Source organism: Bufo gargarizans, chromosome 4 (genome assembly GCF_014858855.1).
Source record: "Bufo gargarizans isolate SCDJY-AF-19 chromosome 4, ASM1485885v1, whole genome shotgun sequence".
NCBI classification, from domain to species: Eukaryota; Metazoa; Chordata; class Amphibia; order Anura; family Bufonidae; genus Bufo; species Bufo gargarizans.
In genome coordinates, this window is record NC_058083.1 from 322,287,387 (window position 1) to 322,431,565 (window position 144,179).

General features: G+C 43.2%; 1 protein-coding gene across 1 annotated transcript in view; it reads right to left on the reverse strand.

Annotated features, from left to right (window-relative positions):
• Positions 1 to 504, reverse strand: part of LOC122936171 — a 4,734-nt gene extending 4,230 nt beyond the window's left edge. Inside the window, exon 1 of the transcript XR_006388892.1 lies at positions 341 to 504. The gene's annotated coding sequence lies outside the window, so the exon portion shown is untranslated. The remainder of the gene's footprint in view (positions 1 to 340) is intronic.
• Between the last annotated feature and the right edge of the window lie 143,675 nt (positions 505 to 144,179).

The following is a 144,179-nucleotide window of genomic DNA, read 5'->3' on the forward strand; positions in this document are numbered from 1 at the left end:
GGACCCTCAAAGCAGACATACACCTCCCCTTTTGCGGCGTCATCTAATCTGGGCCTATCCTCCTCACCTCCCGCCTGCGTCTGCACTGACACTGATTCGGCTACACCTGTGCTATTGGCCACTGCTACATTACTATTGTTAGGGGTCGCCGGTACATTGCTATTTTCTGCCCCCAACCCCCACGCTGCTAAGGGGGTAGCCCCCATTGCCCCCCTATCCTGACTAACTCCAGCTAAACCACACAGCAAGCGCCCCAAACCACCGATAATAGCACTATTGCTCCCACCCGCCCCAGGCGCCACATTAAATAGAGATAACAGTGTTCCCAGTGATGTCTCACCTAGCTGCCCGGGTGCTGTGAACCCGGCAGCCGCAGGTCCTGATTCCTGACGTACGACTCCTGGATCCGCGACGTTCCTCTGGTGGGTACTTGCGCTGTTCGCCGGCAGCACCCCAGCCGGATCACTGCTGGGTGCGTTAGGAATGGCTCTGGGACGCCCTCTGTCTTCAATGGTGTCAGGACCAGTAGCAAACTGTCCGCCCTCAGGAAATGGCCTGCGCAACTCCCTGTCCTCCATATAAGCATCTGCGCGCCTGTCTTCATGCCCAAGAGGCCTGCTCTGGGGCGGGGAGCCGTCCAGAACAGCCTCGTCCTCCTCCTCTGAAAGAAGCGCATCATGGCGAGGCCTGCGCCCGTCCCTGGCACCTACAGGCGCAGCCTCGTGTGCCACTGAAAGGGGCTCATCCTGTAAGAGCCTGCGCCGGGCCGCCCTGGCCGACCGCGCAGCCCCGCTGCTGCCTCTGCTGCCACTACCTCTCCCACGCTGAGCAGGCCTCCCACTCCTGGGGACAGGAGGGGATCCTGCAGAACCAGGTCCTGACTCCCTTGTAGCTGACGTGGTGGGCTGAGGGGGAGGCCCCACAGCCTCTGGAGGGTCCCGCCGGACATATGGATTCCTCCCACGCCGGGAGGCCGCAGTAGCCTTAGAATGCTCCCGGCGTGGAGGGTCCCTTGTGGGGCTCCTGACATGGCGCCGGACCCGGGGGGGTAAATCAGGGCTCAGGCGCGCCGGCGGCCGTGCCCGCCGCGACCGTGTAGCTGCTGGAGTAGGGCCAGACGTACCCACCTCCGCCCCCCTTAGCAATGCAGTCTCCTGCTCCTCCAGCCAGTCGCTGCCCCTGGTGTCCGCTGCTTCCCTCAAGCGCCGCAGCATCACCTCCACAGCTTCTGCCATTGCTGTCTCTGATGCTGCCGTTCAGAAGATGCTGCCTCTCTGCTCCTAAAATGGCGGGCGCTGACCTGCCTCACCACTACTACAGCCTGCCGCTTCCCGCCCCTTCCTAGCTCCTCCCCCCTTTCCCTGCACTCATCCACTTAACCCTTACCTTCCCTGACCCTTGCTCACAAAACCCCTCATGCCGGCCTCCCCTGAAGCGTGCCGCTTCGTCCGGCCTCACTTTTCCAACACAGAATAATCATCATAGTCCTTACCCTCCTTGCCACTTTTATTGGACTTTGATTTATTAACGTGGGCTCTTTGGTCCCCCTCTTGATTCTCTCCTCTATATTTGGCCCTAACACAGCTATGCCTCATGTTCCCCACCTCTGCCTGAACTTCATCCTCATGGCAATCCAAAGGCAGACACTGCTGACTCTTATCACACAAGTTATCAGCAGAAGGACTACCTGGTATATCTTCCATAGCACATGGAGTTTTGTTGCCTCTTCCTAGGAAAAAGAAAAAAGGTGCCTCACTATGAGGGGGAAGTGAAAACAGAGTTGATACAACTGAAAGTCTTTTCTGGGGCCACAAGACGGAGTAGTGGGAGGATTGCTGTCCCCCCTGGCTCCAAAGCTGGGTGTCAGACTAGAGGTGACCTCAACATCATCCTGCTGTAAATGAAAGGAGGAGTGAGCCATAGAGTCCACAATCTCATCTTCTTAGTCCTCAATAATAATCTGGCACCAGAAGCAAGAGAGAACTATGGTCTGGTATTGATACTACTACTACTTACCATTTGGCTGGCTGGTGATGCCACTGCTGTTTGCACTGCTACTGCCACCCACATTATGACTCTCGGATGACAAGGTGTGGGTCTTTCGTATCTTCCATTTACCAGATATTTTATTATGAGGCCTACAAATGAAAAGTCACAGGTTGGGCACACAGATTATTAAATGGTACTAGCAAAAACACACAGCACACTAGAAGTGACAATTTGCCATGGTAATACCTGTACAATGCATTAACTGAACTGGTATACAAATGCTGCATAAGAGCTTCAGTAATAATGCACGGTATTTTAACGCCATTTGCATTAACCAAAACAGTTATATAAAGGCTATTATTGCAGCATAACACATTTGCTAATAATGCATGGTAGCTTGACACAATTTGCGATAACTGAAACTGGTATATACAGTAAATGCTATTATTGCAGCACAACACATAACTAATAATGCACGGTATCTTGTAGCAATCTGTGTTAACTGAAAAGGGTATATGAATGCTGTTATTGCAGCACAACACATTCACTAATACTGCACGGAATCTTGAGGCAGTATAATCCGTTAACTGACATAAGTATAAAAATGCTGTTATTACAGCACAATACATTCATTAACACTGCACACTATCTTGAAGCAATACAATGTGTTATTTGAAACAGGTCTATAAATGCTGTCATTGCAGCGCAGCAAATTCACTAATACTGCATGGTATCTTGATGCAATGCGATAACTGAAACAGGTATATAAGTGCTGTTATTGAAGCACAACACATTCACTAAAACTGCTCAGTATCTTGATGCAATTAAGGCTCCATTCACACGTCCGTGGTGTGTTGCGGACCTGCAAATTGGGGATCCGCAACACACCCGGCCGGCACCCCCTATAGAAATGCCTATTCTTGTCCACAGCTGCGGACAAGAATAGGACATGTTTTATCTTTTGCTGAGCTGCAGACCAGAAGATCGGGGCTGCACACGGCAAATGCAGATGCGGACAGCACACTGTGTGCTGTCAGTATTCATTCCGTCCCCATAGAGAATGTATAGGTCCGCACCCGTTCCGCAAAATTGCGGCTCGGATGAGGACCTATTTGCGGACGTGCGAATGGAGCCTTAATGAGTTTGCAGCAGAATGTATGCTATTGATGCTGGTGCTGGAGGTGCTGACAATAAGCCTATAAATTAATCCCCTTAAGGACCGGGCTCATTTTCACCTTCAGGACCAGGCCATTTTTTGCAAATCTGACCAGTGTCACTTTATGTGGTGATAACTTTAAAATGCTTTGACTTATCCAGGCCATTCTGAGTTTTTTCGTCAGTACTTCATGACACTTGTAAAATGGATCAATAAGAGGAACCGGCACTCCTTGCGATGCAATCGTGGTATTTTATTCGCCACTCATAAATGAAAGTGACGCACGTTTTCGGCACATGCAAGTGCCTTTGTCAAACTCAAACAAACAGCAAGTGGCATTGAAATGAACATAAGCATATGTTTAAATAGCCCGCCCTTAATCACGTGATCGAAGCCTTCAAGTCATGTGATTATGACGTCACGTTGGCAGGGTAACAGAAATTGTTTACTAACATCTAGTCTCGAAAAAAGCCATCAATAAATGCGATCCATCTATTTCATCGAAGATCGCAGTGAGTCAATTACACTGTGGAGACACATAACAGAATGAAAGTTACATAATTCAATCACGGACGATAACTGTATCTAATGGTCATCTCCTATAGAATTTATAAGAAACTATTCACCGCGTACTCTCAATTTAACCCTTTGGGTGTCATTGTTTGTAGGCGGTGAATCCAATAGGCTTCACGTTTAAGTAGCAGCTCCACTCTATTGCCTCCCCTCCGAGGTTGCAGTACCTCTTCGATAATTGAAAATCGAAGTTGTGACACATTGTGTCTCTGTTGATGAAAATGCAAAGGGATGGCAATAGTACATTTTCATTGCGAATTGTCGACTTATGTTTCGTAAAGCGATCTTTCATTCGCATCGTAGTCTCGCCTACATAACAAAGTCCGCATGGACATTTCAGCAGGTATATAATGAAAGTACTATTGCAGGTGAAATGGCCCTTTATTGGAATTTGTTCCCCAGCGTGTGGGTGTGAAATGTAAGGGCCTTTTATTATACTAGAACAGTGGATGCAGCTTAGACAGGAAAAGGTGCCCTTCCTGACGTTAGATGATACCATTTGTCTGGGGCCCTTTTTGTTAGTGCCTATATCCGCTCTGATAATTTTATCTTTTAAATTGCCCACCCTTTTGTAACATAACATAGGGGGGCTTTGAAATTCTGCCATCTGGGAATAAGACCTAGTCACTACATTCCAATGTTTATTAATAACTGCCCTTACGCGATTAATCCAGGGGTGGTACTGTATGATTAGGGGGAGTCTTTTCTGTTGTGGATTTACTTTGCCTATTGGTAATGTTTCACATTTATTTCGCTGTTGTGCAAGTAACCATTCCGGGTACTCTCTCTTATTACTTATTAATCATCTCATCGAGACGAATTCTGCGGGTGGAAGGATTACTAACAATTCTATTCACTCTCTGGAACTGTGAGTAAGGTATAGACCTTTTAGTAGCTGGTGCGTGATTACTCTCATAGCTGAGCAGACTATTACGGTCTGTGTTTTTAGTATACAGGTCTGTTGTACATGTACTATCTTGACCCTTTATGACCCAAGTGTCCAAAAAAGGTATTTTAAAGGAATCAGTGTGTACTATGAATTTTAATTCGGGCCATATGTTGTTAATGTAAAGAAAAAATTCCTGGATGGTCTCAACGTCGCACCGCCATATGCAAAACACATTGTCGATAAAACGCTTCCAAAAAATGCAATACTGCTGAAATAATGAATGAGGCTATATAAAATCCTGTTTGAACTGAGCCATATAGCAATTTTTATACGGCGGTGCGACGTTGGACCCCATCGCAGTCCCGCAGCACTGTTGGTAGTAAGTGTCTTGAAAAATAAAATAATTTCGTGTAAGGACTATGGTCAAAAGGGCAAGAAAAAAATCTTTATGATGTGATGTATAATGACTTGTGTCCAACAAGTTCCGCACAGCGGTTAGACCTTTGGGGTGTGTTATGGAGGTGTATAAACTACACACATCGAAGGTCACCAGAGTACATTCTGCATCAATTTGTTTTTTTTTAAGCTCCTCTAGAAAGTGTTGAGTATCCCTCAAATAAGAGGGGGCGTTTTGTGTTAAGGGTGTAAGGATTTTTTCGAGAAAAATAGCAGGGGGGGTCAGTACTGAATCTGATGCTGCGATTATGGGCCGTCACGGGAGGCGTTCCATACACTTATGTACCTTGGGAAGGGAATAAAATACAAGGGTGAGAGGATGTTGTTTAATCAAGAATTATGCTCATTTCCGATTTAATAGTGGCTTTATCCTCATATTCCCTAACAAGGGATTCAAGCTCATGTTTAATGTCAAAGACAGGGTCTCTCGACAAAGTTGCATATGTATCTTTGTCGTACAGTTGGCCCAAGATTTATTGCACATAATAATCCTTATCGAGTATCACCAGGGCTCCCCCTTTATCTGCGGGTTTAAATATGAGTGTTTCATCGTCTAGCAAATGGCGAATAGTTTGTCTCTCTATAGTCGAGAGATTGTGATGTAAGTGACAGTGTCCCCCTTGCTTCAACTGAGTTAACAGTGTATCTACACTCACCTAAAGAATTATTAGGAACACCTGTTCTATTTCTCATTAATGCTATTATCTAGTCAACCAATCACATGGCAGTTGCTTCAATGCATTTAGGGTTGTGGTCCTGGTCAAGACAATCTCCTGAACTCCAAACTCCAAACTGAATGTCAGAATGGGAAAGAAAGGTGATTTAAGCAATTTTGAGCGTGGCATGGTTGTTGGTGCCAGATGGGCCAGTCTGAGTATTTCACAATCTGCTCAGTTACTGGGATTTTCACGCACAACCATTTCTAGGGTTTACAAAGAATGGTGTGAAAAGGGAAAAACATCCAGTATGCGGCAGTCCTGTGGGCGAAAATGCCTTGTTGATGCTAGAGGTCAGAGGAGAATGGGCCGACTGATTCAAGCTGAGCAACGTTGACTGAAATAACCACTCGTTACAACCAAGGTATGCAGAAAAGCATTTGTGAAGCTACAACAACCACAACCTTGAGGCGGATGGGCTACAACAGCAGAAGACCCCACCAGGTACCACTCATCTCCACTACAAATAGGAAAAAGAGGCTAAAATTTGCACAAGCTCACCAAAATTGGACTGTTGAAGACTGGAAAAATGTTGCCTGGTCTGATGAGTCTCGATTTCTGTTGAGACATTCAAATGGTAGAGTCCGAATTTGGCGTAAACAGAATGAGAACATGTATCCATCATGCCTTGTTACCACTGTGCAGGCTGGTGGTGGTGTAATAGTGTGGGGGATGTTTTCTGGGCACACTTTAGGCCCCTTAGTGCCAATTGGCCATCTTTTAAATGCCACGGGCTACCTGAGCATTGTTTCTGACCATGTCCATCCCTTCATGACCATCATGACCCATCCTCTGATGGCTACTTCCAGCAGGATAATGCACCATGTCACAAAGCTCGAATCATTTCAAATTGGTTTCTTGAACATGACAATGAGTTCACTGTACTATAATGGCCCCCACAGTCACCAGATCTCAACCTAATAGAGCATCTTTGGGATGTGATGAAATGGGAGCTTCGTGCCCTGGCTGTGCATCCCTCAAATCTCCATCAACTGCAAGATGCTATCCTATCAATATGGGCCAACATTTCTAAAGAATGCTATCAGCACCTTGTTGAATCAATGTCACGTATAATTAAGGCAGTTCTGAAGGCATAAGGGGGTCCAACACCGTATTAGTATGGTGTTCCTAATATTTCTTTAGGTGAGTGTATATCCCTCTTAACTAACCCTATGTTTCTGCCGGGTGTTCACTTTTGGGAGGCATATAATGGCTTTTCAGCCGTAAACCAAATTGTTTCAAAGTTAATATACCAGTAATTTCGTCAGAATGTCCAATGTCCTCTGATGCAGATTCTCCCTCCTTGGAGCTTTTAACCACATAGATCGGAAAAAAATGTTGGAGATCCATGTCCAAATTAAAGGTGTCAAGGGTTGCAGTAGGGCTAAATGATAAACCCCTCTGTAATAGCTGTACTTGAGCTAAATTCAAAGTCTTAGAGGACAAATTTAAGACTAAAGAATCGGGTGTACCTGGGAACGAGTCACTCGTGGAGCATCTACGTCTCTGATGATGGCGGCCTGCTCTCCTTGTGTTGGCTTTCTTGGGCAACGTCGTCTCCTTAAAAAAACAAATTGTTGGCCAGTTGTAGATTCGCTCCCAGATCCTGAGGATGTGTTGCCTGCCCTGCGGCCTGTGCTTCTGATGTTTTGAATAGCAGTACCGGACTTGTCTTGCCATCAATATATGCGATTGGTTGAATAATCCTTGGAGTCCCGAATGTATTTGGTTCTTTTGCATTCTCAAATCTGTGCATTGCTTATCGATTTTTAATTTCAATGCTTGTAGGTCCTCCGCCTTTAGACAATCCCTTAATTGGGTTTCAATGGAGTTGATGGTCAGCTTACTGTCAAAGATAGCTTGAGTAAGATGTTCGATGGTTAGAGTGATCAGATTCAAAGAGCACTTGTTTAAGATATTGGAAAATCGAGTGCAATAATCGGGATTGTCACCAAATAGTGTAGGTCTAAGGTTCACTCGTAGACCCCGTGGGAATACGTTGTGTACAGAAATACTCTGCAAGCGTGGCCGTGTGTAATTCGAGAGAGATTAGATGTTTAGATTCTCTTTCCAAATCGTGGCTTCTGAACTCGCTGGAAGGAACTTTAAAAAATTTGAAAGACGAATCGACTTGCGCTACTATCCGGCGTGCTTGGTCGTCATCATAACTGAAAGTGTTCATCTGTGATGCTGTAGCTGCTTGCATGATATGAAAGACTCAGAACTTGGTGTAGATATCAGGCGGCACTGCGTAGGTTGTGGGTGCACGGTCCACGGGCGTCGCCCCAAATGCTTCAATAAGAGGAACCGGCACTTCTTGCAATGCAATCGTGGTATTTTATTTGCCACTTATAAATGAAAGTGACGCGCGTTTCGGCACATGCAAGTGCCTTTGTCAAACTCAAACAAACTGGCATTGAAATGAACATAAGCATATGTTTAAATACCCGCCCTTAATCACGTGATAGAAGCCTTCAAGTCATGTGATTATGACGTCACATTGGCAGGGTAACAGAAATTGTTTACTAACATCTAGTCTCGAAAAAAGCCATCAATGAATGCGATCCATCTATTTAATCGAAGATCGCAGTGAGTCAATTACACTGTGGAGACACATAACAGAATGAAAGTTACATAATTCAATCACGGACGATAACTGTATCTAATGGTCATCTCCTATAGAATTTATAAGAAACTATTCACCGCGTACTCTCGATTTAACCCTTTGGGTGTCATCGTTTGTAGGCGGTGAATCCAATAGGCTTCACGTTTAAGTAGCAGCTCCACTCTATTGTCTCCCCTTCCGAGGTTGCAGTACCTCTTCGATAATTTGAAATCAAAAACTTTTTAAGGACCAGTTCAGGTCTGAAGTCACTTTGTGAAGCTTACATGATAGAAACCACCCAAAAAAGACCCCATTCTAGAAACTACACCCTCAAGGTATTCAAAACTGATTTTACAAATGTTTTTAACCCTTTAGGTGTTCCACAAGAATTAATGGAAAATAGAGATACAATTTCTAAATTTCACTTTTTTGGCAGATTTTCCATGTTTCCATTTTTTTTTCCAGTTACAAAACAAGGTTTAACAGCCAAACAAGACTCATTATTTATGGCCCTGATTCTGTAGTTTACAGAAACACCCCATATGTGGTTTTTCGACACCATGTCCCATTTGAAGTCCCCCTGATGCACCCCTAGAGTAGAAACTTCATAAAAGTGACCACATCTAAGAAACTACACCCCTCAAGGTATTCAAAACTGATATTACAAACGTCGTTAACCCTTTAGGTGTTCCACAAGAGTTATTGGCAAATAGAGATTAAATTTCAGAATTTTAATTTTTGGGCAAATTGTCCACTTTTATATTTTTTTTCCAGGAACAAAGCAAGGGTTAACAGCCAAATAAAACTCAATATTTATGGCCCTGATTCTGTAGTTTGCAGAAACACCCCATATGTGGTTGTAAACTGCTGTACGGGCACACGGCAGGGCGCAGAAGGAAAGGAATGCCATACGTTTTTTGGAAGGCAGATTTTGCTAGACTGATTTGTCCCATTTGAAGCCCCACTGATGCACCCCTAGAGTAGAAACTCCAAAAAAGTTACCCCATTTTAGAAACTACGGGATAGGGCGGAAGTTTTGTTGGTACTAGTTCAGGGTACAAATGATTTTTGGTTGCTCTATATTACACTTTTTGTGAGGCAAGGTAACAAGAAATTGCTTTTTTGGCACCATTTTTTTTTGTTATTTACAACATTTATCTGACAGGTTAGATCATGTGGTAATTTTGTATAGCAGGTTGTCACAGACGCAGCCATTCCTAATATGTATACAATTTTTTTATTTATGTAATTTTTACACAATGATTTCATTTTTTAAACAAAAAAAAATCATGTTTTAGTGTCTCTATAGTCTGAGAGCTATATTTTTTTCAGTTTTTGGGGCGATTATCTTAGGTAGGGTCTCATTTTTTGGGTGATCAGATGACGGTTTGATTAGCACTATTTTGGGGTGCATATGACTTTTTGATCGCTTGCTATTACACTTTTTGTGATGTAAGGTGACAAAAAATGGTTTATTTAGCACAGTTTTTTTTTATTTTATTTTTTACGGTGTTCATCTGAGGGGTTTGTTAATGTGATATTTTTATAGAGCCAGTTGATACGGACATCAATTTGTTAGGCAAAACTCAAACACTACAAAAAGAAGGACAGGAAAAGAGAACGACTAAGTTATTATCTTTTTTTTTTCAATCCACTCTAGGCTTTTGCTTAAAAAAAGGTGTAAAGAAACCTGAACGTGGAAATCTAGCCTTAAGGACTACAGTGTATAGATGAAAGTCAGCTGTTATTTTCTGACAGCTCTGATGAGAGGCAAAAGACAGGTGGTATACGGTAGAAGAGCTGGAATTATAGGATGTAGAGCACTGCTTACTATCAGGAAATGTGTTATAACTGGGATTTAATATAATTTAGCTTTTTTCTTAGAATATGAATAATGGTTGCTAGTATTTCACATAATACTACATGAGTAACAGTTTTACTATTCATGCCCCAGGGTTTTTTTCTCAACAGATGTTCTTCCGAGGTGGAATCTGTTATAAAACTTTATTTTTGGCCATTACGTTTTCTGAGTAAAGTAGATGCTGTTAAGTATTCTTAAAGTCACTTTCCATCTTTTTCTTTTAATACAATACAGTTCAAATTTATTGTGAACTTCATATGCTATAACTGTAATTATAACTTGTTATAAATTATACTTTTCAGAAACTTGTATATTAGTTTTAAGGATACAATGATGCAACCACACTTCTGTTTTGTTGAGAAAGTAGGTAGATTAGTTTAAAGGCATTATAATCCTGGGTGACAACTACTATAGGAGATGGTGGCAATCAACAGATAGCGAGGGACGAATCAGATATAACTTCCTTGATATTCTGCCATAACACTGATTCGTTTTCTCCTTTATGAGATGGCCTATGTCAGTGAAATGTGTCGGGGTATGAGCTACTTCCAGTCAGAATATTCCATTAGGAAGGGACAGGTTCCTAAGGCATCTAAGGTTGCTTTTTTCTGGGTGGTCTCCTTGGTACATAACATTGTGAGGTGTTAGACTGATATAATCTTAAAATATAGGGACAGAGTAACAAGGATACTACTGCACTACTATTACTTGAGATACCAGAACCTAAAAGGAGATAAGATTTCATGAAATGGGAGCTGTGACAAAGTTCTGTTGTTGGTCCATTGGTCAAGTCCTACATTTCATTAATTTTTTATTATATAAAGTTTATTAAAAGCTAGTATTCATTTCTCACCCTTTTATTCTGTATAATAAATTTGAGGATACACCAACTAGGCATTCAGTCCAGAGTGAACAACCGAGAAGTGGCAAAATTCCTGTATCTAGGGAATTGGGAGCATGGCCAAGGAGCCCACAATGACATATTACAGTCTGATAAAAGTAGTGGGGAGGGTGACGACTTCCCTGAAAATAATTATGTGTTGGACAGAACCTGGGAGCCCGATCAGGTTGCTGAGGAGGATGTGACATTAGAGGGTGGTGGCCATGGCAGCAGCAATAAAGAGCATAGGCAACGTAAAGCCAGAGCAGCCAGTAAAAACTGCCATGGCCAGATTTGTGTCCTTGTTATCATCTTCAGTTACTATCAGACAGACTACTCCGCCTTCTACTCCAGTTCATCAATAACAGAAAGTGTGGCCAGGAACAACTGTACATGCCCAGCAATCTACTGCAAGCTTAACTCCAGCTGGCAAAGTTGCTGGTTGTACAGTTGCTGCCATACCACTTTGCAGATTCTGCTGCCTTTAGGAAACTGATGGCATGCACTCAGTCTTGATGGAATATACCTAGTCTGCATAAAAAAAAAAAACATCCCTGCTGTGTACTCGCACATAAAGGAGAAAGTGAGCCCTTCCTTGCACTTCGTTGCAAATGTCACTGTTCAGCGAGGTTCATGCCACAGTGGACAACTGGCGCAGCTTTTTCAAGGCCAATTTTTTTGCACTACAGCGGTGAGGCAGCACCACAGCAACAAGGCCAGGTCCTATTGACACCTCCATGTTTGTGTTGGTCTGGTTCCTACACCAGGTGCAGATCTGCCTCCTCCATATCCTCCTGCATGGGCATTCTCCTGTCCACAACAGAAGCAGGGTAGAACTTCACTCCCACTCATCTTCCCCCACTTCGATCGATGGGTAAAGTGCATTAACTAACACATTTTCCACTGGCTGGCTGCCCAGGAACTCCAAATAGGCAAGGTGGTCTGTGACAATGGCTTCCCTAGTGATAACTTTAATTGGTGCAACTCTTTTTGAAAAAGTACAGTGGCTTTCTGGCCATGTTCAAGAGACAGTCCTTGCATTTCAGCCATTCATATGTGATGAGGAACTCCCACCTGGACTTGCAACAACAGAACAGTCTGCCATTGCAACACTTGATCCACGATGTTCCAACTCCCTGGAATTCCACATTGCATATTTTAGAGCCATTGTACAAGCCTGTCGCATACTCAAGCCCTTCGAAGTGGCCTCCTGATTTCTAGTGACAACTGTAGAATGAACAATGTCATCTTCATGATATATATTTTAGAGCAGATGTTCACGCTAATACAGTAAGGGGCGGTGGAAGAACACCTTATGCATCTTGCTGGCCACCCTATGTGTGTATAAATGCATAATGTTAACACATCATTTTTGGATGCTTGTGCAGAACAAGCCACTGTTTGTTATTACATTAATGTGTGTGTATATAAACAAGCAGTAATCTGCCTTGTTAAGACATACTTTTTCTTAGTCCCAATAGGCCACTGTGCTTTCCCTATAACACCGTGTGTGTTTAACCACCTCAGCCCCCCTAGCTGAAACACCCTTAATGACCAGGCCACTTTTTACACTTCTGCACTACACTACTTTCACCGTTTATTGCTCGGTCATGCAACTTACCACCCAAATGAATTTTACCTCCTTTTCTTCTCACTAATAGAGCTTTCATTTGGTGGTATTTCATTGCTGCTGACATTTTAACTTTTTTTGTTATTAATCGAAATTTAACGATTTTTTTGCAAAAAATAAAAGACATCCATATATACATTTTTCGCTAAATGTATTGTTCTACATGTCTTTGATTAAAAAAAATGTTTGAGTAAAAAAAAAAAATGGTTTGGGTAAAAGTTATAGCGTTTACAAACTATGGTACAAAAATTTGAATTTCCACTTTTTGAAGCAGCTCTGACTTACTGAGCACCTGTCATGTTTTCTGAGGTTCTACAATGCCCAGACAGTAGAAAAACCCCACAAATGACCCCATTTTGGAAAGTAGACATCCTAAGGTATTCGCTGATGGGCATAGTGAGTTCATAGAACTTTTTATTTTTTGTCACAAGTTAGCGGAAAATTATGATTTTTTTTTTCTTACAAACTCTCATATTCCACTAACTTGTGACAAAAAATAAAAACTTCCATGAACTCACTATGCCGATCATGAAATACCTTGGGGTGTCTTCTTTCCAAAATGGGGTCACTTGTGGGGTAGTTATACTGCCCTGGCATTTTAGGGGCCCAAATGCGTGCAAAGTAGTTTGAAATCAAAATCTGTAAAAAAAAGTTGGGGAATGTGTTTTGGGGTGTATTTTTACATATACCCATGCTGGGTGAGAGAAATATCTTGGTCAAATGCCAACTTTGTATAAAAAAAATTGTAAAAGTTGTCTTTTGCCAAGATATTTATCTCACCCAGCATAGGTATATGTAAAATGACACCCCAAAACACATTCCCCAACTTCTCTTGAGTACGGCGATACCACATGTGTGACACTTTTTTGCAGCCTAGGTGGGCAAAGGGGCCCACATTCCAAAGAGCACCTTTCTGATTTCACAGGCCATTTTTTACAGAGTTTGATTTCAAACTACTTCTCACGCATCTGGGCCCCTAAAATGCCAGGGCAATATAACTACCCCACAAGTGACCTCATTTTGGAAAGAAGACACCCCAAGGTATTTCGTGATGGGCATAGTGAGTTCATGGAAGATTTTAATTTTTGTCACAAGTTAGTGGAATATGAGAGTTTGTAAGAAAAAAAAATCTAACTGTGTTATTATTATTTTTGCCCCCCCGTCTCCCCACCCCCCAGATCTTTAATACAATGAGAGCAATACCAAATAATATCAGAGTGACACTGACATATAGCTGTTAACAAACAGCGTTTTAACAAACTCGCATGTATCATGCTTTTTCATATTATAAACCTAAAAATTGTCCCTAAATGGAGGCAGATGGTGTTTTCCCCCCGAATAGCAAATATTCTAGGTTCTAGGAGTTCTCTTGGAGATCTGTCACGGGGAATCGGCACGCACTCGCCCTTCGCAGCTCCGCTGGTATTCCGCGCTCATAGTGGAGCGAGGATGCGGGCGGCGTCCTCGCCTCCAGGGGACGGGGAGGATCCGGCCGCACATGCCTCCTCTGCGTGCCCAGCATCCTCCATTCCCTAGACAACAAGCAGCAGGAGAGCTGAGCGCCGATAATAATGATCGGCTCTCGGCTATGTTAAACTGTGTTATGCGTGTCACGTGACGCTGGCCACGTCATGTGACTCACCAGTCTGGGCTATTTAAACAGGCAGCCTGCTGGCCACAGGTTGCCTGTGATTGGTCTTTCTACCTTCACCAGTGTTCCTATTGTTACCTTGCTATTGTGTTTGGACCTTGGCTTTGTTTCTGACCTCGACCTTGTTAGCTCCTGTTACCTCCTGACGCGTGGCTTCTGACTTCGGTTTGTGTTGACCTTGCTATTGTGTTTTCCCTTGTGTACCTGTGTGACCTCCTGGCTTTGACTTTTGCTTCCCTGTCTGTTACGTGTTACTCTAGCTCTCTTTAGGCCCTTGCACGAATCTAATCTAGGGACCGCCACCAAGTTGTACGCCATCAGTTAGGACTGGCCATACAAGTAGGTAGGGACAGAAGTGCGGGTGGAGATCAGGGCTGCACTCTTCCCACCCCTACGTGACAGAATCACAGGCCTTACCTAATACCATGGACCCTATGTGAGTCCTTATGGATCAGGTACATAGTCTCGCTCAAATGGTGCAGGATTTGGAAGACAGGCTACACCAGCAAGAATTGCATCAAACCCCACCTGTAGCGGCCTCTTCCGCTCAAAATCTTGAACTGAATGTAAAACTGCCAAACCATTTTTCAGGGGATAAGAAGAATTTCCTGAGATTTAAAGAAAGCTGCAAGCTTTATTTTCGTTTACATCCACATTCTTTAGGCAACAAAGGGTAGGCATTGTTATCTCTTTGTTGCAGGGAGACCCGCAAGAATGGGCTTACTCTCTCCCCACGGATTCCCCTTGTCTAGCTAATGTTGAATCTTTCTTTCTTTGTATGATGAACCTGATAAGTCGACCGTAGCTGAGAGTTAATTAAGGTCTCTTAGTCAGGGGTGTAAAATTACCTTTGTAGACTTAAATTGTTTTTTTATGTGAATTTATGTATTTGGTACAGAAAATAATAAAGGATTTAAAAAAAAAAAAAAAAAAAGGTCTCTTAGTCAGGGAGGACAGACCCATGGAGGAATATTGCACCAAATTCCGGAAATGGTGCGCTTCCTCTGGTTGTAATGATCCAGCGCTTAGATGTCAGTTTCGGTTGGGGCTCTCATAAGAAGACAAAGAGAAAAACTGACGTCTCCACTGCTGGTGTTTGCATCAGATCCCTCATCCTCAAGAGTCCAATTGGAGAATCCGCCAGAAGAGCCCATGCAGCTCGGAATGACCAGGAGGGATCTCAGACATTAAAAGGATTTCTGCTTCTACTGCAGAGAATCTGATTAGGGATGAGCGAACTCGAACTGTATAGTTCGGGTTCGTACCGAATTTTGGGGTGTCCGTGACACGGACCCGAACCCGGACATTTTCGTAAAAGTCCGGGTTCGGGTTCGGTGTTCGTCGCTTTCTTCGCGCTTTTGTGACGCTTTCTTGGCGCTTTTTGAAAGGCTGCAAAGCAGCCAATCAACAAGCGTCATACTACTTGCCCCAAGAGGCCATCACAGCCATGCCTACTATTGGCATGGCTGTGATTGGCCAGAGCACCATGTGACCCAGCCTCTATTTAAGCTGGAGTCACATAGCGCCGCCCGTCACTCTGCTCTGATTAGCGTAGGGAGAGGTTGCGGCTGCGACAGTAGGGCGAGATTAGGCAGATTAACTCCTCCAAAGGACTTGATTAACTGATCGATCTGCAGCTGTGGATCATTGAGCTGCTGATCCTCAATTGCTCACTGTTTTTAGGCTGCACAGACCGTTTGTCAGTCTCATTTTTCTGGGGTGATCGGCGGCCATTTTGTGTCTTGTGGTGCGCCAGCACAAGCTGCGACCAAGTGCATTTAACCCTCAATGGTGTGGTTGTTTTTTGGCTAAAGCCTACATCAGGGTGAAGCTGTGACACCAAGTGCATTTAACCAGCAATAGTCTGTTCATTTTTTGGCCATATACAAAATCAGGGGCAAGCTGCGCCTGTCACCAAGTGCATTTAACCCTCAATGGTGTGGTTGTTTTTTGGCTAAAGCCTACATCAGGGTGAAGCTGTCACACCAAGTGCATTTAACCAGCAATAGTCTGTTCATTTTTTGGCCATATACAAAATCAGGGGCAAGCTGCGCCTGTCACCAAGTGCATTTAACCCTCAATGGTGTGGTTGTTTTTTGGCTAAAGCCTACATCAGGGTGAAGCTGTCACACCAAGTGCATTTAACCAGCAATAGTCTGTTCATTTTTTGGCCATATACAAAATCAGGGGCAAGCTGCGCCTGTCACCAAGTGCATTTAACCCTCAATGGTGTGGTTGTTTTTTGGCTAAAGCCTACATCAGGGTGAAGCTGTCACACCAAGTGCATTTAACCAGCAATAGTCTGTTCATTTTTTGGCCATATCCCAGTCTAATTCTGTCACTAAATCCATACCGGTCACCCAGCGCCTAAATACTAGGCCTCAAATTTATATCCAGCTAAATCTGTCCCTAGTGCTGTAGCTGGGCGAGTTATTTAGTGTCCGTTCAAGCACATTTCTTGTTCTGGGTTGAAATACAATTCCCAATTTAGCAATTTCATAATTTAGTGGTTCCTGCTATATCAGAGCTCTTTGAAATCTATCCCAAAAAGGGTATATAATATTGAAGGTGCACATAGGGTCATTCAGAGTAACTTCACACACACCCGCTACTGTGTATTTCCAAGTCTAATTCTGTCACTAAATCCATACCGGTGACCCAGCGCCTAAATACTAGGCCTCAAATTTAATTCCCTCTAAATCTCTCGTTACCCACCGCTGTACTGTTGTTGCTGGGCAAGATATTTAGTGTCCGTCAAAGCACATTTTTTGTTCTGGGTTGAAGTACAATTCCCAATTTAGCAATTTCATAATTTAGTGGTTTCTGCTATATCAGAGCTATTTGAAATCTATCCCAAAAAGGGTATATAATATTGAAGGTGCACATAGGGTCATTCAGAATAACTTCACACACACCCGCTACTGTGTATTTCCAAGTCTAATTCTGTCACTAAACCCATACCTGTCACCCAGCGCCTAAATACTAGGCCTCAAATTTAAATCCCTCTAAATCTCTCGTTACCGTTGTCCTGTTGTAGCTGGGAAAGTTATTTAGTGCCCGTCAAAGCACATTTTTTGTTCTGGGTTGAAGTACAATTCCCAATTTAGCAATTTCATAATTTAGTGGTTCCTGCTATATCAGAGCTATTTGAAATCTATCCCAAAAAGGGTATATAATATTGAAGGTGCACATAGGGTCATTCAGAATAACTTCACACACACCCGCTACTGTGTATTTCCAAGTCTAATTCTGTCACTAAATCCATACCGGTGACCCAGCGCCTAAATACTAGGCCTCAAATTTAATTCCCTCTAAATCTCTCGTTACCCACCGCTGTACTGTTGTTGCTGGGCAAGATATTTAGTGTCCGTCAAAGCACATTTTTTGTTCTGGGTTGAAGTACAATTCCCAATTTAGCAATTTCATAATTTAGTGGTTTCTGCTATATCAGAGCTATTGGAAATCTATCCCTAAAAGGGTATATAATATTGAAGGTGCACATAGGGTCATTCAGAATAACTTCACACACACCCGCTACTGTGTATTTCCAAGTCTAATTCTGTCACTAAACCCATACCTGTCACCCAGCGCCTAAATACTAGGCCTCAAATTTAAATCCCTCTAAATCTCTCGTTACCGTTGTCCTGTTGTAGCTGGGCAAGATATTTAGTGTCCGTCAAAGCACATTTTTTGTTCTGGGTTGAAGTACAATTCCCAATTTAGCAATTTCATAATTTAGTGGTTCCTGCTATATCAGAGCTATTTGAAATCTATCCATAAAAGGGTATATAATATTGAAGGTGCACATAGGGTCATTCAGAATAACTTCACACACACCCGCTACTGTGTATTTCCAAGTCTAATTCTGTCACTAAATCCATACCGGTGACCCAGCGCCTAAATACTAGGCCTCAAATTTAATTCCCTCTAAATCTCTCGTTACCCACCGCTGTACTGTTGTTGCTGGGCAAGATATTTAGTGTCCGTCAAAGCACATTTTTTGTTCTGGGTTGAAGTACAATTCCCAATTTAGCAATTTCATAATTTAGTGGTTTCTGCTATATCAGAGCTATTTGAAATCTATCCCTAAAAGGGTATATAATATTGAAGGTGCACATAGGGTCATTCAGAATAACTTCACACACACCGCTACTGTGTATTTCCAAGTCTAATTCTGTCACTAAACCCATACCTGTCACCCAGCGCCTAAATACTAGGCCTCAAATTTATATCCAGCTAAATCTCGTTACCCTAGTGCTGTTAGCTGGGCGAGATATTTAGTGTCCGTCAAGCACATTTCTTGTTCTGGGTTGAAGTACAATTCCCAATTTAGCAATTTCATAATTTAGTGGTTCCTGCTATATCAGAGCTATTTGAAATCTATCCCTAAAAGGGTATATAATATTGAAGGTGCACATAGGGTCATTCAGAGTAACTTCACACACACCCGCTACTGTGTATTTCCAAGTCTAATTCTGTCACTAAATCCATACCGGTGACCCAGCGCCTAAATACTAGGCCTCAAATTTAATTCCCTCTAAATCTCTCGTTACCCACCGCTGTACTGTTGTTGCTGGGCAAGATATTTAGTGTCCGTCAAAGCACATTTTTTGTTCTGGGTTGAAGTACAATTCCCAATTTAGCAATTTCATAATTTAGTGGTTTCTGCTATATCAGAGCTATTTGAAATCTATCCCTAAAAGGGTATATAATATTGAAGGTGCACATAGGGTCATTCAGAATAACTTCACACACACCGCTTACTGTGCATTTCCAAGTCTAATTCTGTCACTAAATCCATACCGGTGACCCAGCGCCTAAATACTAGGCCTCAAATTTAAATCCCTCTAAATCTCTCGTTACCCCGCTGTACTGTTGTTGCTGGGCAAGATATTTAGTGTCCGTCAAAGCACATTTTTTGTTCTGGGTTGAAGTACAATTCCCAATTTAGCAATTTCATAATTTAGTGGTTTCTGCTATATCAGAGCTATTTGAAATCTATCCCTAAAAGGGTATATAATATTGAAGGTGCACATAGGGTCATTCAGAATAACTTCACACACACCGCTTACTGTGTATTTCCAAGTCTAATTCTGTCACTAAATCCATACCGGTGACCCAGCGCCTAAATACTAGGCCTCAAATTTAATTCCCTCTAAATCTCTCGTTACCCACCGCTGTACTGTTGTTGCTGGGCAAGATATTTAGTGTCCGTCAAAGCACATTTTTTGTTCTGGGTTGAAGTACAATTCCCAATTTAGCAATTTCATAATTTAGTGGTTTCTGCTATATCAGAGCTATTTGAAATCTATCCCTAAAAGGGTATATAATATTGAAGGTGCACATAGGGTCATTCAGAATAACTTCACACACACCCGCTACTGTGTATTTCCAAGTCTAATTCTGTCACTAAACCCATACCTGTCACCCAGCGCCTAAATACTAGGCCTCAAATTTAAATCCCTCTAAATCTCTCGTTACCGTTGTCCTGTTGTAGCTGGGAAAGTTATTTAGTGCCCGTCAAAGCACATTTTTTGTTCTGGGTTGAAGTACAATTCCCAATTTAGCAATTTCATAATTTAGTGGTTCCTGCTATATCAGAGCTATTTGAAATCTATCCCAAAAAGGGTATATAATATTGAAGGTGCACATTGGGTCATTCAGAATAACTTCACACACACGCTTCTGTGCATTTCCAAGTCTAATTCTGTCACTAAATCCATACCGGTGACCCAGCGCCTAAATACTAGGCCTCAAATTTAATTCCCTCTAAATCTCTCGTTACCCACCGCTGTACTGTTGTTGCTGGGCAAGATATTTAGTGTCCGTCAAAGCACATTTTTTGTTCTGGGTTGAAGTACAATTCCCAATTTAGCAATTTCATAATTTAGTGGTTTCTGCTATATCAGAGCTATTTGAAATCTATCCCTAAAAGGGTATATAATATTGAAGGTGCACATAGGGTCATTCAGAATAACTTCACACACACCCGCTACTGTGTATTTCCAAGTCTAATTCTGTCACTAAATCCATACCGGTGACCCAGCGCCTAAATACTAGGCCTCAAATTTAATTCCCTCTAAATCTCTCGTTACCCACCGTTGTACTGTTGTTGCTGGGCAAGATATTTAGTGTCCGTCAAAGCACATTTTTTGTTCTGGGTTGAAGTACAATTCCCAATTTAGCAATTTCATAATTTAGTGGTTTCTGCTATATCAGAGCTATTTGAAATCTATCCCTAAAAGGGTATATAATATTCAAGGTGCACATTGGGTCATTCAGAATAACTTCACACACACGCTTCTGTGCATTTCCAAGTCTAATTCTGTCACTAAATCCATACCGGTCACCCAGCGCCTAAATACTAGGCCTCAAATTTATATCCCGCTGAATTTGAATACAATACATTGGGCCAAATAATATATTTGTTGTTGTGGTGAACCATAACAATGAGAAAAACATCTAGTAAGGGACGCGGACGTGGACATGGTCGTGGTGGTGTTAGTGGACCCTCTGGTGCTGGGAGAGGACGTGGCCGTTCTGCCACATCCACACGTCCTAGTGTACCAACTACCTCAGGTCCCAGTAGCCGCCAGAATTTACAGCGATATATGGTGGGGCCCAATGCCGTTCTAAGGATGGTAAGGCCTGAGCAGGTACAGGCATTAGTCAATTGGGTGGCCGACAGTGGATCCAGCACGTTCACATTATCTCCCACCCAGTCTTCTGCAGAAAGCGCACAGATGGCGCCTGAAAACCAACCCCATCAGTCTGTCACATCACCCCCATGCATACCAGGGAAACTGTCTCAGCCTCAAGTTATGCAGCAGTCTCTTATGCTGTTTGAAGACTCCGCTGGCAGGGTTTCCCAAGGGCATCCACCTAGCCCTTCCCCAGCGGTGAAAGACATAGAATGCACTGACGCACAACCACTTATGTTTCCTGATGATGAGGACATGGGAATACCACCTCAGCATGTCTCTGATGATGACGAAACACAGGTGCCAACTGCTGCGTCTTTCTGCAGTGTGCAGACTGAACAGGAGGTCAGGGATCAAGACTGGGTGGAAGACGATGCAGGGGACGATGAGGTCCTAGACCCCACATGGAATGAAGGTCGTGCCACTGACTTTCACAGTTCGGAGGAAGAGGCAGTGGTGAGACCGAGCCAACAGCGTAGCAAAAGAGGGAGCAGTGGGCAAAAGCAGAACACCCGCCGCCAAGAGACTCCGCCTGCTACTGACCGCCGCCATCTGGGACCGAGCACCCCAAAGGCAGCTTCAAGGAGTTCCCTGGCATGGCACTTCTTCAAACAATGTGCTGACGACAAGACCCGAGTGGTTTGCACGCTGTGCCATCAGAGCCTGAAGCGAGGCATTAACGTTCTGAACCTGAGCACAACCTGCATGACCAGGCACCTGCATGCAAAGCATGAACTGCAGTGGAGTAAACACCTTAAAACCAAGGAAGTCACTCAGGCTCCCCCTGCTACCTCTTCTGCTGCTGCCGCCTCGGCCTATTCTGCTGCTGCCGCCTCGGCCTCTTCCTCCGCCTCTGGAGGAACGTTGGCACCTGCCGCCCAGCAAACAGGGGATGTACCACCAACACCACCACCACCACCTCCGTCACCAAGCGTCTCAACCATGTCACACGCCAGCGTTCAGCTCTCCATCTCACAAACATTTGATAGAAAGCGTAAATTCCCACCTAGCCACCCTCGATCCCTGGCCCTGAATGCCAGCATTTCTAAACTACTGGCCTATGAAATGCTGTCATTTAGGCTGGTGGACACAGACAGCTTCAAACAGCTCATGTCGCTTGCTGTCCCACAGTATGTTGTTCCCAGCCGGCACTACTTCTCCAAGAGAGCCGTGCCTTCCCTGCACAACCAAGTATCCGATAAAATCAAGTGTGCACTGCGCAACGCCATCTGTAGCAAGGTCCACCTAACCACAGATACGTGGACCAGTAAGCACGGCCAGGGACGCTATATCTCCCTAACTGCACACTGGGTAAATGTAGTGGCAGCTGGGCCCCAGGCGGAGAGCTGTTTGGCGCACGTCCTTCCGCCGCCAAGGATCGCAGGGCAACATTCTTTGCCTCCTGTTGCCACCTCCTCCTTCTCGGCTTCCTCCTCCTCTTCTTCCACCTGCTCATCCAGTCAGCCACACACCTTCACCACCAACTTCAGCACAGCCCGGGGTAAACGTCAGCAGGCCATTCTGAAACTCATATGTTTGGGGGACAGGCCCCACACCGCACAGGAGTTGTGGCGGGGTATAGAACAACAGACCGACGAGTGGTTGCTGCCGGTGAGCCTCAAGCCCGGCCTGGTGGTGTGTGATAATGGGCGAAATCTCGTTGCAGCTCTGGGACTAGCCAATTTGACGCACATCCCTTGCTTGGCGCATGTGCTGAATTTGGTGGTGCAGAAGTTCATTCACAACTACCCCGACATGTCAGAGCTGCTGCATAAAGTGCGGGCCGTCTGTTCGCGCTTCCGGCGTTCACATCCTGCTGCTGCTCGCCTGTCTGCGCTACAGCGTAACTTCGGCCTTCCCGCTCACCGCCTCATATGCGACGTGCCCACCAGGTGGAACTCCACCTTGCACATGCTGGACAGACTGTGCGAGCAGCAGCAGGCCATAGTGGAGTTTCAGCTGCAGCACGCACGGGTCAGTCGCACTACAGAACAGCACCACTTCACCACCAATGACTGGGCCTCCATGCGAGACCTGTGTGCCCTGTTGCGCTGTTTCGAGTACTCCACCAACATGGCCAGTGGCGATGACACCGTTATCAGCGTTACAATACCACTTCTATGTCTCCTTGAGAAAACACTTAGGGCGATGATGGAACAGGAGGTGGCCCAGGAGGAGGAGGAGGAGGATGAGGAAGAGGGGTCATTTTTAGCACTTTCAGGCCAGTCTCTTCGAAGTGACTCAGAGGGAGGTTTTTTGCAACAGCAGAGGCCAGGTACAAATGTGGCCAGCCAGGGCCCACTACTGGAGGACGAGGAGGACGAGGATGAGGAGGAGGTGGAGGAGGATGAGGATGAAGCATGGTCACAGCGGGGTGGCACCCAACGCAGCTCGGGTCCATCACTGGTGCGTGGCTGGGGGGAAAGGCAGGACGATGACGATACGCCTCCCACAGAGGACAGCTTGTCCTTACCCCTGGGCAGCCTGGCACACATGAGCGACTACATGCTGCAGTGCCTGCGCAACGACAGCAGAGTTGCCCACATTTTAACCTGTGCGGACTACTGGGTTGCCACCCTGCTGGATCCACGCTACAAAGACAATGTGCCCACCTTACTTCCTGCACTGGAGCGTGATAGGAAGATGCGCGAGTACAAGCGCACGTTGGTAGACGCGCTACTGAGAGCATTCCCAAATGTCACAGGGGAACAAGTGGAAGCCCAAGGCCAAGGCAGAGGAGGAGCAAGAGGTCGCCAAGGCAGCTGTGTCACGGCCAGCTCCTCTGAGGGCAGGGTTAGCATGGCAGAGATGTGGAAAACTTTTGTCAACACGCCACAGCTAACTGCACCACCACCTGATACGCAACGTGTTAGCAGGAGGCAACATTTCACTAACATGGTGGAACAGTACGTGTGCACACCCCTCCACGTACTGACTGATGGTTCGGCCCCATTCAACTTCTGGGTCTCTAAATTGTCCACGTGGCCAGAGCTAGCCTTTTATGCCTTGGAGGTGCTGGCCTGCCCGGCAGCCAGCGTTTTGTCTGAACGTGTATTCAGCACGGCAGGGGGCGTCATTACAGACAAACGCAGCCGCCTGTCTACAGCCAATGTGGACAAGCTGACGTTCATAAAAATGAACCAGGCATGGATCCCACAGGACCTGTCCGTCCCTTGTCCAGATTAGACATTAACTACCTCCCCATAACCATATATTATTGGACTCCAGGGCACTTCCTCATTCAATCCTATTTTTATTTTCATTTTACCATTATATTGCGATGCTACCCAAAGTTGAATGAACCTCTCCTCTGCCTGTGTGCTAGGCCTAAATATATGCCAATGGACTGTTGCAGTGGTGGCTGACATGAAGCCTGATTCTCTGCTATGACATGCAGACTAATTCTCTGCTGACATGAAGCCAGATTGTCTGTTACGGGACCTCTCTCCTCTGCCTGGGTGCTGGGCCTAAATTTATGACAATGGACTGTTGCAGTGGTGGCTGACGTGAAGCCTGATTCTCTGCTATGACATGCAGACTGATTCTCTGCTGTCATGAAGCCAGATTGTCTGTTACGGGACCTTTCTCCTCTACCTGGGTTCTGGGCCTAAATTTATGAAAATTGACTCTTACAGTGGTGGGTGACGTGAAGCCTGATTCTCTGCTATGATATGAAGACTGATTCTCTGCTGACATGAAGCCAGATTGTCTGTTACGGGACCTTTCTCCTCTGCCTGGGTTCTGGGCCTAAATTTATGAAAATTGACTCTTACAGTGGTGGGTGACGTGAAGCCTGATTCTCTGCTATGATATGAAGACTGATTCTCTGCTGACATGAAGCCAGATTGTCTGTTACGGGACCTTTCTCCTCTGCCTGGGTTCTGGGCCTAAATTTATGAAAATTGACTCTTACAGTGGTGGGTGACGTGAAGCCTGATTCTCTGCTATGATATGAAGACTGATTCTCTGCTGACATGAAGCCAGATTGTCTGTTACGGGACCTTTCTCCTCTGCCTGGGTTCTGGGCCTAAATTTATGAAAATTGACTCTTACAGTGGTGGGTGACGTGAAGCCTGATTCTCTGCTATGATATGAAGACTGATTCTCTGCTGACATGAAGCCAGATTGTCTGTTACGGGACCTTTCTCCTCTGCCTGGGTTCTGGGCCTAAATTTATGAAAATTGACTCTTACAGTGGTGGGTGACGTGAAGCCTGATTCTCTGCTATGATATGAAGACTGATTCTCTGCTGACATGAAGCCAGATTGTCTGTTACGGGACCTTTCTCCTCTGCCTGGGTTCTGGGCCTAAATTTATGAAAATTGACTCTTACAGTGGTGGGTGACGTGAAGCCTGATTCTCTGCTATGATATGAAGACTGATTCTCTGCTGACATGAAGCCAGATTGTCTGTTACGGGACCTCTCTCCTCTGCCTGGGTGCTGGGCCTAAATATATGCCAATGGACTGTTGCAGTGGTGGCTGACGTGAAGCCTCATTCTCTGCTATGACATGCAGACTAATTCTCTGCTGACATGAAGACAGATTCTCTGTTACGGGACCTCTCTCCTCTGCCTGGGTGCCGGGGCCTAAATATCTGAGAATGGACTGTTCCAGTGGTGGCTGACGTGAAGCCTCATTCTCTGCTATGACATGCAGACTAATTCTCTGCTGACATGAAGACAGATTCTCTGTTACGGGACCTCCCTCCTCTGCCTGGGTGCTGGGCCTAAATATATGCCAATGGACTGTTGCAGTGGTGGCTGACGTGAAGCCTCATTCTCTGCTATGACATGCAGACTAATTCTCTGCTGACATGAAGACAGATTCTCTGTTACGGGACCTCCCTCCTCTGCCTGGGTGCTGGGCCTAAATATATGCCAATGGACTGTTGCAGTGGTGGCTGACGTGAAGCCTCATTCTCTGCTATGACATGCAGACTGATTCTCTGCTGACATGAAGCCAGATTCTCTGTTACGGGACCTCTCTCCTCTGCCTGTGTGTGTGCTGGGCCTAAATATATGCCAATGGACTGTTGCAGTGGTGGCTGACGTGAAGCCTCATTCTCTGCTATGACATGCAGACTGATTCTCTGCTGACATGAAGCCAGATTCTCTGTTACGGGACCTCTCTCCTCTGCCTGTGTGTGTGCTGGGCCTAAATATATGCCAATGGACTGTTGCAGTGGTGGCTGACGTGAAGCCTCATTCTCTGCTATGACATGCAGACTAATTCTCTGCTGACATGAAGACAGATTCTCTGTTACGGGACCTCCCTCCTCTGCCTGGGTGCTGGGCCTAAATATATGCCAATGGACTGTTGCAGTGGTGGCTGACGTGAAGCCTCATTCTCTGCTATGACATGCAGACTAATTCTCTGCTGACATGAAGACAGATTCTCTGTTACGGGACCTCTCTCCTCTGCCTGGGTGCCGGGGCCTAAATATCTGAGAATGGACTGTTCCAGTGGTGGGTGACGGGAAGCCAGATTCTCTGCTATGGAACCTCTCTCCAATTGATTTTGGTTAATTTTTATTTATTTAATTTTTATTTTAATTCATTTCCCTATCCACATTTGTTTGCAGGGGATTTACCTACATGTTGCTGCCTTTTGCAGCCCTCTAGCTCTTTCCTGGGCTGTTTTACAGCCTTTTTAGTGCCGAAAAGTTCGGGTCCCCATTGACTTCAATGGGGTTCGGGTTCGGGACGAAGTTCGGATCGGGTTCGGATCCCGAACCCGAACATTTCCGGGATGTTCGGCCGAACTTCTCGAACCCGAACATCCAGGTGTTCGCTCAACTCTAAATCTGATCACTGGGTACAGCAATGTCCTAAAAGAAAGTGTTGTTGGCGGTGGTTGTTTCTTTTGGCTCCAGTAAGGGCTCTGGGAGGGCATTTGTTGATTCTGGGTCTGCTGCTAATTTTAATGACCATAACTTTGCTCTTTCCCTTGGTGTGCCCATGTTATCCCTTGCTAACCCTATTCATATAATTGCTATTGATTCCACGCTGTTGGTGGGCAGGACAGTAGAATATTTTACTCCGGAAGTAACCTTGACTGTGGGGGGTTTGTCATATAGAGTGTACATCTTTTTTTATTCTAAATTCACCTGTGGAGGTAGTTCTGGGTATACCTTGGCTCCAGGTTCATAATCCAGTCATCAACTGGTCCACGGGTGAATTAGACAAATGGGGGGTGAAATGTGATTCATGTTGTCTACTTGTTATTCAGGCTGGAGTCTCTGCTGAGTCAAACTTTCTTCCCACATACATTAGTGACTTTACTGATGTTTTTTCTATGTCCGAGGCTGATTTCCTTCCCCCTCATAGACCTTATGACTGTGCCATAGACCTTGTTCTGGGATCTAAGTACCCTAGGGGTCGTATATATAATTTGTCAGGTCCGTAACGGAAGTCTATGAGGGACTACTTGAAGGGGAGTCTACAAAAAGGACATATTAGACACTCAGTGTCTCCTATGGGGGCGGGGTATTTCTTTGTTGCTAAGAAGGACGGTGGATTGAGACCGTATATTGATTATAGAGAGTTAAATAAGATTACTCTTAAGAATCAGTACCCGTTGCCGTTGATTCCAGACCTGTTTAATCAAATTCTTGGAGCTCACTGGTTCACTAAACTTGATCTCAGGGGGGCCTATAATCTTATCCGAATTAAGGAGGGGGATGAGTGGAAGACGGCCTTTAATATTATGAATATTTAGTGATGCCGTTTGGGTTAAGTAATGCTCCGGCGGTTTTCCAAAATTTTGTCAATTACATCTTTATACCATTGTAATTGTTTAGATGCCATCCTGATTTATTCACTAGACAAGTACTGGAGGTTCTTCAGGAGAACCGACTGTGAAGGGTGAGAAATGTATTTTTGTACAGGAAACTTCATTTTTAGGATATATTCTCACACCCCAATCCTTCAAGAAGGATCCAGGGAAGGTGCAGGCCATTTTGGAGTGGGTGAGACCTTCCACTCTTAAAGTGTTACAACGCTTCTTGGGTTTCGCTAATTATTAATCGAAAATGTATTAAGAACTTTTCTATTATCTCCAAGCCTCTCTCAAATCTAACTAAGAAGGGAGCTGATCTAGTGAATTGGTTACCAGAGGCCATAAAGGCTTTTGAAACACTCAAGAGGTGTTTCGTTAACGCCTTAGTATTAGTTCAACCTGACTAAGAGCGGCCTTTTGTGGTGGAGGTTGATGCTTCCGAGGATGGAGTTGGGGCAGTACTCTCCTAGGGGTCATCAACTCTCACTAACCTGAGACCTTGTGCTTTCTTTTCTCGTAAATTCTCTTCTACCGAGAGAAATTATCACACTGGTAATTGAGTTACTTGCTATTAAATGGGCTTTTGAGGAATGGCGCCTTTTTCTGGAGGGGCTAAACATCAGGTTACAGTAATTATGGATCATAAGAATTTAATATTTTTGGAATCTGCTAATCTTTTGAATCCCAGACAGGCTAGGTGGGCATTGTTCTTTAAACGTTTTAATTTTTGTATTACTTTCAGGCCAGGAAGTAAAAATATTAAAGCAGACGCCTTATCCCGCAGTTTTTGTGCTTTTCAATCTCCCGATACTCCACCAGAACCAATATTACAGGCAGATGTCATTGTGGCTTTCATCTCCTCCGATCTGACGACCGAAATAATTGCGGGGCAACACTTGGCTCCTGTACAATCTCTTACTGATAAATTATTTGTCCCGGGTCATTTACGTCTCCAACTGTTGGGTGAGTGCCATAATTCCGTGTTTAGTGGACATCTGGGTATTAATGCCACCAAGGAACTCGTCTCCAGGTTTTATTGGTGCCTACTTTGTCTAGAGATGTCCACTCATATGTGTTTTCATGTGAGGTTTGTGCCAGGTCCAAGACTCCTAGGTCTCGTCCGGTGGGGGAGTTACGACCACTGCCCATTCCTAGTAGACCTTGATCTCATATCTCCATGGACTTTATCACTGACTTGCCAGTGTCTGAGGGTAAGTCGGTGATATGGATAGTTGTGGACAGATTTAGCAAAATGGTGCACTTCATCCCTCTGTCAAAACTGCCTAATGCCAAGACTTTAGCTTCTCTGTTTGTTGATCATGTTATTCGGTTACATGGAATTCCAGAGAATGTGGTTTCGGATAGAGGTGTTCAATTTGTTTATATGTTTTGCAGGGCCTTTTGTCACAAATGTAACATCTCTTTGTCTTTTTCTTCTGCCTTTCATCCAGAAACCAACGGTCAAACTGAACGTTTGAACCAGTCTCTGGAGCAGTATTTGAGGTGTTATGTCTCGACAACCAACAGCTGTGGGTGAAGTATCTGCCCCTGGCTGAATTCACCATTAACAACCAGGTGAACTCAACTATTGGTATGTCGGGTTTCCGTCCGCGTTTTAGTTCGTTTTTGCCATCTTCCAGAAGCTGATCTGGTAGCTAAAGAACTGTGCACAGTTTGGGCCCAGGTTCAGTCGAACCTGAAAAAAGCCCAAGAGGTTCATAAAACCAATGCAGATAAAGATAAAAAGCACTCTCGAGGAGTAGACTTTGGGTTAGGTGATAAAGTATGGTTATCCACCAAGAATTTGTCCTTGAAGATACCTTCCAATAAGTTTGCACCAGGGTTTATTGGGCCTTATGAGATTGTTGACATTATTAATCCTGTGTCTTTTTAGTTACGTTTGTCTGACTTTTCGTATTCACAATGTTTTTCACAAGTCTTTACTCAAGTATGTGTCCCCTGTATCCCCTACACAGGAATCTCTGCCCCCAGTGGAGTTTGCCAGTCAACCTGAATTTGAGATCTCTAAGATTATTGATGTGAGAAGGGTCCGTAATTCTTTTCAGTATTTGGTCCATTGGAGAGGTTTTGGTCCTAAGGAGAGGTCTTGGGTACCGGCTAAGAATATGCATGCTGAGATTTTGGTGAGATAATTCCATCTGGCTCACCCGGAGAAACCACTCCAGAGATCATGGGTCTGGTGGCCCCTTGTGGAAAAGGGGGTACTGTCACAGGGAGCCGGCGATGCACACTCCCTTTGCAGCACCGCCGGCATTCCGCACGCATAGCGGAGCAAGTACGTGGGTGGCGTCCGTGTCTCCATGGGGACAAGGAGTGGGGAGGATCCGGCCGCGCATGCCTTCTCTGCATGGCCGGCGTCCTCCGTCCCCTAGACAACAAGCAGCAGTAGAGCTGAGCGCCGATAATGATGTTCGGCGCTCTGCTATGTTGGGCTGTGTTATGCGTCTCACGTGACGCTGGCCACGTCATGTGACTCACCAGTCTGGGCTATTTAAACAGGCAGTGAGCTGGCGACAGGTTGCCTGTGATTAGTCTTTTTATCTTCACCAGCGTTCCAATTGTTATTGTTGTTATTGTTATTGCTATTGTGTTTGGACCTCGGCTTTGTTTCTGACCTCGACCTTGTTATCACCTTGGAATTGACGTAACCTCGCGGCTTCTGACTTTGGTTTGTGTTGACCTTGCTATTGTGTTTCCACTTGTTTACCTGCGTGACCTCCTGGCTTTGACCTTTGCTTCCCTGACTCTGTTACATGTTACTCTAGCTCTCTTTAGGCCCCTGCACGTATCTAAGCTAGGGACTGCCGCCAAGTTGTACGCCGTCAGTTATGACGGGCTGTGCAAGTGGGTAGGGACAGAGGTGCGGGTGGAGATCAGGGCTGCACTCTTCCCACCCCTACGTGACAAGATCTCAGAGTATCATATACCAACTTTCAGGCCAATTGAAGTATATTTCATTTGTACAGGATCGATTCGGACACAAATCATGTTTTTTTTATAAGTTGACAAAGTTCACTCATCTCTACCACAGTTAAATAAGCATTTCAAGCACATAATTTGTCAATCATGCCTGGGGTTAAAGATAAATTGTAAGACACAGATAATCTACTTAGATGACCTTAAACACATCAAAATGTGACAGATTAGGAGGGGGAGAAAGAGCATTATTCGTTTAAAGAAAGGCTTCATCACTGAAAATGCAATTTGATAGCGCTACAAAGATCACTTATAATATCAAATATACAGTAGTGTGCTATATGTATAATAGTGGTCGCCTCCTAATGTAACATGTGAAACATACATTTTACCACCTGGTATGCTCTGTCGGGTTTGCATAATTTTGCCCTGGAATGTTGTGGTTGGTCTATTATGCAAAATGTGTAGAGCCTTTTCTGAAAGAAACCTGAAAGCCCAAAAACTGTTGTTTTGTTAGAATCATGTCCGATATTTCAGACATTTAGCAAAATGTATCTGGTTTGATGGGGTGCACAAATACATACCAATTACTTGGCCCTATTGCATTCAAACCCATGTACCTACAAAGACAACAATGCCAAGTACCAAACCAACATCCTTACTATTTAGCTAGATCAATTCATACCTGCTATGCATTCTTTTAAGTAAGGCTTTTTGCACTTTGGCTACCGGTATTTGGTGAAGAAAAGAAAGAATCCAGGTGATTTCAGTAAGGAATCCATAGAGTTCATATGGGGGCAGACAGAAATCAAAAGAGAAAACTGGTAAATGTCTAATAATATAGGACACAAATGTAGTATGTACCTATCTACAGATTTATTAGATCATTTCCGATAAATTGCAATAGTCTGAGATTGTCTCTAAGTACACCGTTTTGCTGAACCCTCCTCTTTTATCAGGTTTTGTTTAATTTATGTTAGGTTATTACCTTATGTATCAAGCTTACAAAAAAAATACACATTTGTTTCAATGGTTAGAGAGAAATAAGTCACCGTTGAAAACTTTTGGTAGCAGTTTACCTCCCAAAGAAACAAAGGGTTGGGCATGTTGAAATCCAGGAAAACATCCTCCAACATCTGTTCTCTGCTTTAGGTGGACAGTCAGCAGGTGTCCATACATGTGATCTTTAGCTGATTACGTCCACATTAATGGGTTCTGCCAACTTTTCTCTTATGTCTGTAGGCAGCTTTAGTAATAGCAAGTAACTATCCTGTTGAATTCATAAAGACTTCTGCTCTGTGGTCCTGGGTTAAAATCTGACAAACAACAACATCTGCATGGAGTGTGTATGTTTGCATGGGTTCCCTCCTACACACATACAACATATGCAGTGACCCTGTGGTTCACTGCTAAAGTTGCCAACGTGTTTTGTGAGACAAGGGTTACTATATGCCCAATATGCACTTTCACTGGTAAAAGTGATTAATGTGACTATGTTATGCACTTGTATTCCAAAGGGATGTATATGAGGAGGGGATAGTTAACTGGCAGCCACTAGAGACAGTTGCAGGTTGGTGGGCTGGTCTCACCCTCCTGGTTAGAGAGTTGCTGGCAAGAAGGCCAAGAGACAAAATGTGTGTAGTGGTTTTCTGTTTGTGTAAGCCAGAAAAGGTGTAGCTGATGCAGAAAAAAAGAGAATCCTTATCCAGGGAAACAAAATTCCTGTGAGTGAAATGCTGCCAGAAAAGTAACAGTACTAAGTACCAACCTCTGACGAAGAGAAGAACAGACCTCTAAAGAAGGTTTAGGACCATTAAAAGGGACAGTGCGTGGACAAGAAAGTCACGCATTTACACCTATAAACTTCACAGAATGTGGTTACAGTTATCATGCTTCCAGCGCCCACCACAATACTGAGACGCACTGGCCATCCATTGAAGGACAGTTGGACATTGCAGAAAAGTAAGAAATTGCACTCCTTTGGTTAATTGTAAAGATTTTATTTATTTATTTATTGTTTTATGCATTTTATATAGCGCTACTATGTTCCGCAGCGCTTTACAGACATTATCATCCAACTGTCCCCAATGGGGCTCACAATCTAAGATCCCTATCAGTATGTCTTTGGAGTTGCATTGTATAGCTAAAAGAGAGACTTAGAGGGGACTGTTACCATTTCCACCCCCTATACACAACCTCTAGGAAAAACCTACCTTGTGATATATCTGAGAACTGTGTCTATTGCCTGCATTTGCACTGTGCCACCCATCATCCACTCAGTAAAAGAGATACTATATTTTGCTTTAACCCAAGCAAGCCTGATCAATTGTCTACATATCCAACCCCAGTTCACCTGGTCTCCAGCCTTGCACCCCACTCTACATCTAACACCAAGGACACCCCAGCCACCACCAGAGAGGAGCACTCAAATCCAGGGTCTGGCCTGAGGAGAAGAAGGGTTTCAACCCTACACCAGCTTGGGGGAGCGCTGAAGCAGGGTTAGCCACCATGAGAACTACAACCACTCTCATTGCCGGTAGTGGCGTCGCTAGAGGGGGGCGAGGGGGGGCAATTGCCCCCCCTATGTTGTTCCTTGCCCCCCCGGGTGCCCCCCCGCTGATTCCCCTGAGTGAATACTAATGAGCGCTTCCATTATGGAAGCGCTCATTAGTACCGAAGAACCAGGAAGTGGTGAACGCTCTGTACTCACCACTTCCTGGTCCTCGGCTGTCGGCTGTGCAGGGCTGCGCACAGCGTGAGGTCGCTCTGTGACCTCACGCTGTGCGCGCCAGTTTAGAGCACAGTCGACTGAGGAGGGAGAAAATGGCAGGCGGCGTCCGTCCAGGAGCAGGAGAGGTAAGTGTTTTTTTATTTTATTTTATAAAAAATGTGGCTGCTGGGGGCTAATAGGAGGCATATGGGGCTAATAGGAGGCATATGGGGGCATTTAGACGCATATGGGGCTAATTGGAGGCATATTTGGGGGCTAATTGGAAGCATATTTGGGGGCTAATTGGAGGCATATGGGGGCATTTGGAGGCATATTTGGGGGCTAATAGGAGGCATATTTGGGGGCTAATAGGAGGCATATTTGGGGGCTAAAAGGAGGCATATGGGGCTAATAGGAGGCATATGGGGGCTAATAGGAGGCATATGGGGGCTAATTGGAGGCATATGGGGTCTATGGGGCTAATTGGAGGCATATGGGGGCTAATTGGAGGCATATAGGGGCTAATTGGAGGCATATAGGGGCTAATTGGGGGCTAATAGGAGGCATATGGGGGCTAATTGGTGGCTAATTGGAGGCATATGGGGGCTAATTGGAGGCATATGGGGTCTATGGGGCTAATTGGAGGCATATGGGGGTTAATTGGAGGCATATGGGGGCTAATTGGAGGCATATGGGGGCTAATTGGAGGCATATAGGGGCTAATTGGAGGCATATAGGGGCTAATTGGGGGCTAATAGGAGGCATATGGGGGCTAATTGGGGGCTAATTGGAGGCATATGGGGGCTAATTGGAGCCATATGGGGGCTAATTGGAGGCATATGGGGTCTATGGGGCTAATTGGAGGCATATGGGGTTAATTGGAGGCATATGGGGGCTAATTGGGGGCTAATAGGAGGCATATGGGGGCTAATAGGAGGCATATGGGGGCTAATAGGAGGCATATGGGGGCTAATTGAAGGCATATGGGGGCTAATAAGAGGCATAATGGGGGCTAATTAGAGGCATAATGTGGGCTAATGAGGCATAATGTGGGCTAATGAGGCATAATGGGGCTAATATGAAGAATAATGGGGGCTAATGAGGCATAAGGGCTGATATGGGGGCTAATGAGAGGCATAATGAGGGCTAATGAGAGGCATAATGTGTCATCCACAGATGCCCCCATAACAGTGTGTCTTCCACAGATCCACCATAACAGTGCGCCTGTGCACTGACGAGAGACAGAAAGAAGGGGAAAGAATCCGCGGAAGCAAGCAGAGGACGGCACAGCAGACGACTGAATAGCTTCTTTTGTAAGTAAATTGTTTTATTATAAATGTATCCCTGCATACCGCAACTCTCTAGTATTTTGTAATCTTATTTCTATATACTTATTTTGTTTTTGCCCCCCCATTTTTGACTGTGGTATCTTTGTGCCCCCCCTATATATTGTTCCTAGAGTCGCCACTGATTGCCGGGGTCACCACTCATACCTTCCCCACCTTCTCATGCCACTCCCTGTAAGTTTGCGCTCTGCACATGCTAATAGATTAATTTGGAATTTAGATTGTACCGATGAAAATACTGACAATTAATAAAGGGCGCTTTAAATGAGTAAAGATAATGTTTTAAAAGAAGAATGAGATTATTGTTAATCTCTGATTTACATACACAGGCAAATTATCCATTTGCTTGCTAGTAATGAGAAAAATGTACAACAACCTGGATACTTTGTATTTGTAAAGAAATCATTGTCATTATACGACTTCCGGCATTCTTGCTCCAACAATTTCATATGTGAACGCAATATGTGAAGAGCATAAACTAAGAATAGTGGCAGTGGCAACCATTAGCCTCTACTGCTGATAATGTTGCTTGGTGCATGTCACTTGGCAGCTTAAATGATTCCACACCGATATAGAAAATGCACACACATAAGAATAATAAACAATGGTACTTTGTTCTAGCTCACAAACAGGTTAAAAAAGATTTACCAGAATGATGCTTTATTTGTCCTTTTATTTCATAGTAACAATAGAATACTGTGTGAATTGTATATACCTGTGACCACAGGGTTTATCTTTACGGGGGAACACTCTCACCGCAGCTCCTTGTGACTCATTATTAGTCTTTTATGATTCTCGACTGTTTTGGAGATTTGTTTTTATCAGTCGCTTGACATTTCCCTACAACGAAGATAATAACGAGCATTATGTTCAGAAATGAAAGCAAACGGTGGATGTAAAATATATTGAAGTTTATATTTCTATATTTTGAACCCAAATGACTTTCCTTTATAATAAAAACTAGAAGACTTCCTGTTGCTAGCCACAACCCAGTCTAGCACTTTATCGAAACTGTGCTCAGATTCAATGTGACAGCTTACAGCTAGGTCCTGTGATATAGAATCAAGTGTGCAACTGTAATCAACACAATGAAAATAGATCATACTGCCTGCTTACCTGTTCAAAGAGTTAACGGTACATTGTCATTTTTTATAGAGTTCATAATTAGGTGGCCAGTGAAAATGAAGGAAATTAAAAGGGGTTCTCTGGGCCTTTAATATTGATGACCTCAGGATAGGTCATCAAGATCAGATTGAGTCCGACATGCGGCACCCCATCAATCAGCTGTATGAAAGGAAGGAGTGCGCACATGCCGTCTGCCCTCTCTCTTCCTTCTTGCCACAGACATAGCAGCAGCATTCAGAAAGAGACAAGGGAGATGGTATGCGGGCATCTTCTCTTCATACAGCTGATCGCTCGGGGGTGCTGGGTGTCAGACCCCTATGCTGAGGATAGGTCATCAATACTGTTGAGCGAATCAAAGTCGAATTTCCTCGTGTTTCGTGGTAGCAAATTTATTCTCCCTGAATAAAAAAATCATACTTTATACTTCATGCTCCCCGTCATTGTACACCTCAGATGCTGCGTTTATAGCTGATCGCGGCATCTGACAGTAATAACACAGTGTAAAAAATAAGTAGATGAAATCATACTTACCTCATCCATTTGATCACGACGAGCCAGCCGCCACCATCTTGAATGAAGATCTCGCATGGAATCCCGTGCGTGGTGACGTATGACGCCGTTCCCTGTCATTGCACCCACTACTTACAAACAAATGTGCTTCATGGTGAAGTAATTTATTCGGAGAAGCAGCTGAATCGAATTTTCTAATACTTCGCTCACCACTAGTTATCAATATTAAAAACCCCGAGAACCCCTTTAATATAAAATATGCTATGTTTATTGGTGCAGAAAAATGTCATAGCCAATATTGTATTAGTCGGTTGTAGGAAAAAATTTAAGAGCTCTTTCAGCTCACTGCTGGATAAAAGAATGTCTTATAAACACCAACATTAGCACTTGCCTCATATTGTATTCTGTTGTGAGGGGCTGTCACACAAATGATTGCACTTATCACTAAAATTTCACACTAAATATTGCCAGGGGTGACACATCTGAAGGGAGGATTCACATTGTCATTGGCTTTGGATGTAAAGTGTATATACACAGCATTTTAGTTTTTGGCATTTATGTTGTGTTTTTGGGATAAGTAGTGTTTTTCTTCATAATACAGAGTATTTTTAGTCTAGTATTCTTCCACATGCTTCTTTATAGCACTTCAAAAACAGAAGAAAACTGTACAAAATGTTACAAAAATGCCATTGAATATATGATGCTTTGCAAAGCATTTTAAAACACAAAAAAAAAAGTTTGAAGGAGCCCTAAAAAGGGTGCTATTATAATTTACATACCATGTAAAGGATATTTAGTTATACATTTATACGCTCTTCAACAGTCAGATCAAAACAAGAAGAGGAGGATTCTGAGATTGTTTTCTCATGACACAATGTACTTTATGTTGAATGTAAATTTGAGTTGAGTATGTTTTAGCTTTACTTATAAAGTAATTTCTCTGCTTTTAAGATGGATAGTGATACCTCATAAAGTAGTTATTAATTAACATTCACCAATCACCAGGTGTCTACTTTATGTTGGCATCATTTTGTGGATGTAATTTTATTTTTTTAGGAGGTTAGAAGGCTTAGAATTTTAGAAGCAAATTTCCAAAATCCAATTTTTGGGGGATCCAATTGAGTTTTGAAATCACTTTGTGGAACTTACATAGTAGAAACCACCCATAAATGACTTTATTTTAGAAACTACACCCCTCAAGTTATTCAAAAATGATTTTACAAATGTTGTTAACCCTTTACATTCACGTTTAAATGAAAATGGAAGCAGAATTTCAAAATTTCCCTTTTTTTTTGCAGATTAAGGGTTAACAACCAAACAAACCTCAATATGTATTACCCTGTTTCTAAAGTATACAGAAACACCCCATACAGGGGCGTAACTACCATAGCTGCAGACCATGCGAATGCCTTGGGGACCAGGGCAAGAGGGGGCACAGTCTTAGTTGGGATTATCTCCTCTACTGGAGGTGAAAACTTGGTGAGGACTCTACCCTCTAAAGGAACAACTTTTAGCAAATGAAGCAGTGGAAAAATGGCCCAAGGGTCACTGAAAAGGGTTTAGGCAGAAACATTTCTGTCCTGTGTGGGGGGCCTGGTTTGATACTTGCTATGGAGCCCTTACTTCTCTATGTACACCATATGTGGTCGTAAACTTCTGTATGGGATCACTGCAAGCCGCAGAAGGAAAGTAGGTAGTTATGTTGGAGTAATATCTTTGGTGGTGGAGTCTTACAGAGGCTCACGGACCTTAACAGAGGTCATGTAACTTCACAGTAGGTCTTTCAATTGCACTTGCATACATCTATGCATTGAGACCGGCACAGATGTATGCAAATATAACAGTGCAGGTAGGGCTTCAAAGTTTGCAGGCGGTTTGGGAAACCATGGACCCCTGGAAGCCTCAAGCCCTTGGTGACTGCCCAAAGCGACCATATTATAATCTCCCATCAAATAAATATACTAATAATATTTAGTATTAGTGTTATAGTGTTGTTACTGTTTGTAATGACCCTGCAGCCAGCTTCTCACTGCTACTTCTTATCCAAATACTGGAATACCATTTTAATCTAGTACTCTGGCTTTTAGTCATCTATAGTACTGCTATAAACCTTTTACATAACTAAATCCAATATTTCAGATTTTGAATCTTGTTGATTAATTTGATAGTTTTATATTTATCAGTATAGTTTGTTCTTTTCTGAGCACATATGAATGTTTAAAAATGTGAAGTCTCTAGCACAAGAGCTAAGCAATCACAGCATTCTTCGCAATGAATATTAACTCTTCTTTTGCACAGTCCTCGCCTTGTAACTTGCAATTTAAATAGATATGTGTGACTGAATATACTATTGGCTACAGACATGAAAATATAGCTGGTTGGAGCTCTGAAAATCTCATGTCTTTGGTGACCATATAATGTTCTATAACAGAGATCAGCAACCTTCGTCACTCCAGCTGCTGTGAAACTACAACTCCAAGCATGCAAACATGCTCAGTTGTTCTTCTAACTCCCACAGATGTGAAGTTGTAGTTTCTGAACAGCTCCAGAGGTTGCTGATCTCTGGTCTATAATGTCTGACCTCTGTCCAGGGGAGGATTGGCCATAGAACTTACAGGGAAATTTCTGCTGTGGCGGTATTCTGTGCTGCACTATGGTATTACAGGCCCCACCTACTTCTGTTGTCCCTGCCTACTTGTTTTGGCCCGTCTTCTGTAAATTTGGACCCGCCTACAACATGGGCCACTTTTCGTTTTTTTCATGGCCACTTTAAGTTCCCAATATGTCCCTGCCTCTGGCAGCTAGATTCCCATTCTCACCTCAGAAACATGGTGTTTTGATGGAATTTGGGACAGATAGTTAAAAACAACACTATTGTTTCTCTAACAGATACTTTATGTTTTTGACAAGCACATATGGTACTTGCAACATGTGATATCTGGTATCAGTATCAAAATATTTATGTGTACATCATGGATGCATTATACATTCCAGGGCCTTCACCTTAATTTACATTGCATATTTTAACCACCTCCCGTCTTCCCATAGACTAAAAACGTCCGGGAGGTGGTTCTATATTTCTGAATGGACGTTCCTGAACATCCATTCAGAAACTGCAGCTGCACGCTAATCCTGCAGCTGCTGATCGGGTTGCCCGCTCTCAGTGACAGCAGGGCAACCTTTAGAGAAGGCAGGGACAGTGCCCAGGTGTCCATGCCTTTTAGATCGCTGAGCGCTGTGTATACAGAGCTTCCTGTTCCGGCCCGGCGGTCATATGATCGCCAGGACTGGAGAGTGCAGGAGCTGTCAGGTCTTTCAGAAACCTCGATCAGCCCTGCTCTGAGGCTGTACAGCGCTGTATTGCGCTGTACAGGCTCTCTAGGGGGTGCATTTCTCCTGTAACTGGGGCTACTATGTCAGCCCCAGTTACAGGAGAAATCAATAGTACAAAAAAAAGTGAAGTTAATGTCTTGTATGACCTTATGGGGGAAGAAAAGTGTAAAATAAAAAAATAAAGTGTTAAAAAAATAAAATAAAATAAAAACGTTTCACATGTAAAAAAAAAAATCCCCATGTAAGGAATAAAAAAAAATAGAAAAAAGAAAATAAAATAGACATATTTGGTATTGCCGCGTCCGTGATGGTCGGCTCTATAAATACATCACATGATTGACCCAGTCCGATAAACAACATAAAAAAAAGTTGTCTAAAAAGCCACAAATGTCCCTCAAAATGATACCAATAAAACAGTTGCCTCATCCCGCAAAAAATGAGCCCCTACCTAAGAAAATCTCTCAAAAAATAAAAAAACTATAGCTCTCAGAACATGGAGACACTAAAACATAATTTTTTTGTTTTAAAAATGCTATTATTGTGTTAAAGTGAAATAAATTTAAAAAAGTATACATATTAGGTATTTCCGCGTCCATAACAACCAGCTCTATAAAAATATCACATGACCTAACCTCTCGGGTGAACACCGTAAAAAAAAATGTTAAAAAAAGCCATTTTTGTCACCTTACATAAAAAAAAATGCAACATCAAGTGATCAAAAAGGCGTATGTCCCACAAAATGGTACCATCGTGTGAATGTACTTCACTATTGGTGGCACCTTGATTTCTCATAAGGTTACCTGAAGGAGAGGTGTACTTAAGTGAGCTGATCGCTTACCCATATTCAAGAAATTCCTGTGAGATCTGGAAAAGAGGATTTTTCAGCTCCGTCCGGGTGCAGCGCGGTCCTTTTAAAGAAAATATGACACATAACCACATTTCCCCCTGCAATATCTCTGTGTACACAGCAATATTTCTCCCAGTTGAATCGAAGGGGTGATCAACTTACTAGTGGGGAAGCTACAATATTAAAAGGAGCTGACCTAAGGATTTACTCGTTTAACTAGACATTTTAATGAACCCCCAGAAACCCACAAGTACTTTTTGTTCAAATATCTATTAATAATCTTTAAAAAATATTATTTCTTAATCAATTCTGTGAGAGAAACTATGAATATGGGGGAAAATCTGTACCTGCATGTGTTTTAATGAAGAATGTCCCAATATCTGAATATAATTTTTTTCTATGGCCACGTTTATATCTTGTAAAAAAGTTTGTACATCCAGTATCTGTCCAGTGGTATTGAGTGATTTCTGCTATTAGTTTAGTGTATGGTAAAAATTTTTTTTAATGTTTAGGAACTTTCAGCTCTTCTGACACCTCTGTGTTAGTAAAAACGTAGATTCCTCATACAACAATTCTGTGTTGTGCCGTTCCTGTTATTATTCCTGTATATAGGAATATACAAACTTTTACCATTTTACTTGTCAATATGGAGTGTCCCTATACACTGACATTCTCCAGACAGTCCTTCAGTACATTTCAGGGAGGAAATTCCAATTTTATATTTTATTTACTAAACCAGGCACTTGAGAAATAGCTATCTTAATAACACCCAATATTTTGTCATTGTGTACCTTAAATAACCTCTCTTGTCGAATAGTATGTCATTTCCATTTTTTATGATATGTGACACATATCAGGATAGTTTTCTTTCTTGACAAGCTTGCACACATCCACCGTTCACACAATATGAACTGCAGCCAAACAAAGACCGAAAACAAGTTTGGCATTGTGTGCCAGACACAAACCACAACCAGTCCTCATTTCCAAGAAGCTACGAAGTCTGTGGAATAACAAAGATTTTCATTTATTATTATTTTTATCATACCAAAATGTACCGTAACCAAAAATTCTTCAGTGGATGACACTGTTATAGGGAGGGGGATCAGTGGATGACACTGTTATAAGGAGGGGGATCTGTGGATGACACTGCTATGGGGGATCTATGGACGACACTATATAGCATCTTATGCTATAAGTGTCATCCACAGATCCCCCTCCCTAAAACAGTGTCATCCACTGATCCCCCTCCCCATAACAGTGTCATCCACAGATCCCCCTCCCTATAACAGTGTCATCCACTGATCCCCCTCCCCATAACAGTGTCATCCACTGATCCCCCTGCGCCACATAGTGGGAGGAGCAGGCGCGTGACGTCAATGAGTGAGTGCCGCCCACACTGCCTGTTACCGGAGCTGAGAGTAAGGTAGTAAAGAAAAGAGCGCTGATTTAAAGTTAAAGTTACAAATTACAGTTTATAAATGTATACTCCTGTGAGCAGCGGGCCCTGTATATTCTAACCCCCAGGCAAGAGGAACGCCTGGGGGTTAGAATATACCATCGGATCTGAGTTTTCACGATCTCACTGAGATCATAGTGTTAGAAAGTCGTCTTATACGCCGGAAAATGGGGTAGGTCTGTTAATCCCTTAACGCAAAATGGTGTAAATTTATGGCATTTTTGCTACTGGATGAGCTCGCTCCATACACAGCTCCGATCTCAGTCATTTAACCCATTAGATACCACAGTCAATAGTGACCATGGCATCTGAGCTGTTAGACAAAGTGCATAATCATGGGGTTCCAATCCACTGCTATGACAGCCTGGGGGCCTTATGTGACATGATTTGACAGGCAGCCAGTAAAAATCCCATAGACTTCAAGGGGCCAAAAAATTAAGGTATACATTTTTTTAAAAAATATAAAAAATTCTAATGACCTTTCCTAATTTTACATATCAAATATCAATCAAAATACCCATAATTGCTATTGCTGTGTTCAAAAATTGTCTACAACTATTCAAATAAAAATATATTTTTCCTGTGTGGTAAATGCCAAAATGGGGAAAAAAAAAAAAATGCACGATTTGGTCACCTTGTTCAGGTGGAAAAAAAAAAGATTGTACCCCAAAAAGGTACCAGTAAAAACCACACAAAAAACAAGCCCTCATACAGCTCTGCAGAGGGAAATATATACAAAAATGATATGCATCAGAATATGGTGATGCAAAGGAAAGTTAAATTTTTTTAAAAAGTTTATTTTTTAACAGTAGTAAAATATAATAAAACTGCAAAACTTTTCTATCTCTGTAATCGTAATGAGCAGCAGAAGAAAAGGCTGTCGTGTAATTTTTTAGCACATAATTTTAAGTACTATAGATACCCTGAAGTTTGGCTTCCTATTTTGTCAGTAAAATGGTAAAAAATTAAGTATATTACAAAAATAAATATAGGGCTTTTAATTAAGTTGTTCAAAGGTTAGATATACTTTGAGTGTAAAATAATTTAAATTCTAGCAGCTGCAATCAATGACTATGCAGTAACCTGTGCACCTCTGTCAGGTTCTTGTAGACCTGTTGTAGCATGTAATGGGAAATCCGGTTTGTGTTAGAAGAACAAGTAAAAGCAAAGGTGGAGTTTCCCTTCTAACATGTTCATGATCTGTCTATACTTTAATGTAAATAATTTGTGCATAACCACTAATTTTAAATTGTAATTTCTGATATGCTCTCTTTTATTACAGATAATTAGACTAATGGTTAAATGTGTAGGCTAAGTAACAGAAAAAGTGAAATTCTTACTGGTAAAATATGTATTTAAATATTTACTCCAGTTTTTTAGCATTATTATTCATGATGCCCAAGCATCACCATTTACTGAAATAAATATGTTTGAAAAAGTGGGTGGTACTTCAGCATCTTGCAGAGTCATGCCATGGCGTTTGCTGCTTATTAGAAAATTATTGTGGAACCACACACCATATATATGTTTTGGGTGCTTCATCAGAAGGTGTCTCCAATCCACATCAAATAAACAGGAAAACCGCTGCACTCCATCATTGATGCAAGAAATCACAAAAATTGTAAATTGTGCTCAGCAACATGCTTGAGCCAATAAGTACATAACAGGTAAGTATTGCTTGGGTGTATCGGGAGAGGCATTACCAGTAGAAAGAGGGAGGTGCTCATGCCGCTCTACAGAGCACTAGTGAGACCTCATTTGGAGTATTGTGCTCAGTACTGGAGACCATATCTCCAGAAGGATATTGATACTTTGGAGAGAGTTCAGAGAAGAGCTACTAAACTGGTACATGGATTGCAGGATAAAACTTACCAGGAAAGATTAAAGGACCTTAACATGTATAGCTTGGAAGAAAGATGAGACAGAGGGGATATGATAGAAACTTTTAAATACATAAAGGGAATCAACAAGGTAAAAGAGGAGAGAATATTTCAAAGAAGAAAAAGAGGGGCAAAGGTTTAAAAGTAATATAAGGAAGTATTACTTTACTGAGAGAGTAGTGGATGCATGGAATAGCCTTCCTGCAGAAGTGGTAGCTGCAAATACAGTGGAGGAGTTTAGGCATGCATGGGATAGGCATAAGGCCATCCTTCATATAAGACAGGGCCAGGGGCTATCCATAGTATTCAGTATATTGGGCAGACTAGATGGGCCAAATGGTTCTTATCTGCCGACACATTATATGTTTCTATGTTTCCTGAAGCCTATGAGGCAGTAGAACAGCGCAGGAGGTCACTATGACATTGCAGCAACTTCCTGCACCAGTTCTTAGGCAGCGCGATAATGTGGTCACGAATGCCTGCATAATCACCCCGCCTGAGACCAGGCGCAGGAGGCCACAGTGAAAATGACTGTGGCCGGCACTGCAGATGGCGGTGGGGAACAGGAGTCACTGGGTTTCACTGTGATTGCTGTGGTTTTGTGATGTGGTTATTGGCCATGCAGTTTATACAAGCAAAATACATTTCTGTTGCATGTTTAATCTGTGAAGCCATGATTAATGTAAAAAATGAAAATCAGACGTCATATAGTACACGACAATCTCTTTTTAAGAAAGCTAGAACCAGCCCTGTACCTCACATGGATCCAGAGATATCCCCACTCACTGCACCAATGGCTCTGCTAGACTATCTTCAGTGTGTGGGTGCTCAGGGGGCATGTCCTTTCTGCTGCAGCTCTCTCTTTGTAACTGTCACAGCTTCTAACAGAACATATGGCTGGTGGCAGTTAAAGATTTAAACTGAGCACGTTCGACCAACTCATTACGTTTTTAATTACATGCAATTACAAAAGTATTCAGACCCAGGGGCTGGTTTGAAAAATGTAGACCCAACCTATTTAAGATTCATTCACTGATGTGAGTGTGCCTGCAAGAAAAAGACAGGACATCATCTGTGCATAGTCCATTTAAAAATGTGTCCATGTTCACAGGCTGGAGCACAAACTAGTTGAACATCACTTATTTGAACGAGCCTTAACTCTTGCTTGGTGTATGGCCACCTTTAGGCTTCTTGCACACGACCGTATGCCGTCCCAAATATACGGTCCGTGAGCGGGCCATATGTCCCGGAGCGGCATTGATCGTGCGCAGGGGAGCACACAGGGCCGGCGCTTCCATAGAGGCAAGGGGGGCAATTGCCCCCGGGCCCCCTGAGTCCTTAGGGACCCCCCGCGTCGGCCCGCAACTAACTTTAGGCAGGGCCGGCGCTTCCATAGAGGCAAGGGGGGCTCTCTCCCTCCCCCTGTGCTGCTGCTGCCGCCGCCTCCGCCGATAAGAAGAGGGATGGGAGGAGGAGGGGAGGGGCTGTGGCCACTGCGCCACCAATGATGAAAACTGACCTGTAATACAAATACAGGAGGCGGGTGCCGGAATCAAATAGCCGGCACCCGACCTCTATGACAGGGAGCGGCACCTGAGGGGTTAACTGCCGCTGATCACAGCCCCCTATCATAGAGGTCGGGTGCCGGCTATTTCATTCCGGCACCCGCCTCCTGTATTTGTATTAACATTGAGTGCGCCCCCCCCCCCCAGTATAATAAACATTGAGTGCACCCCCCCAGTATAATAAACATTGAGTGCACCCCCCCTCCCAGTATAATAAACATTGAGTGCACCCCCCCCCCCCCCAGTATAATAAACATTGGTGGAGCAGTGGGAAGTGCCAATGAGGGTTAAAAAAATAAAAATAAAAAATTAACTCACCTCCTCCAATTGATCGCGCAGCTGCCGGTCTCCTGTTCTTTCTTCAGGACCTGTGGTGACGTCACTGAGCTAATCACATGGTCCATTACCATGGTGATGGATCACATGATGTACCATGTGATAACCACAGTGATGTCACCACAGGTCCTTTGACAGGTCCTAAAGAAAGAACAGAGAACAGGAGACCGGCATCTACGCGATCAATTGGAGGAGGTGAGTTAATTTTTTATTTTTTTTTTTAACCCTCATTGGCACTGCCCACTGCACCACCAATGTTTATTATACTGGGGGGGGGTGCACTCAATGTTTGATATACTGGGGGGGGGCGCTCTCAATGTTTGATATACTGGGGGGGCGCTCTCAATGTTTGATATACTGGGGGGGGGCGCTCTCAATGTTTATTATACTGGGGGGGCGCTCTCAATGTTTATTATACTGGGGGGGCGCTCTCAATGTTTATTATACTGGGGGGGCGCTCTCAATGTTTATTATACTGGGGGGGTGCACTCGATGTTTGATATACTGGGGGGGGCGATCTCAATGTTTGATATACTGGGGGGCCGCTCTCAATGTTTATTATACTGGGGGGCGCTCTCAATGTTTATTATACTGGGGGGGCGCTCTCAATGTTTATTATACTGGGGGGGGCGCTCTCAATGTTTATTATACTGGGGGGCGCTCTCAATGTTTATTATACGGGGGCGCATTCAATGTTTATTATACTGGGGGGCGCACTCAATGTTTATTATACTGGGGGGCGCTCTCAATGTTTATTATACTGGGGGGCGCTCTCAATGTTTATTATACGGGGGGGCGCATTCAATGTTTATTATACAGGGGGGCGCACTCAATGTTTATTATACAGGGGGGCGCACTCAATGTTTGATATACTGGGGGGGCGCTCTCAATGTTTATTATACTAGGGGGCGCTCTCAATGTTTATTATACTGGGGGGCGCTCTCAATGTTTATTATACTGGGGGGGGGCGCTCTCAATGTTTATTATACTGGGGGGGCGCACTCAATGTTTATTATACTGGGGGGCGCACTCAATGTTTATTATACTGGGGGGGCGCTCTCAATGTTTGATATACTGGGGGGGGCTCTCAATGTTTATTATACTGGGGGGGCGCTCAATGTTTATTATACTGGGGGGGGCGCTCAATGTTTATTATACTGGGGGGGGCGCTCAATGTTTATTATACTGGGGGGGCGCACTCAATGTTTATTATACTGGGGGGGCGCACTCAATGTTTATTATACTGGGGGGGCGCACTCAATGTTTATTATACTGGGGGGCGCACTCAATGTTTGATATACTGGGGGGGCTCTCTCAATGTTTATTATACTGGGGGGCGCTCTCAATGTTTATTATAGTGAGGTGTATATAATGTTTATTATATTGACCTTCTGCTAAGCATTCTGTATTAAAGAATGCTATTATTTTCCCTTATAACCATGTTATAAGGGAAAATAACACAGTGAATAGACTTTCATCTTAGCAACCAAGCGCGAAAATCGCACCGCATCTGCACTTGCTTGTGGTTACAATGCGATTTTCACGCAGCCCCATTAACTTCTATGGGGCCTGCGTTGCATGAAAACGCACAACATAGAGCATGTTGCGATTTTCACGCAACGCACAAGTGATGCGTGAAAATCACCGCTCATCTGCACAGCCCCATAGAAGTGAATGGGTCCGGATTCAGTGCGGGTGCAATGCGTTCACCTCACGCATTGCACCCGCGCAGAAATCTCACCCATGTGAAAGCGGCCTAAGGGTGAATAGGACAAGGGTTCCAGCCCCTAAGGGGGCTAATAGTAAGTAAAAATAAAACACAAACACTAAGGCTACTTTCACACTTGCGGCAGTGTGATCCGGCAAGCAGTTCCGTCGTTGTAACTGCCCGCTGGAGCCACCGATCTGGATGTGACTGAAAGCATTTATGAGATGCATCCGTAGATGCGGATCCATCTCACAAATCCATTGCCAGAATGAATCCATCTCTCCGCTTGTCATGCGGACAGACGGATCCGTCTTGTATCGTTTTACACATTTTTACCGGCATGCGCAGACCGGAAGGACGGATCCTGCATTCCGGTATTTTGAATGCCGGATCTGGCACTAATACGTTCCTATGGGGAAAAATGCCGGATCCGTCCTTCAGGTAAGTCTTCAGTTTTTTTTCGCCGGAGATAAAACTGTAGCATGCTGCGGTTTTATCTTTTGCCTGATCAGTCAAAATGACTGAACTGATGCATCCTGAATGCATGGGGATATGACGGATCAGTTCTTTTCCGGTATAGAGCCCCTGTGACGGAACTCTATGCCGAAAAAGAAAAACGCTAGTGTGAAAGTACTAGTAATATTTAAATATTACGTTTAAATCCCCCCTTTCCCAATTTTACATATAAAAATATATACAATAAATAAACATATTACATAGCGCTGCGTCCGAAAAGTCCAAACTATTAAATTATTAAAAAATATATCCTATGCGGTGAGCATTCGCCATTTTTTAGTCACCTTGTCACCCCAAAAAATAGAATAGGACTGTTCAATTATGGGCCGAACGTTTCATAAAATGCGAAATGCACGTGGCTTTTTTGCGTGGTATTGAGTATCGCAATACTTTTTTATGGTGACGAAAGCGAATCAAAATTTTGGTATTGAAACAACCCTACGCCGATCTGATCGGCGTAGCGTTGTCACAATACCAAAATTTTCATTCGGTTTCGATTTGGCGACTAAAAATTTTATTTGGCTCCTAAATATACAGTATACCTCTACACTGTGCCACACAATGTACAGTATACCTCTACACTGTGCCCCAAAATATACAGTTTCTTCTGTAAAAGTAATCAAGTGTCATGGGGGGGGCCCCTTATTGTTTTTCGCCCCAGGGCCCCATTTCACCTAGAATCGGCCCTGGGAGCACACAGCATCATAGATTACAATGATGTTGTGGACTTTGGGCTGCCCGCGGGGCTATTGTCCCACACTCATATTATCTTATGAGTGTGGGACAGTAGCCCCGCAGGCGGCCCGAAATGCACAGCATCATTGTAATCTATGATGCTGTGTGATCCCGTGCGCACAATCAATGCCGCTCTGGGACATATGGCCTGCTCACGTACCGTTTATCTCGGAGGGTATACGGTCGTGTGCAAGAGGCCTTACTCTGTGGCTGCAGTTTTTTTGTTTTTTTTGTTATACAGATGGGCTTTACTACTACTTTCATGTCAGTGGGGATTATGGTGTGCTGTGTGACAGGCAGAGAAATCCTCTCTGCTAATTGGAATATCCATATGGGTCATATACTGGCTTCACCTGTCCCTTCATTGGAATGCTCTTATATATAGTGAGCTATGCAGCAATATTCATAAGAATACACTTCTAAGCCTATTGTAGGTAGTAGAACTACATCATTGATGTTAGGGGTGGTTACCTGGCTCTGGAGAATAAAGGAAAATCGCCAAGCGTGAGCAGCAGATGTGACCGAAGAGTGTTTAGCCGTTACGAGTGGCAACAGCATGTTCTGATTGACAGCAGGGGGAAAACAATACCTCGAACTAGCAAATTGTGAAAATGAACATTTCTGACTACTCTTTTCTTTTAATCTTATGTGTGTACTGGAAGAATGTACCTACTTCTAACAAACTCTTCAGCTGAGGTTATTGCAATAGATTGTTCACTACAAACCATTATCTTTATTTGTGATTTTGTTTATGGGAAATAAATTACATTGTAGTTCCTCCAATAATAGTAACAGATTCCATGGAGTCCAGAAGCAACACCATCATAATTATTTTTTAATAAATGGGGTCTACCAAGTGTAATAACTTCTTTAATTAAATAGGTTTTCTGGGATTTTGATAATAATGATCTATTCTCAGGATAGGTCATCAGTATCTGATTGTGGGAGTCCAACAAAGATGAGCTCCTGTGAACGTCACGGCCTTCTCAGTGCTTACCAAGCACAGCAGTATTTATTGTATAGCAGCTGTGCTTGGTAATGCAGCTCGGCCTCTTTCACTTCAGTGGTGCGATACCAAACACAGCCGCTATACAATGTACGACACTGTGCTTGGTAAGTGCCGGTGCCTTCTCAAACAGCTGATTGGCTGGGGTTCCAGGTGTCCGACCTCCACTGACCAGATACTGATGACCTATCCTGAGGACAAGTCATCAGTATCAAAATCCCAGAAAACCTCTTTAAGAATATATTTAAAAGACACTACAAAATTAGATATTTCACTATTTGTAACCTTAATTATTTTCCAAAAATATGTACTATTGTGCACAGGATACATACTAGTCAAATGTAGAAATATACATTCTTTTCATGGGAAAAGTGTTTGGCATGGGTTAAATGACTAGAAAGACAAAGCAGTGAGATAAGATTTGTCCTCTCCACCTGGGTTTCTTGTCCATCACCACAGTATTTTCCAGTTCCCTGATGACAATCTCCTTTCCTTGGGTTCACTCTATCATAGCCAGATACTGTGTGTTATCTAGGGCCTGTGCATGACAAGATAACTGCCCAAGTGTACTTCCTGATGGTTCTGATAGTTCATTGCTACACATAATCTTTATAACACCATGTTAGGACACACTATAGCTCTAGAAATGCAATAATAAAAATAAGATTATTTGACATGCATGCAATATAATAGTATACTAATCAAATGCATTTCAATACTATGACAAATCTTTGAAAATCATGTGCAAACTGGAGCTGGCAAAACATATTTCAAGTGGCTTCTTTAACATCTTAATGACACAGTATTTTTTATATTTTTATTTTTATTTTAACAGCTATAACAGTGAATGGTTAAGCGAGAATGTTTCTGTGTATTGAGATAGGAATTTGGGCTGTATTACACCGACATATTATCTGTCCAATCAGGCCAATAGTTGGTGTGTATAACAAAAGATCTGTGTGTAATAGGCCATCTGACCAACGATTGGTCAGAAAATCTGTCAGATAATCTGTTGGTGTAAAACAGCCCTTAGAGACCAGCAGGGACCCAATAAGCTTACTGCAGATTGTTTTTTATTGGTTTTAAATATAAATAGTGTACAATGATCACCATAGCGTTCACTAATGGGCATAGCCTTGTAGAATTTGCTATTTTAAATTATACCGGTGTCTTTGCAGGGAATTGAGGCACCCCATGACAAAAACATACCTTCAACAGCTGTGAAGATATAGATTATGTCACAGGCAGTGGGTGTAGAACCACTGCATCAACCAACTGGGTTGATTAAGGACTACTCCTAGGGGTGTTATCCTGGTGGTTCCCTGGTTTTCACTCTTTAACCCTATACAGGGATCTGGACTTTGAAGCAGAAGAGCCACTAGGCCTCTATTTCTTAGAATAGTCTCTGTGTGGTTGGCTGCTGACCTAAGAGGTGTCAAAAACACTGGTGCGAAGCACCGAGGGATCAGGCAATACTTGTAGTCAGGAAACACACAGAGGTCAGGACAGGCAGAGTATGTGCAAATCCATGAAATAGTCTGAGGACAGGCAGCAAAGGGTCAATATAGTAAACATGCCATGGTCAGGTCAGGCAGTGGATGGACAGAATCTGTAAATGGGCCGAGGTTGGTACATGGGCAGACAAACAGAACAACACACCTTACAGGGAACTAGCAAGATAAACAACCGAAAGCTCAGGCTTTCCCGAGCCATAGGCTAGGGAAGATTTAGGGTATGCATGCACCAGCGCTTTAAGAGCTGGGAAGCACACACACCATATGGGCATGCCGCTAGCACCTGACTGAGTAGAAGAGAAATTATTTGATCCAGCTCTCGGTAGATAGAGGAGGGAGAGCGGGTCTTGGCTGCCAGATCAATGACAGCAGCAGCAGAGTGAGAGACATGGCACCTGCACCCACTCAGGAGAGCCGATATAACAGATTATTACTGTATTTTTTGCCCCATAAGATGCACTTTTTCCCCCCATAGTGGCGGGAAAATGTCACTGCGTCTTATGGGGCGAATACTAATGAGCGCTTCCATTATGGAAATGTTCATTAGTACCGGAGGACCGGGAAGCGGTGAATGCAGTGCAGTGCTCCCCAGGCTCTGTACTCGCCGCTTCCTGGTCCTCTGCCGTTGGCTGTGCTGTGGCTGTACATAGCGTGAGGGCGCTCTGTGACCTCATGCTGTGCGTGTCGGTTCATAGCACAGCTGACAGCAGGAAGAAGAGCGCTGGAGGTGAGGAGCGGTGGTGTCCGAAGCAGGAAAGGTAAGTGGATTTTATTTGCTCTGAGGTTGGGGGCTGATATATGGCATGGGGGCTGGTCTGAGGCTGGGACCTGATATATGGCATTGGGGCTGATCTGAGGCTGGGAGCTGATATATGGCATGGGCGGCTGATCTGAGGTATGGGGGGCTGGTCTGAGGCATGAGGGTCTGATATGAGGCATGGGGGGCTAATCTGATGTCTGAATGGGGGGTCTTATTAACATTGGGGGTCTGATTGGGGGTCTGATTTGGGCTGGTCTGATCTGAGGTCTAATGAAAAATATTTTTTCTTATTGTCCTTCTCTAAAACCTAGGTACGTCTTATAGTCAAAAAAAATACGGTATATAAAATAAGAAATTATCTCTAAATTTCCGAATTGACTCTGGGATCCATGGTTGGACACTCACATTAACCTAGGGCTGTGTTCACACATTCAGTGTTTGGTAAGTGATTTCCACCGGTGAGTGAGCCAAAACCAGGAGTGGAGGCTACACAGAGAAGGAGATGGAGAAGGTGTAATGGAAGTATTTGCACTTGTTCTATGTTTTTTATCCTGGTTTTGACAATTACTGATGGAAATCACTGACCAAACACTGACTTTGTGAAAGCAGCCTAAGTTCCTTTTGTTAATATTGGCAGCTGGAATAGAATATGTAAATTGTAATTTAAAAATAACATGGTTGGTTAAAGTGCTTGTCTCATTATGACAATCCCTTTCTGTATGTTGTGGGAAGTATATATACCCACATTATGTGAATTTTATTATGGCTTGAGAAAGGCTTATGTGAAGCTGAAGCGTTGCCTGTCTGCTGTGTTGGTGGAAAATAAATCTTGCACAAAGGAAGATGCTGGTCACGTTTCATCTTTTATTTTTATGTTTGGTGACTCCCCTCTAAACCTGCAAGAAATTCTATCCTGGAAGCGCTTCCAAACAATCGATCACATCCGAATTTTCTGGATCGTAAAAAGATCGCGAAAAGTCCGAAAGTTTGAAAAATAAAGATCGGTAAAGACACGTGAGACGCCAGATAAGTGACGTCATACCCACGTGGATCGCAAAAGACCGGGAAACAGCCATCTCAGAGCGCAGTCAAGACGCTCCACCAGCCGAGACACCGACATTTTACAGAGAAGGTAACCAGTCAGGATACAGCCCTCCTCTGTGTGGGACGCCACACCAGGTGCAGTATCCGACTGATATATTACCAATATTTTTATATCTTTTATCCTGTTGTCACTATACATTTTTTCTTACTGTGACCAACACTAATGTCCAGCTAATAAGCCCCAAACAGGGCAACATCGTACCTCTCCTCTACAATATATCTATATACCGTATTTTTCGCCATATAAGATGCACTTTTTTCCCCTCAAAAGTGGGGGGGAAATAGCAGTGCGTCTTATACGGCGAATGCTGCTGATTTTGCTGAGTTTTCAATGATACACCCGCCGCGATGCCGCGCGGCGGGTGTATCAGCTGTGAGGGAGGAGGGGCTGGGGGCCGGCATCTGCTTTTATAATGACAGCGGGGCCCGTGCAGTGACTGTATTCTACTACACGGGCCCCGCTCACTGTATAATCGTATCTCTAATAGTTAATTGTAATTGTATGTAATCGCATAAGGAGCGCTGTGTATTACCGGTACTTACAACTACAAGTGCTCACCGCTCAGTAGGTAGCAGAGAGGAGGGAGGAGGCAGGCCGGGAGGACGGGCGCTGGCAGTGTGAGTCATACGTCACGCGCCTGCGCCGCCCACTTTATGAATGAAGCAGACTCACGCTGCCAGCGCCTGTCCTCCCGGCCTGCCTCCTCCCTCCTCTCTGCTACCTACCAAGCGGCGAGCGCTTGTAGTTGTAAATACCGGTAATACACAGCGCTCCTTATGCGATTACATACAATTACAATTAACTATTAGAGATACGATTATACAGTGAGCGGGGCCCGTGTAGTAGAATACAGTCACTGCACGGGCCCCGCTGTCATTATAAAAGCAGATGCCGGCCCCCAGCGTGTATTGAGGGTCATTCACTACAGGGACACTTATGGAGGGGATCTGTGGATGACACATAGCATAAGATGCTATATATGTGTCATCCACAGATCCCCCCCATAACTGTCATACACAGATCCTCATAACAGTGCCATCCAGAGACCCCAATAAGAGCCACCCACAGATCCCCCATAAGTGTCACCCACAGATCCCCCATAAGTGTCACCCACAGATCCCCCATAAGTGTCACCCACAGATCCCCCATAAGTGTCACCCACAGATCCCCCATAACAGTGCGTCACCCAGAGATCCCCCATAAGTGTCACCCACAGATCCCCCATAACAGTGCGTCACCCACAGATCCCCCATAACAGTGCGCCATCCACAGATCCCCCATAACAGTGCCATCCACAGACCACAATTAGTTCAAAACCCACCAAAAGCACACCTTTTGGTTTAAAATATTTTTTTTTCTTATTTTCCTCCTCAAAAACCTAGGTGCGTCTTATGGGCCGGTGCGTCTTATAGGGCGAAAAATACGGTACTTCCATATATTTGAGACTCTAAATATATATATATATCTTCTATTTTTATAAACTATACATAAATGGACACAATGAATTACTGAACTATTGAACTTACTAAAGGTGGAAACCATTATTGAACAACCACCAGAGTTCTTTACTCCTGCATCTACCTCTGCACATTTTTTTTCTTTTTTTTTCATTGTGCATCCGCACCACCGCGAATTACAATTTTCATTTTTTTATATATCTTTTATATTTTTATCCCTCATTTTTAGATTGTATCCTCAAAAATAAATACGCATTTTTATTACCCTACCCGTGTATATTGCTCCTTCAGTATCACTGCTAGATGTAGAGTGCCGGTTTTTACTTATCCTTCTATTTTTATGTTTACCATTTACAGCGGGAAGGAGTCTCACCGCTGGTTACCGTGACGCTTCCAAAGATTTGGGACATTGGTGCTGTCCTTGAAATATATTGTTTTGATTTTGGACTTGGAGGACGTGCACATAGGGAACCCTGGAATGGAGGAGAAAAGATGAATCAGCAGATTAAAAGATATAGAATGGAGACAGAAAAGGTGAAGAGAGATAAATAGCATTGTGACTTGGAGGACTACAAGACCGGTAAGGTCTATAATTGGCAGAGATCACAGGGTAGTGGTCCCCAGATTAGACAAAGAGGAAGGAGATTTGGACTCCACAGATGAGTCGACGAGGTCTGATTTTTTTTTTAGTAGGTCGGGAATTGGCCCAAAGAAGAGGAAACATCGGCGCTCCCAGAAGAAGGAGGAAATATTTCCCAAAACATCAGTTAGAGAGGAGACGTCCGACAACCAGAAAGAATTGAATTTGGTGGTGAATATATCTTCAATTGAGTTAACAGAAATGGAGATCCACGTGTTAAATAAGGGACTTTCATTTTGCCCTGTAGAAAAAATTGATTGGTTTCAATTAGATGTTGATTTACAGTGTTTTTTCAGAAATCTGAGATTACGTGCTTTTTTCTCTGACAAACCTAATGATACTGTTGGTACTCCTCATAGGCGTGCGCACGGGGTGTGCCGGGTGTGCCTGGGCACACTCTAATGGGTTCGTCACCTCCATGCGCACTGCCCCCCAGCCTATTTCCCTGTCTGTTTTGCTGGCTGCCGCCGCCCGCCGCGCTGTCAATTCATTTACAATATCTGGCTGTGGGCTGCCGGCGGGCGGTGGCTAGTATTCAAATAGGGGGTGGAGTCCCGGACCCGGCAGAGGCAGAGAGGGAGTGCGTGCTGTGCGGCGCAGGCTGAGTTGACGTTGACGTCACGTCACGTCACGTCACGCTGCATCTGAATAGTAGTACCCTGCCTGCGCGCCTGGCCGTCTGCTAGCTGGTGAGGTGAGGGCTGGGCATATAAAAAAAGTAGTATGTACCCCCCGTCCCACAGTGCTACGAATCCTCTGTTGTCGCCTGTATTATCCTGATACCCCTCAGTTATATAATATATCTGAGGGGTATCAGGGTAAATCATACAGGGGATAATATAACTAGGGGTATCAGGGTACATGAGGGGAAATATAACCGAGGAGGGCTAGGCTACTATCAGACATTATACAGGGGTAATATAACTTATCTTACCTCTCACCCCTGTATTATGTCCCTGATAGCCCTCCTCACTTGTATTACCCCTGTATAATGTACCCTGATAGATACCCCTTAGTTATATTACCCCCTGTATAATGTACCCTGATACCCCTCAGTTATATAATATAACTGAGGGGTATCAGGTTAAATTATACAGGGCGGGGTAATATAACTAAGGGGTATCAGTGTACATTATTATACAGGGGGTAATATAACTAAGGGGTATCAGGGGACATTATTATACAGGGGTAATATAACTTAGGAGGGCTATCAGGGGACATTATACAGAGGAAATATAACTTATATTACCCCTGTATAATGTCCTTGATAGCCCTCCTCAGTTATATTACCCCTGTATAAAGTCCCCTGATAGCCCTCCTCAGTCATATGTCATCCACAGATCCCCCATAACAGTGTGTCATCCACAGGTCCCCCATAACAGTGTGTCATCCACAGGTCCCCCATAACAGTGTGTCATCCACAGGTCCCCCATAACAGTGTGTCATCCACAGGTCCCCCATAACAGTGTGTCATCCACAGGTCCCCCATAACAGTGTGTCATCCACAGGTCCCCCATAACAGTGTGTCATCCATAGGTCCCCCATAACAGTGTGTCATTCACAGATCCCCCATAAAAGTGTCATCCACAGATCCCCCAAAACAATGTGTCATCCACAGATCCCCCATAAGTGTGTCATACACAGATCCCCCATAACACTGTGTCATCCACATATCCCCCATAACAGGGCACCTGCGCACTATGGAGAGACTGAAAGGAGGGGAAGATCCGCGGAAGCAAGCAGAGGACGGCATAGCAGACGACTGAATGGCTTCTTTTGTAAGTAAATTATTTTATTATAGTGCTGAAACTGCTTTAAACTCTAAAGAAAAGTTTTGGAGAGTGTTTCTCTCTTTCTCAGGTATGAAGCAATACCGAGGAAGAAAGGAAAACTCTTGAAAGCTTGTCTTTTAAGTATTAGGATAGTACAATAAAAAGGTACCCCTGCATACCGCAATACTCTCCTATTTTGTAATCTTATTTATATATACTTATTTAGTTTTTTTCAGTAGTATGATTATATGGTGGAAATTATTAGTGCCCCCCGCCCCCATTTTTGACTGTGGTATATTATGTTCCCCCCCCCCCCCTATATATTGTTCCTAGGTGCAGAGGCGGAGTCACGGCAATGCTAGGGTGCGGCCCAGCCTGTGTGTATATGTGTGTGTGTATATAATTATATATATACAGTGTGTGTGTGTGTGTATATATATATATATATATATACACACACACACATATATATACATACATACATAAATACACAAATACACACGTGCGCGGGGCGTGTGTTTTTGTGCTTTAGGGTGCACACCCTAATGCAATAGGCTGCGCACGCCTATGGTACTCCTTGTGATGTGAATATGATGTGTCTGAGGGATTGTGGCCTAAGACTCAAGAGTGGATTTGCCCCTCCTCGAGACAATCACTTTGTAGAGTCATACATCTAGTTGGTGACTCGCAGGGTGGCTGAATTGAGGATGGCCGGGTCCTCTATGGGAAGTCTGGGACATAATCTCTCAAGATTGGAGACGGATGCATTGAAACAATTGATGGAAAATAAAAAAATAATCATCAAACAAGCAGACAAAGGATGTGCAAATGTGGTGATGGATGCAGCAAAGTATAAAGCAGAGGTTTGGAGACAACTGGGTGATAGTGAAGTATATACAAAACTGAATATGGACCCCAAATTTGAGATTCAAAGGATAATAGAAAAGAAGGTTAAAGGGAACCTGTCACCGGGATTTTGTGTATAGAGCTGAGGCCATGGGTTGCTAGATGGCCGCTAGCACATCCGCAATACCCAGTCCCCATAGCTCTGTGTGCTTTTATTGTATATAAAAACCGATTTAATACATATGCAAATTAACCTGAGATGAGCCCTGTCCCTGACTCATCTCACGTACAGGACTCATCTCAGGTTAATTTGCATATGTATCAAATCGGGTTTTATACACAATAAAAGCACAGAGAGCTATGGGGACTGGGTATTGCGGATGTGCTTGCGGCCATCTAGCAGCCCATGTCCTCAGCTCTATACCCAAAATCCCGGTGACAGGTTCCCTTTAATGATGCCTATGATAGGGGGATTATAGATGGTGATTTGAATAAATTCCTCATTGTAGAGAAACCAATTACACCAGTATTGTGTATATACTCCTGAAAATACATAAGGATCTTAGTGATCCACCTGGCAGGCCAATTGTGTCGGGGAGGGGATCTATCTTTAGCCCGTTAGCCATTTTTTTGGACAAAGTACTTCGCCGATTTGCCACACCTGTACCCTCCTATGTGAAAGATAATGCAGATTTTTTGTTACAATTGGAGAATATAGTTTTTGAGGAAGGTTACCATTTGGTGACATTGAATGTAGCATCACTATACACATCCATAAAGCATAAGGAAGGATTGGATGCCGTCCATGTGGCGCTGGCCGAATCGGGGTGTTTCCCACCTTGTGCACGGCTGATCCTCAGACTGCTCGAGGTCGTCCTCGGGAGGAATTATTATTTCTTTAGGGACGACCTCTATTGGCAGAGCAGGGGCATGGTGATGGGATCGAATGTGGCCCCGACTTATGCCAATATCTTTATGGGCGGTTTGAGGATCAATACTTGCACAGGTCTAGCTTCGGGGGGTGCATCCTGTGTTGGTGGCACTACATCAACGATATCTTCATGATATGGAAAGAGGAGGAAGATGATCGAACAGATTTCTTTAATTATCTAAATCAAAGTGTAGAAGGGCTGTCCTTCACTATGACGAGGTCACAACAATCAATCCAATTCTTGGATGTGCTGGTGTACATAGGAGGATGTATTGATTAAGACAGATATTTTTGTGAAACCAACTAATAGGAACAATATGCTATATTATTGGAGCAATCATCCAACACATATGAAGGACTCCGTACCTTGGAGCCAGCTTCTGGAGGTTAGGCGTATTGTATCGGATGTAGCTAAAATGCAGACAAGGATTGATGAGATGTGTGCCAGATTTGTACAGCGGGGATATGCTGATGCCCTTCTGTGTAGACTTGGCACACAGATATTGACATGCGGAGAAGGAGGAGTTGTGATGAAGAATAATAAGGAAAATAAGAGAAAGAAACAGGACAAAGGGACGCGTATACCATTTGTGTCCACATTTGGAGGATTCAAGAGTTGCACAGGTGCAAATTTGAAGGATATGTTGGTAAAATCAGATATTGGATCTATGAAAAAAGATGGAGAGACATATTTAAAGACATCACGAAAAGGAAATTTCCCATGTTTGTGATGTTGGAATTGTGTAAATTTGGTGAAGGGTGATACATTTACTCACCCACATAGTGGTGAGGTGTATAAGATCAAAGAGAGATATACATGTAGATCAGAGTATGTGATAACATGCCCATGCAGCTTGGTGTATGTAGGAGAAACGACTATGGAGGTGAGGAAGAGAATCAATAAGCATAAAAGCACAATTAGAAAGGAGATTGTGGAATTGTCAATACCAAAACATTTTAAAGAGAAAGGGCATGCTGTAAACCAGCTGAGATTTAGGGTCATTGATTCTGTCATTGATTCTGTACCCCCATTAGGTAGGGGTGGAGATAGGGAAGCCCTGCTGCGAAAGAAGGAACTCAAATGGATTCACATGCTGCAGACATTATAGCCGAGGGGATTGAATGTAGAATACAATGTGAGTCACTTATGAAGCCCTTGATGTCCTTGTATAGTTTTGTCCTTAGTATATGGAATTTTATGGGGGGATGATTATGTATTTTTATAACATTTCTATAATGTTTTATATTTCACTAAGTAATTTTATCACTGAATATACAGGTCCTTCTAAAAAAATTTGCATATTGTGATAAAGTTCATTATTTTCTGTAATGTACTGATAAACATTAGACTTTCATATATTTTAGATTCATTACACACCAACTGAAGTAGTTCAAGCCTTTTATTGTTTTAATATTGATGATTTTGGCATACAGCTCATGAAAACCCAAAATTCCTATCTAAAAAAATTAGCATATCATGAAAAGGTTCTCTAAACGAGCTATTAACCTAATCATCTGAATCAACTAATTAACTCTAAACACCTGCAAAAGATTCCTGAGGCTTTTAAAAACTCCCAGCCTGGTTCATTACTCCAAACCGCAATCATGGGTAAGACTGCCGACCTGACTGCTGTCCAGAAGGCCATCATTGACACCCTCAAGCAAGAGGGTAAGACACAGAAAGAAATTTCTGAACGAATAGGCTGTTTCCAGAGTGCTGTATCAAGGCACCTCAGTGGGAAGTCTGTGGGAAGGAAAAAGTGTGGCAGAAAACGCTGCACAACGAGAAGAGGTGACCGGACCCTGAGGAAGATTATGGAGAAGGACCGATTCCAGACCTTGGGGGACCTGCGGAAGCAGTGGACTGAGTCTGGAGTAGAAACATCCAGAGCCACCGTGTACAGGCGTGTGCAGGAAATGGGCTACAGGTGCCGCATTCCCCAGGTCAAGCTACTTTTGAACCAGAAACAGCGGCAGAAGCGCCTGACCTGGGCTACAGAGAAGCAGCACTGGACTGTTGCTCAGTGGTCCAAAGTACTTTTTTCGGATGAAAGCAAATTTTGCATGTCATTCGGAAATCAAGGTGCCAGAGTCTGGAGGAAGACTGGGGAGAGGGAAATGCCAAAATGCCTGAAGTCCAGTGTCAAGTACCCACAGTCAGTGATGGTCTGGGGTGCCATGTCAGCTGCTGGTGTTGGTCCACTGTGTTTTATCAAGGACAGGGTCAATGCAGCTAGCTATCAGGAGATTTTGGAGCACTTCATGCTTCCATCTGCTGAAAAGCTTTATGGAGATGAAGATTTCATTTTTCAGCACGACCTGGCACCTGCTCACAGTGCCAAAACCACTGGTAAATGGTTTACTGACCATGGTATTACTGGGCTCAATTGGCCTGCCAACTCTCCTGACCTGAACCCCATAGAGAATCTGTGGGATATTGGGAAGAGAGACGCAAGAGCCAACACTCTGGATGAGCTTAAGGCCGCTATCGAAGCATCCTGGGCCTCCATAACACCTCAGCAGTGCCACAGGCTGATTGCCTGCATGCCACGCCGCATTGAAGCAGTCATTTCTGCAAAAGGATTCCCGACCAAGTATTGAGTGCATAACTGAACATAATTATTTGAAGGTTGACTTTTTTTGTATTAAAAACACTTTTCTTTTATTGGTCGGATGAAATATGCTAATTTTTTTAGATAGGAAATGTGGGTTTTCATGAGCTGTATGCCAAAATCATCAATATTAAAACAATAAAAGGCTTGAACTACTTCAGTTGTGTGTAATGAATCTAAAATATATGAAAGTCTAATGTTTATCAGTACATTACAGAAAATAATGAACTTTATCACAATATGCAAATTTTTTTAGAAGGACCTGTACACATGTTAATATTGGATTGTTATTTTTGTCTTATAGTGAGTTGCGGAATGGCGGCGGTAATCACATATCTCCATAGCAGATAATTTGTGACAGGGGCGGGATATTGGCATTATACGGGAATAGCCTGTTGTGCACTAAAACAGATACGGAATATGAGCCCGTATATGGATAATATCCGTGGACGTGGAATCGCTGCGGAATGAGTTAAAGTTTGACTCCTTCACACTACGATACATAACAGAAAAAAATATATATCATGTGTAAACAGCCGCTGTCCCTGTCAATAAAGTTGTGTGTTAATAAAGTTGCGTGAAAAGGAAAAAAATAGGACGTGACATGCGCAGTAGGTGATATTGAGACACGAGATGCATTTAGCGGAGATATGCGCATTGGATCGTTTATAGCGGAGATATGCGCAGTGGATCGTTAGCGACGCTGAGGAGACAAGAGGTGGCGGCCATACTGCAGCTCACTTATGTATCATTATTGGTGAGAGGAAGCTATATGGAATGCTTTATGAGATGGGGATAACACTGTATCACGATATATGAATGTATATTCAGTATGTATTAAGTATTCATTGGAGGAGAATTGGGTACAACCCGTTGTGGGAGGTATATATACCCACATTATGTGAATTTTATTATGTCTTGAGAAAGGCTTATGTGAAGCCGAAATGTTGCCTGTCTGCTGTGTTGGTGGAAAATAAATCTTGCACAAAGGTAGAAGCTGGTCACGTTTCATCTTTATTTTTCTGTATGTTGATGTCACCAACACTTATGGGTGGAGAGGAAGTCAGTTTATCTATTCATTTCTATTAGCTTGACATTGTGGCTCTCATAGAAATATAGAGAACTGACTTCCTATCCAGACACAAGACAGTGGGGGAGATATATCAAGACTATTGCATCCACACGCCAGTCTTGATCTCCTTGCACTGGCGGAAGATGCACCTAATTTATTAAGAGGCAGATGACTATATAAAGCCTATATAAAGTCTATCCCCACCATCAGGGGTACTGTGATGAACAAGGGGTTCACTTAGACAATGCCCTTAGAGGAGGTTGGTCACGTGGCAAAGTGGGTTCACACCTGCTGGTTCATGACAGTGGCCTGAGCGTACTGTCATGAACGAGTGTGTTCTCTTGATGTGGATTGGTACATGAAACAGCTGGTCCAGGGGGTGCCAGAGCAGGGTACCAGAATTACGGACGTAGTAAACAAGCAGAGTCGTAACCAGGAGTGACAGTGCAGGACCAAAAGATGAGGCAAAAACGTAGTCGTACCAGCAGTGGGTTGGGGCAGGCAGCATAGATACAGGTCAAGCAAGTCAGGTCAGCAACAGGAGAGTCGAGACGAAGCAGGCAAGGATCCGACAGTAAGCAGAATCTAGAAGAGAAGCAGAGACAAATGCAATGTTTGAAAGACACAAGGACCTTTGATGCTCAGGCACCTAGGAAGGGGACTGGACCACTTATATAGGTGCACAATGGCTGGGATTGGTCGCACAGGTCACAGGCAGTGTTGAGCGGCAGGGGCAATATTCAATTTCGCGATATTTCGCGAATATATGGCCGAATATTCGTTATATATTCATGAATTCGCTAGCTTCGTTCACATTTTTTTTTTATTAATAAAATCGCGATGTAAAATTCGCTTAATACTCATGCGCAAAAAGGGGCGTGGCCTAGCAACTGTTTTCGAACTCCCCGAAGTTTGAGGCGATTGGAAAAGATGGTCAGAAATAATTTTCGAGACAGTGAGGAAGAACTCCTGATCACTGTAAGTAATTTCACATTACACCAGTGTTATTGATTATATTTCACATGCATGTCAGACCAATCGCTTTATATGCAGATATAGTGTTATAAAATATTCGTGGGTAGCCTGATACCTTCCTTAGGCATCGTGGCTGCCTTCCGGTAGGGCCTGTGAGATCCAGCCCCCCGAATTATACAGGTAATACACTTACAGCCAATGCATTACAATAAAGAATTATTGTAATGAATTGTAAAAGGGACCAGACCCCCAAAAGTCCCAGAGGGGGACAAAAAATTTATTAATTTTTAAAAATAGTGAAAAAAAGAGAAGTAAACACATTATGTATCGCCGCGTCTGCATCGACCGGCTTTATAAAAATATTACATGACTTAACCCCTCATATGAACATTAAAAAATAAAAACTGTGCTAAATAAACCATTTTTTTGTCATCACTAAAAGTGCAACACGAAGCAGTCAAAACGGCGTATAAACCCTAAAATAGTACCAACAGTCACTTCATCCTGCAAAAAATTAGCCCCTACTTAAGACAATCACCCAAAAAATAAAACAAATATGGCTCTCAGAATATGGAGACATTAAAACATGATTTATTTTGGTTTAAAAATGATATTATTGTGTAATATTAAAATACAAAAAAATATACATATTAGGTATCGCTACGTCCGTAATAACCAATAGTATAAAATATTACATGACCTAACCCCTTAGATGAACACCATACATTTTTTTTATAAAAACTGTGTCAAAAAAGTGTAATACCAAGTGATAAAAATTTTTTGTAAATTTTGGATTTAAAAGAATGAAAATTACATTTTGTGACAGAATTTTTCCACTGTCATGGAATACAATATGTAATGAGAAAACAATCTCATAATGGCCTGGATAAGTAAAAGCGTTTTGAAGTTACTACAACATAAAGTGACACATGTCAGATTTGCACAAAATGGCATGGGCAGAAAGGAGAAAAATGGCCTCGTCATTACGGGGTGAATTTGCATTTGTTATGAGTTCTGAGTTGTTTGTCTAAATTCTGAACATTGTGTGATTACAGGAGTTCTAGTTCCCTCTGTACGGCGCAGGCCTTTTAGAGGATATGGTGGTGGCTGTGGTCTCAGCATTGGAGGAGGAGGAGTGAGAGCATGCTGGACCCTCCCAGCATGCAGATGTTCCACCACCAACTGAAGTTGGCGTAATGGTGGAGGTGGAGCCCGAAGAGGCTGGTCCCTCTCTGCAGCTGCATTTCCTCCCCCCCCCCCAGCTCCTGATGAGGAAGAAAAGGAGGAGGAGGAGGTTGTCACCAGCCCCCGCCAGGAGGTTAAATATGTGCACACAGCAATATATTTCTGTGTCCATAATATGTACAGAAACAAAGGGTCAAAAGGGGATAACACACTACAGTAATAGAAAACAACAATACTGGACACTAACTATGTAATCTACATAAAAACCATTAACTAAACAACTAAATAACATTATACTCTACATAGCTATCACAAACTACCCAACTAAATACAATTATACTGTACTGAACTAGCAGTAACTATATAACATTATACTATACTGAAATATCACTAACAAACTATATAATCATCATAAATATCATTAACTTACGAATTGTAATGTAAATCGTCAGTGCTTTAACAAATACTACACACAATGCACTAATTGCCTCTTAATCTTAATTGAAAGTAATTTTAATATTAATATCTGGATAAGAAGGTGCATCAGCTGGAGGAGCTTCACCGTAAGGGGATTCAAGAGTTGATGGACCTCTATAAACAACTAAAAAAGTTGCCTTAAAGGCATATTTGTTGAGCAACATTCTTAATAAATATTTCTTTACGTTCTAACATGTGCTTTCATTTTTAGATATTGTTATGTTTTTAAATTAATTTTAACCTATAAGGTTGCAGGAAGGCCCCTTTAATCCTGGGGCAAACTCATCTGGATCAGGACAGACAGCAGCAGCAGGTTAAGTTAATGGGGGAGTAAATGACCTACACAAAACTCAGCAGGATTAGGACAGACAGTAGCAGCAGCAGCAGGTACATGGTAAAAGGTATAAGGCCTCCACATAGCTCGCCCACACTCATCCGGACAGACATCAGTAGGTAAATGGTAATGGTGTAGTATAAGGTCTACACATAGCTCTACCACACTCATCAGGACAGACAACAGCAGGTAAATGGTAATGGTATAGGCCTTCACATAGCTGGGCCAAACTCAGTCAGAACAGACTGGAGCTGGTTCTTTGTTTGTAGCAAGAATATGTTCCTAGGAATGGGCCCCCGCCAGACCAGGGCAAACCTAAAAAAAATATTATACACATCTGACAGCAGTATGTTCTTTGTTGGCAGCAGGAATGTGTTCCCATGCATACAAATTGCTATTTATTCCTTTGCCATTTTGTATTTCAAAGGATTTTTAAGAAAGCCCACAAGAATTTTTTTTAAATATATATATATATACATATTTATAAATACATGACACGGCATAGCCTCAAGAAAATGTGCGTTTATTCAACCAAAAGCGACGTTTCAGTCCACACAATGGGACCTTTCTCAAGTAGTGACAAAAGTGAATGGTGCCAATTACAAATACAAACTCAGGTGATTATTTAATGAAAACTATTAATAATTGAATTCGATTGAATGTGTTTGATTTGTATTGTGTCTAAACATAAAAAAATTATTAACTTCCATTAAAGTATGTGAATTCATATTATCTCCTTAATTCATCACAACTCCAAATTAAAAATTTTTTTTTCAAAAAGCTATTTTGGCATTAAAGTATCTGGTGTACCGATTAAAAACATAATGGAGAGGGCCAAGAACTAACCAGCATGGATCCTTTATAGCGTCCCGTTTGGTTAACAGCGCATTTTGGCGCATTGTTTCCGCATTACATAACGAAAAATGTGATGCAATAATGTGATCGCATCGAAGGAGGAACACACAGAGGCCGCTAGTGTCCATAGACAGGGTGTTCACATGATAACAGATCACATGTTCGAAACAGAATCGGAACGCAAGCTGAGCCACAAACGCATCCTGTCTATGCGGTCACATGATAGCAAACCTTGGAAATGATAAGAATAACTCCCAAAATGGTGACATGGCTTCAAGAATATTATATATACCACAGTTTATATTGAAAAATGAAAATCTTTGATTCTATAAAAATCTCATGTGCACAGTATCATTTCATAGTTGTCAAGAAGTAACATCAAATAAAAATGTATATATAGATTTATACATGTGGCAATAACACTCCATTCCCAAAACAGGATTACCACACGGATGAGTATAACGCCAGTCACACCCAACCATGTGGAGAGGTCAACATGGAAGTCAGGAGCAGGGAAATGATAACGCTGTAGTATAGGGCATACACATAGCTGGGCCTAACTAAGTAATATCAGGACAGACATCAGCAGCTTGAAAATGGTAACACTGTAGTGTCAGGCGTACATATATTTTGGCGTACATCAGCAGGAACAGAACAGACAGCAGCAGGGAAATGGTAACGCTGTAGGACAAGGCCAACACATAACTCATCAAGATCAGGAAAGACAGCAGCAGCAGATAAAGGTAACGGTGGAGTATAAGGCCTACACATAACTTAACATGATCAGGACAGACAGCAGCAGCAGGTACATGTTAATGGTCGAGTCTAAGGCCTGCACATAGCTCGGCCTAACTCAGCAGGAACAGACAGAAGCAGGTTATTTGTTTGCAGCAGGAATGTGTTCCCAGGAATAGGCCCCCACCATACCTGAGCAACAACAAAAATAAACTTAGACACCTCTGAAGGAAGCAGCAGGTTCTTTGTTTGTAGCAGGAATGTGTTCCCAGGAATGGGCCCCAACCAGACCTGGGCAACAACAAAAATAAACTTAGACACCTCTTACAGCAGCAGGTTCGCCGTCTAGAACAGAAATGTGCTTCCATGCATACAAAATATATTTATCTTTGACAAAATTGTTTATCGATTGTATTTTACATTTGTACAGCCCACAATAAATTAGTACGACATTAGCTCCACACGCTGCCCGCACCGGTCTGCTCTCAGTTTCCATATCGGGCACATAGAGTCTAGAGAAGAACACTGCAGTAACGCAGCCTTCCGCCCTGTGTGCTGATTCCTCCAAGCCAGAGGGAAACAGGACTGGCGTGGTTTAGCAGCAGCTATGTCATCCTCGTTTTGTCTGTTAAGAGACATGGTTACCGCGGATTGCATGACCCATACATAATCAGACACACACACGCCATGCTCCAGCCATCGGCAGCACCCAGCCATCCTCTGCCCTTCAGAGCACAGAAGCCAGTGAGGAACCAGCTTACCTTGGCCCGGGTGTGGAAGTGTCCCCAGCTGTGCCACTGGGATCAGTTCTCCTCCCCTCGGTGATGACTCAGTCATGGTCCCCGGCTGCTGGCTGAGTCTTTGGCAGCTGCCTCCATTGCACAGCCCGGATCATCGATCGCAGGTCATGCTGCAGAATAAGCATTTAGCTGCGAGGCTTGGCTACACACGGGGGCTAGTGTCACACAGCCCGGGGAAGACTTCATCAGGAAGGGGCTGACAGGCACCAGGGAGCACCTACACTGTCATCCAGCAGACCAGAGTTCGGAATCTGTTTTGAAGGCACTATGTGTTCTCGAGTTACATCGAACAGCCGGTAAACTTACCCCACAAAACGAATGCAGCTTTGCTTCATCTTTGTGGACTTTAAGTTCATGAAAAACGTACAGTAATCCGGTCCTATACAATGCAGAGATCTGGAGGGGTAGAATAATGCAGGGCTTCCAGGGAGAGATGGGGTAGATAGATATATATATGTTGTCGGAGGCGTTGCTAGATTAAAACATTCAGGTCCTGGGCCCCTGATGTTTTGTCCCAGGTCCCAAATGTACTGCCTGCCAGAAAGATCCAACTGTATTGCCATCCTCAGGACGGCAATACAATTGAATCTAATGCCTTACAAGAGCTGAAGGACCTGTGATAATATCACATTCCATGTGATCAGTTCTAAATGCAGTAGCTGAAAAGGACCTGCGATGATTTCACCATCATGAGACCAGTGCAGGAGAGGATGGCTCAGCAGTGAAGAGAAGTCCTGGGAAGAAGCTGTGGTGAGCTCTGCTACATGAGGAGAGGTAAGTGAAGGGGTAGATTACTCAGTGTGAGAAGCAGAGCAATGTTGGGAGTTGTAGCTATTTAAATAGGACTGTATGTTAAGGCCGAAGTTATTTATGTGGGACAGTGGGGTGGAGTGATGTTATTTACATGGTACTGAATATTGAGGGGCAATGTTATTTACATGGGATGACGGTGGCTGGGTAGGAGGTGATGTTATTTATATGGGACTGTATTTTGGAGGGCTGTAGATATAGAGGGATGTTATTTACATGGGACTGTATATTGGAGGGGGCTGGAGAGATGGTGTGATGGTATTTAGATGGGACTCTATGGTGGAGGAGGGAAATAATGTTATTTACATGGGACTGTATGGTGGAGGAGCTGAGAAATTACAATTTCTGAAGACAGTAAACAGAGGAATATAACTACAGGGGGCACTGCAGGGGGCATTATAAATACTGGGAGCGCTTCAAGGTGAGCATTATATCAGTAGCGGGCAATATAAATACTGAGGGCACTGTGTGGGCATTATAACAGTAGGGGGTATTATAAATATTGGGGGCACTGTGCGGACATTTTAAATCCAGAGGACATTAAGCGTTCTTATTACTACTGGGGGCTCTATAGGAGGAACTTATAGATCCACATTAGTTCTAATAAGAGCATTATGGGGGGCCATATTACTACTGGAGGGTCTGTAGAGAGCTTTATTACCACTGGGATAATAATAGGGGGGCCCTTAGTTCTACTAGTGGCTCTGTAAGGTCATTATTAATACCGGAGGGCTCTTCTACTAATGGAGGCACTTTTGGGGAGCACTATCACTGAGGGCACTGTAGGGGGCAGTATTACTAATGAGGGCATTCTAGAAGGGAGTTAGTATTGGTGGTACTATTACTATGGGGGGCACTAATTTTTCTTCAGGATAGTATATGGGGGTAGAGAAAAGCGAGGAAGCTAAGATGTCTGTGTTTCATACTCTGCAGAGACGAGGCACGGCTGAGAGAAGTTGTCCGGACCAAATGGAGAAGATGATTACAGAGAAGATCTACATCAGAGGAGACGTCACCTGGGAGGCACTGGATGTGAAAGGTACGTGCTGTTGTATAGCTGTTAAGCAAGTACAGTAAAATGTCTTCAGTACTAGTGTTTGCAGGGGGAGGGGTTGGGGGGGAGCGATTGGTTGACTTAGAGAATTGGGCAATATTCATTAGGGTTTGGGCCCCGGATCTTTTAAGACCCTAGCAACGCCCCTGCATGTTGTCCATCATGCTATAATCTATCTATCTAACCCATTTTTCCCTGGAGGCCCTGACATTTTCTATCCATATAGACATATGCATTGTAGAGAACTGGATTACTGTAAGTTTTTCTGGAACCTACAAGATCTGATTTTCTATGTCAAGTCCACAAAGATGAAGCAAAGCTGCATTCGTTATGTGGGTTAAGTTTACCTGCAGTTCTATGTAACTCCAGAACACATGGTGCCTTCAAACCAGACTCCAAACTCAGCTCTGCTGGATGACAGTGTAGGTGCTCCCGATGCCTGTCAGCCCCTTCCTGGCGAAGTCTGTCCCGGGCTGTGTGACACTACCCCCCATGTGTAGCCAAGCCTTGCAGCTAAAGGCTTATTCTGCAGCATGACCTACGATCGATGATCCGGGCTGCGCACTGGAGGCAGCCGCCGAGGACCCCGCCAGCAGCCGGGGTCCATAACTGAGTCATCGCCAAAGGGAGAAGAACTGATCCCGGCAGCAGAGCCGGGGACACATCCACACCCGGGCCGAGGCAAGCTGGTTCCTCACTGGCTTCTGTGCTCTGACGGGCAGAGGACGGCTGGGTGCTGCCGATGGCTGAAGCACGGCGCGTGTGTGAAGCTGATCATGTATGGGTCGTGCGAGTGTCGGTAACCATGACATTTCACAGACTGGGCTCCCTGGTGACCTGGCGCACCGCTTGCCTCAGGTGCCTACTTTCCTCATCAGTGATGCTGTCTCCTGACAAGGGAGGTGGCATCCATTCTAAGTCACCCTCCTCTTCATCCCCTGTAATCAGTCAGTGGTTGACTGAGGGGAACAGCAGACTTGGAGCCCCTGACCTGGCTCTGCTGTCTTCTTGCTGACACCTGGGTCTGACTAGGTGTGGGGGTTCTGTGGCTGAAACCACCCGCACCAGTTGGAATGGATGTCACTGGGGTCCTGACGAGCGGTACCCCCTCCTCCTCCTCCATCCCTTCCAAGGACCAAGCTCTAGCTCACTCTCCTGCATTACCACCCCCAAGATGTCCCTCTCACTGTTGCTGTCAAACAGCATTAGGCTTGATTCTTGGGGGCTAGGGGCTGGTCCAGTAGGAGGCGGAGAGCCGCTGCTGCTCAGAGCCGGGCAGAGGACTCTTTGCCACTAGCTTGTGTCACGAATTACACCACTGCCTCGGCATCTTGAGATGAAATGGGGCAGCTGCCATGCCCCCCTAAAATCACAGATGAGGCGGACACCTCTGCCACCTGCCCCTTTGTGGGTGGAGGAGTGGCCCCGTGCTGGCAGCGGTCCAGCACTTGAACCAACTTCCCTACCACAGCTGCCGGCACGCCCATGTGCACTCATGATGTGTTTTTATATACAAAAAAAATATATATATATATATATGTATATATATATATATATATATATATATAAGGAAAATAATGAGGGAATTTGGCCAAACTTTATTGGGTTAAGGACAATGGGGCAAAAAAGGTAAAATAAAATATACACGAAACCCTAAAACACAGAAAAAGATTTTTTTTTCCACAGTAAAAAGACGCTGACACTAATCACTACCCACACTAAACCCTAAAACACTAAGCCTAAAACACAGAAAAATACTTTTTTTTTTCTTTCACAGACAAAAGATGCTGACACTAATCACTACCCACACGAAACACTAAAACACAGAAACAAACTTTTTTTCACAGACGAAACAGACAGCAAAAGCCTACACAATATCTCTATCTAACCTACACTACACCCTGAACTGGACCCTATCAGCTACACTATTCACTCACTAACCTACACTGACTATCTAACACTATCTGGATTATATATATGAGCTACCTAACTAATGTACCTAACACCCTACACTGGAACCTAACAGCTAGACTATTTGCACACTAACCTACACTGAGTATCTAGCACTAACTATCTGGATTATATATATGAGCTAACTATATAATGTCCCTAACACCCTACACTGGAACCTATCAGCTACACTATTCACTCACTAACCTACATTATCTAACACTGGATTATACATATGAGGTATCAGAAGTCAAAGTCTACACTGGAGGCAACCTAGAATGTGATCTGACCATTTAAAAAAAAGTTAACAGTATTTTGGCCATACTATAGTTAATCAAATCTAATATGCATTTGCTTTTATATTAATGAGCATAATATATGTTGTTCGCGTCATATGTTGGCAAAATATGCTTTTTGTTCTTAAACAATTTGCCTTGTCATATAATTTATAATATCAATCAAGTTTCATTCATGTTTCTTTTAATCTATTTCCAATTTTAGAAAAAGTTGGCTTAAACTCAAGGGTGGGTCTAAAAAGGGATTTTCCTTTGGAATGAAAACAGCATAAAACAGATTGACTGTATCCTAAGGAGTAATGTATACAAACCTACCATTAAACGTCTGTCAGTTGTATGCAGGTGATTTCCATATGACACTTTAAAAACAAATTGGTCTGCTGCCTATATGAAAGAGGACAATAATCAATGAACATGAACAAAGCAACTTGGTCAAACTGTGTACAGTGCTAATTGTACCTGGTTACCATTCTTAGAAACTTTTAATGTCCCAGTATTATTTTCTACCAATTTCCCTACAGATTATGCAACATCTATAGAGATTATGAGATTAGAAAAGTATGTTTTTTTCCCACCAAAACTGGGGCTGTATTGCAAAGCCATTCATAGCCCATGAACAAAAATGAATAGATACAATGATGAGTGTGGCTATATAGTGTGGCTTGCTCTCTTTTCTCTCTTCTACCACTCTCTACCATATGTTCCCTCCAGGTGCTGCCACCACTTTGTACAACACCACAATAACCACAGTTCTCAACTCAGTCGCCCCCTCATACATAACAAAACCTGAAACAAATCTATAGGCAACAATGGCACACCAGTTTGGCTAAAGAACTAAGACAAGTTTCTGGGTTTGAGGAGTGGCGATGGAAGAAAACCCATTCTAAGGAACACATACAAACTATTCCTCCTCAATTTCAGATCCACACTTGCCACTACAAAATAGGCTTATCTCACATCTCTCATATCTTCCCTGTCTCACAACCCTAAATAACTATTTAACACTTTCAACTGTGGTCACTGTCTCCCAGTACCTCCCTCACCTGTCATCTCAGCCGAAGACTTTGCCACATCCACATACATCAAACAAAAGATTGACAACATCAGAGAACGCTTCAGCTTACATTGCTCGCAGCCCCTCTACACAACTGTTCAGTCATTTTCTCACAAAAACCTGCTTCTCCACCATTATAGAAGAAAAACGTTCTACTCTCCAGATCACATCTCATCACCTGTGCGCATGACCCAATCCCATCCCACATCATCCCCAACTTCACCACAGTCTTTATCCCTGCCTTTACCCATTTCTTCAACCTATCACTAACCACCAGTGTCTTCCCCTCTTGTTTTAAACATGCTACCATCACACCCTTCTTGGAAAAATCCTTTCCTTGACCCATCTTCTTTGTCTAGCTATCACACCATATCACTTCTCCCATATGCTTCAAAGCTACAAAACTATTTGTCTACCTTGAACTGTCCTCCCACCTCTCTTCCTGCTTACTCTTACACTGGCTACAATTTGGCTTTTGACGCCACCACTCAACTGAAACTGCCTTTACCAAAGTCACCAACGACCTGCTAACTGCCATAGTCAAATGAAATTACTCTCTTCTGCTCCTCGGCCTGTCCTTTGCCTTTGAAACTGTCAACCACTCCCTTTTGCTACAAACTCCCTCGTCTCATGGCGTCATAGAATTATCCCTTTCCTGGATCAACTCATACCTCACAGATCAGATATTTAATGTCTCCCACTTACACAGCCACCTCCTTGTTTCATCCCCTTTCTGTTAGTGTACCTCAAGGCTCTGGCCTAGGATCCCTGTTCTTCAGAGTCTATACCTTCGGTCTGGGATAACTATCCAGAATCCTCAATGGCTATCTGTTATATCATCCTTCTTCCCTTTTGCTTTCTAAAACTTGACATGGTGAAAACAAAATGTATCATCTTTCCTCTATCTCACTCAGCCCCCACCCCAACAGACCTATTATAGAAAATGGGTGCATACTCTCCCTGATAAACCAAGTCTGCTGCCTTGGGGCAACCTTTGATTCTGCTCTGTCCTTCAAACTGCACATACAAGCCCTTTCCACCTTCTGCAGTCTCCAACTCAAAAATATATCTCGGATTCGCACATTTCTCAACCAGGAGTCTGTAAAAATGCTTGTACATGCCCTCTTCATCTCCCGCCTACTGATACATCCTACTCTGTGACCTCCAATGTAGCACACTCACACCTCTCCGACTAATGCATCTCTCCTCCGGTTACTCCTCTTTCTCTTCTCTGTACCAATTCAATACTGATTCCCCATTGCCTAGAGAATGCAGTACAAAACACTATGACATACAAGGCCATCCACAACCGGACCCCTCCATACAACTGTGACCTGATCTCCTGGTACCTTTCCACACGTAATGTCTGATCTTCACAAGACCTCCTTTTCTCCTCTTATCTGCTCTTCCTACAACTGCCTCCAAGATTTCTCTTGTGCATCCCCCATACTATGGAACTCTCTTCTCCAACATATCAGATGCTCAACTACTGTGGATACCTTCAAAATAAACTGAAAGCCCACCTCTTCAGACAAGCCTACAACCTCCAATAACCCTTCTGCCACTATACCGACATATAACCAGCTTTACCCTCAACCACTGTGTCCTTCCCCATCCCTTGTAGATTGCAACCCCTCACAGGCACCCCTTTTCATATGTACAGTGCTATGAAATGAATGGCGTTTTAATAAATAATTAAATAATAATATAGGAACATTTGCTGTTGGACTAGTGCTCTACAACCCATGGCTATTCAGCTTATGCAGAACTATCACATGCCCTGACAGCAGTATGCTAAGATTTATATTTGTAGATTTATTCTTGCAGATTAAATCTCATGTTCTCTAGATTCATAATTAAGGCCAGCCATATAATTACAAATGCTATTACTTTAAACTGTATTGCCATCATTTATAACTCTGGTCTCCAACCTGTGGCTGTCCAGCAGCTGCAAAAACCAAAACATTGTCAATTAAGCATTTGCCCTTCGGTGATTGGAAAAATCATTACCCTATATAATGAACCTGTATTTAAGTTAATTGTGTTCTTTCAGCATCCACCCCCTAGCAAAATGGCTTTACAGTGAGCCAACAGTATTAGAAACGTACATTGTGTGCTGATCGCCTTTACCTATACACTGCCAACCCCCAAGACGTCTTTACCTTCCATTATTAAAGAATTTAAGGGCCACCGACTTATTGGTAATTTGAAAGTTATTTACAAAAAACACAGCCGTCCCTAATAAATCTCATTCTCAGTGTTGGACTGAGGTTCCTTGGACCCACCAGAGGAAATTATTCTCAGGGCCCAACTATCGCATCTGTCTAGCTATCTATCTATCTATCGATCTCAGAGAAAATCCTTCCATTGTGCGTGCCAGCCAATAAAAATCAGTGCACTAGAAGATTCTCGCCACTTTTCTGAATTGGCATGGTGAGCAGGGCCAGCTTATTTATCTTCATTGATGTCCGTTTTCTGGCATGAATGAAGATAGAAATCTATGGAAGCTAGATAACTGCCACAGATTTTAGTCTGTCACATGGCCTGCGGGAGGATGTGCCAAGTCTAAGCCAAGGCCTTGCGTCACAGCATAACATTCGTGCATCCTCTGGCTGCGCAGGGGGAATCAAGGCCAGCAATCAAAATGCTGGTCTTTTTAAATGTTCCCCAAAATGTCTATGGCAGGATATGTATAGGAAAAATAGTACAAAATCCTTACTTGATAGCACAGATATTCCTCATGATTGTACAAAATCCTTCCCTCTGTGTCTCATGACATTGTAGCAGTGATTGTGGAAACATGCTTCATATGTGGTGGAGCTACTCTTTCCTACAACCTTTTTTGTACTAAGATTCAGACCTTTTTAAACATATATCTGTGGCTTGCGTAACCTATTCACCAAACTGCACAATTGCTCACCATACCTGGCTGCATTTCAGTTATAAAAAAAAATTATGAAAAATTCTTCAAAACTTTCTTACAGCACATACAATTATCCCTTGACATCAGAAATGACATCTATGGGTGAAAAGGTAATTAAACTCAATAACTGATACACATCGAAAATTTTGTAGCTGATAACAATGACTATGTCAACTGTTTCTAGAGCACTTGGTCCTGTTGGATCATTTTCTGGGGATAACTTTGCAAACTTGATTTCAAAACTAGGCCTGGTGGACTAGGCAAGACAGACTTGGAAGTCCTTTATTTGGGTTAGAGTCTGCACCCTGCCTGATACCCCAGCCATATTGCTCTGACTCACATCTTCTCCTTCTCCTTTTTCCTTGAACAGCTTTGGCCCCTACAACAATATGACTCAGCATAAGTATACCTGTACCCATACTGGCCCACATTTACTAATGTGAGTGCACCTACATTTCTGCGTAAAGTACACCAAAAAGTGAAATTTGGTGCCTCTAGTTTCTGCACCTAGTCTGAAAAATAGGTGAGGCTTAATGTGAAGGGTTGCTGCTTCACAGGAAAAGCATGTTCTAACATGCAACATTTTGCACCAATACTGCCCACAAATTTGGCTTCAAATTTTTTCTCAAAGTAAACTGTTGGTATAGAATTAGACAATAGTGTCTATTCCTGCACCCCATTTATCAGCCAGACTGAGTCACTTAGATAAATCTGGTGCAGGTCTAGACAGTCTGCTTTAGTTATGCCATCTACAGGCTTAGTCAATTGGCCCCATTGTTTTAATTTGCATATCTATAATGATACATAATAGGGCCGTATTTATCAGGTAATTTTTCTACTTTCTTACTTGCTTCTGTTATTTTTAAATAGACTGAAAAGATGTAATAAAAATAAATGTCTGGAAAAAAAAACTACAACTCCCAACCAGCTTGTCCTGGATAGCTACAGGACAGAAGTAAATCACAGGTTGGAGACTACTGCTTTATGCAGCATCTATACACACTGTGATTTAAATGTGCTATACTAATTGTGGTTTCATAGGGGCTCAGGTGAGTTTCCATCCTCTGCAATCCCCATTGCTATGTACACAACAGCGTCAACGTGTATTTTCAGACCTCTGTGTACGCCTGTCCCAGCTAACATCTGTTAGATACTGTTTACCAGTATTAGCATTCATTTTGGGCTCATACTATAACAATGTAAGATCTAAAACAACTCTCTGGACTGAACAGAGTGTTGGAGTATACCACCCTAAGGCAGATATTATGAGTGAAACCTATGTTAGCCCAGCATTCCAGCTGTTACTGTAGATGATCCAGCTGCCACACTTAAAATGGTCCACTTGACAGGTAGCACATATAGTTCTGAAATATTAATAACACTTACTTATACAGTATATTGAAAATAGAAAGTCACTGAAAACCAGCTGCTGCCTGATAAATCAAGCCTTTAGATCTGTTGAATTGTGTTCTTTAATAAATATGCTATGCATACAGATAACAGAAGTAATACTCGTTTCTAGTAAGATTTTTATTATTCTAACAAATATTTGCTGGTTTCTCATAGTACAAATATTCTTGCAATCTATTTACATCAATAATACAACATCCTTTGTGTAATAAGTAGTGAACTATTATTTAATAGGCTTACATTACATTATATTTAACATTATTACAAAAACATGACTGCTTTCTTCCAGAAACTTGTGGATAGGAGTGGCACTATTTTTGGGAGAAATCAACAATATTTTTCTAATCCTGTACAGCCACTTTGAGTATGAAGCTACCTGCTTTAACTGTCTAAAAGCATCACTTTTTTATTGTACATTTTTAATGTGTGTCTGAAGTAAATATTGGCACAAAACTCAGGGGACACAATTGCATTTTAAGCCCTTAGTGACAAAATTAATTTTAGCCTTAAGGGCCAGTAACATTTCCCACCTTAGTATTCCAGCAGTCAGAACTTTTTAATTTTTCTTCTACATTTTTTTTTATATTTGGCAGGATTAGTTGTACGTTTTTAAGTAACCATTTTAATATTAGATGACTTTTATCATTTTATTTTAGGAACAAAGATAAAAAACAACTGTAGAATTTATTTACGGTGTTCACTATAAATAACATAACTTTATTATGTCAAATAATAATAATGATAAAGTCAAATATATATATATTTTTTATTATTTTTATATTTTCTCTTGCAGACTGTCTGCTCTCCAACTGCCCCCCCCCCCCCCCCCCCATCTTCCAGACTGAAGAGAGGAGCGGCTGCTTTAGCTGCTCATATCTTTGAATAGATAGCAGCTAGAGATAAAGGCTTTGTATTGTTTGATGGCTGACATTCCAAGCTTTCATACCAGAATCACAGCATTATCTTCAGTATATGGGAAGATATCACTGTTAGAAATCGGGATGGCAGTGAATACAGATGAAAGTGAAAGTAAAAGCAGATTTTGCCATGTTTTTCCGACTCGATTTCTAACAGCAATATCTCCTAATGATCTTGTGCTAATTCTGTCATTTTGGTCTTGTATGAAACCCCGGAATGCCATCTTTTAAACAAGACCATGTCTATTGCTACCAATCCATAGATACGAGAAGCTAAAGCAGATCCTCACCACCTCTTCCCCTTCTGCCCGAGCTGTCCTTGGGGTAAACAGTTAAGTGTTTTTCCCAAAGCCTAAGCTGAGCTCAGGCAAAACTGCTAGGTGGTTATCAAGATTATCTCAGGGGCAACATCCCCTTCCCATATGCCATATTAGGGCATATGGATGACATGGGGAGGCCCAGCTCAGAACCCTTTGTTATGAGGGAGCATTTACATGACTGTGTCTGTTTTGCAGTCCTCAAATTGCAGATCAGCAAAACATATATTCCAACCATCTGCATTCAGTATTTTGCAGATCAGCACATCCCGCCTTATGTTAAAAAATCCTATTCTTGTGTGCAAAACAGATAAGAATAGGACATATTTTATTTTTGCTGCAGGGCCACGGAATAGACATAAGGATGCGGACGGCACATGGTGTGCTGTCTGCATCTTTTGTGGCCCCATTGAAATAAATGGGTCCACATCTGATCTGCAAAAAATACAGATTGGATGCAGACCAAAAATATAGTTGTGTGAATGGACTCTTTGTAGTGGGTGCTGAAATAAGTATCAAATCAATATTTGAACACCAAGTGCACTGTGGCAAAACAATGCCTTTTTCTAACCCATTACAACTACATTATTAATATACTACACTTAGAAATCCAATGTCACCCCCCACCAATACACTTTCTAAAAATAACAAATATCTGAGACTGTGCTTATAATGAATAACTTATTGTCTGATCCAGTGGGCTAATAGTCTCAGCCTCATATATGGATCATATGTGATAGTATACATATGCTTTGTTTTGTGATCACTGACAAGTTGACTCAGCACAGTCAACAGTATTGTTCTTAAAATGTAATACACAGCTTCCTTATAGGTACATGGGTCTATGTAGAATGTAGAAGGGACATCAGTGTCTTGGGAATCACTCCATAATGATATCAGATCGCATTATAGAGATCAAGCCTCATACACCATACATTCTATAGACCTATATATACTGATTTTCCTGGATTTCTCAGACATGGTCATTAATAAGGCTCTGAGCAATGTTTGGTGGTGATAGTGCCCCTCATAAACTGTAAATAACAAACAATAACCTAAAATGTTTAAACATGAAGAGACTAGTGTTGGGCGTAATATTCAAATCGCAAAACTTAATCGCGAATATCTGCACTTCGAATATAGTGATATATATTCGTAATTTCGAATAATCTAGAATTTTTATCAGTGACCTCCCTTCTTGCTTGTGGGCCAATGAGAAGGCTGCAATGTCTTTGTCTGAGCTTAGCAACATCTTTAGCAACCAAATGTCACGGATGGTTTTGCAGAAAGCTGGAACTTATAAATAAACATCCGACTGGCTTGATCCCAAACTAAGGAGCATATGGGTGAGCCCTATAAAACCCCTAGAGCTCTCCCTGACTGCTATGCCCATGCAAAGGTCTTTATGGTAGACGATTGCATGTCCACGTACCTAATACTATGTGACACCTGAAAACCCTATAATAGTGAGGGGACACGACCACCGGCTCCCTGCACTAAATATGGACCGAGTCAGGGTCACCTAGAATCAAGCCAGCAAGGAAACACAAATAAAGAAAACAGACTTATTTGAGGAATCAGCAGAAGCAGGCTCCAGCAGTAAACAACTCATCCAGGAAGAAGTATAAACCGCAAAGTGAGGCAGTATGGGAGGGAATTTAAAGGGAGACAATTAGTGCAAATAGGTGACAGCTGGGAGAAGGAAAGGAGATGACAAAGTGAAACCAAAACAAAGAACGTCATGCAAGAGTTAGAGAAGAACGTCTAACAGACCTTCTGACAGACCTGGCGGTGACACCAATAGGGAAGTTGCATACCTACTGTATGAGGTATAGTCAGTGTAGGTTATATCCTCATATAGTGTAGCTGTTGCAGTGCAGTGTGTTAGGTAGTGTGATAGGTTCTGCTGTCCATACAAACATGCAGACCTGCTAAAATTTGAAGTTTCATGTATTGCGCCAAAATATTTGCATCATTAGTGCCGATTAGCGCAATTGCGAATATATTGCATATAAAGCCATGTTTAATGTTCTGCCAACCATTTTCTCTAGTATCAGGAAACTTCTAGCAGCTTGGAAAATGTATAAAAAGTGACCACGCCTGTATTTCGCGCGCATTACGCGAATATTACATTGCCGATTTTTCGCAATCAAGAAAATAATCTCGAATTTGCAAATTTATGACGAATATTCGCCCAAATATTCATGAAATATCGCAAATTCTAATATAGCCCCTGCCGCTCATCAATAGAAGAGACATGCCTATTCACAACTTATAATTAATACACACAGTAATTATTAGTCAATATTTAAATAATTATATTTAGTTCAATGGCTTACAGTCCCCAAACAGCCTTATTGCTATAGAAGTGGATGTGGATCCACTGTACCACTGAGAAAATTTGATTTGAGGCTACTCCTAAGGGCCCCCTGATATTCACCTTATAAGCCCTATACAGGGGTCTTTACTCCACTGCAGGGAAACTAGCAGGCTGCTACCTCTTGGAATAGTCTCTGCTCAGTGACTACTGAACCGCAGCATTCAAGAGATACCAGTGTAGAGAACCTAGGGATCAGGGAACATCGTAGTCAGGGACAAGCCAAGGTCAGAGCAGACAGAGTTTGTGTGATCCAGTAATCTGTCCAAGGGTCAAGGTAGGCAACTCAGATTCAATACGAGGAACAGGCAGAGGTCAGGTCAGGCAGCAAAGGGCCAAATCTGGAAACAGGCAGAAGTTGATACACGAAGAGGCAAACAAGACTATGACACACTTTCACAGGACACTACACAGTTGGAACCTATTGCTCAGGAACCCTCACACAGGGGTAGGTGCCTTAAATAACCTGAGGTGTAACTGATAACAGACTAGATTTATCTGTCTCACCATGTACAAGACCACCTTTAGCCTGATGTTCCTGGAGAAGAACCAGACCTTATCCCTAGGGGGAAATTGAGGAGGAGTGCTGCATTTGTGATAAGTGAACTTCTTCATGTGGGAGGTAGCACAGACATGATCTAGTCTCTTGCCAGAACTTGTTTTTCACAGTGATCTTATTCAGACCATAGTAATCTATACTAATGGGGTCATTTATTAAGACTGGCATTTTAGATTCCGGTCTTAATACCTCTTGCACTGGAGAATGATGTGCCTAAGTTATGTAGAGACGCCGGCCTCTACATAACTTAAGTGCATCCACCACTGGCCTAAATCTACGCCAGCTCCCTTGCTGGCGTAGCTTTAGATAATTTCTACACCTAAAACAGACATAGAAAATGATAAATGTTCCCCACCCACGCCACACCCCTTTTTTTAATCACAAATTCGGCCCCAAATCCCCTTTGCGATCGGTTGGTCATGCACTCTTAACCATCTTTGCCCAAGGTTGTTTTTAATTAGTGTAGTACCGTATTTTTCAGACTATCACAAGTTTATTTTTTTTAATGTCTGACCCCAAGAAGACACCCCAAGGTATTGGGGACAAAAAATAAAAACTTCCATGAACTCACTATGCCCATCACGAAATACCTTGGGGTGTCTTCTTTCCAAAATGGGGTCACTTGTGGGGTAGTTATACTGCCCTGGCATTTTAGGGGCCCAAATGCGTGCAAAGTAGCTTGAAATGAAAATCTGTAAAAAATGGCCGTTGAAATCCGAAAGGTGCTCTTTGGAATGTGGACCCCTTTGCCCACCTAGGCTGCAAAAAAGTGTCACACATGTGGTATCGCCGTACTCAGGAGAAGTTGGGGAATGTGTTTTGGGGTGTCATTTTACATATACCCATGCTGGGTGAAATAAATATCTTGGTCAAATGCCAACTTTGTATAAAAAAAATGGGAAAAGTTGTCTTTTGCCGAGATATTTCTCTCACCCAGCATGGGTATATGTAAAATGACACCCCAAAACATATTCCCCAACTTCTCCTGAGTACGGCAATACCACATGTGTGACACTTTTTTGCAGCCTAGGTGGGCAAAGGGGTCCACATTCCAAAGAGCACCTTTCGGATTTCACCGGCCATTTTTTACAGATTTTGATTTCAAACTACTTTGCACGCATTTGGGCCCCTAAAATGCCAGGGCAGTATAACTACCCCACAAGTGACCCCATTTTGGAAAGAAGACACCCCAAGGTATTTCATGATGGGCATATTGAGTTTGTGGAAGTTTTTATTTTTTGTCACAAGTTAGTGGAATATGAGACTTTGTAAGGAAAGAAATTTTTTTTAAAAAATTCATAATTTTCCGCTAACTTGTGACAAAAAATAAAAGTTCTATGAACTCACTATGCCCATCAGCGAATACCTTAGGGTGTCTAATTTCCGAAATGGGGTCATTTGTGGGTTTTTTCTACTGTCTGGGCATTGTAGAACCTCAGGAAACATGACAGGTGCTCAGAAATTGAGAGCTGCTTCAAAAAGCGGAAATTCACATTTTTGTACCATAGTTTGTAAACACTATAACTTGTATCCAAACCATTTATATATAGATGTCATTTTTTATTTATTTTTTATTTACAACTGAAAGTGAAAAATGTCATTTTTTGGCAAAAATTTCGTTAAATTTCGATTAATAACAAAAAAAGTAAAAATGTCAGCAGCAATGAAATACCACCAAATGAAAGCTCTATTAGTGAGAAGAAAAGGAGGTAAAATTAATTTGGGTGGTAAGTTGCATGACCTAGCAATAAACGGTGAAAGTAGTGTAGTGCAGAAGTGTAAAAAGTAGCCTGGTCATTAAGGGTGTTTCAGCTAGGGGGGTTGAAGTGGTTAAAGGGATTCTGTCAGTAAGATTTTCGATATAGAGCTGTTCATATCATCCTATCAGTCTCCATTATCTAATTAAAAATATACTAGTTTTACCTCCACCTGTCCTTTCAATTTTTATAAAAATCGGTTTATTTATATGCTAATTACTTTACTAACGTGCCCAAGGGGCTGTCCCTCCGTCCGTTTGTGCCCAGCCGCGACCCTTATCTCGTAGCCCAGCGCCGCCCCACTGCAAATTATTCACTACTCTCATCACCGATGGTGCGCCGTAATCTTGCGCATGCACCCTGGATCCATTGGTCAGCGCTGTCCTGGCAGGAGCCTCAGCGAACTAAGTGTTCATGCGCCAGCTGTCTGCGCACTTCGCTCGGGGGCGCTGACCTGTCGATCCAGGGCGCATTCTCAAGTTTATGGCGCATCATCGGTGATGAGAGGAGTGAATAATTATCAGTGGGGCAGTGGTACTAGATTCTGTGACCCCTATATATAGTGCTACAGTCTGTGCCCCCTTTATATAATGCCTTTAGGTCTGTGCCTCATTTATATAGTACCTCCTGTTCTAAGCCCTCTATAATGCCTCATGCTATGTGTCCTTTATGGTGCCTCATGCTCTGTACAACCGACAATGCTTCATGCTCTGTGCCTTTTATAGTGCCTTTTGCTCTGTGCCCTCTATAGTCCCTCTTGCTCTGTGCCTCCTTTAGTGCCTTTTGTCTTCTGTGCCCTCATAAAGTGCCTCATACGATAACCATACTCATTTGATCCCAGTCCCATAATGTAATTTTGTGATGTGGGTTTGGCAGTTGGTGAGATGTCATAAAAGCCCCCCCAAAAAGAACATGGAACTACTGGTTCCCTGCCCCACCATTTGGCAATTTTTGTGATGTAGGCGGCGCAATAATGTAATCTTGCTGCCTGCAACATTCCGCAGATGCAGGCTTCAGCAGAAGAGGCCAGACATTTATTAGCAGAACATCATAGGTGGCACGATGACCTAACTGTGTTGCCTGAATCACAAAAAAGCAGCACATGGTGGAGCAGGTAACCAAAGGTTCCCTAGTCCCACCAGTTCCGAGACAATTGCTTAATTATATTTGCAACAGTTGTGTTGCCATAGCAACACATAACTGTGTATTTTCTTCATTTTATAGTATATGCTGATTAACTTTATTTGTTTTTGCATAAGCAAAGGCATTGTCAAACTTGGAGATTATCTTTACCTAGAGCCATCTCTCCAATCGACCTTAGGCACTGGAGTTTCCCAGCTTGAGTGGGCGAGTCTGCACATACTGACCTTGCTACCACAATAGAGATAAAAATCACTGCTATGTCTGTGCTGACTCCTCTCCTTGGATAATTTGACATTGTCCAGCTGTATAGGCTGCTCAGCAGATGCCAAAGAAGAAGGGAGCAAGGGCTTCATGAACATCAGTGGTACTGATGAAGTTCTCCTCTCCCAGGCAGATTCTTTAAGATGCTCCTTGGACTTGAGGTTTATGCGAGTAGCCATCGTAATCGAATCATTCATGGCAATTAGTAATGCCTCATGTGCTGTGCCCCTCATAAAGTGCTTCTTGCACTGTGCCCTTATAATGCCTCATTCTCAGTGACCTCGATAGTGCCTTTTTCTCTGTTCCCCCTGTAGTGCCTCTTGCTCTATTCCTCTCTTGTCCTCTGTGCCCCCTATAGCGCCTAAAGCTATAATCATACCCACCTGTCTCTGATCCCACAATGTTATTCTGTGATGCAGGTCTGGCCTCTTCTGTCCAAGACTGCATCTGCAGAAAATCACTGGCAGCACAATGAAGTCATAGAAGTGCCAAATAGTTGGGCAAAGAACTAATGGTTCCCTGCCCCACAATTTTGAGTTTTTTTTGTGACGTAGGTGATGCAATGACATCAATGTGTCACCTGTAACTTTATGCAGATACATGTCTCGCCAGAAGAGGCCAGACCTGCATCTGCGAACATCACAGGTGGTGCAATGACCTTATTGTGCCGTCTGCCTCACAAAAAAGTGGCAAATGGTCTCATTTTTACCTACATAGTAATTATACCATTAATAAAATTTACACGCTATATATTCAGTGTTTGCAGAGTGCTGTTATATTGTGTTTGGTTTTACTTTAGTATTTTCAGCCACAGCAAAACGCATCTGTGCCTTTATTTATTTTTATTTACTAACTACAAGCACATGAATTCAAACTTGGAGAGAGATTATCTTCACCTAGGGCTGTTCTTCCAGTTTACCTTAGGCACTGGAGTTTCCCAGCTTGAGTGGACAAGTCAGCACATAATGACCCTTGCTACCATAGTAGATGCACAAATTACTGCTGCTTTCTGTGCTGACTCTCCTCCTTGGATAATTTGAATTTGTCCAGCTGCATGGGCTCCTCAACAGAGGACTTGCAAGTTCACCCCTGATGCAAAACTAAATTATTAGCAGGAGATATGCTGACTACTTGCATGTTACTAGACAAACTTACAGGTCCTTCTAAAAAAATTAGCATATTGTGATAAAGTTCATTATTTTCTGTAATGTACTGATAAACATTAGACTTTCATATATTTTAGATTCATTACACACAACTGAAGTAGTTCAAGCCTTTTATTGTTTTAATATTGATGATTTTGGCATACAGCTCATGAAAACCCAAAATTCCTATCTAAAAAAATTAGCATATCATGAAAAGGTTCTCTAAACGAGCTATTAACCTAATCATCTGAATCAACTAATTAACTCTAAACACCTGCAAAAGATTCCTGAGGCTTTTAAAAACTCCCAGCCTGGTTCATTACTCAAAACCGCAATCATGGGTAAGACTGCCGACCTGACTGCTGTCCAGAAGGCCATCATTGACACCCTCAAGCAAGAGGGTAAGACACAGAAAGAAATTTCTGAACGGATGACATCCAGAGCCACCGTGTAGAGGCGTGTGCAGGAAATGGGCTACAGGTGCTGCATTCCCCAGGTCAAGCCACTTTTGAACCAGAAACAGCGGCAGAAGCGCCTGACCTGGGCTACAGAGAAGCAGCACTGGACTGTTGCTCAGTGGTCCAAAGTACTTTTTTCGGATGAAAGCAAATTTTGCATGTCATTCGGAAATCAAGGTGCCAGAGTCTGGAGGAAGACTGGGGACTGATGCCAAAATGCCTGAAGTCCAGTGTCAAGTACCCACAGTCAGTGATGGTCTGGGGTGCCATGTCAGCTGCTGGTGTTGGTCCACTGTGTTTTATCAAGGGCAGGGTCAATGCAGCTAGCTATCAGGAGATTTTGGAGCACTTCATGCTTCCATCTGCTGAAAAGCTTTATGGAGATGAAGATTTCATTTTTCAGCACGACCTGGCACCTGCTCACAGTGCCAAAACCACTGGTAAATGGTTTACTGACCATGGTATTACTGTGCTCAATTGGCCTGCCAACTCTCCTGACCTGAACCCCATAGAGAATCTGTGGGATATTGGGAAGAGAGACGCAAGAGCCAACACTCTGGATGAGCTTAAGGCCGCTATCGAAGCATCCTGGGCCTCCATAACACCTCAGCAGTGCCACAGGCTGATTGCCTCCATGCCACGCCGCATTGAAGCAGTCATTTCTGCAAAAGAATTCCCGACCAAGTATTGAGTGCATAACTGAACATAATTATTTGAAGGTTGACTTTTTTTGTATTAAAAACACTTTTCTTTTATTGGTCGGATGAAATATGCTAATTTTCTTAGATAGGAAATTTGGGTTTTCATGAGCTGTATGCCAAAATCATCAATATTAAAACAATAAAAGTCTTGAACTACTTCAGTTGGTGTGTAATGAATCTAAAATATATGAAAGTCTAATGTTTATCAGTACATTACAGAAAATTATGAACTTTATCACAATATGCTAATTTTTTTAGAAGGACCTGTACAGTACACACTATTTCAATTTGGTTTGTTATTTTTGTAGCTGATAAAACAAAAAAAAAGGATCATGATATAAAGATAAAAATAAAATCACTCTGTGTCAGGCCAGTTGTGTCCTTGTTTAAAAAAAAAAAAAAAAAAGCAGGGGATTCCTTTTACATCAAACGGCTTTTGGATACAAGTTTACTAGCCACTATTCTACAAGAAAGCAATATGTGAGAGCCCTAAATGGTTGGCCACTGTTGGAGCACTCACCCCAAGAAACAATACAGGAACCTTGGACCCAGTCTAATTATTTTGTCCTTGTGTTCTTAGTCTATTTACCCCATCTCCAATGTATTTCGACAAATTACTAGGCTCAGCAGGGAACGGGAAAACAGTAGACACCATGACAAGTTCAAACGGCAAAGGACATGTATGGAGCAGGACGGCCTTCTTTGAAGGCCAAAGGTCCACCCACTCTGAAACCTTGTCTGAGAGGGAAGGCACGGCTATCTTGCCCAGTACACTCCCCCATTTGCAACCTACTGAGAGACTGGAGGTAACGTCCAGCACATCCTTTCATGCTGGTCTATCAAGTGCCAAACTTCACTGCAAATATCAAATACAAGCATCAATATTTATTTCTCTCATTAAGGACAAAGTTATTCAAAGTATATATTTGGCCGTTCATTAACTCCTTGATTACACATATGGCATTTAATTACACCGATGATTTAATAAATCACAATTCTCATCAAATGTAAGCTATCATTTAATTAATGCAAGTACCATAGTGACTTCATCAAAGGTATCTATTCGCCATAGGCGTACCACTCATCTCTCCTTAAAGGGGTTGTGTCACTGTAGCAAATAGCATTTATCATGTAGAGAAAGTTAATACAAGGCACTTACTAATGTATTGTGATTGTCCATATTGCCTCCTCCTGGCTTGATTCATTTTTCCATCACATTATATGCTGCTCGTTTCCGTGGTTACTACCACCCTGCAATCCAGCAGCAGTGGTCGTTCTTGCACACTATAGAAAAAGAAAAAGCACCAGCCTATGTGAGTTCCCACAATCCCGGCCACCAAAAAGGCGTTTTTTTCCTAAAGAGTTCAAGCACGACCACCGCTGATGGATTGCAGGGTGGTCATAACCATGGAAACGAGCAGTGTATAATATGATGGAAAAGGGAATCCAGCCAGCAAAGGAGGCAATATGGACAATCACAAGACATTAGTAGGTGCCTTGTATAAAATTTCTCCATATCATAAGTGCCATTTGCTGAAGTGACACAACCCCTTTAAAAGACAATAATTTATGCATACAGACGATAAAAGACATAAAACAGCCATGACAGATCTGGGTCAATTTTATTTTTAGATTTGTATGATAGGGAATAATAAAAGCTATGTTTTATCAGCTACAAATTAACAAACCCAACTGGAATAGTTAATTCTTTTGTGCCTTCACAGACCTTCCCAGAAAGCAGCAACCAGGGACTTGTTGTCCCAGGACAGCTCTGAAGTGAGCATATGGAATTGGATAGCATAGTATCCCACTATAAGATTGCCCTGATGAAGTTTGGGTAAAGAAAAGACTGCTGAGGCTGTCCATTTGACTGGGCTCCTCAAAGACCTTAGGTAGCTCAACAGACATTGCAGCGTATGGAAGCCAAACTGGAGTGGAAATGCCAGTGAATCCAAATTAGTGAAGATCATATTCAAATACTGGTGGAACTGCTGCTGATTGGTCAGCTCCATGTACACTTCAGGCAATCCCAACTTGGGTTGGCCAGCAGGAGCAAAACTGTTGCAGATATGGCTGTGTCACTAAACAGATTTGACTTAGGACCACTCCCAAGGGTGTTGTCCTGGCAGCCCGCTGGTCTTCACTGTTAAACCCCTATACATGGATTTGACTCCGCTGCTACCTCCTGGAGTAGTCCCTGTTCAGTAATTACTGACCCACAGGGATAAGGCCAGGCAGCAAAGAGTCAAATCCAGAAACAGGCAGAGGGCAGTACACAGCTAGGCAAACAAGACTATTCCGCATCTTTGAAGGACACTAGACAACTAGAACCTATTGCTCAGGCACCCTCTCACAGGGGAAGGTACCTTAAAGGGGTTTTCCGATTTTATTTAACACATTACCTATCCTCTGGATAGGTCATCAGCATCTGATTGATGGGGGTCCGACACCTGGGTCCCCTGCCAATCAGATGTTTGAGAGGGCACTGGAGCTTTCAGTAGCACTATGGCTTTCTCGTAGCTTTGCTTAGGCCATATGATGGCACGTTCATCAGTCACCTAGGTACAGCTCAGCCCTGCTGAAGTGAATGGAGTTGAGCTGCGATACCAAGCAAAGCCGCTATACAGTGGACGGTGGTGTACTTGGTGAGTAGGAGAAGGCTGCAGCGTTACTGTGTGCCTTCTCAAACAGCTGATCGGCACGGGTTCCAGGTGTCAGACTCCCACCAAAGAGATTTTGATGATCTATCCAGAGTATAGGTTATCAGTAAAAAAAATCTCTGAAAACCCCTTTAAATACCCTGATGCAGCCAGCCACAGGTTGGCGAAGACTAAAGGGAGTCTGTCACCTACTTTAGACATATTAAACTGTTATCACTGCCCTGTAAGTGATATAAACATTCAACAGATCATACCTGTTTCTCCTTTCTATGCATTTGATGTTCAAAAAACTATGTTTGAAGATATATGCAAATGACTTACAAGTGCCCAGGGGGGGGGGGGGTTCTTCCTGAATGCAAGTGCCTATGTCCTCTGGAGACTTCTGACATCTCTCCTCCCATGTTTCACTCTAAGCCAGCCCAGTGCCCTTACGTCACAGACACTGTTCCCAGTAATCCCACGCCAGCTTGCGTCACTGTCGTGCCCAGGCAAGCGCCATGCACTGTCCACTGTGGGCAGCTGCACCAGTGAACTGATTGCGCATTCCTGAGCCATACAGTGAAGTGAGCAGAGTCTGTGACCTAAGGGCACTGGGATGGCTTATAGTGAAACATGAGAATAGACATAACTGCAGTCTCCAGCAGGGCATGGGCACTTGCATTCAAAGAAGAAAGTGAGTACACCCCTCTCATTTTTGTAAATATTTTTATTATATCTTTTCATAGGACAACACTGAAGATATGACACTTTGATACAATTTAGAGTAGTCAGTGTACAGCTTGTATAACAGTGTAAATTTGGTGTGCCCTCAAAATTACTCACCATACAGCCATTAAAGGGAGTCTGTCACCAACCTGACTGGTTTTAAACCGATCACATAGTTCACTGGGACACAAAGACATGACACAGCTGTTACCTTTGTTTCGTTTTTCAAATCGTCCAAAAAGTCATTTTTATGATATGCTAATGAGCCGTCGCAAGTGCCCAGGGGCGGAGAGTTTGCTGGAACTGCCCAAGTTCCCCTGCCTCATTCACGCCTAACTCCGGCCAGCCCTGTGGCTCTGTGACATCATATATCCCTATAGGCCGTTCGCGCATCGCTGCCAGGCCCGGGTATGCACAGTGTTCTGCCCACAGTGGGAAGAGGCACAGAGATATGCAGTGCACATGTGCCAGTTATTGGCGTAAAATCATCGCACGCGCACTGCATATCTCTGTGCCTCTGCGATGCACGAACGGCCTATAGGGAAATATGATGTCACAGAGACACAGGGCTGACCTGAGCTTACTGAGGGGCGAAGTTAGGCGCGAGTGAGGCGGGGGAACTTGGGCACTTTCAGCAAACTCTCCACCGCTAGGCACTTGCGACGGCTCATTAGCATATCATAAAAACAACTTTTTGGGAGATTTGGATGATCTGAAAGCCGAAACAAAGGTAACACCTGTGTCATGTCTTTGTGTGCCACTAAACTATGTGATCAGTTTAAAACTGGTCAGGTTCCCTTTAATGTCTAAACCGCTGGCAACAAAAGTGAGTACAAGCTTAAGTGAAAATGGCCAAATTGTACCCAAAGTGTCCATATTTTGTGTGGCCACCATTGTTGTCCAGCATTGCCTTAACTCTCTTGGGCATGGAGTTCACTAGAGCTTCACAGGTTGTCACTGGAATCCTGTTCCACTCCTCCATGACAATATCATGAAGCAGGTGGATGTTAGAGACCTTGCGCTTCTCTACCTTACATTTGAGGATGCCCCACAGATGCTCAATAGGGTTTAGGTCTGGTGATATGCTTGGCCAGTCCAGCACCTTTACCATCAGGAGGCAGTGGTCATCTTGGAGGTGTGTTTGGGATTTACAGTATATCATGTTGGAATACTGCCCTGCCGCCCAGTTTCTGAAGGGAGGGGATCATGCTCTGTGTGGCATTCATGGTTCCCTCAAAGAACTGTAGCTTCTTACAGCCGGCAGCACTCATGCAGCCCCAAACAATGACACTCCCACCAGAATGCTTGACTGTAGGCAAGACACACTTGTCTTTGTTCTCCTCACCTGGTTGCCGCCACACACACTTGACACCATCTGAACCAGATAAGTTTATCTTGGTCTCATTGGACCACAGGACATTGTTTCAGTAATCCATATCCTTAGTCTGCTTGTCTTCAGCAAACTGTTTGTGGGTTTTCTTGTGCATCATCTTTTGAAGAAGCTTCCTTCTGGGACGACAGCCATGCAGACCAATTTGATTCAGTGTGCAGCATATGGTCTGAGCCCCTGACAGGCTGACCCTCCACCCCTTTAAAGAGGACATTTCACCTGGATATCCTTAATCTTATTATTATCCTACCTTATAGTGCGGCCCCCGCTGATGTCTTGGCACTTTTTTCTTAATAACCCCCCCCCCCATTCGTCTGCTGTGGTCCCCGTATCTTTTGGCGCCTCATATGCTAATTATGCGACTCAGTTATACTAGGCGTGGACTTGTATTTCTTCTGGGCACGGTTATCTTCTCCCTGGCTGCGAGCACATCCAATCGGAGCGCCCCGCTCTTAGCCAGGGAGAAGGATCTCAAGTTCTCACAAGAATCGCAGCTCCTTTTCTCATGAGAACTTGATGATCATTGAGTCATTGTCCCACAAGCAAATTAAGCTGGAAGGAATAATTTTTTCATATTGAAAAAAAATTGACGAATATTCTAAATAACGAATATATTCGCTATATTGCTATATATTCGTATTTTAGAATATTCGTCATATTCTAAAACAAAAATATATAGCAATTTAGCGAATATTCGTAAAATACAAACATAGAGCAATTTAGCTAATATAGTGCTATAATCTTTTTTTTAAGAGTCTTAATTTTTTTTAAATCTGAAGTTCAGAAGAGAAGAAAAGTTACAACTATTAGACAAAGAAGAATTTACCACTATATTAGCTAAATTGATCGATTCTACATTAGTTTTTTCGAATATTCGCTATAATGCAAGAAACAGGGTGGAATCAATCTTGTTATTTGAATTCCCGATTTTTAGCCATAAATCGGGAATGTTATTAATGATCGCGTGAGGACGCGATCTTATGAGTGATGTAATCGAGTCACATGTCATGTGCCCTGGTTTCGGTTTGGGTTATGCTACCAGTGGAGTTTGTCAGTCTGCCTGTATTAAAATCGGCGATCGAAAATGGGGTTAATTCGATTTCAAAAAGAAGAAGAAGAAGTTATTCTCATTGTAAGTAATATTGTATTACAGCACTGTATTTTATGCCCGCCCCCCTCCAATAGTAGATACTACTGATTGGTGCACTGAGTATTCTTGTTACTTTGCAGCACTATGTCAGTAGCATGTATGTATTGTAAGGGATCATCTCTTTTCAGGGATGTCACACTCACAGATATCTCACTAGACAACGTATTTTCATATCCAAACTGTGCATTTATTGTGGCACACGGCATAAAGAAAAACATACAAATAAACTCCTGCCCGTCTAGGCCCTACCAAAACAAAATACGTCCCTACCTCACTCGTAGAGCACAGTTCACACATGGACATCATATGTGGCTTTCCTCAGCCAACCTCAATAGAGCAGCCTCCAGGCTGTGGCAATTCCAGTACCTTTTGGGGGAGTGTGGCCCAGTAGTCCTCCAGACACTGGCCGTGCAACCCTTGTTCTCCAGGCATCGCCAGGTCCCCCAAACTTCAGGCTATTGCATAGCCTCGTGGCCCCTCAGCCTTGCCTAGCTGAGACCATGCTGACAGAACCTCACCAGGCTTCTGTCTGCACACTCTCCAGAGTGAGACACACCCAATTGCAGAAACCATATTAAATGTAATCCCTGGACGTGAGCATACCCTAAGTCCCGGACTGGAGCATGGGGAACAGGCACCCACCCAACACATTGCCTGTTCCCAGTAAAAGCCCGCCCTGAAATAGCTGAACCAGCTACACTATCTATATGGTGTCCCCCAACTACTTTAGTGGACACCTGGACAAGGGGTTTTACTCTACCAAGGCCGGGCTTCTGGTGCAAACAACACATTTTCACATTGCTACGGTATGCACAACAGATAAATATCTATCACATGCACATAGCACGTCAATTTTCTTGCCATGCAATATATACCACACACTATATACCATACACACAATATATATACATTTAAATGTATGTCCATAAGCTTTTTTTGTCTGACCAAAAGTATTTGCTGGTTCATTTAGCGTTACCCAGGGTGCACCACGGGGGGGCGAACCAGAAGTACACCCAATACCGTACTGTCACTTAACTAGACAGGTATAGCTTAGGCTAAGTTCTCCTACTCTGTTATAGGGGCAGGAAAAACGGAATGAGGAAGATTTTTGAAGCGGAGATAAAAATCCTGCATGCACTACTTTTGTCTCCGCTCCAAAATCATCTTCTGAGAGTAAACCTAAAGGACCCCATTATAGTCTATGGGGGTCTATGGGGTCCGTAGGCTCCGTTCGGCTCAGTTATGTTCTGAATTCGTCCTTTCTGGTTTTCCTGCCCCTATAACGGAGTAGGAGAATGGAAAGGCTAAACGCTGATGTGAACGAAGCCTTTGTTGGCCAATATCTGATTGCTTAGACCTCACATACATATAATCGTAATACAATCCGATCTTATATCGGTAACTTTAAATCTAATATTTCCCCTTTAAAGACGTAACTACTTTTTGCTTTTTTGTAGTGGATATTTTTTTGAATATTTGTATACCCAAAAAATTATGATTATATGCTTTCATCTACATCCTTCAGCACTTTATATAGCCGGGATACCCTCGGACCCGGAAAAGGGTTGAAAAAGAGGCCATTGTATGGTCTGTCTGGGCGGAATTAAAATAAAAAAACAGCATCTGGCACGACCCTAAGGCCATAAAAAAAAAATATTGCAACCTCAAACGCCTACACCCAGATTGGGTTGAAGATTATAGTAGGAGATTATGCCCAGGTACAATGCTTACATGAATTTTGTATCTCTCTCTACAACACTCAGTAATGTATATATTCAGTTATGCTGCTAATCCGTACAGATGTAGTATGGTTAACACACAACCTCTTAACTCAAATTTCTTAACTCATCACGTAATCTTGAAACAAAAGCCATTTTATAAAATATCTTAACAAATTTAATTGCATTAAGTTTACATAACATGTCTCATAAAGCATGTGTGTTAACTCTACTACATCCGTATTTCATCCCTTTTCAAATGATTACTTAATACCTGGTGTGACATGTACAAAATCATCAGGTTACATCATACATCCCTACCTCGCTGAGATTGTATATATATATTGTTATACACACTGCGTGGTACTGATGTATGATGTCACCAGATGATTTCATAAGTTTCACACACACATAAATATATATATATGTATTTTTGTTTATATCTACATAAACTGCAAACATAATTCAGTATTCCGGTCAAAGCCCCCGACCATTACATACATCCCCCACATAATTTGCATGGGATTCAATAATATATATATTTATATATTTACATACACATATAAAAAAGGATATATGTGTGTATGTATGTATGTGTGTATGTTCTGCAAAAACTCAAAAACGCAACCATTTATTTCAACGAAACTTGGTATACACATCCCTTGCTACCTGGAAAGAAATCTTGCGGGGGTCTTGGCTCTCTACGACATACCATTCCTGAGATATTCCCTAAAAATTACCTGTATTTTCCAATACAAGCCTGACAGCCTTTCACTTAAATCCTAACTGACAACTGACGGGCGCTATGGAGTTCACAGTTAAAGGGTCACCGTGAAAGTCACTGTTAAAGGGCCGGTCACCATCAAAGTCATAGTTAAAGGGGAGACTTTAAGCCTCTTTCTAATTATAAAGTTACCGTGACAACTAAATCAACAGGGAGGGAGGATGGGTTGGCAGCAGATCTTCAAAATGCGGCTTGGCAGACAGTCTAACGCTGGCAGCCACAAAAAATTATACTCAACATAACACCATCCAATAACCCCTTATCTAATTTCTAAACTGTTGTTTGGTTTCCCTAAACATCAATTACTCAGTCACAATACCCTATAGGGCACCTTCCTAACAAATCCCATGTTACCTCATCCTACCTTGTAACTTAGACTAGTTCTACCCATCTATAACACTTTTTTTTTTACCAACAAATGAGGAAAATCCACTATTGGTATAATTCATAATCCCATGCAGATTCCTCCATATAGGAATTTCTTGATCTTTACCTTTATGATTTATGTGTTTATTTGTATAAATTCTTAACATTGTGTTTGTGTCATTATTACAGGTCAACCCGTTCCCTTGGTCCACCACCACAAAAAAACAAAAAAAAAACAGAGGAGGTGCCCATGGAGGAGTAGTGTGGGGAGCAGGTGGAGGGAGAAATGTGGAGGCCACCAGATTTTGCCCCCCCAGCTCCAGAAGAGCAGAAGTAGGTGGTCTACATGCAGCGTCCCACTCAGGACATGTGGGAACTGCAAAATAGCTTTAAAACTGCATTATCCTATTGCATGTCATTTTGTATTACAACACCTGTTTTATCCCTGTTCATAGGCTGGTCTGGTGTAATTTATACATCCCACCACTAGATGGGGATAGCACTTAGGTCATATATATACTTAGGTCAGGCCTAGTGAGTTGGTGGAGTTTGGCAGTTGATTAGTGGGAGTGTAGAGTCTGGAGGAAGAGATGAGAGAGCAGAGTCAGTGGTCACTCTGAGGCTACATACCACACATTAGTGGGTGAAGCCAAATGCAGAAATGAGGTAGAGCCAAGGTATGAGGTGCAGGAGAGTGTTTTCCTCTTGTGACCTTCTTAGATCCCAGAACCTACAACCAGAGGATAGCGTTTTCGTCCCTGGAGAAATTTAACCAAGCTAAAGAGATACATTGGTGATAACAGCCATTACAAAAGGCTTTATGGACACCTTTGCGCATGGTGGAGGACAATCTAGCTACAGGCAGCCTCACCATATATTGAAGAATACAGATTAGCTACCTGTTTAAGGGCTTGGAAGATACAGAGACAAAAGGACTAAGCATACCAAATAAGTATTACAGGTAACCTCATCAAATAGCTCTGGTTTACTAGGGACCTGAAGCAAAGCTACCTACCATAACTACTGATACAGAAATTTGAAGCTAAGCTAAACCCAGACAAACCTATTAACAGTGGATCAATAGGATTCCTCTTTAGACTGCAAAAGACTGTATTCCGTTTGATGTACCTACTGCAACTGGAACCAACATCAGTAAAAGTTGTGAGTTGTATCCTACCACTGTCTACTTCATTCTTACTATTGGTTGTACCACCATTAACGGTACTGGCGTCACGACTAATGCCATCAAGGGACTCAGCCGCAACAAGCACCCTAAGCACCCCTTGGCTGATGCTTCCCTACCACAGAGCATGCCCTGGAGGATTTCGTGCTGTCCACCTCAACACTGTGCTGCCAGCCCAGGGAGGCTTTCTGCTAACCGTGAGTAAACCGATGAACTGTGCGTTATTATTTGGCCCCTCACCAGCCCACCATGCACCTCACGTGTTGCCCCTGCGGTTCTGGCTGGCTGCATACACCCCCCACCGCATCTCCGGAGCTGTAATGCACATGTGTAATGAATCTGAAAAATAGCAGCCCTTAGTTAACATGGCTGTCTGTTTAGCTGAGCTGCATTTGCACCTGGTTCACAAACGTTTATGCCTGGGGGCAGGGTGTCTGTTGGTCCGTAATAGACTGTCCCTCTGTGTCAAGTCACGTCCCGCTGAGGCCTACTCTTAATGGCCGGCCATGAAGTGGTTAAAAGTGGCAACAATGAGGGACAACAGAAACTAGTGTAATATGAAAAGAAAAAAAATGTGACATACTCTGTAAACTACCCAAAAAAAATCACTAAGAAAACAAAAATATAATTAACGTAAATATCTATAGTTATTGTATTTAGATGTAAATAGGCAGTGTTTAAACATATACTACACACAATGCACTAATTGTCTTGAAAGTAACCCTAATTGAAATTTTTATTTTATTTTTTCCAGTAGTGAACAAGTGCATAAAGCCACCAAAAAATAATTTATTAATGACGTGGTGGAACTAAAAAAAACCTGCAGCATCGCGTCAATATGAAGGTGCGGGAAATGGAGGAAAAGCACCTTCTCCAATTGCAAAAAATGGACCAAATATTATTGGAGCTAAAAAAGTTGCCCTAGAGGCTTTTTTTTTTTTTTTTTGTTATAAATACATTTTTTCAGTTTGATAACGTGTGCTTTTGTTTTTTTTATTGTAATGTTACAGTGTAATTTTATAAGTTTGTTGTAAGGCCCCTTTATTCCAGGGTCAGGACAGACCGCAGAACAGACAGCATTAAGTACATGGTAACACTGTAGTATACGGCCCACACATAACTCAGCAGTGTCAGGACCTACAACAGCAATTATCGGCGCTACTTTCACACTAGCGTTCGGGCGGATCCGTTCTGAACGGATCCGCTCATAATAATGCAGGCGGAGGCTCCGTTCAGAACGGATCCGTCTGCATTAAAATGACAAAAAAAAAAGCTAAGTGTGAAAATAGCCTCGGACGGATCCGTCCAGACTTTCAATGTAAAGTCAATGGGGGACGGATCCGCTTGAAGATTGAGCCACATTGTGGCATCTTCAAACGGATCCGTCCCCATTGACTTACATTGTAAGTCTGGACGGATCCGCACGGATCCGCACGCCTCCGCACGGCCAGGCGGACACCCGAACGCTGCAAGCAGCGTTCAGCTGTCCGCCTGTCCGTGCGGAGGCGAGCGGAGCGGAGGCTGAACGCCGCCAGACTGATGCAGTCTGAGCGGATCCGCTCCATTCAGACTGCATCAGGGCTGGACGGCTGCGTTCGGGTCCGCTCGTGAGCCCCTTCAAACGGAGCTCACGAGCGGACCAGCGAACGCTAGTGTGAAAGGAGCCTAACGGTGGAGTATAAGGCCTACATAACTCAGCAATGTCAGGACCTACAACAGCAAGTATTGATAACGGTGGAGTATAAGGCCCACACATAAGTCATCAGGGTCAGGACAGACTTCATCATCATCAGCAGGTACATGTTAAGGGTTCAGTATAAGGGCTACACATAGCTCGGCCTAACTCAGCACGACAGCCAGCATCATGTAAGTGTGCAGCAGGAATTTGTTCCCAGGAATGGGCCCCTACCAGACCAGGACAGCACCAAAAATAAACCAAGACACCTCTGACAGCATCATGTTGTAAGTGTGCAGCAGGAATGAGCTAACATGAAAAAAATTACACTATTTGACTTTCTAAAATTTTTGTTTCAATAAATAATTATTTTTTTAAACAACAAGAAAAAGAAGTACAAAATTTGCTACACACGACACGAAGCGTTCCTCTGACTGCTAGAACTTTCAAGATCAGGCACATTAAGTCTGTGGCAGATAAATATTTGTAATAACATTTTAACAATAACAATTGACAACATTTTAACAATAACTGTCCTTTCTGGCTTATTTTTAAAATTTTTCATGGAAAGCAACTAAATCTTTCATTATTTGACGGTTCCTCTTATCCACCCTCTGAACCTTCTTTCGAAAAAAAATTGTAAAAAAAAATCTAAATTGCGATTTTGATTATTGCACCCATATTCGAAAAAACAAATATATAGCAATATAGCAAATATATTCATTATTTATAATTATTTTAAATATTTTTTTTCAAAGTGCACTGTTAATCAACTTCGGCATACTCCTCCCCGACAAACATCCACGTCACCAAGGGAACGCCTGTGGGTTAGAAAATACCATCGGATCTGAGTTTTCACTGAGATCGTGAAAACTCAGATCCAATGGTATATTCTAACCCACAGGCGTTCTCATGGTGACGGGGACACTTGTCGGGGAGGAGTATGTCAAAGTGGAATAACAGTTCACATTGAAAAAAAAAAAAAGAATATTCTAAATAACGAATATATTCGCTATATTGCTATAACTTAGTTTTTTAGAATATTCGTCATATTCTAAGACAAGAATATACAGCAATATAGCGAATATTGGTAAAATACACATATAGACTGCAATTTAGCTAATATAGCGCTATAGTATTTTTTTTAATAGGGTGAATTTTTTCAAAATCTGAAGTTCAGAAAGAGACAAAAAAAATTAGACTATAAAAAAAATGATTGTAGCACTATATTAGTGAAATTGCAGTCTATATGTGTATTTTACCAATATTCGCTATATTGCTATTACTTTGTTTTTTTGAATATTTGTCATATTCTAAGACAAGAAAATATAGCAATATAGTGAATCTTCGTAAAATACACATATAGACTGCAATTTAGCTAATATAGTGCTATAGTATATTTTTTGAATAGAGGTTCAGAAAGAGACAAAAAAAATTTGACTATGAAAAAAAAGATTATAGCACTACATCAGTGAAATTGCAGTCTATATGTGTATCTTACGAATATTCTCTATATTGCTATAACCTTCGTTTTTTAGAATATTCATCATATTCTAAAACAAGAATATATAGCAATATAGCTAATATTTGTAAAATACACATACCATTAGCAAACCAATAGGAAAGTTACCTTATACAGTTAAAAATTGCAATACGCGAATAATTAAATTGCATATTAATCGAGATAAATAGAATAATGCCGAATATTCGATTTCGACGAATATTAGACAAATATTCAATCGAATATTTGCAAAATATTGCAAAATTGAATATGGCACCTCCTGCTCATCACTACTAACAGCCTGTATCCAGTCTGTGTGCATGCCCAAAGCAATTTGGCTGACATAGGAGTTATATGACCAGTCAGGTAAGAGCTACTGAGGCATCTGAATTGAAGCCCATCTCCATGGCATAATCTGGTTGGATATAATTATGGTAGAGTGATCCAAGAGATTATAAATATCCTAAACAGCGGTGTCTATTTGCAATAGTCTTATGTACTCCTGAGGATGCAGTGTAGCGGCAAAACATGTTGGAGGACTCTGTTATATTAAGTTTTAAGACCTATACTGTTGACTATGCTGCTTTATAATGATATTGGTCGGAGCTTGCTGTAGACGCTCCTCACTGATCACAAAGTGAAACATCTATACTATGACATATAATCCAGATATGTGGTTGTGACTATTAGCCCACTGGATCGGACAATAAGTTATTAATTATAAGCACAGTCTCAGATATTTGTTATTTTTAACAGGTGTATTGGTGGAGGGTAACATTTTAAGTATAGTGTATTAATACATGTTAAGTTCTAATAATGTAGTTGTAGTGGGTTAGGAAAATTGATTTTTTTTAACCTAGGGAAATTGGTGTAAGCCATTGAATCCGTATATTACACTGATGGTCAGCTGATCCCTGAGGGGACCCTAATTGGAGTTCAAAAAGGGTGTTTTTGTGACAAAATAGCTTTTACTGTGGGGATAGGACAAATGCTCACAATCAGTGACTAACTCTTAAGCTATAACCATTTATTAAATGTGGAAAATGTTAAAAGTTCTAGCCTTCTCAGTCAGGAGCAAACTGGGAACTTAAAGTGGCCCTAGAAAAAAAACAAAATTGGCCCTAATGTTGTAGGTGGGTCCAAATTGACAGAAAGCAGAGCAACACAAGTAGATGGGGCCAATACAATTTGTCAGGGTCAGCAATGCCATAGTGCAGTACGGAATACCATCCCATAGAACCAAATACCACAATGCAGCACAAAATACCTCCCCAGAAGCTTGTCCCCCATCAGAGCCATTAATAACAGCCACATTCTGTCCTCCTCCTCCAATTAAGATGTAGAGCAGGGGGCTTACAAAGTGAGATGTGGGCCACAGCACCAAGCCAGTCCTACTTTTACATGCTGCCTAGACTTTCTCTAATAACGACCTCTATAGTGTCCTCAGCAGTAGCCAGCAGCAGTGAGGAGGGCTCGTGGCCCTCTGGGGCTTCAGCCCACCGGGAAAATTCCCTGTAGGGTCTATGGCCAGTCCGCCCCTGCTCTCGCCTTATAACTAGGGAATTTTTAAGTCAAAAACATATTTTCTATGTTAATTAGAGTATTTTTGTACTGATGCTATTGGCTGTCTGTTGGGGTTTCTAGTATTTTAAGGGGTTGTCTAAGATCATAAAAACTTGGGGAAAAGGCAAAGGCAAAAAAAAAAAAAAAGCATTACTTACCTGTTGAATCCCTGTCGCTCCACTCCGCTGCTCCCTGGCATTCTTTATTTACTGGCTACAGCAATGCTGTCATGTCAATAACACATGAATGCTGCAGCCGATCCTAGGCCTCACCATCCTTCACAACAGCAAGAACAGCAAAGTCTGCATTATGCTTGCCATTAAATAGAACCCAGAAAGAAACCTTATAGACCCCATTATAACTCAAAAGGATCTATCAGGATTTGCCGTTATCCTTAAAAAAAGGATGCAGCACACGTATGCTGACTGCATAATAAAGAGAAGCTATAATGTGAACAGATACTTAGTTTTGTTGTGTGTTTTCATACAGTTCCAAAGATTTTTACCTGGCTGATGTTAACATTCTTTCAGTGATTACTACAAGATAGGGCCAGACCAACGAAGAGCTGTAAATGAAAAGTAGCCCAATTCCCAAGTAAAGGTGGATCTATTCCATTTCATAGGTGGTATCGGATAAAAGACACCTTTAGAGCATGTGCATAAATAATAAAAAAGCTGCATATTTTCCATGCCCCGTTTAGTTGCATCCAAAGCATCTCACTCAGCCAGACAGAATCCTACTCCATAGAGATGAGGGGCAAGCTCTCTGTGGATGGATATATGGCTTGACTATTTTCCAGGGGTCGAGTGGAGGGGGAACGGCGTTACTGCACTTTTTTCATGGCAGGAACGCCGTTCCCTTTCATGCCTCAAGCCAGGAGAACGAGGCTGAAATCAGGGGGTGAAGCGCACTGTGCAGGGCAGGCTGTGCAGGCGCACTGTGCACGCTTGCGCACTGTGCAGGGCGGCTTCACAGCTGTCTGTGCGGTGCTGCTGCTGTCTGTGACTCCTCTCATGGCGCCCCGCCCCCTACTGACATCATCTCCTTCACTTCTTCTGTCGGCCTAATACGCTGCGAGTATGTTCAGTCACTTCGCAGCTGACACATAGGAGATCATTTAGAATGTCTTTAAGAAAAGTTTGTCCTGGGATTCGAACTCATGACCTCTACACATCAGAGGCAAGGCATTTACCCTCACAGCCATGAATGCTGTCTAGGTAGTTGCTTAATAAAAAAAAAAAAAAAAAAAAAATAAGACTTCTACTTATACCTAGTGTACTGATACCTAGTGTACAACCATACACATGACAGCTGCCCACTGTGTATGGATGTAGCAGAGGTGGGTGTGTTGGGGCAGCTGTCATGTGTATGGTTGTACACTAGGTATCAGTACACTAGGTATAAGTAGAAGTCTTTTTTTTTTTTTTTTTTAAGCAACTACCTAGACAGCTTTCATGGCTGTGGGGGTAAATGCCTTGCCTCTGATGTGTAGAGGTCATGAGTTCGAATCCCAGGACAAACTTTTCTAAAAGTGTTTTTTTTTTTTAAGACTCCTACTGATACCTAGTGTACTGATACCTAGTGTACAACCATACACATGACAGCTGCCCCAACACACCCAGCTCTGCTACATCCATACACAGTGGGCAAAGTTACCTACAGTAGAAGTCTTATATATATTTTTTTTAAGTTATAAGCTAGACAGCTTTCATAGCTGTGAGGGCATATACCTTGCCTCTGATGTGTAGGGGTCATGAGTTCGAATCCCATGACAAACTTTTCTAAAAGTGTTTTTTTTTTTTTTTAAATACCGGACTGTTACTTTACTGCCACGGGGGAGGCGGGCTATTGGCGCCATGATACTGGCACATGAAGGGGGTAGGAGAGAGGAACTTGATACTGGCACATTAGGGGACAGGGGGAGAGGATGGCACTATGATATTGTGTTTTGATCACAATGTGTACATTTGGCTCAGTCCGCAGCTACACAAATTACAGCGTGCTAGATTTTCTGTGCTTTTTTTTTTTTTTTGGAGGGGGGGGGGGGGTTGCAGTGGATCTTGGGTGAGTTCCCACACTTTTTTTCCCAGGACTTGACCCCTGCTATTTTCCATTGTCATGTTCCAAGGCTTGTTAAAAAGTCAAACATGACTCCTAGGGAACTCCTTCCAATAGGTGGGACTAGTAAGTAGGATGGTTATCTTTCTCTGGGTGATACCTTCTTGCCTAATGTAGAGGATTGAAATACAGGTTAAAAATCGACACAAAAAGCGCCACAAAATCCAGTTTGCTGCATATTTGCTGTAGGTTTGTGTCAAAATTTGGCAGTAGATTTTCATGGAATTTTCAAGTCAAATATGCATGAACCCTTACATAGCAAAATCTAGAACACTGCTAGTATGTGCAATTTAAATAATCATAATACTGGACACAACAAACAATTTCAAAATTAAAAACAAAAAGAAAACAAAAAAACAAGCCATAGAGGTTTTCTTTACAGTTAGGTCATATTACCTGGTGATTCATATGCACCATAAAGGAAAACTCCTTTATGAGTCAAGCTGTGGGCTCCTTCTGTAAAAATATGTTTGTTCTTAGGTGGCAAAAAAAAAAAAGCCAGGGCTTCCCTCATATTGATGTACCCTGAGTGCACCCACACTATGGCAGTTACCTCTTCCTGTACCTATTTTAAAGGGATCCCATGAACACTCCGAACTGCGTATTTGCTCTTTTCTTGTGGTTTTCATGTGATATAAAGATAAGTTTTGTTAGAAGAAAACATTTTGTGATTGTTCGCTAGATGGTTGATAATCCTCATTTGAAAATGTTCCATATTATAAGAAATTTTACCTTCATTTCAAGGTCTTCTGTTTACCACATAAACTTATTTCTTTTACTCACTTATATAACGTAAGAAACCCACGCAAACACGAGGAGAACATACAAACTCCATGCAGATGTTGTCCTTGGTCAGATTCAAACCTAAGACTCAAGCACATTAGTACATTTGTTTAGCCTTTTTTGAGGGATTTTCGTGTGTGTCTGTACTGGGAGATGCATCAACCATAATCTGTAGTAAAGCCAGCTTTAGTTATTTACTTGGTAAGAATCTCCAATGATCATGCCAATGGTCGGAATAACCACTAAATACTTTCTATGTTATTTGTTGACCACTGGAACTCTATTCATCCCTGCCTCCAGTTCTGTGACTGAATGACTTTACTGGGTTTATCTCACCAGTAAGTGGCATTTATCATGTAGAGTCCCTTGCATCTATCAGGAATCCAAAGACACTGCGGTTGCTTGCGATGACCAAAAACGGTGGTGCTCAGCGTATGTGAAGAGGAATCAAATCAAGGAAATAGACGAGACGCGGCACTCACCAAGGGTCTTGCTCTAGATAGTTGCTTTATTGCAAATCAGATAGGATGCTGCGCAGGCAGGGGAGCGGGATGGCCACCATGGTGATGACAGGCAGCTTTCCTTTAAAGGTACGTCTGTGCGCCTGCACGTCACAGCCGGTCTGAGGAAGCGCGACTTCTGCGCGAAACGGCCGTCACCGCTGGTGCACATCATGGCCATCCCGCTCCCCTGCCTGCGCAGCATCCTATCTGATTTGCAATAAAGCAACTATCTAGAGCAAGACCCTTGTGAGTGCCGGGTCTCGTCTATTTCCTTGATTTATCATGTAGAGAAAGTTAATACAAGCCACTTACTAATGTATTGTGATTGTCCATATTGCTTCCTTTGCTGGCTGGATTCATTTTTCCATCACATTATATACTGCTCATTTCCATGGATACAGACCACCCTGCAATCCATCAGTGGTGGTCGTGCTTGCACACTATAAGACAAAGCATCAGCCTCTCTGGTGGCCGGGACCATGGGATCGCACATAGACTAGTGCTTTTCCTATATTGTGCAAGCACGACCACCACTGATGGATTGCCGGGGTGGTCTGTAACCATGAAAACAAGCAGTGTATAATGTAAAAATGAATCCAGCCAGCAAAGAAAGCAATATGGATAATAACAATACATTAGTAAGTGGCTTGTATTAACTTTCTCTACATGATAAATGCCACTTACTGAAGTGAGACAACCCCTTTAATTACAATGTGGACAGCACTTTCCAGCACACCTTTTTTACGAAAGTGTAATAAGCTGCTTTCCATGGCACAAATCTAAACTCAGTACTCAAAAAGGCTGAACTTGTTCCTGTGACTCTATGCTCCACTTAGGGTCTATAGTTTTTTTTATTTTTTATGGATGACTTATTGTAACAGGGAGCCGGCGATGTGCTTCCTCTTCGCAGCACAGCCGGCATCCAGTGCATGTAGTGGAGCGGGGACGCATCCCCACAGTAACCAGGGGGCAGGGAGGACCCAGCCGCGCACGCCTCCTTAGCTCAGCCAGCATCCTCCATCCCCTAGACAACGAGCTGCAGGGGAGCTGAGAGCCGATAATGGTGAATCGGCACTCAGCTGTATTGAATTGTGTAACATGAGTCACGTGACCCTGGCCACGCCATGTGACTCATCACTTAGGGCTATTTAAACAGGCAGCCTGCTGGCCACAGGTTGCCTGTGATTGGTCTTGTTACCCTCACCAGCATTTTTGTATTGTGCCTTTCTGTGTGTGTTTTGGACCTCGGCTCTGTTTTTGACCTCGACCTTGTGACCTCCCTGGAATTTACGTGACCTCTTGGCTGCTGACTCTGGATTGTGTTTTGACCTCGTTATTGAATTGCTCAATATAACAAAGCTTGATTAGGTAACAATGTTAATTTCATCAAGATACTAGAATAAAGCAGAGTATTCCCTTAACGCATGAACATGTGCATATATATTTAATAAGCGGTTGTATGGAGCGAGCTCACATGCAATGCTCGCGCCGGCTGTATAATACAGCAGGCACCCGCCAGCAGTGATTGACACCAATCTCAGTCATTTAACACCTCAGAAGCTGCTGTCAATAGCAACTGTGGCATTTATGGAGATTGTGGGGCTCTGATCAATTGCCATTACAGCCTGGGGCCTTGTGTAAGGTCCCAGGCCTGTCATGGCTAACTTCCTGAAAAGCTGTGCTGGAGGCATGGCTTTCAGGTAGGTTGTTAGAATCCCATAGACTGCAATAGTATTCTATTGCAGTCTATATGACAAAGGATCAGATCGCATGTTCAAGTTCCCTAAGGTAGTTAAAAATTACAGTGTAAAATTAAAAATGAAAAAAAAAATACATAATAAAAAAAAAATCAAATCACTCCTTTCTGAATTTTTCATATAAAAATAAATAATAAAAAACAAACAAAACAGGAATCGCCTGTTCTGAAAATGTCCAAACTATTAAAATACCAAAATATGTTTCCTCCACAGTGAACGCAGTAACTGAAAAGAAAAGAAAAGTCCATGACTTGCCATTTTTTGGTCACCTTGCCCACTGCAAAAAAAAAATTAGTGATCGAAAGGTTGGATGTACCAAAATGTTACCAATAAAAACTAGAGTGCGCCCTACTCTGTAGATGGAAATATAAAATTGGATGGAAATATGGGTGTAAAAATAGTGATGTAAAGAATGTTTTTATTTTTTAAAAGAAGTAGAACATAATAAAAACTATATCAATTTGGTATCATCATAATAGTACTGACCCACAGAAAAAGGATGTTATGCAATCCAAGCTGCACTCCCCCTGCATGTAGAGCCTGTCAGAGTGTCTAAGTGCTATGTCGAAGTTCAGGAGACAGTGGGGGAACATTAAGGTGTGCGCACCACAGGAACTTATCTGAAGCAGAGATAGAATCTGTGTGTTTTGGACTGACAAACAGCAGAAACAGAGGTAGTTACAGACCTAGACAGTGTGCCCTGCTGAATTCAGAAAGAAAATGCTGTGCAGCAAGGGCACAGTACAGAGCACTATACTGTAGAGCAGGCATCTCAAACTCGCGGCCCTCCAGCTGTTGCAAAACTACAACTCCCAGCATACCCAGACAGCCTACAGGTATCAGCCTACAGCAGGGCATTGTGGGAGTTGTAGTTTTACAACAGCTGGAGGGCCGCGAGTTTGAGGTGCCTGCGTAGAGCCTTGGACAAAGAATACAGAAACTCATAATGCATCCATATTACGTTTTCCTACAAATCAAGTTTCAATTTATCCTTGTTCCTGAAGCTTTGCAAACTAAGTAAAGAAGTGCAGAAAAAATACAGTTGAACATGTGAGGTAAATGATTAAAATGTTCCCTTGTACATTAAAAAGACTGGAACAATTATGCAATCGATGATCCTGTTAGCTTTACTTGTTCAAACATTTGAATTGCCTAACAATACTGAGAGCTATAATTTAATTCCATGGATTACATGTGAAACATGGAATCTTTGTTGAAGGTTTGTTGGAGTGCACAGTGATACTGTACTTGCCTGTCATTTGATATTTTGGCTCTGTTTAAGCTTACATTCCTTCACATTGAACATGTAGATGTGACTTGGAGGCTTATTTTCTGCAGGCCCATACTTACAGAGATGAGTGAAGCCACATCCGTCTTTACTAGGGATGAGCGAACTTGTGTTTCAAGTTCGGCGTACAAGGTTCACGTTATCTAAGAATTCCATTTTGGATTCCGCTACCACAGACCATAAGTTATGGTCCGTGGTAGCTGAATCCATAACAGAATTATTAGATAACCCGAAACTTATACACCAAACATGAAAAAAAAAGTTCGCTCAACACTAAGTTATCTCCACTAGCTTTGCTTCTGAAAAGATGGTGTGTGGCTTGTCTTAATAGCCATTACTTCAGTCATTTTATCCTGTATTATAAGCAAAAAAACTGAAATGACATAATTTCCTTTTTCATATCATTTTACAGATTTCTGTATGTGCAATGAACTTGGCCTTAAACCACAACAAAACAGGTGGAACATAAAGATGGTAGAAGCATAGTATAAAAACACCTGCAGCTTGGTGAGGTACATAAACATTCACATGTAAAATGAGGTTATGTTTCATGAGAGAATAATTTCTGAAATAAGGATTACTTCAAGATTGTTGACATTCATTCATGTCCTACGGTATGAATAGGGTACATTTATATCTTCTAATCTTGAGGGAGTTGTCTTTTTTTAGTAAAACAATTGTCATATACCATACTAGCAAGTTAAAGGGGTTTTCTGAGATATTTTTACTGATAACCTAACGTTTGGATAGGTTATCAGTATCTGATGGATGTGGGTCTGACACCTGGGACCCCCAGCGATCAGCTGTTTGAGAAGGCAGCAGTGTTCGCAGTAGCTCTGCAGCCTTCTCTCAACTCACCAAGCCCAACGCCATACATTGTACAGCTACTGTGCTTGGTATCGCAGCTCAGCCCCATTCACTTCAATGTGGCTGAGCTGCTACTAGGTCATGAGAACGTGACATCTCATGGCTTAAAGGGAACCTGTCACCAGTTTTATGGTGTCCTAACTAAGGGCAACATAAATAAGTGACTGATTCTTTTAGCAAAATGCTGGGTAACTTTCTTTAATTGACCCAGTCAATCTGCCAACATCTTGTATTGAAAAGCTCCAGCTGATAATGATGAGTCCTGAATATTCATGAGCTCCTGACTCTCCCCGCCCACCTGCTGCTGAATGACAGTTTGTTTCCATATGAATCAGCAGCAGGTGGGCAGAGGAGTGGCTATAGCTCTGAATTAAATATACGCTGGACTCAATGACTTCACGCTGGACTCGAATCAGCTCATTAGCATACGGCATCTTTGTGTGTATATTATGAGGTAACCATCTGTCACACCAGTAGGTGAATACATCTAAGGTACTTTTTAGTAGTTAATGATTGTATATAATTAGTTAGATTATAATCAAATATCCACATGACAGGTTCCCTTTAAGGAAAGCTGTGCGAAGGCCTTGGTGCTACAGCTCATCTGCAAAGGTCCCGGGTGTCATGTCCCCCAGATCAGAATATCAAAATATCTCAGTTCATAGATTAATATATTGGTGTTTCCCATTCAGGAGACTCATCTGTCAGTCAGCTGATACCAAAATGTCTAAAAATTACATGAATAGACCACTGGCTTCAAGTTCCTCCTGCAGATGAAAGCTGGTGCCAGGGGTCTTATCAGCGGGCTACTGTGTGACCCTTTGAACAAAAAGGAATTATCCAAATCGGATACCCCTTTCAATAGAGCTATCTCATGGAGACAACCCTGTTCCTTTTGGGCGCTATTAGGGCATATTGACATCTGTGAGCCATCTGGATGGCTGCCATATAATATATTTCAGCTGCTGCAAAGGAAATCACTAGACAGACAAGACGTAGAGCTAATCACCATAGCAGCTACATTGTGAAAGAAGTAGTTTCTGATGAGATGACCCCTTTAAGATCCAGTGCTTCATAAATGCAGAGGAAATGACAAATACATATGCTACCAACACACCATGTACTCTCTTTACAGTGAAAATAGCTATAAATTTACCTTCTCCATTGCAAAGGGTGAAATCTGCTGTGGAGTTCTGCAGTGTGCTACAGATTTCAAATTCGCACTGTAGGTCAATTAACACTGCAGATTTTTTACACAGTGCGTGGATGAGGAAGCTTAAAATCTCATCCACATTGCTGGTACTGTACACAGTATATTTGTTGCAAGAACATCCACAACAGCAAACCTGAAGTAATGCAGTCACATGTGGAGCAGCATGACCTGAACTACACTGATCATAAGTTCCATGTTTAGTTTTTTAACTCTTTAGTAGTCCTGTCTATTTGGGGTTTAAATATGAGTACATACTGTATATTACACCTAGTAATAGATGTCCTCTAAATTGTAATAAATGGTTGTGCCACTTGCATCTGATTAGCAAATTATGTAGTCCGAAAGAAATAGAATACAATGGGGCTCTGTAATTTTGAGAAGTTACTTAACTACCTGGGTGGTAAACATAGTCAGTAGTTCATCCGAATCAAGCACTCATCCTGTAGAAAACAAATACTTTTACATTAAGAATCTTCAGGCAGATCTGTATTAACATAGATTTTCCAGGACTTTACCACTAAAAAATAGACTGTATTTCATGAACTATGTCTAGCGTTGGCCAAAACTTGGACAGAATGTTGAAAGAGATTTGCTTCTGAATGTTTGTTGAATGTGCTACAGAATTATACTTAGAGGTAAGATATTTATTGAGATTAGAAGATTTATTTTAAAAATCTCTAAACGTGCATTACATTGCATGACAGTATGGCTTACAGCAAATGGAATTTGGAAAACAGAAAGCCAATTTCACCCAGTCGAAGAAAGCCAATTTCATCCAGTCGTTGAAAATGAAAGCCTCTTTTCACCAAATATGTTATCATACACTACAGAGTTTATCTTCATTATACAGATGTTGACTTTAAAGAGAGTCTGTCACGTTCAAAATTAGTTCCAAAGTAAGCATACAGTCATATAAGGTAGGTGTCCCTAAAAATAACTATACCTTACTTATGAAAATCTAGTCCTCTAATCCTGAGAAATGTTTCTTTTTAATTTTATGCAAATATGTTTTTGGTGCGCCATGGGCAGGGACACTTCATTTGGTGCTGGCTCTAAAAATTCAGGGACTTTAACTTAAACAAGGGGGTGTCCATGATGCACCAAATGGAGACGCCCTGACTACAAATTTCAAAATATGTACATACTGTAGATATATACACAGTCTAGTTACATTATTATGACCACCTATTAAAATCCAGGATTCCAGAGTAATAGCAGCGTGCAGCATGGACAGCAGCTAGAAGGGCTAGAGATAACTCAATAAGGTCCTCGTAAGTTGTCACAGGTATCTAGCCATGTGACATTTCTTACTAGAAGATCCCATCCACCCCAGGAAGACAATCAGCATGTATGAGTTTACGTGATCTGCAAGGATTGATTCATACCTAAATCAATTGCCTTCCACATGGATGAGTGGGCCCAGAGAATACCACAAAAATATTCCCCAGACCATAACGCTGCAATCACCAGCTTGTGTTCTTTCAGCACTGGTTGCAGGGTGTTTGTTCTCAGATGTTTCTTGCCTGACAGACCAACAGCCATCTTTTTGATGAAGCAGAAAACAAGACTCATTAGAGAAGGCAACCCTTTACCAATCAGCGGATGTTCAATTCCAATATTGCTGCTAAAATTGAAGCCTTTTCTGCCAATGCAACTTTGTTAGCAGAAGTGTAGTGACCATCTGTCTGCTTCGGAGCCCCATACGCAGTACGGTTCCTTGAACTATTGTTTTAGACAGATGTCTGGAAGCCCCCCTGGTTCATTGTGGTGGTGAACTGCTTCATTATAGTGTGTCAGTCCACCCTCGAACACCTATGTAGCCAAAGTTCACCTCTCACATTAATGGCACTTGATGCTCCACAGTTTTTGCAGTGGTGAAATTTGTCCACTCACAGTACAGTTTCAGCACAGCAGCATGCAAAGAGTTCACAAACTGCGCATTTTCTGAAACACTGCCACCCTTGGCCTGAAAACCAATAATTATCCCTTTTTGCAACTCTAATAAATCGCCACTTTTGCCGATGACAGCAACAAGGGATATGTGTGGAGACAGCCTATCACACACTTTATATACCTATCAAGCCTGCTCATGACAAGTGACTTCCTTGAGCTAAACACTGCCGATGTCAAAAGTAGGATGTGGTCATAATAATTTGCCTCGACCATGTGCATATATATATATATATATATATATACATGTGTATATATATATATATATATATATATATATATACATATAACCAAAGAAAAGAACAACACCTCCAGACAGAATCGCAGGTGCAAGCTACCAAGGCAACAATGTATAAAAATATGAAAAAAGTAGCAGCACACTACTAAATGCACTAAGACTGGGTGAACAAGTGAATGTGTGAACAGGGTCAAATACATGACGCCCATACTTACTATTAAGCGGGGTTAGAAGCTACATCTACCAGACGTCAAGGTGGCTTCTAATCAGATGGGACCTACTCTAACAGTGTCCAGCTCCATTGTTACTCTGACTAAAAGCACCAGGGAGTGGGCGGGGAGTGCTAAATATATATAGATTATATATATATACTAGCAGAAGGACCCGGCTTTGCACGGGTATATTTCATTTATTTCTGTGTGTCGTTAAAAGATAGACAGAATCCCCCATAACAGTGACATCTACAGCATCCCGCCCCACTGTCTGCTGAGCTGTGTATCTAATCCTATCCTGTGTGATACTGTCTGCTGAGCTGTGTATCTAATATCCTACCCTGTGTGATACCGTCTGCTGAGCTGTGCATGTTGTCGTGCAGTCCTAGCCTAAAGCTGACCTACAGCAGTGAAGAAAAATGGCTGGGTTGTTATGTAAACCTGAAGTAAAACTGTGTGTATGTGGAGACTAAGAGCCTACGAGCTTCTATTGGCTGATAAGGGACATGTGACCATGTGCATGGCAGTTGGGGGCTTGTATTGGCTAATGCCGGTCATTTTGGGGGAATATCTCAGAAATGGTACGTCCTAGAGAGCTGAGACCCGGTCTAAAACCCCCCCGGACACCTATTGTACCTATGTGTCAAATTTGGTGAAGATCGGTCCAGCCGTTTGGTCACGCATAGAGAACAGACAGATAGACAGACGTACAGATGTACAGACAGACAGAAACTAATTTTTATATATATGAGATACATCTCTTATCTCTTATATATATAAAAATGAGTTTCTGTCTGTCCCGACGTATGTCTGTCTGTTCTTTATGCACGACCAAACGACTGAACAAATCTTCACCAAATTTGGCACACAGGTACTGTACATCAGGTGTCCGGGAAGGTTTTAGACTTAGCTCTCTAGGACATACAGTTCCTGAGATATTAACAAAAAATTACCTGCATTAGCCAATGCAAGCCTGCAAGTCTTTCTCTTCAATTTCCAACTGCCATACACATGGTCACATAACCCTTATCGGCTAATAGAAGCTCGCAGGCCCTTAATCTCCACATACACACCGTTTTACTCCAGGTTTCCATAGCAACCTAGCCATTTTTCTTCACTGCTTTAGGCTAGGGCTACACAACGACATGTGTCGCGCGACAATAAGTGTCACGACACATAGGCACAACTGCACTGCGACATTGATGATTTTTATAATGATAGTCTGGTGTTGCACTGCGACATGCGACATGCTGCGACTGTGACGCGACAGTCACAAAAAGATCCATCTTGGATGGATTTTTTGTGAGTGTCGTGTCGCAGTCGCAGCATGTCGCAGTGTGTCACCATAGCCTATCATTATAAAAAATGTTGTGGAACATTGGTGCGACAAAATGTTGCACGATACATGTTGTTGTGTAGCCCTAGCTTAAAAGGGGCAAGGCGCTGTGGAGATCACTGTTAAAGGGACGGGCACTGTGGAGGTTACTGTTAAAGAGGTCACTATTAGGGAGGCAGGGGCCACTATTAAAGGGGCAGCTGCTGTGAAGGTCACTGCTAAAGAGGTCACTGTTAAGGAGGCTGGGGCCACTATTAAAGGGGCAGCTGCTGTGGAGGTCACTGTTAAGTCAGCAGGGTACTGTGAGGTCACTGTTAAGGGAGAGGTGTACTGTGGAGGTCACTGTTAAGGGAACAGGGCACTGTGGAGGTCACTGTTAAAGGGATGGGTGCTGTGGAGGTCTCTGTTAAAGGGGCAAGAAACAGTAGAGGACACAGATAAGGGGACGGTCCCCTATAGAGGTCAGTGTTAAGGGGCAGGGTGCTGTATAGGTCACTGTTAATGGTGCGGGCCCATGAGGAGGTCACTGTCAAGGGAGTGGGGTGCTGTGAAACTCAATGTTAAAGGAACGGGCTGCTGTGAAGGTCAAAGTTAAGAGGATGGGCTGCTGTGGAGGTCCCATTTTAAGGTGGCGTGGCACTGTGTGGGGGGCAGTGTTAAGGGGTGAAGGACTGTGGAGTTCAATGTTAAGGTGTTAAGGGGGCGGGGTGCTGTAGAGGTCAATGCTATGAGGGATACTGTCCTTATCTTTTAACGACACACACAAACATTAAATGAAATAGATGAAATATACCCATGTGAAGCCGGGTTCTTCTGCTAATATATATATATATATATATATATATATTGTGGGGATTCGCTTTGGTAGTTGGGATAAGCGGGTGCAGTACAGAGGCAAAGTACAAGTTTGTAATTCAAATGTCTGTGTTTATTCACACATAAGGTAAAAAAATAACACTCTTTGCAAGGTTGGTGTTTGTTCACACCAAGGAGAAAGTTTGTGCATAAAAAAAGGTCACCTTGTCGGCGGTTCTGCCTCCAGCAATTCAAATGCAGGCTTTCGGTGGCCTGCACTCCCAAGACACAAGTCTCAACTTTTCAGCCCACCACAGAGCTCAGTTCCCACACCACCGATTGCCAGAGCTCCTCTGTTAGAGAGAGTTAATCACTTCCAGCTGACACTGCCGGCAGTTTTTTTTATAGGCCAGTCAAGACCCGGCCTGGAACGTGGGGAGTAGTCACCCACCCAGCACTTTGCCTACTCCCAGTAAGAGCCATCCCGGATCCCCTATACAGCCATACTAAAATAGTTAAGTGTCAATCAGTGGTGATGAGCGATCATGCTCGGCCGAAAACTTGTTTGGCTCGAGCATCGCTATTCCTTAACGGCGAGTCCCACATGTGCTCGAGGGCCACGCTCGAGTCTCCTCCCCGCACGTTTTTCAGCTGCTAAGTACTGCCATCATTGTAATGCCAGTAGCCATGTTGGCTGCTGGCATTACAGTGATTGGCTGGCCGGAACGTGTCATCAGGTGCTATATAGCGAGTCAGGGAGAGCTGCGCTTAGGAAGGGACAGATAGTGTAGGGAGTTTGTGAATTTTAAAACGTTTCAAAGACCCAAAAGTCCTTTTAAAGAGTATTGTGTGAGGTGGCAGCAATTTAATTGTGCAAAGTTGTACTCAATTTCTTTTTAATGCTTTTCGAAATAGCGATTATTTTTCTATGTAGAAGGTGTCTGCAGTGACTTGTGACATCTGTGCAGCAATACCTTCTGTGTGTCAGGGGCAGACATAGGAAGAATATTAGTGAAAAAAAAAATTTTTTCCCCATAATCCACATTTTTGCTGTCAACTGTGTAATCCGTAAATTGTGTGATCTGCGCTTCAATACCTTGTGTGGTTGTCAGGCCCAGATATAGGGAAAAAATTATAATATAGAAAACACAATTTTATTCCCCATAATCTATCCACATTTTTGCTGTCAACGGTGTATCCCAAGAATTGTGTGATCTGCGCTTCAATACATTGTGTGGTTGTCAGGCCTAGATATAGGGGAAAAAAATTAAATACAGAAAAAAAAAATTGACCATAATCTGTCTACATTTTTGCTGTCAACGATGTAATCCGTGAATTGTGTGATCTGCGCTTCAATACCTTGTGTGGTTGTCAGGCCCTGATATGGGGAAAAAATTATAATACAGAAAACACAATTTTTTTTTTCCCATAATCTATCCACATTTTTGCTGTCAACGGTGTCATCCGTGAATTGTGTGATCTGCGCTTCAATACATTGTGTGGTTGTCAGGCCTAGATATAGGGGGGGGGGGGAATACAGAAAAATACATTTCTCCCATTATCTATCCATATTTTTGCAGTCAATTGTGTAATCCATGAATTGTGTGATCTGTGCTTCAATACATTGTGTGGTTGCCAGGCCTAGATATAGGGAAACATTTTAAATACCAAAAACTATTTTTCTCCCATAATCTATCCACATTTTTGCTGTCAACAGTGTAATCAGTGAATTGTGTGATCTGAGCTTCAATACATTGTGTAGTTGACAGGCCTAGATATAGGGAAAAAATGTATAAAACAGAAAAAAAAATTCGCCCATACTCAATCCACATTTTTGCTGTCAACGGTGTAATCCGTGAATTGTGTGATCTGCGCTTTAATACATTGTGCAGTTGTCAGGCCTAGATATGGGGAAAAAAATTAAAATACAGAAAATAATTTTTCTCCCATAATCTATACACATTTTTGCTGTCAATGGTGTAATCCATGAATTGTGTGATCTGCGCTTCAATACATTGTGTGGTTGTCAGGCCTAGATATAGGGAAAAAATTTAAAATACAGAAAACAATTTTTCTCCCATAATCTGTCCACATTTTTGCTGTCAACGGTGTAATCTGTGAATTGTGTGATCTGCGCTTCAATACATTGTGTGGTTGTCAGGCCTAGGTATAGGGGAAAAATTTAAATACAGAAAGCTATTTTTGTACCATAATCTATCCACATTTTTGCTGTCAACAGTGTAATCCGTAAATTGTGTGATCTGCGCTTCAATACCTTGTGTGGTTGTCAGGCCTAGATATAGGGAAAAATATAAATATAAACTACATCAGAAAACAGTGTTTGTACCGCAGATTCCAATAATCCGGGAATAAAATAGTGTCCATATTCTGTGGTGTTTTGTGACATATACAGTGCGCCATCCGAAAACTGTTTATTTATGGTAAATTCCAAAAATCTGGACCTGGGATGCCCCTCACCCTGCACCTGGACCTTCACATGAACCATCAGCAACAACATCCACTTCCCTATCCCAGCGCAGCATCCAAATGTCCATAACATTTGGACGCTACGCAAATACCCACCCACAGGCCATAGCACTAAATGCGCAACCTCCCTGACTAGAGGCAACACTGTTTTCATCTGTCCTTGAATCTTGGTGATATACTTAATAACACTTCTGTGCGGTGTCCGTTGTTGTTCCCATGCTTCTTTGGCTATATCCAAGAGACCGCGAGGGTGTCTGCCATATAGAAGTTCGTAAGGCACCTCTCGCACTGCGAACATGAGATAGGGCAGAAGAAGGTCCCAATCCCTCCCATCCTAAAACACCACTCTTTTTAACATGTTTTTTAATGTTTGATTAAATCTCTCTACCATGCCATCCGTTTGCGGATGATACAAGGTCGTCCGTAGCTGTTTTATGTGGAGCAACTTACAGAGTTCCCTCATGATCTTGGACATAAAAGGGGTCCCTTGGTCAGTCAGAACCTCTTTAGGTAGACCTACTTGGGAAAACATCTCCATTAACTCCTTAGCTATGAGTTTGGCTGATGTATGTTGCAGTGGCACCGCCTCTGGGTATCGAGTGGCGTAGTCGAGGACAGACGACCAAGATGTGTTGGTGCCCTCTAGCGAACTTTGGTACTGTGCCTATGAGATCCATAGCGATTCGCTCGAACGGAACCTTGATAATCGGTAGAGGCACCAGGGGACTATGGAAATGTGCCTGGGGGCTATTTATCTGGCAGGTTGGACAAGACTTAGAAAACTCTTCTACCTCTCTGAACACACTGGGCCAGTAAAACCACTGTAGTATCTGGTCCTGCTTTTTCTGCCCCCCCAAGAACATGTTGGTGGGAAAGCTCCAATACGAGCTTGCGATATGCCTTGTGCACCACCAGCTGTTCAATATGCTCACCCCGTAGTTGGTTTACCCGATACAGCATTTTCTGGTGAACGATAAAACGGGGAAACATCGACTCGGCCCCAGATTTTTGTGGTTCACCATCAATTATTACAACATTCTCCCAGGCCCGGGATAAGGTTGGGTCCTGGTTTTGTGCGGTTCCGAAATTTTCACCGGAGACATTGAGGTCTGGTAATTCAGGACCCAGCGGCAAGTCCTCAATGTCTCCTACCAACACACTCAGCAGGGTTGTCTCCCCCTCTTCCACCGAAGTGGCGGTCACCCCTACTGCTGGCCCTTTGGCCTTGGGTTCCCAGGGTCCTGGCCTCCCGCCCCAGCCAGGCCACTCTGCTGAAGTAACCCCTGACTCAGGGGCATCAACAACTCTCACAGCTGGCCACAGGGCCAGGAAGCCCGGAAAGTATCTCCCTATTATTAGTTCATAAGGTAAAGTGGTGGCAACGGCCTCCTCATGGGTCTACTTGCTGCCTCCCATGGATAGAGTCACCAGGGCAGTGGGCTAGTCCTATAAATCTCCATGTAGGCACACGACCCCGATTTTTCGCTCAGTATACTCATCGGGCCGCACCAGGGTAGCTCTTACCAGGGTCACCAGACTCCCTGAGTACAACAAAGCCACTGCCAGAGTGTCTCCCACTTCTACCTGGCACAGGTGGTTATTGTCTATAGTCTCTGGGATACCTAATGCACACAGCTTCCTGGCGTTCAACGAGTTGCGGTATCCATAGTTAGTCTCCATGGGTTCTCCCCGATGGGGACAGTCGGCCCTTACGTGGCCATCTCCTGACACTGCCAGCATATTATCGGTGCCAGGTCTATGTGGGGTACACACCGGGTGGGCTTGGTTGGCACAAGTCTCTGGTTCTGGGATGGAGATTGCTAGGCTTTGGATGCCCCCTCCCAAACGAAACCCCTTTCAAATTCCTGGTAGCCTCATAGTGTTCCACCAGGTCCACCATCTCAAGGCATTACCAGGAGACACCTGGCCGATCCAGTGCTGGAGGGGGTACGGCAAAGCCCTCCAGAACACATAATCCAACAGACGGTCCAACATAGCAGTGGGACTCAGCATGTCAGGTTGCAGCTATTTTTGCAACAGGTGTAATAGGGTATAATACTTGGGCCTCACGGGCTCAGCCGGGTTAAACTCCCACTGATGCACCCACTGAGCCCGGACTAATACACTCAACCGCAGTCTCGCTAGGATCTCACCCTTTACTGTCGGGTAATCAGCCGCTTGATCATCTGGTAAGTCAAAATACACCTGCTGCGGTCCAGACGCCAGGAACGGAGCGACGACCTCAGCCCATTGCTCCCGGAGTAACTATTCTCTCACAGCTACCTTCTAGAAGATCACCAAATAGGTCTCGACGTCATCTGCGGGGGTCATCTTGGGGATCGCCACACAGACCGCTTTCCGGGCATCATGGACACTCTGGGAAGCTCCTGCTACTTGTAAAGCCATCACATGTTGTAACAGCAGTTGGTTTGTTTCCTGCTGTTGCTTATTGGCCTCCCGCTGTTGCAGGTTAGCTTCCATGAGGGCTTTCACGACCGCTTCCATTTTGTTGAGGGACACGGTTTGTAATCTCACTGGTTTGATGTAAGACATACAACAGTGACTGGAAAAACAAAAATATTTTGGCCTTCACGCCAACCTCACTGCAATGCCCGTATCTTCCAACAATTGTAGAGATTAGCTCTGGTAGTTGGGATAAGCAGGTGTACAGAGGCAAAGTACAAGTTTGTAATTCAAATGTCCATGTTTATTCACACATAAGGTCAAACAAAAGCACTCTTTTTAGGTTCGCGTTTGTTCACACCGAGTAGAAAAAAAAGTCACCTTGTCGGCGGTTCTGCCTCCAGCAGTTCAAATGCAAGCTTTAGGTGGCCTGCACTCTCAAGACTCAAGTCTCAGCTTTTCAGCCCAGCACAGATCTCAGTTCCCACACCAGCGATTGCCAGAGCTCCTCTGTCAGAGAGAGTTAATCACTTCCAGCTGACACTGCTGGCTGGGTTTTTTATAGGCCTGTCAAGACCCGGCCTGGAACGTGGGGAGTAGTCACCCACCCAGCATTTTGCCTACTCCCAGTAAGAGCTGTCCCGGATCAACTATACAGCCATACTAAAATAGTAAAGTGTCAATCAGCATTAGCTGCCGCTGACACCTGAAAATACCAGCTCTTACTTTACCAAGGCCAGGAACCTCGGTGACACATACCTTCCGTCAACGTCGGACTCTTGCGCCTTCCTTCAATATATATATACAGTACAGACCAAAAGTTTGGACACACCTTCTCATTCAAAGAGTTTTATTTATTTTCATGACTATGAAAATTGTAGATTCACACTGAAGGCATCAAAACTATGAATTAACACATGTGGAATTATACACATAACAAAAAGGTGTGAAACAACTGAAAATATGTCATATTCTAGGTTCTTCAAAGTAGCCACCTTTTGCTTTGATTACTGCTTTGCACACTCTTGGAATTCTCTTGATGAGTTTCAAGAGGTAGTCACCTGAAATGTTCTTCCAACAGTCTTGAAGGAGTTCCCAGAGATGCTTAGCACTTGTTGGCCCTTTTGCCTTCACTCTGCGGTCCAGCTGTCACGGCTGAGGATGGGGAAAACCCTCAGCGGTGCGATGCCGGAAGATGGTCGCTGCTCGACCAGGACGACAGGATTAGGGAGCAGGTCACCTCCTAAAGCGTCCCTAACCTGACCCTAACTCCTAGCTGCATGGGCCGACCTTTAAGATAGGAGGACCCATGCTCAGGAACCTCGGATCCCTAACTCACCCTCCGACCGGTCCCTGGACTAGGAGTCAGGGTAAGACGGCCTGTTCCTTCTGGACACGGAAGAACAGGGGTCTCACTGGCCAAGCTGCAGGGAAGGGGGAACACTAACAGTCTTATGGATATGACAGGTGAACCGAACTAGTTCCACCTACCTGCCACAGCCTTGCTGACTGGATCCCTGTGCTGGCAAGCTGATGTCCACACAACCTGAGATGAACCCAGCAACCACACATCCACGCACAGGAACCCAGATCCATAAGCTGCAATAAAGAAGTATAAAGACAAACACATCTTCTAAACACCAAACGACATTATTTTATGACCAGAAGGGTGGCCCCCACTGGCAGTTGGTAAATAACCAGGAGGATGTCTCCAGCAAGCATGGCTGAAGCACCCTCTCTGACCACTGCCTTCAACTGAGGCTTTATAGGGCCAAGAAGCCACACCCAACAGTCAGACACACCCCGTGACTCACACACACAGAAAGAGAGTTAACCCTTCCAATACCAAAGAAGGGAAAACACAACTTAAAGGGGAAGTGTCCAAACCAAGAACACACTGTGGCTGTTGCCGCAGACAACGACATGGGTGGCAACCATGTCCTGGGAGTCAGCCCGAAGGCCGGGACACTGCCACCACATGTACACATACAACCAAACGTTGCCACGAGCAACCACAGTGAAGGGAAGATGTCAGTGCACACCAAACATAAAACAGAGTGCACACAGACATACAAAAGTGCATACATACACGCACACAACTCCAAGGAAACCGCACACATACCTGTTGTCCGCGACAACCGCACCTGAGGCAAACAGCAAAATGCCTCCAGCTGCGGTTGACACAACAACCCAAACCGCGGGCAACTGTATGCGGCTCCCAAGGAGTCATGGCCATAAACATGGTCGTGACACCAGCTCACCCCAAACCATCTTGATTGGGTTCAGGTCCGGTGACTGGAGGCCAGGTCATCTGGCGCAGCACCCCATCACTCTCCTTCATGGTCAAATAGCCCTTACACAGCCTGGAGGTGTGTTTGGGGTCATTGTCCTGTTGAAAAATAAATGATGGTCCAACTAAACGCAAACCGGATGGAATAGCATGCCGCTGCAAGATGCTGTGGTAGCCATGCTGGTTCAGTATACCTTCAATTTTGAATAAATCCCCAGCAAAGCAACCCCACACTATCACACCTCCTCCTCCATGCTTTACGGTGGGAACTAGTCATGTAGAGTCCATCCGTTCACCTTTTCTGCGTTGCACAAAGACACGGTGGTTGGAACCAAAGATCTCAAATTTTGACTCATCAGACCAAAGCACAGATTTCCACTGGTCTAATGTCCATTCCTTGTGTTCTTTAGCCCAAACAAGTCTCTTTTGCTTGTTGCCTGTCCTTAGCAGTGGTTTCCTAGCAGATATTCTACCATGAAGGCCTGATTCACACAGTCTCCTCTTAACAGTTGTTCTAGAGATGTGTCTGCTGCTAGAACTCTGTGTGGCATTGACCTGGTCTCTAATCTGAGCTGCTGTTAACCTGCGATTTCTGAGGCTGGTGACTCGAATGAACTTATCCACCGCAGCATAGGTGACTCTTGGTCTTCCTTTCCTGGGGCGGTCCACATGTGAGCCAGTTTCTTTGTAGCGCTTGATGGTTTTTGTGACTACACTTGGGGACACTTTCAAAGTTTTCCCAATTTTTCGGACTGACTGACCTTCATTTCTTAAAGTAATGATGGCCACTCGTTTTTCTTTACTTAGCTGCTTTTTTCTTGCCATAATACAAATTCTAACAGTCTATTCAGTAGGACTATCAGCTGTGTATCCACCTGACTTCTCCACAACGCAACTGATGGTCCCAACCGCATTTATAAGGCAAGAAATCCCACTTATTAAACCTGACAGGGCACACCTGTGAAGTGAAAACCATTTCAGGTGACTACCTCTTGAAGCTCATCAAGAGAATGCCAAGAGTGTGCAAAGCAGTAATCAAAGCAAAAGGTGGCTACTTTGAAGAACCTAGAATATGACATATTTTCAGTTGTTTCACACTTTTTTGTTATGTATATAATTCCACATGTGTTAATTCATAGTTTTGATGCCTTCAGTGTGAATCTACAATTTTCATAGTCATGAAAAAAAAGAAAACTCTTTGAATGAGAAGGTGTGTCCAAACTTTTGGTCTGTACTGTATATATATATATATATATATATATATATATAAATAGAAAAAATCCTGAGGGAGCACCACCTTCAGTATGGGTGCAAAATCCACAAGGGCGGCGGCAGAGACCCAATATTATAACTGAAGAAAGATAGGACTGCACTCCGAATAAAAGTGAAATTCTGTGAGGCTTTATTCACCCATAATATGGCAACTTTGCGACGTTTCGGCTCACAAGAGCCTTCTTCCAGCATAGAAACAGTGAAAATGGCGACATATAAAGGCATGTCTAAAATGACTGACCAATCATATTGTGGTTACAATCATAGGTAGATTAAACACATGTGAGGCATATAAATAAAGTGCAAGTGCATAATTGTATAAGTGTATGAAAGATATACAACTCAGGGACCTTCTCCCTGTGTGCTAATCATATATATAAAAAGAAATTACTATATGGATTTATACAGTGTGTACAATAAAGTGAATAATACATTGGACGGAGATTGTAGATATCGCACCTCTCGATGAAATGGCGTCCGCTTACAGCATCGTGTTTCCTTGAGCGTCTCTATTCATCCACTGCGCATGCCCAGGTTCGCGTCATCGTCTCTGTCATACAGTTCTCCGGTGACGCATGCGCTATAGCCTAGTTGCTTCAGAGGCGCCATTTTGGTAAAGGGCAACATTGCCCAACCAATATGTAGTACATGAGAGCCTACGATATGCAAAATGCTTTCCTATATGGTACATTGTATATTAAGCCGCAGTAGGTACATCTTACTAGATCAGTATGTGAGGAAGGAGCCAACTTTGTCAAGATGGATCCATCCCACTACGCGGCATGTGTCAGAGGGGGACACGTCAATGTACCCGACCGGCACCGCCAACGTAATTACTGAAGATTCGCAGCCATAAGAGGAATTCTTAAAGGAAAACGTGCAAATAAAACAAAGAAAAAATATTTTTCCTTTATCACTGGAGATGCGCAGTGCAAGATTTTTTGATGTTGTAGCATTATTCCATTATCATCGAAGAGGGCCAGATCCACGATCTCAATCCAAACTTCTTATAAAATTACAAGAATGGTTCTAAAAGGCAAAGAAAAATTAACAAATTAATAACAGAATTGAATACTCCGTATGATGTACTTATTCAGTATTATCACTGTTTCAAGGCACAAAAATACTAAGCAGGGGAGGAAGAACAACAAATGCAGAGAAAATATGGTTCAGCTTCATTACAGGCTTTTTATCTAAATTCTACATTAAGTCCTATTGGATGCAAGCTATCCAAGGTATAAATCCATCTTAATTCTCGTTTTTTTAAGATGGTCAGACGGTCGCCACCTCTCCTGGGCATTGCAACATGATCAATTATCCAGCATCTTAGATCCCGTTCACCATGATGAAGGGATGCAAAATGTCTGGAAACAGGTAAATCAGTGCGGCTTTTCCTAATTGAATTTCTATGATTATTTAATCTGACTTTTAGTTCAGTAGACGTTTCTCCTACATATAGTAGATTACATGGACATGATAAAACATAAATTACATATGACGACGTACAGGTCAAATGAAATTTAATTGGATATTCTTTATTTGTAAATGGATGTACAAAAGATTTTGACTTGCAGATATAACGACAATTTACGCAATTAAGACACGGGAAACATCCCAGCCCCGCTTGCGTCAACGGTCGCTGAATGACATGTTTTTTTGGACCTACATCTGCTTTGACCAGATAATCTCTCAAATTTTTATTTTTCCGATATGATAACAGAGGAGGATTTTTAAATTCAGGGACATCTTTAATTCCTTTACTGAGGATATTCCAATTCCTTTTTAAAATTTGTCCTATCTCTACACTGTAGTTGGAGTATGTAGACATAAATGGTATCCTCTGAGTTTTTAAAAGAGTGGATTGTGCACGTTCTGTATCACTATTAAGGATTTTATTTTTCTGTTCATTTAACAATTTGCGTGGATAACCACGTTCCCTGAATTTACCAACCATCATATCTAGTGTGGTTGGCAATTCATTGTGGTCAGATATAATGCGTTTTGCCCTCAAGAATTGGGATTGTGGAAGATGTTTGATAAGACTACGTGGGTGATTGCTTTCAAAGCGTAGAATCGTATTTCTGTCCGTCGATTTGACGAACAGCCCCGTACTTATTCTGCCTCCATCTAATTTAACATTAGTGTCTAGAAATGACAAATGGTTTGCAGAATATGATATAGTATACTGAAGATCGGCATCCATGCTATTCAAGTATTCATGAAATTGAGTCAACTGTATTTCAGTACCAGTCCATAGGAGGAAGACGTCATCTATGTATCTCCACCACCTCAAAACATGTTGAAAGTGGTGGGATACATAGATAAAGTCCTCCTCCACATGGCGCATATATATATTCGCGTACGTTGGGGCCACATTTGACCCCATCGCAACGCCACGTTTTTGATTAAAAAAGGTGTCTTGGAACAGAAAATAACTATTTTCAAGAATTAATTTCAAAAGAGAGATAATAAAATGTTTGGTCTCCATAGAGATATTTGTACCTTCAAGATATTTATTGACTGCTCCAATACCTTTCTCATGTCCGATCGATGTGTATAACGATACTACATCGAAGGACACAAGAAATAAAGATTTTGCATTACTAATATCAACAGATCTTAATTGTTCCAAAAAGTGTCCTGTATCTTTAATGTAGGGTTCTCCAGCTGTCGAGAAATGCCTCAACATTTTATCCAAAAAAATGGCTATTCTACTGAATACAGAGTCTGAGCCTGATACGATGGGGCGGCCAGGGGGATCCACAAGACTTTTATGCACTTTAGGTAAAATGTATATTACCGGGGTAACAGGAAAAGGTACCTCCAAATAATCTCTTAAGTCCTCGTCTATAATACCTGCCACCACCGCATCAGACAGACTCTTTTTAATAGTATTCATTATGACGAATTTCGGATCACTATGTAGGATACCATATACATTAGTGTCTTCCAATTGACGTTGAATTTCTTTGATATATTTGGATGTGTCAAGTACAACTACCCCCCCGCCCTTATCAGCGGGTTTGATTGTTATAAGGGAGTTGTCCTTGAGTTGCGCCAAAGCCTCAATTTCTGCAGTGGTTAAATTAGGATTTTTCAACACATTTAATTCCCCTATGGAGGACTTCAAATTTTTTATGTCTCTTTTGACCGCAGAAATGTAGGCCTCTACTGCTGGCTCATTGACAATCGGAGTAAAGGTACTTTTGTTTGTCAAACCTAATTTTTTAAGTGTTAGTTCACTAGTGCGTGTTTGTAAATTAGTGCTGGTACCCCTAAAAAAACTTTTCAATTTTACAGAGCGAAAGAAACAATTTAAATCAATTTCTAAATCAAACCAATTTACCTTGGAACTAGGAGAAAATGAAAGTCCTTTAGATAGAACACTATATTGTGCTTCAGTCAATTGCATAGATGACAAATTGAAAACTATGGTTTCTTTTTGTGTGAAGGTGCTTTCGTCGACTGCAATCTGGTCCTGTTGTAGCGTTGTTTTTGTCTTCCTTCTGTGTCTGGAGCCACCTCTTCTGATTCTTGTTCTTTTCTTTTCTTTATGTCCTGACTGCTCCCTAAAAAAACTGTGTTATCATCATCTGTAGTTGGTTGAGTGTTCTTTCTTTTCTTCCTATTATCACGGTTAAAGCCCATATTGGAAAAATCAGAATGCCACGCATAAATGTCCCCTTTTCTATAATCCTCAGTATCACATACCCATTTGTTCCTTTTCCCTTCTTCCAATTCAGTTTGCAATTTAATTAATTGATCTTTAATTTCATCTTTATATTGTAAAAAATCATCTTCAGACAAAAGCATTTGTAGTGAACGTTCCACCTCAAGTAAATCAACAGAAAGCGTTGCCACTTCAATTTGTAGGAATTCAATATTTAGTAAGATGTAGTCCAATGAGTATCTGTTGGACAAAGTTTCAAATCTTTTGCAGAATGTATCATTCGTAGGGAAAAGATTGGGACGCAGATTGGAACGCATGCCCCTCGGTATCTTTTTCTCTTTATAATATTGTCCCAGTGTGGCCATATGCAATTTCATAGCAATTAGACGTCTGGACACAGTGATATACTTGCGTTTAAGTTCTTTAGAAGTAGGAGCCTGTAAAAAGGAAGCGTCGCTTTCAATCCCCTGCATGATGCGGTCGACCTCCTCAGCCGTATACGTGCCGCCATAGGGTGTATCGTTTAAAGACATTGTAGAAATTTTCAGGTGTGCTCACCAACGGTGCCAATATAAATAGAAAAAATCCTGAGGGAGCACCACCTTCAGTATGGGTGCAAAATCCACAAGGGCGGCGGCAGAGACCCAATATTATAACTGAAGAAAGATAGGACTGCACTCCGAATAAAAGTGAAATTCTGTGAGGCTTTATTCACCCATAATATGGCAACTTTGCGACGTTTTGGCTCACAAGAGCCTTCTTCCAGCATAGAAACAGTGAAAATGGCGACATATAAAGGCATGTCTAAAATGACTGACCAATCATATTGTGGTTACAATCATAGGTAGATTAAACACATGTGAGGCATATAAATAAAGTGCAAGTGCATAATTGTATAAGTGTATGAAAGATATACAACTCAGGGACCTTCTCCCTGTGTGCTAATCATATATATAAAAATAAATTACTATATGGATTTATACAGTGTGTACAATAAAGTGAATAATACATTGGACGGAGATTGTAGATATCGCACCTCTCGATGAAATGGCGTCCGCTTACAGCATCGTGTTTCCTTGAGCGTCTCTATTCATCCACTGCGCATGCCCAGGTTCGCGTCATCGTCTCTGTCATACAGTTCTCCGGTGACGCATGCGCTATAGCCTAGTTGCTTCAGAGGCGCCATTTTGGTAAAGGGCAACATTGCCCAACCAATATGTAGTACATGAGAGCCTACGATATGCAAAATGCTTTCCTATATGGTACATTGTATATTGAGCCGCAGTAGGTACATCCTACTAGATCAGTATGTGAGGAAGGAGCCAACTTTGTCAAGATGGATCCATCCCACTACGCGGCATGTGTCAGAGGGGGACACGTCAATGTACCCGACCGGCACCGCCAACGTAATTACTGAAGATTCGCAGCCATAAGAGGAATTCTTAAAGGAAAACGTGCAAATAAAACAAAGAAAAAATATTTTTCCTTTATCACTGGAGATGCGCAGTGCAAGATTTTTTGATGTTGTAGCATTATTCCATTATCATCGAAGAGGGCCAGATCCACGATCTCAATCCAAACTTCTTATAAAATTACAAGAATGGTTCTAAAAGGCAAAGAAAAATATATATATATACACACTGACGAGCAAAAGGGTAAAAATGTTTTGAACTTCTGACTTTCAGTCTCCACATCTCACCATCCACTACAGCTGTGAACGTGAGACTACCATCATTTTATAGACAATCATATTGGCTATCTCATATATAAATTGGACTTGCAACTACTTAGCATATGATTAGTTATGCAGATTCTTGTCATGTAACTGCATTGTTACTGTTTTGCTCCTAAAAGTCAAAATTTAAATTTTTATTATTTCCTTAGTATTTTGTAAAACCACCTTTGGGTTTCAGCACTGCCGGAATCCTTCTGTGCATGCTCTTGATCAGATTCAAGCATGTCTTGACTGAAATCTGTTTCCAGGTCTCTTTTACACATTCCCAATGTTGATGCATACTGGTCGACTCACTTGGGTACGAATACAGCTTTTTCTTCAGCTCTGCCCCCAAGTGTTCGATTGGATTGAGGTCTGGAGACTGTGGGGGCTAATCTAGCACATCTACTTTATTGTAATTGAATCATTTCTTTGCCAATCTCGACGCATGCTTCAGATCATTGGCCGGAACACTGTGTCATTCTTTTCATACCCATAGTATGTGTAAGAAGTAACTTGTCTTGTAGGAAACTCACATATAGCTTAGAATTGAGACCAAAATCGACCCTGGTCAAGTATTAAATGCCTTTGGCTGTGAAAAATAACCCATATTATCAGGCTTTCTTCACCGAACTTGACAGTTCCTTCAATTTCTCGATCTGTTAGCCCCCTTTTCCCTTTTTTACTTCCAGACCTGTTTGCACCCATCAGAGCCCAGTCTATTGACTTTCATCTGATCACTCCAAATCACCCGTTTACAATCTTCTACTGTCCACTGTTTGTACATTTTTGCAAACTCGTGCCAACACTTCTTAAGACGATATTGAAGTCGAGGCTTCTTGACCTTTTTTCGGGCCACCATTCCAGACTTGTGTAATGCCCATAGGGCCACCATTTTAGACTTGTGTAATGCCCATTGCACTGTGGTTTCTTGGACTTCTGTGATCTCACTATTACGAAGTAGGGATGAACGAACCTGGACCACGCTGTTCGGGTTCATACCAATCATTTCAGTGCCCGTGTACCCAAACACGGACATTGGTGCGAAAATCCATGTTTGCTATTCGGATTTTAAATAAAGCTTGTTGAAAGGCTACAGCATAGCCAATCAACAAGCGTTTAAGCTGTGGGCACTTGGAAGCCATCACAGTCATGCCTAGTATTGGCATGGCTGTGATTGGCCTGCTCACCATGTAACCCTACATGCATAAAGGCCAGATCACGTGGTGTGCCGCCATTCTGCTCTAACTAGTGCAGAGACAGGACGCTGCTGCACTGAGGAACAGTGTTAGGTTTTTAGTCTGTGAATGACCTGTAGGCATTTATGTGGGTGCAATACCACAACTTTGCACAGTGAAACAGAAATACAATACTTAATCGCGCTTTTCAGTCTGTGGGTGACCTGTAGTCATTTTTGGTCAGTGCAATACTACCCCTTTGACAATAGTTAATCTATCTGTTAATTGTGTCGGTGACACATAGCTATTTTTTGGGGTGCAAAACACTTCAATTGCCCCTGTGACATGGAATTACAATTGTGTCAGTGACACAAATCAATTTTTTTTTTTTATTAATAACACTGCATTTTCATCTGTCTAACTATAATCAGAGAGTAAATTAGTATGTTAATTGTGTCGGTGGCACAAATTTTTGGGGGGTTCATCACACCGCCTTTGCAGTGCCAGGCACCAAACCCATTTTATTCGATGATGTATCTCCTTAACAATTTTTTGAAATCTGTGAAACAGAGGACACAGACGATACACTTCCCACCAAGGATAGCTTGAGCAACTACATGCTACAGTGCCTGTGTGACGAACGCAAAGTTGCCCTCATTCTTACCAGTGTTGATTACTGGGTGGCCACCCTGCTGGATCCCCGCTACAAGGACAACGCGCTGTCCTTAGTTCCATCACTGGAGCGAAATCGGAAGATGCGCGAGATCAAGTGCATGCTGCTAGACGCACTACTGATTGCGTTCCCACCTGACAGAGGGGGCTCAGTGGAAGCACAGGGTGGAGGAGGAGGAAGTCATGAGCGCAGCTGTGGCACCTCCAGCACTTCAGAAGGGAGGGTTAGCATGGCCGAAATGTGGAAAAGCTTTGTCAGCACGCCACAACATCAAGCACTACCATCTGATACGGACCGTCTTAGCAGGAGGCAGCGTTCCAGCAACATTGTGGAACAGTATGTGTGCACAAGTCTGCACGTATTGACTGATGGGTCTGCCCCATTTAAAGGGAATCTGTCACCTATTTTGATCATATAAAACCGTTAAAATAGCAATGTGCAATAAAGTACCTTCTTACCTACATGTGTCTTCTTTCTTTTATTCCACTTTTCATTCTTATAAAAAAGCGATTTTTCTGATATGCAAATGAGGTTCCAAGGTGCCCAGAGGGGCGTTATTACTCTGCTCTAGTGCCCAGTAACGCCCCTCTGCAGTGCCCAGCCGGCCTTTCTTCCAAACCCAGCACGCCTCCTCATAAATGTCCTCCCACATACTTCCCGAACGGTGCCGCCCCCTCCCCACCACGTCATTTAATTTATTCATTGCAACATCATGCTTCCTCCTCTTTTAGACTACAGCGCCGCCCCCCTCCCGATTACGTCATTAAATGTATTCATAGCACCGGCCCTCCCGGAAGCTGAAAATGCAATCTCCTTTGGGAGAAATATGTTTGGTTAATGTATACGGCCCAAATGGGGAAAACGGATCTTTCTTTAGAGAGTTGAGTGCTCTAATGGGACAAGATCCCTTAACACAGTACATTGTGGGAGGAGACATAAATGCTGGTATAGACAGTAGGGAGGATAGACGGATTACATCTGGGAAGCTGTCATGGTCTTACCTTCTTGCTGTTCTCCTTCGTTTGACATGTGCTGGCGGCCATCTTGGTTTCTGGGTTTCTTGTAGCCTCCCACCCTGCGGCTTCTCCTTCCCACTGGGAGGAGCTGGATGCCTAGCTCATACATATAGGAGGTCTGTGGCTTCAGTTCCTTGCTTGGTCCTCCTGTGTTCACATGCTTCTAAGACTGCAGCTGCTTCTGGTTCCTGATCCTGGCTTCGTCTGACTACCCTTCTGGTTCCTGATCCTGGCTTCGTCTGACTACCCTGCTGGTTCCTGATCCAGGCTTCGTCTGACTACCCTGCTGGTTCCTGATCCTGGCTTCGTCTGACTACCCTTCTGGTTCCTGACCTCTGGCTTCGCAAGACCCTGCTTCGGTTTAGCCATCCGTTTGGACTTTTGCCTTACAGCTTGATTTTCAATAAAGCCTTCTTATTTTCCCTTATCTCTTGTTGTACGTCTGGTTCATGGTTCCATGACATTAGGACCAAGCCATGAATTCTGACGGTACAGGGCCATCCTCGCTACCTACGCTGGTTGCCAGACTTAATCAGCAGGATCACCTGTTGGGTCGGTTCGCTGTGGCGTTGCAAACCCTGCTTGAATGCACGGCTCATTTAGCTTCCGTTGCCGATGGGTCGGTTGTCGCTCCTGGGCCCGCTCCTACTGCCGCTCCGGTTGTTGCGCCAGAGTCTACCCCGACACCTGTTGCTGCGCCTGCGGTGTTTCGGGGTATGACCGGTTCTGCCCCCCTTCCACAGCGCTTTGGGGGAGAGCCAACTCAGTGCCGAGGTTTCCTTAACCAGGTGGGCATCTATTTCGAGTTGCTGCCACATGCCTTTCCTACTGAGAGATCAAAGGTGGGCTTCTTGATCTCGCTGCTCTCGGACAAGGCCTTGGCCTGGGCCAGCCCTTTATGGGAGAACAACAATCCGGTGGTTGCCGAGTTTTCCGGTTTTGTTGCTTCTCTTCGGAAGGTATTCGATGTGCCGGCTCGTGCTGCCTCTGCTGCGAAGCTCCTTATGTCCACCAGACAGGGTTCACGATCCGTAGCTGAATACGCCATTGAGTTTCGTACCCTGGCAGCAGAGGTGGGCTGGAATAATGAGGCTCTGGTCGCTGCTTTCTCTCATGGTCTCTCGGATGCCTTGAAGGATGAGGTTGCAGCTAAGGACCTACCAGTGGAGCTCGAGTCTCTTATTTCTTTCCTGGTTTTGATTGACACCAGACTCAGGGAGAGACCTTCCTTTAAGGAGAGCCTGCGGAGGGCTTCTAACAGATTGGCGCCTACGTTTGCTGTCCCACCCGTGCCTCCCTCTCCTCCCACGCCTCCTGGGGATAACTTGTCTGGGGGTGAACCCATGCAGCTGGGGTTTGCTCGCCTGTCCGAGGGGGAGAGGGTACTCCGGAGACGCGAGGGCCGATGCATGTACTGTGGTCTCGGTGGGCATTTTCGGTTGGCATGCCCGAACCGTCCGGGAAACGCTCGCACCTGAGATCCTGTCGGGGGCAGATCTTGGGTGGAGTCTCCTCGTCCCCGGTTTCCCGTGTTGACAAACCACTGATTACTGTTGTCCTCTCCTGGGTCGGGGGCTCGGTGACGACCCAGGCGTTGGTGGACTCTGGTGCTGGTGGTTTGTTCATTGATAGTGTGTTCGCTGCCGCCAATTCCATTCCTCTGCAGCCTCGAGGTTCCCCACTGGCTCTTGAGGCGATAGACGGCAGACCCCTTCTGCTGCCACACGTGACTCAGGAGACCCTTCCAGTGGGGATGGCCATTGGTGCCGTTCACAGAAAGTCGGTCTGTCTCCAGGTTATTTCGTCTCCACACTACTCGGTGGTCTTGGGGTACCCCTGGCTCCAGAAGCATAATCCGACTTTCGATTGGAGATCGGCCGAGATCCTCTCGTGGTCACCACAGTGTGGGGCTAGTTGCATCCATGGGCCTGTCAAGTTGCTGTGTACTTCCTCGGACTCTCTGTTGCCTCCTGAATACGAGGAGTACCGGGATGTATTCGATAAGGTGCGTGCGGTTGCCCTACCTCCGCACCGCCCATACGATTGTGCCATAGAGTTACAATCTGGTGCCGTTCCTCCTCGTGGCAAAGTCTATCCACTGTCGGTAGCGGAGAATGAGGCCATGGAGGAGTACGTGAGGGAGGCGCTTTCACGCGGACACATTCGCAAATCCTCGTCCCCGGCAGGGGCTGGATTTTTCTTTGTGAAAAAGAAGGGCGGTGAGTTGAGGCCTTGCATCGATTACAGGGGTCTCAATCGCATCACGATCAAGAACGCTTACCCGATACCCTTGATTTCCGAGCTGTTCGATCGCCTCAAAGGGGCCACGGTCTTTACCAAACTCGACCTGAGGGCGGCATATAACCTGGTAAGGATCAAGGCGGGCGATGAGTGGAAGACCGCGTTTAACACCAGGACCGGTCATTATGAATCCTTGGTTATGCCCTTTGGGTTGTGCAATGCGCCCGCAGTCTTCCAGGAATTCATCAACGATGTTTTCCGTGACCTGTTGCAGCAGTGTGTGGTGGTCTATTTGGATGACATCTTGGTATATTCTGAATCCATGGAGGCCCACATTCTGGATGTCAGACGAGTGTTGCAACGGTTACGAGAGAACAAGCTGTTCGGTAAGCTTGAGAAATGCGAATTTCACCGATCCCAGGTAACCTTCTTAGGTTACATCATTTCCGCTGAGGGGTTCTCCATGGATCCTGAGAAGGTTTCGGCTGTCTTACAGTGGCCCCAGCCCAGTGGTCTTCGTGCCCTGCAGCGCTTTTTGGGCTTCGCCAATTATTATCGGAAGTTCATCAGGGACTTTTCCATGCTAGCCAAGCCTCTCACGGATCTGACCAGGAAGGGCAGTAATCCCCAGGTCTGGCCGCTCGAGGCCATCCGAGCTTTTGAGGCTCTAAAGTCCGCCTTTGTGTCGGCTCCGATTCTGTCGCATCCCAACCCTGGGTTGCCTTTTGTCCTCGAGGTAAACGCGTCTGAGACGGGAGTAGGCGCCCTTCTGTCTCAGCGTAGAACACCAGAGGGTCCTCTGCTTCCTTGTGGGTTTTACTCCCGGAAACTGTCTTCCGCGGAGTGCAACTATCAGATTGGTGACAGGGAGTTATTGGCCATCGTGCAGGCCCTTAAAGAATGGAGGCACTTGCTCGAGGGCTCGGTGGTTCCAGTTCTCATCCTGACGGACCACAAGAATCTGACCTACCTCTCTGAGGCCAAGAGATTGACACCACGTCAGGCCAGATGGGCTCTGTTCTTGTCACGTTTTAATTACGTGGTCTCCTACCTACCCGGTTCCAAGAACATCAGAGCGGATGCCTTATCACGGCAGTACTCCGAGCTGTCCGGGGAGGAGTCGATTCCGACTTCGGTCATACCTCCGAATCAGATCCTGGCCGCCATTCGCACCAGCCTGACCTCTCCCCTGGGTGAGCAGATTTTGGCGGCTCAATCTGGTGCTCCCTCTGGGAGACCCAACGGCAGATGTTTTGTGCCTGAGGAGTTGCGCACTCGGTTGTTGCGAACCTACCATAACTCCAAGGCCGCGGGGCATCCTGGAAAGAATCAGCTGTCCTGGGCTGTTTCACGTCTGTTCTGGTGGCCTTCTCTACGTTCCGACATCGCCGCATATGTAGCGGCATGCTCCGTTTGTGCCCAGAGTAAGTCCCCTCGGCACCTTCCGTTGGGCCTTTTGCAACCCATAGCCACCGGGGAGCGTCCATGGTCACACCTGGGGATGGATTTAATTGTGGACCTCCCTGCATCCCGAGGCCATACGGTCATTCTCATGATTGTGGATCGGTTTTCCAAAATGTGCCACTGTGTTCCTCTCAAGAAGTTACCCTCTGCACAAGAGTTGGCCTCGATTTTTGCCAGGGAGGTCTTCCGGTTGCACGGTTTGCCCAAGGAGATTGTGTCGGATCGGGGGAGTCAGTTTGTGTCCAGGTTCTGGCGCGCCTTTTGCTCCCAGTTGGGGATTCATCTCTCTTTCTCCTCGGCCTACCACCCTCAGTCCAATGGGGCCGCAGAACGATCCAATCAGGCCTTGGAGCAATTCCTTCGTTGCTATGTCTCCGATCACCAAGACAATTGGGTTGACCTCCTGCCTTGGGCTGAGTTTGCCAGGAACACGGCGGTGAACTCTTCCTCTGGGACGTCTCCCTTCATGGCCAATTATGGGTTCCAACCTGCCGTGTTACCGGAGGTATTCTCTCCCCAGGATATTCCGGCTGTGGAGGATCACCTTTCCGTCCTACGTGCTTCTTGGGTACAGATCCAGAGGTCCCTTGAGGTCTCTGCTCAGCGCCAGAGACTCCAGGCTGATCGCAGACGAGCGCCCGCTCCTTCCTACCAGGTCGGAGACCGCGTATGGTTGTCCACCCGCAACCTCAACCTTCGAGTGCCCACTCCCAAGCTGGCGCCTCGCTTTGTTGGTCCCTTCCGAGTGCTTCGCAGGGTAAACCCGGTAGCCTATGCCCTTGCGCTTCCTCCTGGCATGCGGATCTCCAACGTGTTTCATGTCTCCCTGTTGAAGCCACTGGTGTGTAATCGTTTCACTTCCTCGGTTCCTCGGCCTCGTCCGGTCCAAGTGGGCAATCGTGAGGAGTATGAGGTGAGCAATATCCTGGACTCACGCCTGGTCCGCGGTCGGGTGCAGTTTTTGGTCCATTGGCGTGGTTATGGTCCAGAGGAGCGTTCCTGGGTTCCCTCCGCAGATGTCCATGCTCCTGCCTTGCTCCGAGCCTTCCACGCACGCTTCCCTCAGAAACCGTTCTTTACTCCGCGGAGGAGGGGCCCTTGAGGGGGAGGTACTGTCATGGTCTTACCTTCTTGCTGTTCTCTTTCGTTTGACATGTGCTGGCGGCCATCTTGGTTTCTGGGTTTCTTGTAGCCTCCCACCCTGCGGCTTCTCCTTCCCACTGGGAGGAGCTGGATGCCTAGCTCATACATATAGGAGGTCTGTGGCTTCAGTTCCTTGCTTGGTCCTCCTGTGTTCACATGCTTCTAAGACTGCAGCTGCTTCTGGTTCCTGATCCTGGCTTCGTCTGACTACCCTTCTGGTTCCTGATCCTGGCTTCGTCTGACTACCCTGCTGGTTCCTGATCCAGGCTTCGTCTGACTACCCTGCTAGTTCCTGATCCTGGCTTCGTCTGACTACCCTTCTGGTTCCTGACCTCTGGCTTCGCAAGACCCTGCTTCGGTTTAGCCATCCGTTTGGACTTTTGCCTTACAGCTTGATTTTCAATAAAGCCTTCTTATTTTCCCTTATCTCTTGTTGTACGTCTGGTTCATGGTTCCATGACAGAAGCTTATTTCACAAAGGAATAGGGACACTGTTCTAGCAAACTTCATAAATGATAATAATCTAGTGGATCTCTGGAGACTAGAAAATCCTGAGGGTAGAGAGTACACGTTTTATTCCCCACCAAACAACTCTTGGTCCAGGATTGATTATATTTTTGCGACAACAGAGGGGATCTGATTTCATCTGGCGATTTCCCTCCTTCCTGTCTGAGAATGAAAACTTTAGGGATTTGTTAAAGGGGTAGGTAATGGAATATTTGCAGGACAACACTGAACATAGAAACAATCCCTCTCTGCTATGGGACACAGCAAAGGCTGTTTTACGGGAGAGAATTATCTCTTATGTGCATTCTCTAAAAAAGAAGACTAGGACAAAACTGGATGAAAATGCACTGTCCTTAAGGAAGGCGTACGTCTCTTTTTTTGGCCAATCCCACAAGTTAAAACAGCTTAAATTGGAGAGTGGCGAAAAAAGAGTACGAACTCTGGTTTGTGCGGTGGGAAGACATGTATAGATCCCCAAAAAGAATCCTGGTTATTTAAATTTGGTAATAAGTCAGGAAAAATACTAGCAAGATTGGCCGAAGGGGCAAGAGGACCTGTCCGACTTCCGACATTAAAAGATTCACAGGGACACCTTCAAAAAGAACCCAGGAAGGTAGTGGAGATTTTCAAAGAATTTTACCAGAAGTTATACACCAAAGATCCTGAGGCCCCCCATCCCCCTACCTCCTTTCTAGATAAGGTTTCTCTTGTTGTGGAAATTTTATTTGTTGTGTATTTAATATATTGTGCATTGTCATCATGTCTCTCAGTGTCAGGGTAAACCATTGGAGTGGATATTTTCCCGTGTATGTCCTGTAAAGAAACGTGCGTTTGTTGTCTCTAGTGCGCCTGATCAGCCGCTGGAGATAATGACGCTGTACTGTAAATAAACATGCATGTGGATCATAGTAACTTTATCTGGCATTGATCACTGAGCAAGGCTGGATAAAGTTCGCTCCAGTGGTAATGTTAGATTATTGTATACATGTGTTTGTTAGCTGGCTATGTTATTCTAAATGATGGTGTCTTGTCTTCCTATGTCATCACTTCCTGTATGTCATCACTTCCTGCATCCTTGTCTTGGGCCAGCCCCTTTTACACCTTTGGTTAGTTAATGAAGGCAGACTGGGCAAGGAGGAGGGAGGAGTTGCTCAGAATTTCAATCAAGATGGTAGCACTTGGGTCTTTCTCTGACTGCAGCTGAAGGAAAATGGATTTGCCTTTTTCCTTGCACAAACTTTGATGTGAGCTGATTACAACTATTAATATTTGTCTACAACACTCTTCAGAGTGTGAAGGCAGATCAACTAGCCTCACTCAATCGGTCTATTTCAACTGAGGAAGTGGTGTCCACTATAAGAAACTTGAAGTCAGGGAAGGCTCCGGGACCTGACGGTTTTTCTGGGGAGTTCTTTAAGATTCTTAGAGAGGACATTACACAGATATTAGTAGAAAATTACAATAATATATTAGGTGGCCAAAACCTGACGGAAGCAAGCAATTTAGCGCATATCAAATTACTGCCCAAACCTGGGAAAGACCCCTTTCAACCTGCATCTTACCGCCCTATATCCCTTATAAATGTAGATGTCAAAATACTTTCTAAAATAATGGCGGACAGGTTGGCCAGTATTTTACCATCGCTGATTGGAGAATCTCAAGTGGGGTTCGTGAGGGGGAGAGCGGCAGTGTTCAACATCCGTAGAGTTCTATCTGTGCTGGGCCATGTTAACAGAAAAGAGAGTACTATACCGTTACCTGCCTTATTGACTATTGATGCTGAGAAAGAAATCGACAATATAAGCTGGAGTTGGCTGGGAAATGTTATGGACAGAATGCAAATTACAGGAGTCTTTAGGACTTATGTCGATGCTCTGTATAGATCTCCCAGGGTGCAGATTTCTATACCAGGATTTTTATCCTCCTCTTTTCCACTTTTAAAGGGGACGAGACAGGGATGCCCTTTATCTCCTTTATTATTTAATATTGCACTTGAACCATTAGCTAGACTGCTGGAGTCCACAGATGTCTATGAGGGTATTCGCATAGGCAAACAGGAGATTAAACTCTCACTGTTCGCAGATGACATCATCATGTTCTTGTCAAACCCGCAAAGGGATGTTAAAAACATTTTTGATGTCATGAGGAAATTTGGCTCATCTCAGGCTTCAAAGCAAATCAAAGCAAATGTGAATTGATGACTTTAGGGGTGGGACCCTGTAGGAAAGAATTTGTCCTGGGAGACTGTCCGGTATCTTTGGTGAGAAGTCACATCACGTACCTAGGGATTAAGATAGGCCGTACGCCGCATTCTCTATACACCCTTAACTATCCACCATTATTCATACAGATGAAGCAGGAACTGAAGAGGTGGGAATCGTTACCATTGTCAGTAATAGGTAGGTGCCACCTAATCAAGATGATCAGTTTCCCGAAACTGTTGTACCCCATGCAGACTATGCCGATTTTACTTAGACATTCGGACGTGGTAGGTATTAATAAGGCCTTTACCCAGTTCATCTGGTCTGGGAAGAAACCACGTATAGCTTTAAAACAACTGTGGGCTCCCATAAACAAGGGAGGGTTAAGAATGCCAGATGTGAGGAGCTACAACTTGGCATGTCTTTTCAGACACTGTAGAGACTGGCTGAATAAAACATCACATTACTCTAACTGTAGTCTGGAAAAATAATTGGCGGGAGGATGGGATCTTGGATCCCTATTACATTCCGGGTTGAGCTCCTTACCTTTGAATATAAAGAACTCAGTAGTGATTAGAGATACAGTGGTCACCTGGAAGGAGACAAGAAAACTCTTTGGCCTGTTTTTCCTGGCATCTAGACATATGCCATTGTGGAATCATCCTGATTTTGTTTCAGGTAAAACAAACAAGTTGTTCCAAGCTTGGAGAGGGTTAGGTATCCACAAAATGTCACATATACTTCATGAGGCAGAACCTAGGTATGTGTCATTAGAAGAGCTTCATGATAAATTTGGGCTTTCTAGGGAGCAATTTTTACAATACTATCAGGTCATTAATTTTTGCAGGTCTAGATTGAGGGACTTGAAGTATGAGTATGTCTCTAACCCTTTTGACACCCTGTTGAAACAAAAGGAAATTAAAATATCACTCTCTGACGTATACAGAACTCTGAGAGAAAAGGGGGATGATAAAATGTTTAGCAAAAGATTCCAGGGATGGAAAGCATTTTTGAACTCTAGTGATTGTGGGGATAAACTCTTGGGAGGATGGGAGAGAGTAAGGAAAGCAGTTTCGTGCCAAAAGTGGAGAGAGTTCCATTATAAATTATTACACAGGGCGATATATGCCTTTAACATTCTATTCAAAAATAACCTCCCTGATAGGATGACGGACTGTCCTAAGTGCCATCTACCTAAAGCGGATCTGAACCATTGTGTCTGGGAATGCCCACAGGTAGAAATATTCTGGAAGGAAACACTAGCCTGGATACGAAGAATATGGCAATTAGATTTGCCACTTGAACCTCTGGTGGTCCTGTTTCATGTATTTCCGGATACATTGGTAGTACCCAAGTTATTGGATGGAGCTTTGGTGGTGGCACTTAGGTGTTTATTGAGCTCGTGGTTATGACCAAAAACTCCCACAATCTCAGAGATTCAAGTACAAATGAGATTTTTTTATGCTAATGGAGAATTGAGTAATATGCTTTAAGAGAAGAATAATGTCATTTGGAGCAGAATGTGTTACTGGTACTCTTCTTTTGTACATGATGGAATGATTAGTCAGTATGCTATTATTTTGACTCTTCTCTTGTACTTCAGCTCTGTGTTAAACCATATTTTGCTTCTGAACTGCTTCTATCATAAAATGAATAAAAATGTTATTAAAAAAAAAAAAAAAAGAACCAGGCATGGATCCCACAGAAGTTGTCCGTACCTTGGGCAGGTTAGAGAGGTGTTCCCTCCGCACCAAGCCATTGTTATACTCCAGCGCACTTTGTGCATTCTCTTTGCTTTTTCCCAATGTTTTGGGGCCTCCACCAAAAAAATAAAAATAAAAAAATAAATAAAAATTTGGCTATCTCCTCCACCTCTTTCACCTACATCGCCATGTCCTCCTCTTCTGCATACACCGCCACTTACACCTCCTTCTCCACTCAGACCTCCACCTTCTGGCTCAAGATTATTATGTCTTATATTGGCAGAGTAGAGAAGTATACCTGCCACACCCAGCCATTGTTATACTCCAGCACACTGTGTGCGTTCTCTTTGCTATTTCCCAGTAATCTGGGGTCTCTATAAACAATAAAAATAATAAAAAAATATATATAAAAAAAATAAATAAATAAAAAATAAAAAAAATTGTTGACTATCTCCTCTGCCTCTGCTGCCTACATCGCCGCGTCCGCCTCTTCCACCTAAACCACCACATCTGCCTCTTCCACTCAGGCCTCTGCCTCCTGGCTTAAGATTATTATGTCTTAGATTGGCAGAGTAGAGAAGTATACCAGCCGCACCCCAAAAAATTGCTAAAGTTCACACAGAATAGACAGACACATTTAAGAAACAAAACAGAAACAGTGTCAGCTTCCTCCCCCGCCTCTTCCACCTACACCACCATGTCCACCTCCTCCTCGTCTACTCGGACCTCCACCTCCTAGCTCAAGATTATTATTTGTTATATTGGCAGAGTAGAGAAGTGTACCATCTGCACCCCAAAAAATGGCTATGGGTCACACACAGAATTAACAGACAAATAAAAAATTAAAGAACCCTCTCCACACACAAAAACAGTGTTGGCTTCCTTCTCTGCTTCTTCCACCTACACTGCCATGTCTACAGCCTCCTCAACTTCCTACTTCACTTGGACCTCCTCCTAAATGATTATTTTTTTAATTTTATATCATTTCCCTATCCACATTTGTTTGCAGGGCAATTTTACTGCTCGTACCCCCATTTTGGATCCCTTTGCAGCCCTCTAGCCCTTTCAATTACTTTTTTTCAGCGTCCAACGTTCGGCTCCCCATTGACTTCAGTGGGGTTCGGTGTTAAGTACGGAACCCGAACCGAATTTTGAAACAGAGTTCAGCCAAACCCTCGAACCCGCTCATCACTATTATGAAGCATACAAGCCACTCCCACTGCTGTGTTTGTCACACCAGAACTGATAGACCTTGTCATGAGCCAACTTGTTGACTACGATATTTTGCCTGGACGTCCACCTCTTGGCTTTGGAATGGATGGACAGACTTCATTTTGTATTCTTCGAACTGTCATGGCACTCTCATGACTCTCAAATAAATGTAATAACACACTGAGCTATTAGGGAATGTGGGAACCAGTTGAAATTTGTGATATACAAGAAAAAAAGATTGTTCAACCACCAGGAGCAAAACAGTAACAATGCAGTTGCATGACAATAATCTGCATAACTAATCATAGTTGCAATACTATTTATGTATGAGATAGCTAAGATAATCTTTTATATATATAAAAATGAGTTTCTGTCTGTCTGTCTGTTCTTTATACGCGACCAGACAACTGAACCGATCTTCACCAAATTTGGCACACAGTTAAATCAAGTATCCGGGAAGGTTTTAGACCAGGTCTCAGCTATCTAGGATGTACCGTTCCCGAGATATTACCCAAAAAATACCTGCATTTGCCAATACAAGCCCCCAACTGCCATACACATGGTCACATGTCCCTTATCAGCCAATAGAAGCTTGCAGGTCCTACTCCAGGTTTCCATAACAACTGATCACAGGTTTTAGAAGTCATATGACGTGTCAGGATTAGATATACAGCTCAGCAGGCAGTATCATACAGGATAGGATTAGATACACAGCTCAGCAGAAAGTATCACACAACATAAGATTAGATACACAGCTCAGCAGACAGTATCACACATGATAGGAATAGATACACAGCTCAGCAGACAGTATCACACAGGATAGGATTAGATACACAGTTCAGCAGACAATATCACACATGATAGTATTAGAAACACAGATCAGCAGACAGTATCACACGAGACAGGATTAGGTACACAGCTCGGCAGACAGTATCGCACAACATAAGATTAGATACACAGAACAGCGGACAGTATGACACAGGATAGGAATAGATACACAGCTCAGCAGACAGTATCACACAGGATATGATTAGATACACAGCTCAGCAGACAGTATCACACAGGATAGGATTAGAAACACAGCTCAGTGGATAGCATCACACAGGATAGGATTAGACACACAGCTCAGCATACAGTATCACACAACAAAAGATTAGATACAAAGTTCAGCAGACAGTATCACACAGGATAGGATTAGATACACAGCTCAGCGGACAGTATCACATAGGATAGGATTAGATACATACCTCAGCAGACAGTATCACACATGAATGGATTAGATACAAAGCTCAGCAGGCAGTATCACACAGGATAGGATATTAGATACACTGCTCAGCAGACAGTATCACACAGGATAGGATTAGATACACAGATCAGCAGACAGTATCACACAACATAAGATTCGATACACAGCTCAGCAGACAGTATCACACAGAATAGGAATAGATGCACAGCTCAGTAGACAGTATTACACAGGATAGGAATAGATACACAGCTCATCAGACAGTATCACACAGGATAGGATTACATACTCAGCTCAGCGGACAGTATCACACAGGAAAGGATTAGACACACAGCTCAGCATACAGTATCATACAACATAAGATTAGATACACAGCTCAGCAGACAGTATCACACAGTATAGGATTAGATACACAGCTCAGCGGACAGTATCACACAGGATAGAATAATATACACAGCTCAGCAGACAGTATCACACAGGATAGGATTAGATACACAGCTCAGTGGGTAGCATCACACAGGATATGATTAGACACACAGCTCAGCATCCAGTATCACACAACATAAGATTAGATACACCGCTCAGCAGACAGTATCACACAGGATAGGATTAGATACACAGCTCAGCAGACAGTATCACACATGAATGGATTAGATACAAAGCTCAGCAGGCAGTATCACACAGGATAGGATATTAGATACACTGCTCAGCAGACAGTATCACACAGGATAGGATTAGATACACAGATCAGCAGACAGTATCACACAGGATAGGATTAGATACACAGCTCAGCAGACAGTATCACACAGGATAGGATTAGATGCACAGCTCAGCAGACATGATCACACAACATGAGATTAGATACACAGCTCAGCAGACAGCATCACACAGGATAGGTATAGATACACA